At 34.6% G+C, this 144,179-nt stretch overlaps 1 protein-coding gene across 1 annotated transcript; it reads right to left on the bottom strand.

Annotated features, from left to right (window-relative positions):
* Window positions 1-37,089: 37,089 nt before the first annotated feature.
* On the bottom strand, window positions 37,090-99,654 carry LOC145690590 (protein obstructor-E-like). Its single transcript, XM_081765628.1, has 5 exons — window positions 99,480-99,654; window positions 51,722-51,958; window positions 47,031-47,225; window positions 43,095-43,302; window positions 37,090-37,574 (listed from the first exon to the last, which is right to left on the bottom strand). The coding sequence occupies exons 1-5, from the start codon at window positions 99,520-99,522 to the stop codon at window positions 37,553-37,555; spliced, it is 705 nt and encodes a 234-aa protein (XP_081621754.1). The 5' UTR covers window positions 99,523-99,654; the 3' UTR covers window positions 37,090-37,552.
* Window positions 99,655-144,179: the final 44,525 nt, after the last annotated feature.

Raw genomic sequence — 144,179 nt, 5'->3', positions numbered from 1 at the left:
TACAAAACTCATTAGGTCACCCAAATTTATTCCTCCTTCGGTTTCTTTTTTGTCGCTGGTGCTCCATTTTTTTTGTTGGTACATAAGAAAATAGTCCATCCAAATTTTATTCGTTCTTCAATTCTTTTTCTTATTTTGCTAGGTACAAAACTAAATATTCTACCCAAATTTATTCCTTCGTTTATTTGATTAATGACCCTTCACTTTTTCCAGTTGGTACATAAGGAAATAATCCAATCAAATTTTTCTGGTTCGAACAAAACTAAATACTCCATCCAAATTTGAGTATTACAAAATGAAATGAAATTCTGAGTTAGTTAGAAAATAGTCCTGGTTGCTACAAAATTAAATAGCTCACTCATATTTATGCCTTCGTTTATTAGACTAGTTAAAATGATCCTTTTTTGCTTTTCCTTTTGTTTGTTGAAGTTGACACAAAATAAAAGTCCTTTGTTTATTTGAAAACTCCAAAATGGTACAATATTCCATTGTTTATTTGAGTAGTAAAATTCTGAACCAGTTAAAAATGAAATTTCTCATTGGTACAAAATTGAATAGGTCACTTAAATTTATTCTTTCGTATATTCAGCTAGTTCATTTTTTTCTCGTTGGTATAAAAAGTAGAACATCGAAATTTGTTCTTTCGTTCATTGAGCTAGTATAAAGGTACCTTCTTCGATTTTTCTGGTTAGTACAAAAAACAGGCCACTCAAATTTGCTCCATCGTTTGTTTAAATAGTACAAAAAGGTACAGAAATTCTCAGTTAGTTAAAATGGGCCTTCTTCGGTTTTTTCTGGTTAGTACAATTTTGTTCTTTCGTTAAAATACTCAGCTACAAAATTAAATAGCTCACTCATATTTATGCCTTCGTTTTGCTTATTCCTTTGTTTGTTGAAATAATACAAAATGGTATAAAATACTCAACTTCGGTTTTTCAAATGCATTACTTCGTTTAATTAATTTTAGAGTTGACACAAGTTATAATTCCTTTGTTTATTTGAATACTCCAAAATGGTGCAAAACTAAATACTCCATTGTTTATTTGAGTAGTACAAAATTGAATAGGTCACTTAAATTTATTATTTCGTATATTCAGCTAGTTCATTTTTTTCTCGTTGGTATAAAAAGTAGAACATCGAAATTATTCTTACATAAATTCTGAGCTAGTTAAATAGTCAATTTTCGTTTCCTTAAACAGTACATAATGAGCTAGTTAAAGTAGCTCTTCTTCTCTTTTCCAGTTGGTACAAAAGAAAATAGTCCACCTAAATTTTATTCATACTTCACTTCTTTTTTTCTAGTTCGTACAAAAACTAAATACTCTATTCCTTCGTTTATTTGAATAATGGCCCTTCACTTTTTCCAGTTGGTACCTAAGGAAATAATCCAATCAAATTTTTCTGGTTCGAACAAAACTAAATACTCCATCCAAATTTGAGTATTACAAAATGAAATGAAATTCTGAGTTAGTTTAAAAAATGGTCCTTGGAAAGCTCACTCAAGAGTACAAAATAGTATTGAACTTCTGAGCCGGTTAAATTTATCCGATTGTTTATTTAAATAGTACAAAATGATTTAAAATACGCAGCTAGTTAAAATGTATATCGTTGCTTTCTTTCTCGAAGTAAGCCAGTCATATGTTTTCATTCTTCACTTCTCTCTGCTTGGTACAAAACTGAATAGGTCACACAGGCTTTGTTTAAAGTTATTAAAGCTTAAATATTTGACCTTTAACCTCCATGGTCAGTGTTTTCAGAACATGTAGTAGTTGATGACGTATTCCTAGATTTGGAAACAGCACCTCAAAACGTTGCTCTGTTTAAGAGTTATTCGCGTTCGTTGGTTCATTGGGCATTCATTATTTTTGGAACTTGTAGTAGTTGGTGGTCGATTACTAAATGTGGAAACAGCATCTCAATATGTGGCTCAGTTTTCGTGTTATTAGGTTTTAAGTATGTTAACCTTTGACCTCGATGATCATTATTTTGAAACTTGTAGTACCTGATGACCAATTACCAGATTTGGAAACAGCACCTCAATACGTGGATCCATTTCCGAGTAATTAGGTTTTAAGTACTTTGACCTTTGACCTCGATGGTCATTATTTTTGGAACTTGTAGTAGATGATGACCAGTTACTAGATTTGAAAACAGCATCTCAATATGTGGCTCAGTTGTCGTGTTATTAGGTTTTAAGTATGTTGACCTTTGACCTTGATGATCATTATTTTTGGAACTTGTAGTAGATGATGACCAGTTACTAGATTTGGAAACAGCACCTCAATATGTGGATCCGTTTCTGAGTTATTAGGTTTTAAGTATTTTGACCTTTGACCTCGATGGTCACTATTTTGGAACTTGCACTAGTTGATGACCTATTACTAGATTTGGAAACAGCACCTCAATACGTTGCTTCGTTTTCGAGTTATTGGGTTTTAAGTATTTTGACCTTTGACCTCGATGACTACTATTTTGGAACTTGTGGTACCTGATGACCTATTACTAAATGTGGAAACAGCACCTCAATATGGGGATCCATTTTCGAGTTATTAGGTTTTAAGTATTTTGACCTTTGACCTCGATGGCTGACACTTTTGAGACACAGCTAGTTAAATAGTCAATTTTCGTTTCCTTAAACAGTACATAATGAGCTAGTTAAAGTAGCTCTTCTTCTCTTTTCCAGTTGGTACAAAAGAAAATAGTCCACCTAAATTTTATTCATACTTCACTTCTTTTTTTCTAGTTCGTACAAAAACTAAATACTCTATTCCTTCGTTTATTTGAATAATGGCCCTTCACTTTTTCCAGTTGGTACCTAAGGAAATAATCCAATCAAATTTTTCTGGTTCGAACAAAACTAAATACTCCATCCAAATTTGAGTATTACAAAATGAAATGAAATTCTGAGTTAGTTTAAAAAATGGTCCTTGGAAAGCTCACTCAAGAGTACAAAATAGTATTGAACTTCTGAGCCGGTTAAATTTATCCGATTGTTTATTTAAATAGTACAAAATGATTTAAAATACGCAGCTAGTTAAAATGTATATCGTTGCTTTCTTTCTCGAAGTAAGCCAGTCATATGTTTTCATTCTTCACTTCTCTCTGCTTGGTACAAAACTGAATAGGTCACACAGGCTTTGTTTAAAGTTATTAAAGCTTAAATATTTGACCTTTAACCTCCATGGTCAGTGTTTTCAGAACATGTAGTAGTTGATGACGTATTCCTAGATTTGGAAACAGCACCTCAAAACGTTGCTCTGTTTAAGAGTTATTCGCGTTCGTTGGTTCATTGGGCATTCATTATTTTTGGAACTTGTAGTAGTTGGTGGTCGATTACTAAATGTGGAAACAGCATCTCAATATGTGGCTCAGTTTTCGTGTTATTAGGTTTTAAGTACTTTGACCTTTGACCTCGATGGTCATTATTTTTGGAACTTGTAGTAGATGATGACCAGTTACTAGATTTGTAAACAGCACTTCAATATGTGTCTCAGTTGTCGAGTAATTAGGTTTTAAGTATGTTGACCTTTGACCTCGATGACCACTAATTTTGGGACATGTAGTAGTTGATGACGTATTCCTAGATTTGGAAACAGCACCTCAATACGTTGCTTCGTTTTCAAGTTATTAGGTTTTAAGTATGTTGACCTTTGACCTCGATGATCATTATTTTGAAACTTGTAGTAGTTGATGACCAGTTACTAGATTTGGAAACAGCACCTCAATATGTGGATCCGTTTCTGAGTTATTAGGTTTTAAGTATTTTGACCTTTGACCTCGATGGTCACTATTTTGGAACTTGCACTAGTTGATGACCTATTACTAGATTTGGAAACAGCACCTCAATATGTTGATCCGTTTTCGAGTTATTAGGTTTTAAGTACTTTGACCTTTGACCTCGATGGTCATTATTTTTGGAACTTGTAGTAGATGATGACCAGTTACTAGATTTGAAAACAGCATCTCAATATGTGGCTCAGTTGTCGTGTTATTAGGTTTTAAGTATGTTGACCTTTGACCTTGATGATCATTATTTTTGGAACTTGTAGTAGATGATGACCAGTTACTAGATTTGAAAACAGCACCTGAGTATGTGGCTCCGTTTTCGAGATATTAGGTTTTAAGTATTTTGACCTTTGACCTCGATGACCACTAATTTTGGGACATGTAGTACCTGATGACCTATTACTCAATGTGGCTTCGTTTTCGAGTTTTGACCTTTGACCTTGATGACCAATTGCTAAATGTGGATACAGCACCTCGATATGTTGTTTCGTTTTCGAGTTTGACCTTTGTTCACGATGGTCAGTAGTTTGAGGACATGCTTATGTCATTTCTGTTATGTTAAAATAGGGGTTGAAAAATATGCTCATAAAAGAGAACGAATACACCCTTAAAATGGAGGCCTGCTATGTTATGTAGTCTTCTGCTCTTATATGTGTTCGTAATCTTATGTTACCTACTATGTTAAAATAGTGCTATGTGTTATCTGCTCTTCTATGTGTTATCTGCTATGTTCAGAATAGGGGTTGAAAACGAGTACACCCTTGCTATGTTATGTGTTCGTAACTGCTATGTTAAAATAGTGTTATGTGTTATCTTCTCTTCTATGTGTTCGTAATTTCTGCTATATTAAAATAAGGGCTCATAAAAGGGAACGAGTTCACCCCCTAAAATGGAGGTCGTAAAAGAGAACGAGTCTTATGTGTTATCTGCTCTGCTGTGTGTTACGTAGTCTTATGTGTTATCTGTTCTTCTATGTGTTCGTAATCTTATGTGTTATCTCCTATGTTGAAATAGGGGTTGGAAAATAAGCCATGTTCTTTTATTAGCTGTGCTATGTATTATCTGTTCTGCTGTGTGTTCATAATCTCAGTGTAATTTCTGCTATGGTAAAATAGGGGTTGGAAAATAAGCCATGTTCTTTTATTAGCTGTGCTATGTATTATCTGTTCTGCTGTGTGTTACGTAGTGTTATGTGTTATCTTCTCTTCTATGTGTTCGTAATTTCTGCTATATTAAAATAAGGGCTCATAAAAGGGAATGAGTACACCCCCTAAAATGGAGGTCGTAAAAGAGAACGAATACACCCCCTTAAAAAGTGGTCGTAAAAGGGAACGAATTCACCCCTAAAATGGAGGTCGTAAAAGGCCGTGGTCTCACGGTGCAAGGTGGTCATTTTCTCAGTGGCTTGTGAGTTGTCCTAAGTTGGCTCAGGTCTGAGCCAGATCGATCCATTTTCTACTACTAACCCGATTTCAGATTTGTTTTAAGGTGGAAAATTACGAGTTATGGAAAATGTATACTTGTATTACTAATGGCTTATTTGTGTTATTCAATTTTGTACCTAATTTTTAGGAAGTCTCTTCTTTGCTTTAGGTAAACTACTTTGAATAAATATTCATAATAATTGCAATTATGTATATTTGTAACTTAAATTTAACGTGGTGTTTTAGTGATTACACGAATTACAATTATGAGCATACTTTATGGAGATGCTCTCACATAGGGTACCCGAGCACCTTTATACCCTATGAACAACTGATTTTTCAAGTCTTTTGTGAGAAAAATACTGTAAACTGAGAAACCATAACCTTTTCCATATTGTACAGGGGTATTTTCCTGCGAATAGAAGTTTCTTGTAGAATGCGTTCAGAAATTAACACTTGAAAGAATACTCTCTTAGTACAAGTATATTTTAGGCACACACTAATTTCTCCCCACCTCGAACTGTTTCAATTTCCTCACTGACAAACACTTTACCATTTTATATCGTAAAGGTCAGATCCACCGTTATTGTAACAGAGTGGTGCTTGAGCGATTGACTAGAAATTCAAACTCCGATTAGTGACAATTTCACAGACTTGTTTTATTACAAGTGTAAACTCTTTAGTCAGTTCAGAAGAGGCCGTGGATCATGTTCAGAGTTGATGACGATGGATTTTGATGAGTCAGAGTAGGTCAAAGTGGATGAGAGTGGTTCATGGTGGATCAGAGTGCGTCACTGTGGGTGGTGGGTCATGGTGGGTCACAGTGGGTGGTGGGTCAGAGTGGGTCACGGTGGGTGGTGGGTCAGTTTTCATTGACCCACGCCAACTCTGGTCCCTAGTGTTTCTGTCAAGGAAGTCCAGAGACCTCTTCGATCCTTTCCTTCCGGCTCTGCAGGAGGTATGGACAGTTCACGCCCTTCCATCTTCTACTATACCAGGACAGTGCCTCTAGAGACCGTCTGTTGAACACTATCAGTGATTTTCTTCGCATAATCCTTACTGGAAACACCTAAAGAAATCAGGCCAATATTTTTCGGAGCGTCGCTTATAGCATTGAGGAAGAAATGTGATATACGCCCCATCGCTGTCGGTAACGTTTGGAGACGGTTATCAGCTAAAATAATATGTCAAAGAATCAGGGAACCGTTATCTACCTTTTTGTCACCACATCAGTTGGGAGTGTGCATTCCACATAGCTCAGAGGTTGCAGCCCCTGTCGTCCGACTATATTATTCTCATCCCCATAACCAAGAAAAATTTCGTTGAAGCTTGATTTCCTGAATGCATTGAACGAAATCAACAGAGACTGTGTGCTTACAGCTATAAAAGCGCACTTCCCTTATATATACGCCGTCATCCATCAGTGCTATTCACAGCCTGGTCACCTATTTTTTGGTGAAGATTTCAACCTCTCCCAGCGAGGTGTTCAATAAGGCGACCTCTTGGACTAGCTTTATTTGCGTTGACACTTCAATCTATTGTCAGCAATATCAATACTGAGTTAAACGTTTGGTATCTCGACGATGGAACTATAGCTGGAGATAAGGAAGATGTCCTGGAAGCTTTGACAAAGATTCATAATCAATCTCTTGAGATTGGATTACATCTCAATTTCTGCAAGTGTGAAGTCGGTTTCCTGGGAGTCTCAAATGAACAGGCTAACACCCTGCACACTCTTCTCAACGAAGGCACACCTGGAATTCAACTTATATCACCTCCCTTTTAGGTGCAACACTTAACACGGACACTCGACGCATCTTGTTATAGGAGAGAATAGTGCCGATGACCATTTTACCCGCCCTGGTCACTTTATATTCCCTTCCTCTATGTATATATACAACGTGGTCCGGAAGTGGACGTACCCCCAATTGACATTTTCTGACGGTTTTAGGTTTTACCCACATTTGTTTGGTAACATTGCTTGACATTGTGTTGTAACATTGCTTGGCATTGTCTGGCAACATTGCTATCCATGGAGCACCAGCGTACTTCGCGATTCATGTGCGCAATTACCTGAATCAGACGTTTCCTGGCCGCTACATTAGAAGAGGTTGTGCATATTCACCAGCTCTCTTTGCCTGGCCTCCAAAAAGTTCCAATCTGACGACACCAGACAGTGCTCTCTGGAGTTTCATAGAGCAACAAGTAAGGAACACTCGATATCACACAACGCAGGAATTACGAGCAGCTGTGGAACACGAATTCACACTCCGGAGTATCTCCGCAAAACATTATCGAGAACTTGGCGCAGAATTCAGGTGTGTTACGACATACGTGGCATCAGGAACGCGCAGGAGGTGGGTGCTGGTGGTTCAAATTCCCCTTCTTGAAATCCCGAGTTTTCTGTAAATTTTACCTAATTTTAGTTGCGATTTTACAAATTTTAGGTATATTTAGTAGACCTGTCGCTATAAGTGGTCAATAATAGAACAGCAGGGGGTATTAACTAGTGTATGACATTGAGATTGAAATAGTGAATATGTGCTATGGTTTTATTGAAAACATATATAATACAAATATACTATACTCATCTTAAAATATATATATAGAAATATATGAAATAGTGTTACACATGCGTCTGTAGTGCCGGACATTTAACGTTCAACTAATCTCTAATTTAGAATTCTGCCGCTAGGTGTCACTGGTAGTTCTATTAAAATAGTATTAAATTACTATTGCTAGTGTAGTGGTTCTAAATTTTTTTCTTGGAAGACATATAGTTAGTAATACTATAAAAGTTCAAACCTGTTTTAACTAAATCTTCCAAATAAAAACAATAAAAGATCCGATGAAAGTTCTACAATGAGGTCAGTAAACTAAATAAATACCAAAGTTAAGAAAGAATAAATCTATGTGACTGTATTTCACGCACTGTGGTAAAACTTCGTACTGTTTTACATGAATAGGCAATATTTTCAAAAGTTTTTGGATAGAGACATCTTCTTATCAGTGCTGAAGATTAGAAGACAACATGTCTAATGAAATTAGTAGTGAATATGTGTGATTCTGTTATTGCAATAACATTCACATAAGCATTCAATGTTTAATAAACACGTTTCAAATAATGAGAATCTAAAAGAAGTCGCAGAAGAGGCATGACTGTACTTTATGAAACAGTTCATAATGATACATTTCTTCAACAACTGATAAAAATATTCTTGCAAAAGATTTTAAGTTTAGAACATTGTTTGTGAATAGAAAAAACTTTGAATTGTGTTCATGATTGAAAGAATCAAGCAATTGATAGAGCTATATTTCATTGAATGATCTTGTCAGTATTCTGTAGGTGTATTACACATACAACGTGTAAAGAGGAAGAGTATGACTTGATTTTTTTCTGTGGACGTAAAATCAGATAACAAATGAATCTTACTGTTGTAATTGCCTAAGAATGTTGAAAATAGTTACTGTGTAGTGCAGTACAGTGCAATAATTTTAAACATATCTTTTGATAATGTTGCGAAGAAAGTGGTAAAAGTTGCAAAAGAACTGACTAACACTATTACAAAATGAAAACTACGTACAAACCAAATTTAAAATATTGAAAGATATTCCTCTGCTACAATTATTATAGCAAATAAGTGTTTATAAGTCTTGAGGAGATGTTGGTGACTCTTAAAAGTTTCATAATGTAAGAATGAATGAACAATTTTACTAAATAAGTGATAGTAAGATGTTCACTAATAATAAATTTAAGATTCTACAAACAATAATCACAAAAAGAGAAACCATCGGTTCCTAAAAGTTTATCTATGTTAGCTATAAATTGGCAATACTTGTCATCATACAAGCTGTAAATTTTGTTTGCCAGCTTTAATTCCCGGATATATTGTTACAGCCTGCTTTTCGTCAATCTGTACCATTTAAATAATTATTCGTTTGTATATATATTAACAAACCATTTTATTATTTTCGTGCGTTAATGTCAGGGACTGTACTATGTAAAACTGTGCCATTAACGTAGATAGTGGTTAGTATGTAGGGCGTTGTGCTTTGTTTACCTTTATATTAAACAAATACCGGTTTGAATTATTACTCATTAGTAATGTAGATTACGGTATTTTAGTAGGGTAAAGTTCTATTATTATATATATCTAATAATATTCACTTTTTCAGTTCGTTTGATATTTATAAGAGTAGATGGAGATTGAAATATGTGTCATGCTTGTATTACGAGTGCTGAAATTTGAGAGTTCAGGTGACAGTGCTCAAAGTAGCGAAACAGGTTTAATAACGAATGAAAGCTCTATGGGCTCCGGTCAAAATCATGGTGAGACAAATATGGCTAGAAATAAGAATACTGAAAAGGATGATGTTAGAGTTGATCAATCTAAGGGTGGATGTGTTCAGAGACCAATACCTGGAATTGAGATTGGTGGGGGACCACTTCTTGAGAGCCTTAAGAGTTTGATGGAATCATTCCAACAGAAAATGATGAATTCCATGAATTCAGTAAACTTGCGTATTGATAAAGTGAAATCAGATATTAAGTCGGTGGAAGCGGAAGTAAATTCAAACATTGACTCGATGAGATCTTCCATTTTAGATTCGGATAAGGAGGTATCGAATGAATTGTTAGCGCTTAAGTCGGAACTTCAATTGGTTAAAACTCAGTGGACCGTTAGTTTGGATGAAGTAAAATCTAGATGCGCCGAAGATACCAAATGTGTGACAGAGGATTTAATTAAAACGAAAGATAATTTATTAAAGATAGAAAAAGAACTGAAGGATAATATAGGGTCAGTCACAAAAAATATGGAAACTAAAATAGGCTTGTTGACAGTTGACTTCTATAATTTGAAAGTAGATGTAAGTAATGTTAGAGAAACCTGTAAGATGAATTCAGATCGAATTAAAGATGAATGTAACCAATTGAAGGAGGCAAATGGGAGAATTACGAATAAGGTTAAACTCCTAGAGCAGGATACAATTAGCACAATGAGAAAAAAGCTCGGAAATATGTATTGAAAGAGGAAGAAAGGTAGATAGGTTAGTGAAACAAAAGTTACGGGAGTACATGAACGATTGGAAAACTGTATTAGGGATAATGTTAATCAATTAGATGAAAAGGCTGAGAAATTCTTATCATGTCGGGATAGTCTGGAACATCGAAATATATTATTTGATAGAGATGCTCTATCTAGTAGTAAGCATATAACTTCACAATTAGTGCCTATAATTAGTAATAAATAATTAAAAGAAAAAGAAAAATAATGAATGTAAAACTCGTTTAAAAGAATTTATGAGAATCAGATGATGAAAGTAGCATATTGTCTTCAGCATCTACTTCGAATCGAAGTGAAAATATTTCTGATAGCGTTTTGTGCAGTAATGATCCAAGTAGGAGTCGTAGTCGAAATCGTAGGATAAGAGTGAATCCATGTTTAACCAGGATGAAGAATGTCAACTCAAATCGTAAGAATAAAGATAGACGAATTCATAGAGGAATTCGAGAAATTAGTACCGATGAATATGGTTCGAATGATAGTGTTCCGGTTGGTCGATATGGAGATTCATGCAAAATTTACATCATTTCCCCAAGTTTGATGGGAAAACTACACGTTCCGCTAGAATTTTCCTAGATGACCTATTACGAACCATGAATATGTATAAACTTCGGGGAAAATACAAGAGGTCATCGTATCTCGGTGTTTGGAGAAAACGGCAAAAACATGGTATCGGAGTATCGAGAACCGAATTAAAAGTTTTAGGGATTTTCTAAAACTTTTTAAACTTTAATATATATCTCCGCAGGTAGAAAGAGCCGAAAAGCGTCGCCTTTATTCACTTAGATATGACAGGTCCAAATTCTCTTCGCTGTCCCAGTTTGTTTGGGATATCATAGATACATATTCTGTGGTGAGTTCTCCATCGAACCAGGAACTAAAAGATCTAATTCTGGATTGTTTGCCCGCAGAGAAGGCAAAGGTATTTAAACTAGGGACGGTTAATACTGTTCAAGAATTGACTTTGAGACTGAAAGACATGGAGGGTCATCCTTCCAATTTGGAAAGGAAGAATTTCAACTATTCAAATTGTCCAATAAAAAGACCCACTATCATACAAACGGGAATTGAAAGAAACAAAACCGATAATGCAAAAGATTAACACTGATAATGCAGTACAAACAGAACCTGTAATGATAAATAAGAAATTTGGGAAAGACAATTTTAGAAGTAATAATAGTCAAAATTTTCGGCAGAATAAAAATTGTAATAATTTTTCGAACCGTAATAATTGGAATGGGAATAAAAGGTTTGCCTTTACTCGTGTGAATAAAAATACTGGTCCCAATGGTTGACCCACTCCAGTTTCAGTAGCAGGTTATAGTGCGATTCCTCCACCATACTTACCTCAAAATATGTATGGAATTAAACCATCTTATGGTCCTTACCCTACTATAACGATGTATAATCCAACATTACCTGTATCTGTGATCACATCAGTAACTTCTGCATTAAATCCTCCATATCCAGCGGTAGGAGTTAACACAGCTAATTCGAGCTGCTCGTCGGCTGGAAATAATGAGGGCGGAAAACATAATAAGCAGTCGCCCTTAGAGGAGGATGGCGTCTGCTTATCGGAACTTCTTTCCCCACAAAAAGAAAATATTTCAGATGAACAACATTCAAAATTTAAGGATGACTCGTTGAAATATATTACTTGCTTTGAGTTAAAAGATGAAGGGGAAAATGATTATATTAATTTTGAAGTCTTCCCATCACCAACATTAGATTTTGAAGTGGGGGGATGCATTTAAATTGAATCTTTGATATTGGAGCAGAATTAAATATTTTAAATTATAAAACATCTGTAACTTTGCAAGCTTCTTTTCCGTCAGCTAAGCTTAAACCACTGTCCAGAATACAATTGAGTGAATTTGCAGGTAAAGACAATTTTGTAGTTAAAGAATCGATAGAATTAACTTTAAATATTCAAGGACATCTATTTAATGTTCTTGTCTTTGTGGTAAAAGATATGAAAGCGGATTTACTACTAGGGTCACCGGTTTTTCTTAAGTTTAACGCAATTTTAGATAGTAAAAATAGACAATTGATGATGACAACTGAACAACAAGAAACAGTAATTTTAGACATATCTTATCCAGAAATATTGTTAGTGCCGTTAACACATATATACAGTGAACCGTTCTATGATTTTAATACATCGTCTACATAGAATAAATACAGTAACTCTTCGCTATATTCATTGAAAAATTTATTGTCCCAGGAAGTTAAGAATTACGGTGAAATCTCTGAAACTGAATTAAGAAATTAAATTCAGGAACGTGAAGATTTAGATTTTGAAACTAAAACTAAATTATCCCAATTAAATATTACTAATTAAATGTAAAAGCTTATTTTGCGAGTACCCAAAACCAATTAAATGTGAACCTTACAAAATTGAACTAAGTGATAATGAACCGGTCATTGGAAAAATTTATCCGATACCCCAGGCAATGCAGTCAGAGTTTGAATGTGAAATAAAGAAATGGTTAAAATTAGGGATCGCTAAAGAGAGTCATAGTAGCTACCGGAATCCAATACATCGTGTGAGAAAATCGTCAGGAGGCGTGAGGCCTGTGATTGATTTGAGGCTGCTAAATAATATTTATCTCACCAAAAATACAGGTAGAAGCGATTGGTGAAATACCCGAATTGCTGGTGAAAAGATCTTTAGCTCAATGGATGCTACTATGGGTTATTAGGGAGTTCGACTTGATCCAGAATCTTATAAGTGTACCAGTTTTCTTTATTTAGGCCGACAGTATGATCTGTGTTTTACCTATGGGGTTAAAATCTTGTCCGAGCGTTTCCCAAAATATAATGAACTCATACTTTGGACTGGACACTAGACATTTTGTAGTAATATATCTTGATAACGTGTTCTGTTTTAGTGAAAATGTAGCTGATCATTTTATTCATTTGGAAGAAGTATTCAAAATTTTGGAATTGGGTAATTTCGCCTTAAACTTTAGGAAATGCAAATTCTTTCAAAGGGAAATTTTATTTTATGCCATTTCATAAATGGAATCGAAATAAAACCGAATCCAATATAAAATGAAGTCATTAAAAATTTTCCACTACTCACTACCAAAAAGAGATAGGCCTCTTCTTGGTTTATTGTCATGGAGGCGTAAATTTATTCCAAATTTTGCCGCATTGACTTCACCTTTATTTAATCTCCTAAAGAAAACCAATAAATTTACCTTGACTCCCGAAATTAGACCTATTCCAGCAGTTGCGAATCTTAATAAGTGAACCGCCAGCCTTATGTCAACCGGATTTCGATAAACCTTTTCATTTATTCTCGGACGCTACCTTGTAAAATTTGGCAGGTTATTTAGCTCAATACAATGATACAGGGGAATTATTAGTTATTGAATATATATGCTAGCAGGAAATTAAAATTATATGAAGCACCTTACACAGTGCTTAAATTAGAATTATTGGCAGTTTTGTTCTTGTGTGAAAGATTTTCACATTATATTCTAGGTCGAAGGGTTACAGTTCATTGTGACAATAGTGCAGTTACATTTGCGTTCACCTTGCAAAATTTAGACCCAAGAACAACAAAAATCTTGTTAAAACTTCAACGATTTGACTTCAAATTTGAACATATAAAAGGAAAGGACAATGAAATAGCCGATATATTAAGTAGACATACCCCAGAAAGTAATGACGACTTAACTCAATATCATACATTTTGTATTATATGATTCCAAAAATTGGTTTATCATGAATTGGAAAATTTACAATCTTCGGATCCATATTGTAGACAATTACAACAAAAACTAAATATCACTCCCAAAAACGAGAATATAAAATTAATACATAATTTAAGCTGTGAGAAGATCTAAACTACAACCTTGATTATTAGTAATCCTGTTGAGTTAGTTGACAAAGTAATAGCAAATATTCATAAGACGGAGCACTTTGGAGTAAATAAGTGTATAAAATTTGCGCGTTCTGTATTTTTGGTGGAAACAAAAACAAACATTCACACGATACATTAAAAATTGTGAATTGTGTGCGCGTACAAAATTTTCTAATCAAATCCTGGCGCGAGAAGATCTTCACATAAACGCAGAGAGGCTACACCAAAAATTGTGTCGATATTGTAGGGAAACTCCCTTGCAGTTTCGGATAGTATTTTGTTTTATCCGTTATTGATGTTTATAATCGATTTGTATGTTACCTACCACTTAAAACGGCGACAGTTGCAGAAATCATTAGAGTCTTAGACAAAGATTATTTCTATCTTATTCCATATCCGAGTCACATTTTTCGGATAAAGGTACACAATTTATCCCTGAAAATGGAAAAACTATTTCGTCGAGCATAATATCAAACATATCTTGACTACTCCGTATAACCCGAAAGGAAACGGGATTGTGGAACGATCAAATGGTGAGTTAAACCGAAGAATACGATTAATGTGTCATAACAATCATGCAAAGTGGAAGGTATTGCAAACTGCTCAGGATCTTCTCAACTATTCTTACAACAGTAGTATAAATAACACGGCTGCTCATATCTTTATTTCATTTTCGGCTGCTTGTAAATTTAGAGAAAATTTTCCCTGGCCATTAGAATTACAAGATGCAGAAGATTCGAAAAGGTATATTCAGGTACTTCCCAGATTGTTAATAAAAAGAAAACGAAAAATACTATTAAAATTATCTAAACCTGTAAATGTTAAAAAGGGAGACTTGGTGATGGTAGGAACTCATTTCCTCTCTGATGCATATAGAAAAATTACACATAAATATATACCAGTTTATAGTGGCCCATATGTGGTAATTGAGATAAGAAAAAACTATGTTGTATTGAAAGATTTGAATGGGAAAGAAGTTCCGAGTCAAAATTTGACTAATATAAAATTATTTGATTCTTCCGAAGAAAAAAGAGGAGTTATTAAGAAATTTTAAGTAATCGAAAAATAATCCTTAATTCTTTCAGAATTAATAATTATTTTTTCTTCAGCCGCCGGGAGAAAATGTTACAGCCTGCTTTCCATCAATGTGTATCATTTTAATAATTATTTGTTTGTACATATATTAACAAACCATTTTCTTATTTTCGTGGGTTAATGTCAGGGACTGTATTTTCTAAAACTGTGCCATTAACTGTGGTTAGTATGTAGTTCGTTGTTGTTTATTTACCTTTATATTTAACATATACAGGTTTGAATTTTTACTTATTAGTAATGTAGATTACGGTATTTTAGTAGGGTAAAGTTCTATTATTATATATATCTAATAATATTCACTTTTTCAGTTCGTTTGATATTTATAAGAGTAGATGAAGATTGAAATAAACGATATATTATAGGCATGCAGACGGCAACGTAAGTATTGATAACTACATGAAAGTTAATTATAACTCAAATATATTTCATAAAATTTTGTTTAGAAAGGAAACTCGACGATCATTGGAATTGAATAGGATATTTCAGTACATTTATTAAATCGTCAGTATTTAATATCAAGTAAAATAAGAGCTTACCTAGTTTCAACGATATTATCATTGGAGGCTGACATGTTGGAGTACGTGAATAAAGGAGATAAATAATTTTATATCGAATTATAGTAGTGTAATTGAAGGATAGAAGTAAGTTGTTTTCTTTTAATGAGTAAGAAAATTTTGGTATAAAATGATAAAGAAATAGAATTTTATAAATTTACATTTAATAGTATATAGTTAATGAAATTCCGAGGGAGCCGAGAATACGCGTAGTATTGTGACGTAGTGTGATGTAAGTTGACGACGAGGATACAAACGACGAAATCAAGTTACCTAACCATCTAAATTAACTCCCAAATTGGAAACTGGTACGTAACCTATCTAAGGTATATATTAGAAGGAACCCTAGATTTGGAGAAATCAATTGGTAATCGTATATATACAGGTAACCTTCTCGTTTGCTAACTAGAGACCGATAAAAGAAAAGCATGAAAGTGGAGCCATTTTGGTGATTGAGACTGGTTTAGCACATTTGTGAAATTAACATTAATCAAACATATTGAGCTGGGAACGAATCATTCATCCTAAGTATTCGTGAGTGATTTCCTCAATAATGAAAGGGATGTGTGAGTAGATTTTCAACAATTCCGTCACATAAGACCAGGTAAGCTATAAAAGGAAGTGTATTCTAAATTGTTCGTGATGCATGCATTAGGCCTATAAATGATACTCTATGAGTGCCTTGGGCATGCTTTAGTAGATCGTTTAAAATGTAACTTCCGAAAACACAGTCAAGCCACAGATGAATCCTTTATGATAGATTAGTTGCCAATTGGGTACTGATAATATCAATATACAATGAATATTCAAATTTGTTATTCGGCTGAACACAGTGTCATTCAGCTATAATAGCCATTGTATAATAGCGAGATAATATGAGCATTTAAAACATATCATCGGTCGTTTACATATCTCAGTTGCCAACTTATAATGCTGACTAGTCTGGAACATTCCTATGTGAGCGTTTATCAAGCAGTGTGAATCCTATGAATAATCTTGTTCGATAATTAATTTATATAATAGAAATGTTATTAATATTGAAAAATATATACTTCAATGATCCACCTTTTTCCATTGGCAGTGAGAGTTGTTATTTGTGTATTTAGTTAGGCTAGGTTAGTTAGGTTAGGTAGATTAGGCTAGATTAGCTAGGATAGGTAATGTTTTGTGTTTGCTGATGTAATGTACATATTAAATTGTATTTAATGAATAAATGTGCCTAAATGATGAAAATGAGTAATAATAGGCTTTGTTCACAGTAAATGCTAATAATTTTTAAATGTTGAGAAATTGAACTGGATATTTGAGATGAGTTTGAAAGCAGTATGGCTTGCGTGGGATATAATAAAATAATTTATGGTGATAAAATAAGAATTCTTTATTTATCCTCTTTCTAATTGTGTGATTGGGAATGACTGCCAAGGCTACATTACATGTGTATAATTGAAAGTCAATCAAGAGTAAGAATAAAACTAACGATAGTAAAGAAAAAACTTAGCATAAAGTACACCATAGATTACAATATTTTTTTCTAACTATCCAGACTAGCTGTTTAAGATTCCTCAAGCTCACTACTTTGTTGAATTTCAAAACAAATTAATAAGCATTTCTTCAACTTAAAATAATTTTATTAAATATAAACATGCAATCTATTGATACAAAAAATTATCATATAATAACTTACACAATAGATCATTGTGTGCAAAGTAGTAAATGGAACCGAGCCAATGGCTATTATGTTGTTCCAGCGGTTTAATTGATACTGCCGCAACTCCATAGAATTCTACATGTCTTATTTTACTGTTGCTGTTAAAACAAAAGGATGCAATGAAAATTTAGTGTATTGGAAATTGCTTATTTATTTTTATGATCAGCAATAAATGGATTAGTATTTAGATTTTATATAAATGATATAAAGATATTTTTCTTAAAAATCAAAAAAACCGTCTTCATTGGAGTGACACCACAGCAAGAATCTGGAACATTTATAACCTGATAGAAGTATGAATTCGGTAGCGCTTACTAGATTATTTTCCTTTGTTGATAATCTGTTGAACATCAATACTAATTTGTTCCGAAATTAGCTCATTATTATTTTATATTTCTTATTTTTAACAATATTATAATCTCAATTCATTTTGTTCTCATAAATGACCATCTGGCACTCAGAGGTTATTTTGTCTTGGTACGTTTTTCGCATCAGCAATAGTACAGCCATTTTGATGTTCAATGGTCACACAAATCCTTAGCCTGTTTTAATAGTCGCTCAAGTTTCTTTCTTTAGTTCATTCACGTAATTATGACGATGATCGGTCGTAGTCTTACCGAAGAGATAGCCTTGGGAAGACAATACATATTTCTTTCCATTGGGGTAGTACAATTTTTCCAAAACAGTGGTATAATCCTCATACTTAGGCAATCCATGGGTTCGAGCCCTTCCCTTACGTAGATTAGCAATGTACATCTTAAAATTAACCTTCTTCCGAAAACGAAAAATGTTCATTAGTATTTAAGACATTTTCGATGATATGGAACAATGTATCGGGGTTCAATTTCTTTTTACGCTTCCATCAAACATATAGACTTGTTCAGCTATGAAGTTGAGCTCTCAATTGTTATTCCTACAACAGTATTCTTATCATTGTTTTTGAACGAATATCGTATTACAAGCTTGGATATAGGATTCAGAATTTTTATTTCATTTTCACTTGTACACTTAATACTTATTTCTTTTCCCTTTTGCACAGATATAATTACAAAATGTCTTTACTATTTCAAATTATGGCACCATACATTGTATTTCATATGTCCTGATATTAAGTTCATAGGTTTTACCTAGCTATATCAATGGATTGAACTTTTTCATCTTACAAGTTTACCAATATCACAATATAGATCTGTGCTATCAAATATTAATTTATATTCTGCTAAAAATAATATCGTTTCCACCTTTAAAATGTGTCTATAGTTCGATCAACAAATGTTGTTATTTTTCGTTAGGTACACGTATCCCCTTGGAAATATAAGTATCCACCATGTGTTTCCAGGTATAATTAACCACCTCTGGAACATCATAGCCAAATCGATGAAGCAAATCAATAAGCTCATCAGGTTCTTTCACCAATTCTATCCGTGAGAATTGTAATAACGAAATCATATTCTTGTAATTAAACGATATCATATCACCAAACTTAAACTTCATTCGTTAATTTTCCGAGGTAGGATGCAGTTGAACTTTGCACAAATATTGTAACGTTCCTCTTTGAGCGTTACATTTTCTCAAAGAGATTATTTGTGGAAATGTTTAATCAGCTCTTAGTTAATGTTATTTCTTTTATATTTCTCAATTCTCGACTCTCATGAAGGATTCAAGATGGTCGACAATTGGACCAGTGTGTGTAGCTATAGTGTGCTACTTTTCTTTGTATGTCTATGTTTTCCGTTGAGCGGCTTTTGAGAATAGCTCTGACTGGATTAATTATAAACATACATATATAAACGTTTATTTATATAATTTTTATTCCCACTTAGTTATATCTGTTTTATTATTAAAGTTGTCGTTTCCATAATATGCTCTGATGCGCAGTATGGAATGACCAATCAGGAAGCGAGCGGGCTGCGGAGCGCCCCCTTTTTTTCTTAGCTTCTTGTAACGAACATGGCGGAAGTTTAGTGAGAAGCATAATTTGTCCATGTCTTTGGACATAAATTTACAGCGAATCGTGCAGTAAGCGGTCGTTCTTTTTATTATCAATGCCCTCTTAAGCATTGCTGTGGTCGAGTAGTGTGTTGGAGGAGTGAACATGTAGTGGAATATAAAGACTTCATCTAAACCTGCTCAGCATGTGCGTGTCTGACGTATTACTGGGATCGGTGTAATACTTGCTAATCACTGCTGTGATGAGAATTGAAGTTCAGTGAACTTTCCAAGTTCGTCTCTAGGACTACATTTAGTCGTGCGTAGCCTCGTCCTTTGACGTAGTGATTCTGTGTCATCAGATTTCTTAATAAGGGACTCCGTCCTATGTTACTGGTTATTGGTCATACCTGCTTCTGTGGAATTTAAACGTTCCTGGACTACCAATGGATAAACGGTCCTCCTCCAATTTTGTTGAAGTTTCTTGAGTGATTCTTCGCCTATTCACTCACCAACAGTGTTGTGACAGCTTTGCAGTGAACTTCTGTCTATCTGGTGGAAATAGCGGAGAAATGTGCTTACTTGGCATTAACTAAGGAGATGTCATCTCTTGGTCAACCTGTGCCGAAGTTATGGTCATGACTGCTATATGGTGAGATGTTGGAGAAGTCATTGGGACTGGTCTGGTAAGGAGATATTGGTCATTGTTTCCAGGTAACTATGTTTACTATTCTTTATTCCGTCCTGTGAAGAAACCGATATCGTCCAGGAAGTTGTGAAAGAAATTGTCCAACGTTTATACATTCGATCAAGTCGCTTTTGATCACAATATCTAATGTCATAATATTATTATCTTCATGTGTTCATTTTATTGCTACAGATCGTTATAAGCAAACAATAATATACATTATAAATTTCTTGGTTCTTCAGTGTATTCACATATTATCTGCGTCAATTCACAATGTCTATAACATTGTCAAAAATGAGTCTTGTCAGTAACATGTCCGAGTAAACGAAAGTGAGTCTCTATCCAGTAAGTCGAATCATACGCCAGTGGGGTAGTCTGATATCAACACCGTTTCTTTCTAGCTTTGAATAAAATCATTTGCCAGAGTTGTCTAGGTATATAATGTATTACTCGCTATCATCTAGCTCATGTTCGTCCAGTAGCGGGCATTCCGTATTGTTTATTTTCTTAAATGCTCCTTTGATAAAGTAAAGAGAGATTAGTGATGGCTAGCTCATGTTTGTCCAGTAGCGGGCATTCCGTATTGTCTATTAATATATATATATATATATATATATATATATATATATATATATATATATATATATATATATATATATATATATATATATATATTTCACAATGCAAGTATTAAGTCGCCGCACTACAAATTTTAAATCATCGAGTTGTCTTCGTTTTATGTTTAGCTATAATGCTGCTCACTAGTTCAGTGAGGCTCGCCAAGACGGTGGGTATACGATACCGCTCGTACTTCGATGCGATAGTGTCAGGAGTTGAGTCTAATTTCATTGGCTGGTCTTGTACTTCCCATAATGTTCCTACAGTGTGTATTGTTATTACCGCCGCTGTTGATTGTAAATTATGTTGAGGGATATGCCCTCCAAACAGCTGGGTGCGGACGAAGTGGAAATGTTATGTACAAAAAGGGGGAAGGTCAATCAACACAGCCGTAGGTCTACTCTCTCTCTCTCTGCAATGAGATGTTTACGAGCAGTAATGTAATTGGTAATTTCCTCTCTGTGAAGTAACCTACCGAGGATCTTGTGCTAATATTAAATTGGAAAAATGTAAACAACTCTCTCACTGTTATTAAGGGTACTGTTTAAACCTTGTTATTACTCATCTTGAGTTGTGTTGGCGTTAGAAGTTTGTAGAGTTCTTTAAACTGAATACAGATGATTTTTTTTTACAACTGAGTCTAGTTGTCCATGTTCATTAATCTTAACGAGAGCTTCAATATTATACGTTATTACAGGAGAGTTAAATAAACAGAGTTGCAAGATATGTGGTGTTTTCCTGAATCATTTTTTTCCTCTTTCCTCTTCTTTCTCATAATCGACGATGCCATTAGTGTGCAAGAGTCTGGCGTTGAATAGCGTTGTGTTTACTGGTCTATAATTACAGCGTAAGAAAGGAATAATATCGGCGACCCAAATTTTTTTCCTCTTTCCTTTCCCTTTCCCTTAACGTCGACTACGGATACATCTTAAGATAAATAGTTTTTTTTCTTTTCTTTTCAAGCTGGCTTCCCGTAGCCTGGATGTTACGTTCTAAGCTGGCTCTCGCAGCCAGGATTTTAAGGGAAAATTAGCTCTTTTCAATATAATATTCTCCGTATAATATTGCATTAAGTCCTACTCCTGTCAATACGATATAAAGCTTCTATCATTACCAATGTCTTTACCATTTCCTTTCAGACTGTAATGAATTATTTTCCTTCTCGATGTCTTTGTATATAATAATGAGATGGTGTTCACCAATGTGTGATACTGTTTGCATGTTGTATTGCGATAACAATAAGTAAGTCAATTTTTTTCGTCTGCAGTAAGTCCGATCATTATGTCTATTTTGCGTACATTGAATTGTAGAAAGTTTTTTTTAAAAATATGTTTCGTAGCTGGGTTCGTCCTAATGTTATCCGCCATTAATTTTATGCCTTCATGTGTATGATACTCTTTCATGTATTTTTTCTTTGTCTCCTTTGGTTTGACATGAGGTAGAAAATCCTAAAGATTCCTGTTTCATTTGAAGAAAAGAATTCACGTAGTCACGGAACAAACTATTTAAATGAGTAATCTCAGAACCTGCGAGTTCGAATTCCCATTTTTGACAATTTCGTTTTCTATGATAACTCAAATTATTTATTAATATATCGTTTGTTGTCGGAATACGATAAAGCTTTAGCATACAGTAAGTGTTAGTCATGGTATCACAATGTCTGCATTTGTTGCTATTACTTTAACCCCCAGCACAACACGTACGTCTACTGTTACATGTATATTTTTTACTTTGTGTATATGTATTGTGTTATGAAACATTAATCACGGATATAGGGGTGTATCATCCAAATAGTGAATTGTCACCCAATTAGATATGTATGAATAAAAAATTCATGCTTTCTCACAGTATATTTTCATATGATCATATATATATATATATATATATATATATATATAATTAATGTGATTCTTAAATTATTATATTCAATCAAAATCAAAATAAAAGTGAAGTTAGTCTGAAGTATCGAATTAAATATTTTTATTTAAAATACATGGAATGTAGTTCATTACGTAAACAAGTATTGCGATGGGAAAAACTTTTAATATATTCATACTTATTTTCTGCACATTTGTTTCGCGCATGTCCTACACTTGCAATATAAATCCAGCGCATGCATGTACTTCTACTAGCACAAATAAAGTGAGTGATACGTTGTTATGATGTACAGTCAAAAGGTAGCTGTTTCAGCGGTACAGTCAAAAGCGAAAAATAAATAAATACATAGTGTTAAACAAGTAAAAACAAATTCTTCTTTTCGTAATAAGAAAATGAAAGGCGAAGTTGAAACCAATCTTTCGTTATCGCAAGTAAGCACGTAAAGTCTATAATTCACCACGTGAAAAACGTTTTTGCTTGCAAAACAAAAGAAAATTACTCTTGAACATTTAAATGGTCCTGCCATTCTTGAAGAAGCTGAAGCATATATGATTATTTTCCCACACAAGATATTATACGCGATGCTGTGTATAGACGAGATTTCAGATACCCAAATGAAATACCATTTGAAGAGCAAGTAGTAGTAGATCAAAATACAATTTCTAATGACATTCTGATATTCAATGATGTGAAGTGTTGTTGTACTCCTAATGAAGTAAGTAAAGTTTGTGCAAACCAGTTACTAGAAAAATATAAACTTTCTGAACCACTACTTTCTGAAAGTTGTGCAATTCGTAGTGAGAAAGAAAGTGGTCATAAATGTGTAAGTACAAGTAATGAAGAATTAAATACTATTGTGTGGAATTTCCTAATTAAGAAATCAACATGTAAAGAAATATTAAAACAATATCTAAAACTTTATGTGAAATATATAGATGCAATTATTCCCCATCTTATAACCAAATTTAACTATACATATCAGGAGATTAATGATTACCATATTTCTGATTTAAGAGAGGCATATCTTGAACAGGATAAAAATGTGTATCAACAATCCATACTGAAAGTACCAGTTTCTTTCCTTGAATGTGTAGGATCATTGTGAACATCAGTGTTCTTTCTCTGTGAATGAACAATGTGTGTTACTTTGTATTGTACGATGGAAACCACAGCATAAACTTTTGTTACGGTTGTTTTGAAAATCTGAGTAATTTAGATGAACATGAGTGTATTACTTTAGACTATGATATGCTATGCTATAATGCATGGCGTGTTATGGTTAATGTGCAAAATTTGATGACTTATATGAAGAATTTGCTAGCGTGCATACTGATATTAAAATTGATGAATGGACATTTATACCTGGATTATATAACATATTGTTAAAGAAAGACAATATTCAATTAATTACAGTTATTCTTACATAAAAATTTACAATATAATATGCAATTTTAAACTTGTTAAATAGTAATAATGGAAAATAAAAACAAAGTGTATAAATTAAAAACAAGTGATAAAAACTTTCAGCAATAAATTGGCCAACATGTAATTGTACATATACTAATGTAAATATTGATTGTATTAAACAAGGAATGCTAACATTTTAAAATCACAAATGTATTTTTATGTAAAATATATATCTTACTGAATTTTGTACAGAACATTTTATTACTTTATATCATTTGTTTTCATTATTTCCTTACATACAGGTTTTAAAATTTTCTTATGTAAAAATACGTTTTACATTATTTAAAATATCCTCTGAAATATTTCTTGCATTTAAAAACTTTAATATTTGTCATATGAAAAACTTTCTGCATGTTATGATTCGCGCAGGTAAATCAGTTTGGGCATTTTATAATGCATGCATGTGAAAAATGTTTCGCATTTTTAAAACGTAAAAAAATTCTGCATGTTATGATTTGTGTACATAAAAACATTTTCTGCATTTTGTATTGTATGTATGTGAAAAACTTTTCGCATTTTTATAGTTCGCGTACGCAAAAATTAGTTTCTGCATTTTGTTCTTAACTTGTATTTTCTTAAATTTGAACATTACATTTTCACTTTATCAACACGCACTTTTAGTTTACGCTTATTCATCTTGTTTTTAAACTTGTATTTTTTGAATTTTGAAAATTACATTTTCATTTTGGCAAGTTGCGTTTTTTTATTTTGAAAATTACATTTTCATTTTGGCAAGTTGCATTTTTTAATTTTGAACTATACATTTTCATTTCCCTTACATTTTTGGTTTACGTTTCTGCATTTTGTTTTTAAAGTTGTAGTTTTAATTTCGAAAACCACATTTTCATTTTGACAGGTTCAATTTTTAGTGTACTCTTATGCATTTTCTTTTTAAACTTGTATTTTTTATTTTAGCAACTCGAACTTCTAGTTTACGTTTCTGCATTTTGTTTTTAAAAACACTTTTCTGTATATTATATTACATGCATGCAAAAAACTCTCTGAATGTTATGATTTGCGTATGTAGAAACGGTTTCTGCATTTTTTAAACTTGTAGTGTTTATTTTGAAAACTACATTTTCATTTTATCAGGCCGCATTTTTAGATTACATTTCTGCATTTTTTTTTGAAACAACTTCTGCTTTTTATATTTCATGTATGTTTAAAACTTTCTGAATGTTATGATTTGCGTATGTTTAAACAATTTCTGCATTTTATATGAAATAACTTTCAGCATTTATATTGCCTGCATGTGAAAATTTCTGCATGTTATAATTCGCGTTTGTGAAAACAATTTTCTGCATATTACGAGCATTATGTCATACATGCCTTGGATTCAATATGTATCTGATATACTGGAACTTGTTTTCTCACGAAGATAAGATGTTAACAGTCGGTGGTGATTGTGGTCTCTGGTACGTCATTGATGCTTATCGATGACAACTGGAACACAACACGCGATAGTAACTTCCAAACGAACACGTTTACCCGGTGGAGAAATGGGACAAGTTGAAACCACAACGCAAAAATGGCTTCCTATGATAATAATAATAATAATAATAATAATAATAATAATAATAATAATAATAATAATAATAATAATAATTATTATTATTATTATTATTATTATTATTAGTAGTAGTAGTAGTAGTAGTAGTAGTAGTAGTAGTAGTAGTAGTAGTAGTATGATTAGTATTATTAATATTAGTAATATGATGTGTAATAATAATAGTAATAATGAGAAGAAGAAAACAATAAAGGTATTGTTGAGCCCGTTCAATAACGAAGGACTTCGGCCCGTCTTGATTGTCTTCTAACACTGCTATGGAGATTTGAAAATCCACAAACAACCATACTCTAGCCTGGATTCGAAGCCGGAACCTTCGAATCACTGGCTTGACGCGTCAGCCCACATGAACACCAGATCAGCAAGAAAACAAACATATACTACTACCACTACTAATAATAATAACTATTATTATAATAACAAGCTAAATGGTGACATTGTGGTTTCCGCTAAAGTCAAGCTGGCCCTGACAGCTATCTACAACTTCGTCGGATGTAACCGGAAGTGATTTCTGAGCGGCAGAGAGTCGAAGAGTTGCCAAACTACATATTCGGAGTTGGCAGGCTACTATGAGCATGAATATATGCAGCCTAATCTCATTTCCGGTTTGAAATCTCGGAACGAAAGTGCTCACAAGGCACCAGGATTCACATATTGTGGGTCCCCAGGCCATAGAGTAAGAATATATATAGGCTGACCCAACGTCCGAGTGGTCACTTCCAATTGTAAATGGTCAGCATGTACCCTCTGTTAATTTCCGGAACCGGAAGTTAGATCAAAGGACTGATTGCATATTTGGAAGCCTGATCGGATGGAAACGACAGCGAAAATATTTTGATTCCGATTTGGCCTCTTCCAGCCGGAGCTCTCGAAATCCTACCGGAAGTAGCCTTCTTCTTGTTGTCTTCTTCTTCTTCTCATTGTTGTTATTTTTAATCATCATACTACTTACTAATGTTAATAATACCATCTTGAGTTTGAGAGTTATCATCTTGAGTTTCCAACATTTGTCTTCGTGAGAAAACAAGTTCCAGTGTATCAGATTCATATTGCATCCAAGGCATGTATGACCAGAGTACATAACTTCCAAGGGCTATGGGGGGAAATCATTATATATCCTGCTCGACGACGTTGCGATTCGTAGGAGTAAGCATGTTTCCATCTTTCAACTTGTCCTTCCACTTGTGCAAGTTTTAGTGCTTTACTCGTCGAGGAGTTTGTAACTTTCCTTGTTAGTTGAGTAACAATAACTCTGTGGGCCCCAAAGCTGATTTCGTTGTCACCGAGGGGCGGTATTTTTTCTGGCATACAAACAGATAGGTTTGCAGTATCCATGACAATTTATTCAAATTATAGCACTAAATTCTTCAATTTCTTAGGCACTATCCTTTATTTAGTTCTCAGAGTAGAAATGAACATTGGTTGTAATTTAAAGACACCATCGTGAAGAACTGGGCTTCAATATACCAAATACCAAAAATCTCAGAAAAATATTTTTTCGTTACGAAGATACAACGCTTTAAACAGTGGAAAAATGAGCTGCTTACGTTACGGCAACACAGACAGGTGTTTTGGCGTGGCGTCACAGGTACGTATCGCTCTGTGAGTCACATTGGAAGCTTCAGGGAGTCTTTTCATATTACAGTTTCTTATTGCAAACTGCAAATAAATTTAGTAGAATAGTGAAAGAAAAAATGACAAAATAGGTAATACACTTACTGTATATAAACGTAACGTGTTAAGTTCCCTAACTTCCTAGTTTCCTAGCTTGAACTAAGACCTAGTTTCCTAGCTTGAAATACATTAATGGTCATTTGTAATGTTCTATCATTACAAATATTTTAGATACTTGTACACTTAAGGAGGATTTCTTTACTATTGTATTACTCCTAAAACATTAGAGTCTAAGCACTATATCAGTTCAAATTAAGAAATGCGCAGATTGAGAATATCTAGGTCACCATATTATTGCTTTTCTTTAATTTGAAGGTTTGTTGTGAATCTCCATCCTATTATACTATGGTGACTTTCTGCACCAAAAAGCTCTTAATCCCTTTTAAAATATTCGTATCCTATTACATCCTTTTATTTTTCTACTTTTTATTCTGCATATTAGCAATTGGTCACCCTCCACCATTGCTACAACTACTCTTATCTTAATCCTACAAGAATCCTATTATATAGCGCTTTACTTTTTTACTATATTTCTGCAAGGAAACGCTTTTGTGGTCACCGCGGTGGTTTGAAGCTGAAGAAAGCTGTAGCGAATAGAGGCAGACAGAAGTTAGGCTGCCGAAAGACCATCATAAAAAAGATAAGTGCTCGAGATTTTTTCTTGTGACCTAGGCGCCGGTTCTCAAACCTAGGCACCATAATAATGCAATTTCGTACATGTGCCTTCATAATTTTATTTTTGATTAAACATATTTAGGATACCATATTCCTATTTCCAATCGCCTTGACTACCTGGCTTCCAGGATTTTTCGAGCCTCAACAAGAAGTATATTGACAGAAATTCATTATGTGTTATAGACCAGTCAAATTAGGATTTTGGTTTCCAAAAATTAGGGGATAGCTGAAAATGTTTTCAATGCACTTGGGGCATCCCAAAAAAGAGAAAACTGAGTTTGTACCATTTTCTGAGTGGAGCATCCGACGCTATGGCCAAAAAAACGGCCAAAATTTTGGCTTTTCAAACTTTTTCTTCAGATTTTTATTTACATAGCTTCCACAGTACCATTGTGTCCGAATTTTATGGTTGGTACGTCATTCTCTTCAGAACAAGGGAGGCTTTCAAAAACAATATGGAGTCGGACCGTATCACATGTGAAAAAAGCGAAATTGGGGAAAATTTGGGAAATTTCTCTGCAAAAATTCTCTTTTTTGAAGTTTGGGGCCCTCTGGACCGGCCCTGGGTCAAAGTACGCAAACCTAAAATACTCTGAAAATTACAGTAACGTTAGTCATATACCTACTTTATTAATAGTAACTAAAATATATGATGAAAAAGCAATTCTTTTCGCCCGAGATTTTAGCGACTTCCAACTCCTAATTTCCGGGCAGCTCCAAAAACTGTCGAACACAGACATTTTCCTATTTCATGCTTTGTACGATACCAACACGGACACGTATCCAAAAATACAAACAGTCCGTACAAAATACGGACATAAGATAACCCTACCATTATTACTCAACTTTGTTCTGGAATACAGTATAAGGAAAATCAAATATAACAAGCAGGGCCTACAGTTGAACGGTATTCACCAGGTTATGGCATATGCTGATTATGTAAATTTAATTCCATATGAAATCGCCAAATTTGAAACTAAAATGTGGCTCATATGTTTCAAATTTTCTTCCAATTTTCAACAAATGTTGTGGTATCCAAACATAACACACCTGTCAAATTTTACAGGCTCTATCTCAAAGGGGACTGCTGTAGGAGTCATTCGAAATTTGGAGGTTTCGTGCAAAAAACACATATCCGTCCTCGACTTAAAGTACTGAAACGCTAGATTTCTGGAGATATTGAAGTTATTTGAAAATGGTTTTCACTAAAACAATCTTAGAATTCGTAGCATTTAAAACATTGTACACATAACCTTCTCAAGTGGGATTAAGCAAATGAAGTTTGCCACCAAAGACAAAAAGAGAAGAAAAAATAATGTCAAAATTTAGCAATTATTTCTGAAAAAGGCCCACCTAACACCAATCTCAAATTTTTAAAATTAGTAGCTATGGTGTTCCTCTTTAACATATAAAAAAATTGTAGGGTGTTTTTTGGAATGTTCAAGAGAAACAAATTATGACACAATGTAAGTTGAGGGCGAATTTAGGCACTTTTTGCACAAAACCCGAAATTTCCAATGACTGTTTCCAATTTTCCGCGTTGAAAATGTTTATAATTGTCAAGACTGAGTTGATTCAATAAATGAATTGTGCCAGAAATTTGAAACTTCAAGTACCATTGCTGAAAGGACTCAGATTCTGTCATTAGTTCCAAAATCATGGATGACTATGAAAACTATTGAAAAATTTCAAACAACCAAGTATCTCGTTTGTAAAGCCTAGAAGATCAGAAAGGAGCATGGTATTTTAGCCAAACTTGGTTCTAAAAAGGACATAGTATTCCTGCAAACACCTTTAATTTAGTTACAGAATTTTACAACAGTGAAAAAGTGTCCTGAAACGCTGGATTCCGAGTCAGTGTCAGTAAGCATATGAATTTCTCCAGTAAAGAGAAAAAAGAAAAATAATGTCAAAATTTTTCAATTATTTCTGAAAAGGCCCACCTAGCATCGATCTCAAATTTTCAAATTAAGTTGCTCTGCTATTCTTGTTTATCATATTAAGAAATTAGGAGAGTGTTTTTTGATATGTTGAAGGAAAATAATTCAAGTCTCATATTATCTAATTTTTTAATAATACGACTTACATGGCTAAGTAAGTTAATTTACAATGGTTGATGGCTCTTATGAAAAAATAATTTAAAAAACCAAGTGGAAACCTCCCAATCTCTTTTGAATCATTGGACGAAGGCTTCCAACATATTCCAGCATAAAAAATCGTTTGATTATAGTTATAGTTTGACATTGGTTGTAGTTTGACAAAATTCGAAGAAATCGGCAACAGTAACAATCCGGTCATCCAGTGGCCTCTGTAAACTAGCATGTCTCGCTAGACATTTCAGCGTCCTAAATATGCCATCGCAAACACTTTTGCCGTGGCTTGTGGCAAAATAGTTCCACTCACAAGTGAGTCCAAAATCACTCATGCAGGCATCAGTTGACAAAGTATTTTTTAGTCTTTATACCGGACTTCTGACCCATCTCCAAAGTAGATAAGGTGTTTAATCTGAGGAGAAACATTGTTAACATACTTCAAAAGAATAAGTTGCAACGCATGTCGTGCACATATCACTGACACAACATAATGAAACATTTGATAACAGAAGTTAGAGGATCTCTTAGGATGTTACATTTAAAAAGATTAGAATGTTGCATAGTTTAGAATGTTGGTCCAGTGCTACTCTTAAATTTCATCTTGAATAATACAGGAGTAGTTTTCAGCAAAATCAATTATAATTAAGAATGATTTGTCATCCAAAGTCTCTATTGTGTGTATTTCAAGTAGTCGCTCTGGGATTTGGCTATGAAGTGATGCTGCGCTAATTTGCCATTTCTTTCCTACAAAAATCTCAATGAAGTCCTCTGTGTCTTTAATAATTGTCTTCATTTGGGTTCTGTCAGTTTGAACTCATTGTTTGTACTTATATCTTCTGAGTGAGTCAGTTCTTTTAATGCACGAAATAGATGTTCGGTTGTTTGAAATGTTTCAATAGTTTTCATAGTCGTCCATGATTTTGGAACTAATGACAGAATCTGTCCTTTCAGCAATGGTACTTGAAGTTTCAAATTTCTGGCACAATTCATTTATTGATCAACTCAGTCTTGACAATTATAAACCATTTCAACGCGGAAAATTGGAATCAGTCATTGGAAATTTGGGAATTTTGTGCAAAACGTGCTTAAGTCCGCCCTCAATTTACATTGTCTCCATTTGTTTTTCTTGAACATACCAAAAACACCCTCCTAATTTTTTTATATGTCAAAAGAGGAACACCAGAGCTACTTATTTTGAAAATTTGAGGTTGGTGTTATTTGGGCCTTTTTCAGAAATAATTGCCAAATTTTGACATTATTTTTTGTTCTTTTTTTCTCTTTGATGGCAAAATTCATTTGCTTAATCCCACTTGAGAAGGTTATATGTACAATGTTTTAAATGCTACAAATTCTAAGATTGTTTTAGTGAAAACCATTTTCAAATAGCTTCAATATCTCCAGAAATCTAGCGGTTTCAGTGCTTTAAGTCGAGGGCGGACTTGTGTGTTTTTTGCACAAAACCCCCAAATTTCGAATGGCTCCAACGACAGTCTCCTTTGAGGTAGAGCTTTAAAATTTGACAGGTGTGCTATGTAGACATTTGTACAAAATTTGAAGAAAATCTAAAAAACATGAGCCACCTTGATTTGTTGATTTCGTATGGAATGGCCCAGGGTATGATAGAACAATAGAAAGAAATGCAGAGATCTTATTAAACGCTTGCAGGAACATGGGTTTAGAAGTAAATGCAGAGAAAACTAAATACATGGAAGTGCGTCGGGACTGTAATTCGGCAAATTATGAATGCCTTAAAATATTAAATAATACTTTTGATAAAGTGGATGCTTTCAAATATCTAGGATCAATATTAACAGACGAAAATCATATTCACGAAGAAATTAAATGTCGAATAAAAGCAGGGAATTCGTGTTGTTATTCAGCTCAAAATCTCTTATCGTCGCGAATTTTGTCGAGGAATTTGAAGCTTAAAATGTATAAAATGATAATCATGTCTGTTGTTCTATATGGTTGCGAAACATGGTCGCTTACTCTGAGGGAAGAACATAGGCTGAAAGTATTTGATAACACGATTATGAGACGAATATTCGGACCCAAGAAAAATTGGAATGGGGAATGGAGGAAACTTCATAACGAGGAACTACATAATTTATACGGTTTAGGTGGTCAGGTCATGTAGCTAGGATGGAAGAAAGTAAAAACACTTTTAAAGTCTTGACTGGAAAACCAATCGGAAAACGACCAATAGGAAGACACAGGCGCAGATGGGAAGACAATATTAAGATGGATCTCGCAGAGATAGGAATACAAAGTAGAAACTGGATCCAGTTGGCTAAGGATAGAAGTCAGTGGAGAGCTTCTGTGAACGCGGCATTGAATCTCCGGATTCCATAGACCATAGATTTAGTGAGTTTAATGTCTTTGTGTGTGTAGAAGCAGTGGCGGATCTAGAAGGTAAAAACTAAGGGGGGACAACCAGAGCCCAGACTATGATAGGTATATCATGAGATTACTAAAAACTTTCAAAAATATATAAATAATAATATAAATTATTTTTGTCATGAATAATACAAGTATAATAAGTTAAACCATGTCTGTATTTATTTCAGAATTTTTCCTCTGTGCTTGTTATGTGCATAGTTCGTCGTAGTATGTTTTATCTACAACTGTTAAACCATAACTTTTAATATAGTGGTTTATTGCGGTTGTTTGTGGCGAGGTTAGAATAAAACTTCGTTTTGTTTGAACTGCATCACAATTTGCAGGAAAACAGCATTTGTGTACAGATAGCTTTGTATACATTCAGGTTGAAGTTAGCAAAGCTGTCAATGCACAGGTGCTGAACAGATTCCAAGTTCGATTCCCGAGCTTGGTTATTACATTGGTTTCTTTCGCAATCCGCAGTAATCATTATATAGGGACCTTACAATGTTCACTCGGAAGAATTCTAATACTTCTTGCACATCTACTAGCTTCAACTATCAGGTGTCAACTGACGTTAGGCATTATCAGTTGCAACACATATACCCTGTAATTTGGGACACCAACCCCATCTTGTGCGTTTTAGACAGAACACTACTTTTTAGATTACCTGATATTTTTTGATGCGGTTTCACTAATGTGATTAATTATTCTAAAAAGAAAAATGAATCATTTTATAATTAAGTGTTACGCATTTACCCATGTACAGAGTCTTGCAAATGTCCTGCAAAAAAGTAAAAATCTGTAACTTTGAAAGTACTACTTACAATTTTGTATTTTGTTTGTAATGTTCAGTGGAAACGTTAATTTTTTTGTTGGCAACAATGAGCGGATGTGAACGTTGACGTCATAACCGCAAACCAAGTGACAAAGATGGCGTCTACTCAAGAGAAAGCGCAGTGTGTGGCGTGGTTTTGTGAGTTAAAGTCTAGTGTTTTGGTGAGAAGAAAATTCCGACAAAAATATTAGAAACAACCATCTGCAGGTTCAAGTATCAAGAGATGGTACGATAAATTCCTAGATACTGGAAGTTTCTTGGACTTGCCTCGTAGCGGAAGGCCAACAACCAGTGATTCAGTCCGTGCAGGAAAGCGTGTTGCGAAGTCCAAAGAAATCGTTGAAACGCAGATCCTTGGAGCTGCGAGTGCCAATGACAACGCTACACAATATCGTTCCTAAGAAAATAAAGAGTCTTACAAGTTGAAACTTGTACATGAATTGACGGAAGAAGACTGTGACATAAGAAGTGAGTTTTGTGAAATGATGCTTGCATGGTTGAACAGTGTTCCAGGGCTTCATTCAAAGTTACTGTTCTCAGATGAATCCACGTTTCATGTGTCTGGTAAGGTAAACCGACACAATTGTAGAATCTGGAGAATTGAGAATCCACACGAATTTGAGACACATGTTCTTGATTCTCCAAAGTTAAATGTGTGGTGTGCCGTTTCAATGAACGTCGAAATGCCATTCTTGGATTTCCGAAAAGACTTTAGCAATGTTTGGACGTAAATGGTGCTCAGCTGGAGGTTTGGCGTTGAAAAAATGCTTGGAAACAAAATTTCAGACTTTCTTACAAGTTCACTAAAAGTTTTGTACAAATACAATAAATGGTTACAAAGTTCCAGCTTTTTACTTTTTTTTGTAGGACTTTTGGAAGACCCTGTATATTTCGTTGATAGACCAATTTCATAGGAGGTCGTATCAAGCCAATTATACAGTGCCTCATAAAATTACTATCTAAATAATTTTATATTAGGGATTAATTTGTGCGGTTTGGGAGAATTTTTAAAAAATATAGATAATGGTAATGGGTACTATTCTTTAATCCTTTTCAGTGTTTTATTATTATTATTATTATTATTATTATTATTATTATTATTATTATTATCATTATTATTATTATTATTATTATTATTATTATTATTATTATTATTATTATTTTCATTTTCTGCTTTTCCCGCCTTTATTTTTTATCTTTTTTTCTATAGAATTCGATACATTCTATTTAAAAAAAGATAAAAAATAAAGTGCTAAGTTTTCTTTTTCCGGTTTCATATTCAGCAATTTTGAAACAGTCAATCTTTTGGTACCTGAAGTAAGCACTTCTGGTCCTATAAGTTTTTCTTTCTTTTTTTCTTTCTTTCTCTTTTCTTCTTCTTCTTCTTCTTCTTCTTCTTCTTCTTATTATTATTATTATTATTATTATTATTATTATTATTATTATTATTATTATTATTATTTTATGCCTTAGCGAAATTTTGGACGGCAATATCGTATTTAGAGCACCGAGATGTTATTCTTACCATAAGGACGTGACAAAGCGATTCAGCTAGATGTCGACTTCAAGAAAGCTCATTTGTAACTACTTCGGGAGAACTCATTCAGATATTCCGTATCATCTATTTTTATAATCAAGTTTAATGAATCGCAGATATTTCTCATTTGACAAACAGAAGAGAACAACATAATGTGTTATATAACTGAAATATATTTGTTTCTAAGTTTTTGGCTGCACAACACGTCCATCTTCATAAGATTATTCAGTCGTAAGTCAGATTTCATGAAATAGTGACGCAGAGTGTCAATAAAGATACTCTCATACTTTAAAGTCGCTTTGGATAATCGTATTTAAATTAAATTGGGAACATTAAAAAAACTCAAATATTTTTGGGCATGTCAACAATGGACAACAATGACAATAATAGACGGGATCAAACACAGAAAAAGTAAATTCATTCATGTTTACTTTGTGATCAGTGTTACCAACAACCTCTGAAGGAAATAGACCAGATGGCCCTCAGAAATAAGCATTTTTACGTAAAAAATGGCCAGATATTGAACAGCTAACCTATAAACCATTGTAAATGTTATTATTATTATTATTATTATTTTACTGTGTAGGATTATAAGTGATTTATAGTAAAATTTGAAACGTTGATTTTTATTTGTTGAAGACTAAGAAACAGCATACGTAACTTTAAATTACAATAAAATCCATCAACATCTCAATCTGATTTGTGAAAGTCAACAGCCATATTATCAGTTGAATTGAAATAATCATCATCGATGACGTTGAAGCTAGCCAAGACGCTGGAACTGGATGCACCATCGTTGCATTGTGGATTGTTGTGTGTTTGTGTAGAGCAGCCATTGTCAGAATTTTCAGTAGTAGGAGTCTACTTCTTTCGGCAGGTCATAGTCCTTACAAACATTTCTTATTTTTACGTACACCCATATGAACTATCATGATTACACTGAGAGTTTTCAAGCTAATTACATATCCTATTTGTTTCCTTTAATAAACAAAAACAATATCTGTGGCTTGAAAAAACAAACAGTTTACTAAATTTTTATTAGAAAACTTTCATTCTTTCAATGAAAAGCGAAAATTAAAATGATTTTTAAAAAAGTAGCAAACGGGGTCGTTACGGGAGCGATATTAAAATGCTGAGTCGATAAGTATTGCTTAGCAGTTGTAAATGTGTGGACGGAGAGAGAGAAGAAGAATGAAAAACAAGTGTTTGTTGCGTTGTTGCGTAATAAAACACCCTCGTCTAGAGAAATCAATTAATACAATACTAGATAATGAAAGGCTAATTTTTAAAAATTACTCTTTATTTTCAAACAGAAAGCATTTTTAGAATTAATTTAATGGCTAACAAAAAACCAAAAATGGCAAGAGAGTTTCATAAAATAAGCAATATTTAAGGCTATAAGCTTTTCCTAGGTTTGTATAGCTAAATACGTATCCAAATATGCTATATTAGCCAAAAAAGAGACTAAATTGGCATCACTGTTTGTGATTAGTCGATATGGGTTCATTGTTGGATATTTAGCAGGCAGTTGTTGTTTCTGCTCGAGGTTACTTGGGAACTTTTATGCTTCTGTAATGTTATACCGTAATGAACTAAGGTAAATTTATTTGCTTTCGATTAAAGAATAAGTTTTAAGGAGTTGTGGCGACCACACAAGGACGAAGTTGGTATGTTTTGGAATATCAGAGCAAACAGAGTCTTGTTCAGGTTCAGCGTGGTTTTAGGCGAAGGTTTCAACATCAGGCTCCAACACACACATCTATGTATCCCCATTGCCTCAAATTCTGCAAGAATTCGTAACAGTGCTACCATCCAGTCCATTACATCAGATATGTTGAAGTGTGTATGGCGTGAATGGGAATATCGTCTTGATGTCTGCATCGCCACTCGTGGGGCTCACATTCAATGTCTATGAAGTGTAGTTAAAAAAAAAGAATCTTTCAAATGTGAGCAATTTCATTTAAATACGATTATCCAAAGCGACATAATACCAGTTTAAAGTATGATAGTATTTTTATGGACACGCTGCATTTTATGTAGAAAAAAAAACCATGAATTTATCTGAACACTGAATCTAACAAAAAGGGTTGATTTCGGCTTAAACATTCTACATTCTAATAAAATCAGTTCTATATAAGAATCCCAATTTCGAAAATAATTTCAAAAATCATATTTTTTGAAAGAAGAAATGTCACGATATTAAAAATGTATCACCAATAAAATGAACTGAGTAACACCATCATTTCTATTTTGCAATTTTCGTTTATTATTCTAAAAAAATAATGTTTGTTAATATGTTTGAGAGTTATACAGAAGAAAAATGTGATACTGTGTATAACCCGAAGCAATTGTGAGATGTGTTCTGTGAAGAGGAAGGAATTTTAGTCCTAAGGATAGAAATTAGAGCAGTGGTTTGAATAATAGAAAAAGGAAGAGTATGAAACAGAATAACTCCCAAACAGAATTAACTATATATATATATATAGACACTGTATTGTTACAATTTTTACAAAATATTAGCACCAATTATATATTATTGCAAATAAACTTAATTCTTGTCTTTTTTCTGTCTTTTCTTCATTCCAATTGTTGTGATTGTTGTTGATGTGTTCCCTTTCCCGATTGTATCCCGAGCTTCTAGGACAATCCCCATCAATTCCTATTGCACTTCTTAGCACCAAATGAAATCATTCTTTAAGTAATGTTTACTTTTCTAGGAAACCAGCGCTGAAAAGTAAAAATAAAGTAATAATGTTACATAAAATATTAATAGATTTCTATAATACTGCACAATACAAGTTAAATAAAGTAATATTTGCATATGATCATATCTTCCAGTTTGGAAAGAAACTTCAATTATTAATATCTCACCTATTACAAGAATAGCGCATGACTGAAAATAGTAAACTTGCTGAAATGGACCAAATTAGTTTATTTTTTAATTTATAATGACCACAAATTAAAATGAATAATTAATATTTTTCTCTTTTTTCCAAAATAACAAAAGAACAATTTGAACTTTTCTTTTATAATATACAATTATAATGTTTTTCTCGCTAAAACACGTATTTAATATTAAATTCAAAAATAAATGTAAAACACTGATGTAAAATGCCCCTTAATATATTTCTTCAAATACTTTTCAATATTTAGGGATATCAAGCAAAGAAATAGCAACAAATTCTCTAATATTGGTCTATCATAGGTATTCCTGAAGTCAACGGCTGCCTTTTCTCAGTATAATGTGCGAAACCATTATAATAAGGAAAAAAGAATTTCTGAAAACTGATCCATCGCAATAGCGATTACTACACAGCTTAAACAAAAGGAGAAACTACGAAAAATACTAAACAGCACACCAAGAATCTCTCATAATGCGAATGATTGCACTGAACTGAAAGACGAAGAAATAAGCTCTTCCTGTTGGTCTGGTGGCTACTGCGTGGTACCGGTTTCGATTCCCGATAGTAGAGCACAACATTTTAATTTAATCATTATTCACTTTCCAGTAATCATCCATCTGCTTTAGCCTAAAGGGCATAACGTGGGAGGTTAAACTAATTTCATTCCGCTTTTTATAGACAGGTAAATGAACTAGCTACCCATGTGTAGAATTATGTTCAAGAACGTCATACACATGTTATTATTTGATTACCAAATCTTATTTATTTCGAATCTTTGTAGCAAACAGCGGTGGCTCAGTTGTGCATTACAGCTAGGGAGCAGACTATTAAGTTTGTATTCGCCTTGCTCCCGTATGCAACCTACCTGTTGTGAGACTGTTTCTCTCTGTGTAATATATCAAATAGATTCAGTATTTTGGTGTTATTGTGAGTTTCTTTTGACATTTATCTTAGTGTCATGATATAGTGCATTGAAGATTAGTCAGTATAATTAATGCAATGACAGGTATCGAAGAACGTCAAATTAAACTTCTGTTTGATAAGTATTCAGCGCGAATTCCAGTCAAATTTATCAATGGTCAGTTATGACTTTCTCTGGGATGTTTGATTAAATCAGTGCGTTATAACTGAATTGCGAAAAATACACGACTTATCCAACTTGAAAGATACAAAATTTATTAATTTTTAGCAGCAAGAAGTAGAAGACGTCAGCAATAATCCACGGTAAACTTCCCTTCTGTTTTTAATGGTTTTGTGCTACCCTCTCATCACCCATATGAGACTGTAATTCCTCTTGTAACCTCTACAACTCTCCTTGGCATATCTTTTCATTCCGCTTGTGCCCTATTGAACGACCATATTTGTTCACTTCTTGTACACCACAGACAACAATACATTTTTTATTATCGTATTAAAGGTCTGTACCTTTGTATTGCATAAAGCTTACTTAATTAATTTGTATATTACGGCCAAATTTTCGTATTATGCTCAGGTTTATCCTCTCCTTGAACTTTATGCTAAAAGAAACTTGAATCGTTAATTTTAATGACCATATGGCAAGGTACCATTTCCGAGAAAAACCTACTGATCTATATGTCCTTGTTCTTAGGATAGCTTACGTATGATTAACATCCCCCTCAAATGTCAAGTTCTTTATATATTAACAGTTTTTCAGCCTTTCGTATATTCCCCATTATACATCTCCTCTGGCTGGTGTTTTGGTTGTCCTATCTACTTACTACCTCTGAACTCTCCTTTCCTAATATTTTTATGAAGTTTGTCTATTATACATTAGAAATCTGATTCATTATTAGTTCTACCTTGGGTATATTTTCTTTGGTGCTTTTCATTCTGTACGCATATTATATCATGCCCTACTTTCCTTGACTTTTGAACATTATATACTGTGTATTCCCCCATTGCATCCACACTATCAGTGGCCACAGATCTGACATAACATTCTCCTTCCTTCTTTATCTTCCCACATGCAAGTTGATTCTCGTATTGTTCATCGCTTAATTTCTACCCATGTTTGTCTTTATAAGATTCGACATATTTCTAATCTTTATTGTGTCTTGTGTGAGCAAGTAGGTACCATCGAGAATTATTATGCTACCTGCCCGGTAATAGACCCTATCTGGGAGCTATTAGTTCGGTTATTAGGGTAAATTTATGGCAAATTTACTTCCTTTTTCTAAACACACATATATTCTTCTTCTCTATTTCCATCTGTACCCTTCCACCAAGCAGATTACAGTTTTGTTTCTGATTGCTGGTAGTACCTTATATTTCTATTGCGATTCTCCTCTTCTTAATGCTTGTATCTACTTCGATTCTTTACAATGTACTCGTTAAATTATACACATTAGCCACCGAACAACGATTTACAGTAATCATTTGAATGTATTGTTTTGTGTAAGCTGCCCATAACATATTTCTCGAGTGGGTCAGAGTTGTAGTGTCTCCTGTGTGACTCCGTATTCTCGCCCTGTCAACGTCAGTCCTGACACTTCTCTGCTCTGCAGTTTTTGTAAGGTGGTTTTATGTTAATTTTCTGTTAGTATTAAGTTCTTTTACAATAAAACATAATTCAAAATCGTAGAACATTCATTTCTGGTTCGTGGAATCTTTGGTTTGATCCCAGCTCGCGCCAAGTGAGCTTCGTGATGGAAAAATGCTGTGTGCGTAGGCCTTCTCGGGGTTTCGTCCCACACTCTTCATTCTGCTATTTCATTCATTCTCATATTACTGCCTCTTTTAGCTTACAGAGTATAAACATGGGGCTTAAAACTGAAACAATTAATTTAATTTCATTATTTCGAATCTCAAATGTAGGAATAGGTATTTAAGGACAAATCTGTTTTTGTTTAATTCGTGAATTAGCTTCATTTCACGAGAGTTTACGGTATAAAATTTACATATACCTATATCTCAAATTTAAAACATATGTGTGATGTGAAAGTGAAATAGTGAATTCGTCCTGTACATTTTATGCATAGTGTAAACTAATATATACTAGTGGTAATTGAGGTCTTTATAGTTTGAATTATATTTCATGAAATAAGAACTTAACGTGGAAACCTATATAAATTAGCTGTGATAGTTCACAGTTAATTTGTTGAGAAATAATTCGTTAAAAAAAAAAAAAAAAAAGATTCATCATCTTTACAGATTGTATCTGTAAGAACTAAATATTGCATACAGTATAGTAACATAATTTGTCTCTATACCGTAAAATTAACAGAACATAGTTTACTCTATCAAACTCATTCAATTCACTCGCTCAAAATACAATCATTTTATTGCGGCAATTGTGAGTATGTTTTAATATCGGTCGTAGGAAAAAATATTATAGCTGCGGTATTACACGTCTTCAAATTGAAACGATAAATTGCTCTATTTACTCTATATTCAGATAATTCCTTAGACTTTCCATAGATTCTTGGGGACCACTTACGTCATTTCACTAAAAACATTGCGCAAAGGCATTTCCATTGGGTGAAACTTAAAGATCTTTTTTAAAGTCCATTTATTTCGTTAATATTAAATACATAAAAGAAAAATATTTATTTCGCAGGCTATACTTCTAAATTAAAATAAAAAGTAGTAGAAATCCTCATTATCAGTGAGGAAATTAACTCTACTCGAATTCTTTAAAAATATAGAATTCCAATTAATAGATCTTACTATTAGTATGAAAAATTATAAAATTACATAGCAACATTAAAAAAAGACAATTGCGATTATTTGCTTAATATTTGTTTTCTGACCTTATATACTTACAGACTATCTGTAAATATAGACATCCATCCACAGTCTCCACTGATTATAAAAGACAAAGTTTTGAATGAAAATTGATATGAGGAATGGGACATCTTGAAATAAAATAACACTTAATTTATAATTGATAACTAATATCGATACTGACGTGGTATTTTCCATATTATAACATTGAACTTATGAAAATGAAAATGAAATTTCATTTGTTAGAGCAAGTTAGTTTTCTCGGTTTATGGAAAGACTTATTCTGGAAATCTATTCATCAGTGAGAAAAAATTATAAACAGATACTACAGAGTTAGCTTTACGAAAATGGAATAGAATTGCACCATACTGATCCAAATCCTATCAAAGTAGGTGTTTAAAAAGATTTGGGACACATCTATCGAAATATACTAAAGAAGAAGGTGCCATAAAATTCTAATAAGAAGAGCCAGCTAATAACCAAGGAACGAAATCTACTAGTAGTGGTAAACCCGACATCCATTGAAGTTTCAGAATCAGGCAATATTGTGTGTCCATCGAATAGAAAACTTACAAGAAATAATGGAGATTGAAATGAAGAAGGACTGATAACGGGACCTTACTCTGCCAGTAGAGAAAGAGCCTTACTAAGAAGATTCCGACAAGGAAGAAACCAGAGAAAGGCCCTAATCCAAAAGGAATAAAAAAAAAAAAAAGAATTACTGGGCAATTGCTAAATGAGCAAAAACTGGTAAAAGACGATACCAAATATCTCGAGTTGAGTATGTTCAGTTGGTTACAGCAGGAATTAAACCTGCTATAGGACAAGACTGGAGGACAAATCAAACACCATTAATTCAGGCTGATCAGTGACACCAAGTAGGTTGTGAGCCGAACTTAAACCAAGAATAAAAGTATCTGAAAAGGAAATCAAAAAGCAAGAGGGAGAATTACGTAGGTAGTTAAGTTATTAGCATATATGTGTGATTCGAATATTACATATATTTGTTAGAAGAAGGAAAAGATAGTTTAGTTAGCCTAGTAAGCTCCAGGAAGTCAAATGTTGAATTACGATTTTGGTATAGGGAACGGACGAGGATCCGTAAGACTGGTGTGTAGAAGTAGACGAGAGGAAACTAATTATATGAAGGAAAGTTCTGAGCTAAAGGAATGTTCTGAGGAAGTATATCATACTTATAACTGGTGGTATAAGTATGATATAACTTACAAGAGATGTTAAGTTGTTACGTTGTATGTTGTACGTTTACGTTGTACCAAATGAGTATGTTTACTAAAGTTGAAGTCGTTGGTATGGAATACGAGTATTTACATTTGATAATGACTATTAAGTAAGGAAAGTAGCAGAGTTAGTAAATTACTCTCTGCTTTCATATTTCTTTGCTTCACGTGCTATGACCCTAACCATTTCCTCAGCGGCCTCTGGAATGCAAATCCATACCTACCCCACTGATATTAATCTTTTCAATTTTCCCGATATACTAATATAACGGCATCCAATTAACCAGTTTAAGAATACTAGTCATGGGGAAGGACTAGTATGTAGCTAAACAATAAAAAAAAAATAAAAAAAAAATGCTCACCATTTTGGTACATTCTCTGGGTAGTCGCAAGTGAGTGTGTTCTCATCGAAGACTTTATCTTCTCCACATGTGATGAGACGTGGGAATCCATTGACGCAAGTGATCAATCTTCTGCAGTCACCTGGAACTGGGAACCTTGGGTATGGCCAAAACTTCCTGGCGGGAGAATTAGCTGGAAGGTGATCTGGGCACTTGAATCCTACTACAGCTATAAGGAAAAAAAAAACTTTTAATTGGCATTTCAAAATACGTATTTATTTTCAAATTTTTGTTTTTTTTCTATATATGAGTACACGAAATTTTCAGTCATAAGAAATTCAAGCAAAACTTATCAAACTGTTGGTAACGCTAATACGATATACAGCTTTAAAAATTTTAAAAGTTAGAGTTACATAAACATCTAGTGAAAAATATTTCCATATTCCTAATTAATCATTTGTAAACATAATATAACGTGTCAGTCTCTCAGCCAAGCTAATTTCAATAGTTCAGTGTCACGTTAACAGATGTTGTTAGCTGTGCTACCTCCTATCTGACACCAAGAGATATGGTCAGGCAGTCCGAAGGCTACTTGAAACAACTAGTTTCCATTATATAAAATATGTACTATTTTCAACGTATAAGCTATAAATATTTATGTTTCAACTTTCGAAACTCGCTTTCCCATCATCTGATTGTTTTACGTAAATCTTTTTTTTCTTAATAGTGTTAAATACAAGAAGGAATGATTAGAGAATCGCCATATTCCCTAGAGTAAATTATATATTGTGTTTAATAAGAGATACAAGAATATAATACAAAAACATATTATTCTTTATGTTTTCATATTTCCGAGTTGTTTAAGCGCATGAATCTGTTCTGGATTCAATTTCCAGAATGGAACACTGTTTCGTCGTAGACACATTATAATGACTAATTGAGGAATTGTTGGAATAAGGAAGTATTTAATTCTGATCTCTGAAGCTAGAAACAATTCCGTTAGATGTTGAAGCACAAACTACACACGACACAGCTCAACTTGCACCAACTAACAAGGCTACTATTTATTTCATACTTCTATTTGCAGATAAAATGTAACCAATACGAAGTTACCAATAAATGTAACCAATATGAAGTCAATATATACAAACACGTATTTATCACCTACTTCGGGAAAGGAGTTGATGTGCTTCATAATTTTATATTTGAAATTGTTACTTATTGGTGAAAAAGAGTATTAGATCATTTTCTGAATTTAAGGTAATGTTATTGTTAAATTTTAAAGAATTAGTAAATTGTTAAATTTTGCAAGATCTATAACTTCATTATTAGTTGTATAAATTTTGAGAGCATTTAGATTATTGGTAGGGAAGGAAAAAAGCTGTCAAAATAATGCTTACAAAAATTTGTCCAGAGATGCGTTTCCGTCAAGTGCTTAACAGTACTTTGAGCTAACTAGTTTTTTGGGTTTGATTATGATTTGTAAGAAAGATCTCTTCCTGAAAATTGCACTGCCTTAACTGCGACTGAGTTCTTGCGTATGTGTACGCGAGTCATTTTTCAGAATATATTTTTCTGATCAAATAAAGGTTTTCTGAACGGCGGCCGATACGTAACTATGCGTTTGACATGTTATTGTATTTTCAACTTTTTTTTTTCAATTTTAGATTGGAACGTTCTTTACAAAGCAGAAAATCACTAATTTGTCCTCCGTCTTCTTGAGTAGCATTTGTATTTAATTTATAAATTTACTTTTCGTTTAATGTCGCAAATTCGACAAATGATAAACCAGTGTACGACTTTAAGAAGCTGCAAGAAATGGGAGAACTTTCGAAACATTTGTTGACAAGATATTATCCATTGCAAACTTGCATTAAGATCTTGTACCTAAAAGAGTCTTTTTGCACCACTAAGTCACTTCTTCTTCCTTAATTTATGTATTTATTCAGCCTAGTTTATTTAAATCTAACTTATGTGCACATTGTTATGAATCTATAAAATGCAAAAGAAAGTGTAAGAACTCAAATAATATAGTCATATACAGTTATCGAAAGAGTCTTATGTCCTGATTGCTAGTGTATAAGCTAACCAGTGATTAAAAGCTCGTCGGCTTGCTGACATAATGATATATCTTTTTCTTTATTTTTTATTGTCAGTTTGCAGAAAGTTTATGGTCAAGTGTGCCACCTTACAAAATGCTAAATCTCGAAATTCAATAGAACCGACTTATAAGACTTCAAAGTTTATGGCGTATATCAAATTATACTTTTACTTAAATCGAAATATCTCAAGATATCTAAATTTTGAAAAAAACCACTAGTCAAAAGATATTTTCGACTTGTACGCGACAAGTAGAGTAGTTTCGATTTTAGACACTGAAAACTAAATTTTAACTCTATTGTACAATTGAGAAAATTGTGTCAAAAAGTAATACAACTCAAAATTATTTGTGTTTATTTTCGTGTAATGAAGAATTCCGCTTGTTGGAACTCTCTGTCGCATTTCATATTTGATTTCAAGAAGAGAAATTTCATCATAAAGATATTTGTCAGTTTAATTGCTAAGATCTGATTTCTTTTCTTTTTTGCCCCTGGACTACAGTTTGTTCTTTATTCTTGTGTTACATGATTTACATTAATATCCTTAACGTCCGTAACTTATGGAAGACTGCGAAAAGTAGAGATGTTATCGCAACGATATGATACTTAATACAGTCTTGGTCTCGTCTCGAATTGAAAACCATTATATCAGTCCCTATCTCGCCTCAATCAACATATACCACTCTCGATCGGTCTCGAGGACCAAATCTCGACCACCTATCGGTCTCGTCTCGAAATAAATTGTGTGAAACTAAAATTGTATAAGTAACTTCATATTGCAGCATAACATATTTTCTCTGTTATTCTTTGCTTCATTCTTGGCTACAGAACTGTTGTAGGCAGAATATTCTTTCCTAGCTAAGTGGCTAGAGAGCATGCTTTCTGTACATCCGTTCCATTAAGAGTATCAAGCCTTTGATGAAACCCAAATAGTGATTTAGATCTCACTTTATGCAATAGAATTTGTATTATTTATCCTCGCTATCAAAAAGGGACATTAAATTCTAATCCACCAACTCCAGTGCTTTATATTAGTCTATGGTCTACTGGCTAGCGCATGTGACTTTGGTGGATGGGGCACCGTGTTCTATTTTCGCTGATAACAATGACGAACGCATTACTGTGATTCGGATTCCATCTTAAATTGTAGGACCACATCTCTTATAGCCTCGGTGCTGAAAGGGTCACTAAATTCTACTTAATCAAACCAACCGACCAATTTACATTACGTACTTTACATCTTGATGGTTGTAACTAGTACTCTGGTTCAATCCGATGCTTTTCCTCTTTCCATGATCTTGCTCTATCCTATTCGGGAATTCCAGTCTCAACATTTTACTCTCAGTTTCAGAACAAAGTTTGTATATACTAGTTTTTAAACGAGCAATTGGAGTAAATCAACAAGAATTCTTTAAACGTGTGTTTCCCAGGGGAATTCCTAAACTGAGTGGAAAAATAATGTTCAAAAGTTACAACCTTATGTGTTTGCTCTACAGAATTAAGTTTCGGAACATTTTCAAAAATTTTCATGCATAATGTGAAACTGTGGAGGAATAGTTATATTTCAATACACTCATTTGTTTATTTATTTATATTTTTCTGTGACAATTACGTTCCAAAATTTCTGCATTAATATCATAGGTTCATAAAGCTCTAGTTAACACAGATAGCTACATGTAATTAGACATTTAAAAAATAAGAAAAATCTGGATATTCATCATCCTTCTGTCTAACGATGCAGTAGAATCTTTTCTTATTGGTAGTATAAATCAGTAAACAGGAATACATATCTGAAACCATGGTAAAATGGAGAAATTAACAAGATGGAATGTAACTGATTTAATAATGTTTATGTTACCTTCTGGATTGCATTGATCAAGGAGGAGGTCAGGCCAATTGCAAGAGTGAGTTTTGTCATCGTAGGCAAGTCCTGCTTCACATGGTACTTGATAAGGAACACCATGAGCGCACTTGATGTAATTTGTACTACACGATGCACTTTCGGGGTAGATTCCAAACTGGTACAGACATCCTGGTGTGCTGATTGGAACCACTGAAAAAAGAGAAACAAACAGAATGTAGGTGTAATGATGAATTTACTCGAATGCATATATTAATTGTTTGGCGTCATACCTCATGCGAAGAACAAGATTTCTTATTCGGAACATTGTAGCACGGTAAATGTTGCAGCTCCGAGTCTGTCATATACTGTATGGTGATAGATGTTCCTAGTCAATTAAGGACACTAAGGTTTAATAAACTACAGAAAAGCTAGTAATAATCTTCAGTGGTGACATTTTTAGGCAAGCATTGCTTGAATTAATTACATATTGTATTCATAAAAACTTGAAAAGATGTAATATTCTAACCGAGCAATTTCGTCTCAACATTCAGGTGTCAGTATTAACGTACGTTTCCACTAAAGTTACACGCTTTCTGCAGTCTATTCATGAAAAGTTATAGCGTGAAGCAAGACAACTACTTTTCCTGAAAATTGGTAATGTAAAATTTAATACAAAAAGAAACGTAGTTTCAAAGAAATTATGTCATACTGAATTTTGGCTCCAATTTTTGTCTAAAACAACTGAAAGAGACTAAAAATCGCTATTTTACAAAACATGGATGGATTACAATAGGAGAATGCACATTTTTATATATTTTTCGAAAATATTTTAATAAATATTGACCTCATTACACCTATTACGCACTTTTCAACTAATCAACCTAATATCTGAAACAAGTTTTATATATCTTATATATAAAAGAGAACGTACAAAATCCTTTGTTCCCTCATCACGCTAATACGGCTGAACCAATTTCTTTTATTTTTGGGGGGTTATTAGGATTTGGACCCTAGATGGTTTTTATCATATCACTTTAATTTTTAATTACCAGTGTCTTGAGATAATTGACCATTCAAGTGTCCATAACGTACAAATCCTTTGTTAGTTATTCATCATAGGTAAAAATAAACGTATTTATATGCAACCCGCATGACCGTGTCACTCGGCGGGTTAACATAAATGACAGGCGCTATAATGTTAACATTTACTGCAATCACTTGAAAGCGAAAAAGTAAAAATTATCTAAGTAACAAAGTTTATTGCGTTCCGGGGTGACCGCAGCGAAGCGGGGCGGGTTAACATAAATGACAGGCGATATAATGTTAACATTTACTGCAATCTTCTATGGTTTTTATCATATCACTTGAAAGCGAAAAAGTAAAAATTATCTAAGTAACAAAGTTTATTGCGTTCCGGGGTGACCGCAGCGAAGCGGGGTGAACGCTGCTAGTACTGTATACATGTTTATAATCAAGACAATAAATTTTTGAACAAGTTAAAATAACCTTGGTCTTTAATGAGTGTTTGCTCAGCGTCAAAGCAAGCTCTACTATTGGTCACTCGATCATTCGATAAATCTTTCGATTATCTTTCAAAATGTACATTTCTAATCCTCTTTTTTGTTTTACATTGCATGACTGCCTAATGAAGGCGACGAGAAACAAATAATGATAATAAAATCAATGGCAAAAGACTAATACATAGAGCTAAGCACTGAGTAGGATTGGAACCTGTTATAGACAAATCTTGTAATTGCCAACCTAACATTTTAGACTGTTCAAAGATGTCAGGAGACGGTGTAGTTCTCTTAATTTGACAGAATACATCCTAAGAAACCAAACTCAATACTTTTTAATGGTAGTATTCATACCGAATGAAGATAGGTTAATGGTTAGTGTTCTCACTTCGCAATCGGGAGGCCCTGATTCAATTACTTGGTTGGTTGGACTTGAGCTTAACGTTCCCTTCAGTAGAGACATTATATGAGATGTGGAAGTACAAGTTAACGTGGGATTCGAACCACATGAGCTTCAGCTGGAAAGCAATCTGGTTATCCAAAGACACGTATGTTAATAATATAGCTGCTAGAGTGCTCTTCGCTGGTTCAAATTTCACTTGCTGAGATTCTCCTCATTTCGAACAGGAGAATGACGAAATGACACACTTAAAGATATGTCTTTCTCTTCTATTGTTGTTGTTTGACTCGTTAATTGTTCCATTGTGAATCGGTCCCTAGACTGAAACTGTGTGTTTGTCAATAAGTAAATAGTGTTCGATTTCTAGTATTTTCATTCCATTTTATTTTAAATTCATTGTTTATTATTTATTATATGCAGAAGATATTAAGCCGTATTTTTTCTATTTAAAGTTGCTTTAAAAACCGTTAAATTTACTTTAATATAGTTTCCGTCCTTCATAACTTCAACGGTATAGCAAAATCACAATTTTGGGGAAAATATTTATTTAATTCTACAAATACAATTTCCTACATCTTAAAGAATTGAGTTGAAGTTTAATAAAATAAAATATCCTCGGGGCCGGTCTCATATAGTTTTGGGACCTAAACTCAAAGTCAATCAATAATAATAATAATTTAATAGACGGTGTATTATATGTAAATAAATTTCTATCTTTAGCTCCATATATTGTAGCTCTATTGCTAACTAGATTCAAATTTTAACCGAATTTTAACCGAGAATCAAAGCAGCAGCAAGAGCAACGAAAACAGTAAGTACTGTGAATGAAGCTAATGCTGCTGCTGAAGATTTCTGGGTTTTGATTGACGAGAATCCCCTCCAAACGACACAGGAATCGGTTCAAGTTATAAATTGAAACTACTCGACAATTATTCATCATTTGCATTCTCGTATGGATCAGATGGAGATATTAGTGCATTCGTACCAAATGTGTTACATGACCAAATCAAAATTGAACTTTTAATCGTAGGTATGTGCCAAAGAAGCTATCGAAGAACTCGGCTGGAAAACTTGCTTTGCATCCTCACTATTCCTCTGACTGTGTACCGATTTCCGCAATTTTTATTTTTTGTCTATATTCAGAGAGAAGCGTTTCCTGAGGAAATTGGTTTTCAAACTTGCTCACTGACTTCTATCCAAACTCAACGCAATCTACAGTCGCGCCATTGAATTCCTTCCGCAATGTTAGCAGATAGTCATTGACAGTGGAAGCGAGTACATTACTGACTAAGTGAGTGAGTCAGTATAAGTGTGAGAATACGATACGATGTTTTATTTAATTGTTTGTGCTTGTCTCAATTAAATACTATTGTAAATGTATATGAACAAAAATAAGTAGACGCAGTTATCTAATGCATTACAATGAGCTCTAGTTTTTCTTATACTAACCTCTAATTAGAACTTAAATAATATTACTGAAGATCAAATGATATTGTCTGAGAAAATCATAGTCATATGAAACTGTTAAAATCAAGTAGGAAATACATGATACTCCGTTTTTAAACAACACTGGTTATATACCACAATCTTTCTCAAGAATATTTACTGAACGAATTTCAAAGAAATGAGTAGTTTCGTTCTTATTTTGTAATATATTCATTTATTTACTTGTTTTCATAAACAAATGTTACATAATTATATATCTTTTTTTCAACAAAAATCTTATATATCTTTTCAATATAGTATCCGTTGAGGATTTGCATAGTATAGCTCTAAAGATTATTATCAGATTCCCAAGAAATTTATATGAAACTATCAAAAAGATATCGTTCTTCTCGAGACAATGGAGCGTATCTCATTTTCTTAACTATTTCAGGAGATAATTTAAACCTTTTCTCATTATTTATTCTATCGTCTTCTTTCAAAATTTAATTTGATCTCGTAAGTTATATACCTGATCGAAGGAAATCAAACTAAATGTTTGAAGGAAGACGATAGAATAAATCATGGGGAAAGATTTAAACGTATCTCTTGCAAAATTTAAGAAAACGAGATACACCTTTTTGTCTTGAGAGGAACGATATAGTCTTTCAGAAAGAAAACAATCATCAAAATCTATGTGTTTTTATGTCAAAGTTATACATGATATAATTACCCACAATATATATAAGTACACTCCTGTCCAAAATGATTGTCGCATATCTATAACTGTCTTCTTGTAAGAATATAATTTGATAAAGATTTTGCAGGGTACTTTTAATACTGATACTATGTAATATAATCGGGAAATGTATATTTGTGGTAAATTTCAAAAGAAAAGAATTATAAATATGAAAATTAGAGTGAGTAAAACAAAATTTTTCTAAATGGACAAAAAAGTTTTATTTTCGTTTTATTGTTCTTATTTACTGCTCTTTTGACATGAAATTTGCCATATACATGTCTTTGCCAAGTATACACATACTAACATTATAAGAAATACCGGGCGAATTCATTATCAAATTATATTCCTACAACAAATTTATAGACATGCGACAATAATTTTGGACATGAGTGTACATATAAACGGCTTGAACTAAAAAATCTCATCTTTTTTTGAAACCGGTTAAAAAGGGCATTTTAACTCAAGAATGCAGTAATACGATTTTCTATTGGATCACTTACCATGAAAATCTCGGACAAATCTAAATAAATAGTAGGAAAAACTAAGGAAAATATTATTAAATATTGATTTTGTAATGATATACCATAATATTTCATTACATTGAGTCAACCAATTTATATCATACCTTCAGCTACTCTTGCACCACAATCCACTGCCCAGTAATAGTTACAGAAATTGTGCACTGCGCCTTTGCCGTCGAAGAGCAGACCATTTTCACATTGCTCGTGGGTGAGTGTGCCATTCACACATTTGTAGAACTGGTCGCAGCTGTGAGGGTCAGGATATACTTGCACTCCATACTGCTCCGGACAAGCCGAGAGAGCGGCCAGGCCAGTATTGGCTACAAGAACTCCTCCATAGGCTACAAATGCAAGAAAGTGAAAGGATTCGTTATCGATACAACGTAACATTATCACATACAATAAAATTAAAAAAAAAAAAACAAAAAACAAGTAGGAGTCTACTAGTTTAGGTATATGCTCTTTCATTTGAATAAAATGTCAAACTTAACAGCAGGTCTTGATCAAAGAAATGGCTACTTGTTCATTTACGTTCACTTCTTAACAACCAAAATAAATTCACCAGTACTATTTTAGACTTTTTAAGTAAACATAAACATATGAAAACAACAATAATGGAATAAAAACACAAAGAGATTTGTTTTCTAATCTCAATATTTTGGTCAATTTACATCATGATTTACTGACGAAGCTACATTTTGTTTCAACTGTTGCTGTTAAAATGACAATAACATACATAATTTAATTTATACATTCGAATAATTATTCATTATTTGAATAACTTTTTTGAACAATAATTGTTACTGAATGCTAAAAAAAATATTTTAACGCAAGGGCTGCCTCAGAGGTACCATAACTCTATATTTTATCTGTTTTTGACATATGTTATAATAATTTTTTAAGCACTTAGATATTCTTAGAAAATGTTTAACAGCTATAAAATTATAAAATATTTTCAGAATTATTATGGTCATTGGACTGAAATTGTTAGCTTACTAGCTAATCTACACAACAAAGATCTGATAAAGTCTTGTAACTTTCCGTGAAGAAGCTCACAATATTGTATCAAGTTACATTAATAAAATCTACGTATCTAAGTCGTTATTGAAATGAAATGCAATATCTTCTTTTACCTAACACAGTTATGCTTTAAGCTAAAGGAGAAGGATTATATTAATGGAACTGAATGATTATGAAATAATTGAACCACGGATTTGATGTTGTCCACCACAAACTTGCAGACTCGTAATATCATCTATTGTGAATAGATGTAATATTTTTAAAAGTGCCTCTGAGTTTCATCTTGCGTACATTAAGCAGAGAAAAAGCTTGCGTAGACTATGGTTGAGAATGTATTTCTCGCTTACTTAAACATGATATCACTTTAATTTTAACAGTAGTGTCTAAAATCGGATCTTCTGGACACTAACAGGTCTTTAAAATGGCCATTTTTCTTCAAACTCTAACACCTAATATGTGTTACTAGAAATAGAAATGAAACAGAACATTTCTCAATAAAAGTATGTAATAGGAAACTGAAATGCTTTTAAAAGAGACTCGGAGAACTCTAGCACTTCAATATATAAATTCCACGGATTGAATTTTATGTCAGAGAACATTAATCTTTTTGTCTTAGGAAGTATGTAATGTAAACACGGAATATTTCTTAAAACTTCAGCTCAGTAATATCAAGTGAATCAATATCACTGACAAACAAAAATTATACGTTATACAAACGGTTGTAAAGCTTCTCTCTATTCTTTCTGAATTATTGGATCCGGTGAGAAAATATGGGAAGTTTTCACATATTTTAAAAAGTAAAAAAAAAAAAAAAAAAAAAAAAAAAAGACTTTGGCAGTACAGCATTTGATATATCAACTTTCACTCCCACGAAATGGCTGATGTGGAATATCAGCATTACATTTCAACTTAAAGAAAGAAATCATATTTAAGTAACGGTATAGCAGTATTGCCTTCCAGTTACGCCGAGACCAGTTTCCAGCCTTGGAAAAATAATTTTATGTCAAGGTCCAATTGATTAGAACTTGTTGGAGTGAAGGAATTACTTCTACGGAATAGAACAAGGGTGTGGCTTGCCAAGCAACAGAAATTTAATGGTTTCCGTACTGGAAATGTGTGAAGTAGACAAGTCGTTCTGGATAGGATTAAGAAAGCTTAGGAAGAAAGTAGAAGTAACATTCTCCATTAATTAAATTGAACTATATGTTGAATAATTTTCTCTACTCAATAAATAATAAAACGATCTAATTACTATTCTTCTAGTATGTTGATAATAAATTAAGGCAAATAACTCATAAAGTTCTGTTGCTTATTCAAGTTTTGACGTTTTATTACTTATTCTTGTTACTTTCTTTTTTAAGAATTAAACAAGATAAGTATAGATTTAATATTACATTATAATACCATAGAGACCAAATTTATTAGTAGCATTAAAATTCAAAATATTCCAATGAAAGTATTAATGCTTCTTTGGGATCTTCGCCACCCTACGAATCATTATATTTTTGATTGTTTTTAGTGTAATTAAGAATTAAGTTTAATCAGGTGTTTATTCTTTAATGTATACCAACACTTTAAGTATCATTTCATAATGTTAAAATCTAGCGTTAATTTTCTGTAGCAAATGATGTAAGTTATTCGTCTGAAAGAACCCTGGGTGTCCGCAATATTTTGCACAGGAAAATTAAATGAAATCTTTAAGTTTTACGTCAGACAGTTATGCCGGTTAGGGTAAAGGAGGCGGTGATAATTAGAAACGGAAGAACCCCGAGAAAACCCATGTACATGGTGTTTGTCCACCACAAAGCTTACTTGGCGCGAGCTAGGATCGAATCAAGGACAACATACACCACAGGTGAACGCTTTATCACTGGACCACCGCGGTCCTCGCAGAGGAGTTCACCAAGTTTGTTTGTAGTCCTTTGTTTTTTTTTTTTTTTTTTTTTGTAATTAGAGAAAAAAGAAGTTATTTGTGGTCTTCTGGTATACAGGCAGTACAGAAGACAAATATTTCTGTACTTTTCTGATCAAGTAGAATACATAGCATATATTTTTGGAAACATAAAGAAATAAAAAGATGGAGAACTTAGTTTAAAAAATGTTATATTGCTCGTGCACGGAAGCGCAACGCAAATTATTAATTGACTAATTCTAAGGAGGGTCGATGATCTCTTCTTCTTTCCTCCACCGTGCGAGCGTTCATGAAAACAACGCATTAGGTTCAAGACTTAGTAAATGTACTCAGTGGAGTATTTTTTTTTTTGAGTTACCTGTGGTAGCCCTAAAATATTATAAAGGAAAGTTAACAGTATACACTCATTTATATTAATATTTACAATTTATTATATTCTTTTAATAGTACAAGTTACTTTGAATCTTTCGCAAACGTGAATACTTACTAACTTGTAATATACAGCCATTATCACCTTTGTATGCATTTTCTCACTTTCTTACGAGACTTAAGACGTGACAAGTCTGTAGAAAACGTTGTTGTATCACTTGTACGTATTCACTTTACTCCATCTCATTCCTTGTGGTGGCCTGGCTGTACCCCAAGGAGGAAGATATATTTAACTCCTTTTTCTTTACACTCATTTATATTAATAAGTTTGTAGTTCTTTGCCGGAGAGAACTTAACGCTACTTCATTAGTCTGGCAGCAGAATGAAAAAGTTAAACCCCATATATTTACGAATAGAAGTCCCGAAAAATACATAATTAATTCCCCTAATATTTTCTTCCATTCCACGTCTTCACATTGTTTTCTTCAAGTTGTTATCGAGTACATTACACATCTACTCGTATATCAAAGCTATACCAAGTTATGTAACTATTGTTAATTATGTTTCAACTGTTCAATCAAAAGAGAAAAGATAAAAATGACAAGAATGTTGTCTATAATGAACATTTCAAACACACTACCGTCTGAAATTTATAAATACTTGAAGTATCAGAGAAAAAAACTATTTTTGATTTTCGCAGAATTATGAAAAACGTGAAGGAGTGGGGGTTTCTGGTTGAACCATAGAAGACAATTAATATTGTGGATTTGTCATTATGTGGAGTTATACGCACTAAAGGAAAACATTACAACTTGTATGATTTTGAATAGCATAGTACTACATTCATCTTTAAATGAAACCTAAACATCAACCTTGTATTAGACACACTCTATTGTTGCAGCACAATACACTGATTTTGACATGTTGACTTGGAAGACAGATTTCAAAGTCAAACGCATCAAGAATATTTGTCGTATTCCTGAATTCCTTCCTTATTTTATTGTATGTTCTTACGTAGCACTAAAATTGGGTGGAAGAGACTTATTATTAAAGAGGGAGCAAAAACACTATTCAGGTTCTTACACGAAGCACTACACTCGGAGTAGTAATCGAACCTCCGGATACGAATATGGATAGTAAGCATAGTAAGCACGAATGTAAAGTTACCGAGAGATGAATATTTATTATTTTGAATATTACTGTACGTTAAAGAACGTGAACAGTTCTCACCATTTTCTCATCTTTATTGTTAAGCAGAAATTAATTTTGTTGATATTAATAAATGTTAGAAAGACAAAAGCCATGGTCATTGGAACGAAGGAGTCGTGTCAAATATAAAAGTAGGAGTGGAGATAATAAAACAAGTGACTAGTTTTTGATACCTGGGTAGTATTATTAGTAATGATATGAATTGTGAACGTGAAGAACAAGAATAGGAATGGCGATAGAAGCCTTTAAGAGGAAGAAAATACTTTTCTGTGGAACCTTGAACAAAGAGTTGAGAAGAAGACGCATAAAATGCTTCGCGTGGTGTATTCTGTTGCATGAGTCAGAAATATGGACATTACGTAATAATGATGTAAAACGACTGGAAGCTTTCAAAATGTGGGTGTGAAGTAGAATGGAAAGAACTAGTTGGGTCGAGGAGAAAGCGAATGGGAAGGTGTTAGAAATGGTGGAGAGAAAAAAAGAATTTTAGATGTTATTAAGAAGAGGAAGAGAAACTGCTTGGGACATTAGATAAGAAGGAACTGTATCATGAGAGACGTTCTATAGGGTATAGTTGCAGGAAAGAGAGGAAGGGGGCGAAGGAGACTACAATTAATTTGAGTTATCAAACAGAGAAATCGTACGTGAAGACGAAGAGGTTAGCGGAAGACCGTGCAGCATGGAGGCTTCTCAGTTGCAGCAAGTGACCTGCCAATAATGACAGAATACCTATGATGATGATAATGATATACTATTAATAATGTATATTGACAGAAATACACCAATGTTGTTACATCATCATTATTATTGGTGCTTATTAAGCCAGAGACAATTTTCAGTATACCAAATGAGAATGATTTGCTGATTTGTAGAAATACATTTATTGTTAGCTAATACTATTAAATCATACAGAAAATATAAATGTTCACAAACTTTTTAATTAGAGCGAAAGCTAATGTGACAGGAATGAAGAACTTGGGATATATTTCTAAAACTCAAAACAAGTAGTCAAACAATCTGCCATAATTGCATATGTCAAATAAAGATCTTTTTCACTTTTTCATTAGTGTTTGAGCGTATAATTTCACTGTTCTATGTGGCTTAACACACAAAGTCAGATGTGAAGGAAAGTGTATATATATATATATATATATATATATATATATATATATATATATATATATATATATATATATATATATATATATATAATATTGTGAAACATGTTGTGTGAAAGCTGAATTTGACATTGTGTACCTGCTTAACTAATAATTGCCTCTGGTTGTATTCCAAATAATTTGATAAATTTTATATAACATTATGTATATATTCCAAATAATTTGATAAATTTTATATAACATTATGTATATATTTCTTAAAATGAAGTACTTTGATTGCTTTCTTACTGTCAGGTTTGCAATACAAATGTCAGGTAAAATGGAAGAAAATCACAACGTTTTTCTACATTAAAATTCAATTACACTAATTGGTGTTAGTGTGTCATCCAAGTTCATCCTGTCCTATGTACTTACATAAATTTAGAACTAATGTTTATATTCTACGGTGACATCTCTCTTTTTCTAATTTTGTAACTCCTACGATGTTTTCCTGTCATTACGCCACATACTTAAGTTTAAGATGTTTATTTGGTTTATCCACGAAAGAAACTTAACACACATTCGAATGAGAGAATGCTATGCATTTTAATAACATTATTAACACACATACTACGTGTGCAGAATGATATGTGAAACAAGAAAAATGAGCTATTGGCTATAGAACACATTTTCTTCCTTGAAAAGATTACAATTATTACTGCAATACATGGAATAACTTTTCCTTTATTATTGTTAATTTCTTTGTTTCGTGTCTAATAACACAGAACGGAAATGAAATCTCTTCCGGTGATGTTTTGACACTGGAATTTCTCCTTCACGCAACATCCTGTAACAAAAGTCTCTCATTTACACTTCATTAAGCATTTCCTACAAATTTAATTTATCAATTTAATTTTTTAGAGTTGCCATTGTCTCGCTTTTATTAAGTTCTGGTGAAATTATTATACAGCATATTTTACTTTCGATGATGTCTCAGTGGTAGAACGCTCACCTCTGGTACGTAGGGTCCGTGGTTCGATTTCAGCTTGTACCAAAGACTTTGTAGTGGAACAAATACCACGTGCGTGTTTTGTCTCACTTTCTTCATTCCACTATTTCATTCATTATTATTATAACCGCGTCTCTTACTCCCGGAGCATAATAGTTGGACGTTGAGGTTATATATATATACTATGGCAGAAAGACCCACATTTGTTCGAGTCCAACTAGGAATATATGTTCACCTGACACAACGTAAAAGTTAAGGTAGTGACTCATATACTGTGCTCTAAATTCAGATGAAGAGTTAGCTGAAAATTCTTGATATCTAGAATTTTCAACAGAGAAATGATCCTCAAGTATCTAATCCAAGGCAAAGGCACAAATCGAATTATAGTGCTGTAGTGACAACGAAAAGTAGGAAAGTCCTTGACAAGGCCGAAGCAGTGAACGGTGTTTGTAGAAGTCCAACCTTTAACCTGATAAAAAAAAAGATAGTTAATGGTTTTTAGCCATTCCACACGGAAAACGCGAAAAAGTTGCTTTTATATTATATTTATCTATCCACACACTGAATCTGCAGAGCGATAAAAGTAATCGGAAAACGGACTTAAGGTTTGGAGACATCACTTTCGATTTCCCGGTCGTTTTCAAAATCGTGCTTTCCCTGTCAGTGATGTCTCGAGTAATATAAATTGAGGGACTTCGACTATATACAATCAGATTGAAGAGTGCTGAATTTGGGGAAAAAGGTATGTGTACAGGGCAGAATAGTAAATTTGGAGTTACATACAAGCTCATAGAGGGATGGGCGCCCCTGATTATATGTACTATATATTTTCAGGGGTCAATTTAGACCCGAGAATATCCAAAATGAACATCAGTAACTTCCAAAATGCAGTACCTCTACAGGATTCTGCATCAAAGGAACTCGCACTACAAGATTGAATTGTATGTTCAGAGATGAATATTGAAGATAATGTATTACGTACTTTTCCACCAGTGACATCTCAAATTTTGCTTGACAGGGGATGGGGTAGGTTCTCCATCTATGTAAGTTGCAGTATTGAAATGAATTGTTTAAAAGAAAATAAATAAAACAAAGAATACGAAAAGATGTATTGTTTGAAGTTCATAGTTTATTCCAATCTACGAGAGATCAATGCGCTTTCAAGGAAAGAGGAACAAATGATAACAACTCGTCAACTTCTTCAATAAATGAACCATAGCATAAACTCACTTTTTTTAAAAAAAGAAAAGAAATCAAAGTTTCTTAGCTTACCTTTACGCTCTACTGATATCAAATAAAGGTCGTGTTTATCCTCTCCAGTTAAATCTACCTTTCATCTTTATATTCTAAAAGCTATACAAGGAGTTAAAATGTTTCCTTTACTATTTTTTTTATATTGTTGGTAAACTCGTCTTGCATTTGTTGCATTTATTACGTGTATCACCGTTACCTCCATTTTGACACAAGTAACTTTACTTGTGTGTCAGACATTTCCGCATCAGTCAGTAAGAAACAATCTTTCAAGCAACCGTTACCATTTAACGTAAAGTACGGGACAAAAATAAACGACAAAGATCGTCATTAGCTTTAATGACGTTTTTGGTCGTTTATTTTTGTCCCGTAATTTTAAGTGATAACTGAAGTATCATTGAACCCAGGAAAAAAAAATAATAAGGTCACTAGATCTCTCGTACTGAAACCAAGGGCAACTTCCAGTGTGTGCAAACATCATCGATATAGGTCAAGATCATTTGAAGATACATTCACTTCTAACCTTCGAAAAAGACATAGGAACATCGGAAGACTATGTAATTTTAAATAATTCACTTATCTTGTTTTCTGTTTTAATATGCCCAGTCTCTTATAAAATTTACTAGTAGTCTGTGTGTGTGTGTCCCCATTGGGAAATGACAAAGAACAATTTGTTAGTTAACAGTGCATTTTACTATCTATACATCACCGTCATCATAGGTATTCTACCATTATTGGCGGGTTACTTGCTGCAACTGAGAAGCTTCCATGCTCCACCGTCTTCCGCTAACTCTTCGTTTTCAAGTACGATTTTTCTGTTTTGTTATCGTCCATTAAATGTAATCTCCTTCGCCGCTCCCTCTCTTTCCTGCCACTATACCCTATAGCACGTCTCTCAGTTCCTTCTTAGCCTATATCCCAACCAGTTTCTCTTCCTATTCTTAATAATATCCAAAATTGTTGTTTTTTCTCCTTCCATTTCTAACACCCTCTCATTCGTTTTCCGCTCGACCCAGCTTATTCTTTCCATTCTTCTCCACACCCACTTTTCGAAAGCTTCCAGTTGTTTTCCATCATTTTTGCGCAATGTCCATGTTTCTGATCCATACAGCACAATGCTCCACACGAAGCATTTTATAAGTCTTTTTCTCAACTGTTTACTCAAGGTCCCACAAAATAATATTTTCTTCCTCTTAGAGGCTTCTTTCGCTATTCCTATCCTTGCTTTTATTTCATTTTCACACTTCGTATCATCACTAATAATACTATCCAGGCATCAAAAACTAGTTGCCCATTCTATTTTCTCCCTTTCTACTTCTATATTTGACACCGACCCATTCGTTCCAATTACCATGGCCTTTGTGTTCCTAACCTTTATTTCCATCCCATATTCTTGACAGCCCTTCCTCAAGTTCTCTAACATTTTATTGATTTTCTCTTCAGATTCTGCTACAAGCACCGTATCATTTGCAAACTGTATACACCTAATCACTCTACCTCCTACTGAAATGCCGTCTTTATTTTGTAGGCTCTTTATCACTATCTCTTTTAGATAGATATTAAATTATGTCGAAAATAAATAATACAGTACGTAAATAAATAAGAATGTTCTAGAAAACAAAAACTGTCAGTTATTATTGGCAAGGAACGATATGTTTGTGTACCACTCCTCCAATTAAGAATAGCGGCAAGTGATGGAATAAGATATTTTGAAAACTATCATATTCTTCATGAGAACTGCCAGTTTTACGAAGTTGAGTTAGTGAGTGATAAGTTTGACGAATCGTTAAAAGTATGGAACAATGTTAAAATAAACATATCAGTACAACACTTGAATTAAATGGAAAATAAGTGTGTTTATGAAAATAGTAATAATGTTTCCGTGGCACAATATTGCGTAAAATAGTTCCGTAAAATCCCAAACAATTACACGAGGAGAGGAAAAAATTTAAAAAGCAGTTCTTTCCTAGATAATCACATATCTTGTGCGATCCTTGTTCCGATTTAATGAAGACTGACGTTGGAAGGTAATCTTATGTCTTCTGATTCTATCAATCCTTCGTTGCCGCTGGATGGATTTGTGTTATATATACACGCAAGATTTTACACGCAAAATATTCAGAGACAAAAAAAATAACACACACAAACACACATGTAACATGTACTATGAAAGTAACAGGAAGTTCTTTAAATTATAAATTAAAGGATATCTAGTTGTCCTTTTCACTTACACTTAACAGATGTGATTATTTGTCAGAGTAGCATATACCCTTTTATGATACCCAGAGGCAAATTTCTAAACATCCACGGTGAAGCTGTCATTTAGGATCTGTCTTTTCTAGCTTAAAAATAATAAAATATTTTTTTAAAAAGTTGGTGGGTGATACTTAAATCTTGAATAAGAGATCAGTATGAAGTATTTTATCCGCTACTTCTTTAAATCAACTCACTTAGAAAATCATCACAATTTGTTGTAAATATTTGGGAAGATTCGTAATCCGAAGATTGGAAAATTTAACATATATTCCATAATAGTTATCGATGCGCACGAGACGAAACAAGACAGAATTTTTGTTACGATATTCAAGTCGAAACTGAGCTGTTTCAATAGAAACAGATACAATTTTCGAGACGAGACAGAACCTTCGCGGCACCTTTTTAAGAAGAGACAGCCTCATATCTCGTCTCGTGCGCATATCCTGTCGTTATATTTTTGTATTATTGTCATATGCATATTTATTCATTCAGCTGTGCTGTAGCTTGACAAAAGACAAAGACAGAGACAGAGACAGAGAGAGAACTACCTTGATGCATCTTCTTGTTCGAGGTTATCAGAGGTTCCTCTTTCCGCCCCTCATGTTGGTCTAGTGGTTAGCACGCGCTCCTTTTATGCACGGGGTCCCGGACTCGATTCCTTGTGAGAGAGAATTGACATATGAACTCATTACGTTGGTTCAGATTCCATTTTAAACTGTAAGTCTTCATTATCTATAGTCTCGGCGCTCAAAGAGAACACTGAACTTTAACAAATAAAAACAGCAAACATTTTCGAAATGTGGTTTAGTAAGTCAATTTCAAGGTTATTCCCATTTGTGCAGAATTTATTTTTATTTACTTGTATTTATTAAGGTAAGTGTAAGCAAAGCTCTTGCAGTGTCATTTTGACGTTACTTTGGTGGACTAAATATAAAAATACGCGTAATTGAACTGAGTGGGGCCAGTTCGGAACTGCTAGTAGCTGCTGAAAGATGAGTATGTATCACTTAAAATGTGTGTGAGATATTGACACTGAAATCTGATTTTGGGAGTGAAGGTTTCAGTGAAAACATCCTATTTTCAGGAATTGGATTAGATGAGAGATAGACATTTATGTAGTTCTCTACTTATAAAACAAAAAAGTCGACTTTGGGCAGGGTTAAATTCACACAAACATTTAAAGTATTTGTTTGAAATATCCGTTTACATGAATTTCTTTAATCACCATGTTTTGAGTCCAAGAGTGACATAGTTCTTATAGCTCCCTTGGATCCACGTCAGTATATGTATAAATGCATATGTAATTAATGTAAACTGGAAAATGAGACAAATTTCCTGCTATTTTCATATGTTGGTCAGTGAACTGGGTCTCAATTATGAGAACTTATTTAGGAATGATCTTGTGGGGAGTAGGTACTAAAGGCCTTTGTTTACTGACAGAAGATTAGCCTTTCAGATATTTCCTCAAAAAGTAGATGTTCAGAAACTTTAAATGAAAATGAAATTTATTTGAGGATAGGTTTGGAGAGGAGTCTGGAAATCGCATATATTATGTCTGAAGAACGAACTATTTTTTAAAATAAATTATTTATTTATTTTACCATTTTGGGGGCAATTAGCAGATTTAGTTAGGTCCGAAATTTGAGTAAATTTATTTAGGGGCGATTTGGTAATTTTCATAAAGTTAAATACTTTCACAAATTCTCTTAGATTAATTTTATATCTCTAATACAATTACCTGCATTATTTATTAGATTTTCTTGAAAATACAAGCAAATTCTACAAAATTAGCGTTTAACGAAAACATGTTGTTCAAAGATGACCCATATATCAGCATGATCTTATTGAGTTGAATAAATTATATATATGACAATAGTTTTCCAGAAATGGAGAAAAACAATTAACCTGAAATCTGAATAAAAGCTGATGCTGTGCCAGAACCATGTCACTATTGAGGGGAAGATGATACTAAAATATACCCCCATTAACTTTTTCGTTATTATAACACAATAACGCTTAGCAATAATACATTGTGTTCGTGTAGTAATACAATAATACTTAGCATGGTTAATGAAATATAGCCCAAAATTTTATTATAAACTCTTACATTTTAATACCTACTTAACTAAAATATTGTCTAAATATATGACTTCAGTATATAAGTCGATAGATCAGAAAGAGCAGAACAAAATAACACGCTTGAAGGTACAGTTTTTGAGAAAATAATAAAACAGCCCGTGAATATTTTGCACGTGGATTCCTGTATGTGTGTCTTGCGTTTTCTCTTAACCCAGCGGCAAAAAGGGATTGAAAGAATCAGAAGACACTACTACCTTCAAACGCCAGTCAGTCTTCATTAAGCCAGAACAAGGATTGCACAAGATACGTAATTGTACTAATTATCTTGGAAATATTTTTCTTTCTTCTTCTCCTTGTACAATTAGTTGGCATTTTACGGAACTATTTTACTTGATATTGTGCTACGGAAAACATTATTACTATGTACATAGATATGTGATCATGTGCCATTTGACTAAAGAATAGTAGTGTTATTCTTTTATGATTTAGAAGTTATCATATGTCCCCTGTCTGGAAAAGCAGAATTCAAAGTAGTGGCGCGAAAAAAAAACTAAAAATTAAGATCAAACTAAAAACTAAGTCTGTTGAAAATATTTTAAAAAGCACTTAAAGCTTTCTTTTTCTTACAAACATAATAAAGGTGCTTTAGTTGTTAATACAAATATGAACTTGTGCCACTGCTAGTAGTTCTTGTCACCATCCGCTACTGATACATACCTAAGTAAGGATAATTGAGCAAGAAAAAATAATTTTAATTTGGCAAGCACAGAGTTTCTTTAATTTGGAAAGTCCAATAATACTACTAAACTCTGTGTTGTGTGCCACACTGCCCTATGAGCACACAGAGAGCAAATCGAGAACACATATAACATTCCTTCTGTCTTATTGCCTAATTCAAATAACTACACTGCCTTACAGTAATGTTATATTTATACTGAAGCTCTGCCTGATCTTTAGAAATTACTTCTACAACGATTACGTTTTACGAACAATTTCCAATTGAATTTTTAAGGTTGAGTTTAAAATTCTGATGTCTTTTAAGAAAATATCCCATGTAATAGTAGTTACTCAAATAGTAGTAGCTGTGGCCCTCTCGACTATTTATGTTATATAATTCTCCTAAACAATTTCATTGCATTTTAGGTGGCTAATTTAAGTAAAAGGAAAGTCCAATTTGTTAAAGGGTGTAACTTCTGTGAGAATTGATATAACTTCTGAATTAATATCCATTCTGTTCTCAATTATTACAAAACAAAGGTTATATCAACGTCTACGTATATGAATAATGTTAATATCCCACAATACGATGCAATAAATAAATGAATGAGAAATGCCATTGGTAGTTTTCCACGACTGCACATTGAAACCTGTTCGTAGTTGCTACCAAGTATATATGATGCAAAATATTACGTAATGGTGTTCACGATTTCGTCTGGCTAATGAGAGAAAAAAGAATAGGTTATTCAACTTATGGTTAACCACACCTAAACACATGGACTACAAGCATTTTTTTTTTCAGTTCCCTAACCAGCAAAGTGTGCCAAGAGTAGGTTATAGTTAATAGACGATAATCTAGTGCATTAAGAAGTTATTGAAGGAATTTTTCACTGTATGTTCTATACTAACATATTTTCATATTCCGAAGAACTACACGTGTTTAGATTTATATGTAGCATTTTTTTAATCGCTTTAGAATAAACTTATATCTAAACTAACTTGAATTTACAATGTTGAAGACCTCTCAGATTCGAAAGAATGGAAAGTAAACTGTGAGAATGTTAAGGCAAAATACTAGAAATGGCAATGGCCTTGCAACCGAAAGAAGCAGTATATAATGCCAGTAAATAAATAAATAAATAAATAAGTAAATAATAATACGTGTAAGTAAAATTTGTGGTTCATTTAGTTCCAATCAATGAAACGTTTCTTTAGAATCTAACCTTAAACTCATATTAGGAAGGGACACGAAGGTGCAGAGACAGAACACTTGCCTCTGGTGGAAGGGGTAATGATTCGATCCAAGGCCAGATGGACATCGTCTCTAGGGTTTCTCGCAATTCTTTCGTTTGCTTCTACATTGTCATTCCACGAATTATTCCATGATCATTCACTTTCATTAATGTTTACGTCTCCTTTAGCCAACAGAGTATAAACGTAGATCGTAAAGCTGGAAGATTTCATTGCACTTTTTTTTCTCTTTTCATAAACACATATTTATTAGAGAAAGTAAAAACACGGTTGTTTCCGTTTTGGTTTAATAAGAAGTGCAATTTTGTCTAATGTACGACATAAATTCGATTAAAAGCAACAATTTAGCAAAGGGCTTTCAAAAGGTGTCCCAGATACTTGGATTAAAAAGAAATGAAGAAATTATTGCACCAAAAAAAAAAAAAAAGTCTGGATCAACCAAACAGAAGAAGGAAAGATTAAAAGTCCACAAAATAGAGTCTGATAAGGGAAAATTCGGATGATAAACTTGACTGAACTGAATTAGCACAGAATAGAATCATACATGTATTTTTTTATTTCTGCTTTATTGAACCTGTGGATTTTTAATTTATGGAGTATGTTAGACAAAGACTTCTCATGAGAATTTATAGAATATGTTAAATGAAGACCAGTTGTCTTCCATAAACAGCAGCAAATAATAATATAGTATTTACGAACTGGTATGATTCAAAGTTGTTGGTGGTTTAAGAGATATGACAAGGAAATATTGGAACTCACTTGAGATATAACAGAGCTCTTAGCGATATATTGCTTAGCAAAAATATATTTGGGGTTGTGGCATCTTATCCATACTCGAGAGTTATAAAACTGTAGTATATTTTAATGATATTTTAAATACTTGAAAAATACGGCTAGAAAAGGTGATGGGAAGAATAGATGTCCCATAATCTCAAATATAGGAATGTTTGGCCAATAAAGAATTATAAATAGAGAATGATAATAAGTGGGAATTTAAACAAAAATACAGAAACTTACTGAAAAAATGAAATTGTAAGAAAGTCGATTGCAAGTATAGATAAAGCGGTTACGCTGATGTCAGGCTAAAAGTGAAGTTGACTTCATTGATTTTGTATAGTTTGTAGAGGGTAGAATTTTATTAGGCTAAATTTTGTAGAAATAAATAGTATGCGATTTAACTGTTGAAACTGTCTGTTGTTGCAAAAACTTAACTACAGCAAAGTAATGCTTATGAAAATGGTGAGTAAGTCTCACATCAGTAATTAAAATAGTCATTGAGGCACGAGAAGCAATAACAAAAGGTGGATAAGATTTCCACTATCGAATAATGTGAATATTTCAATTCGAAGGAAGTTGTCATGAAAAACTGAACCAGAAGTTTAGAAATAAAAATAATGGGAATTAAAATTCCAAAAAGAACGAATTTCAATGTACAGTACATGATTATTTTCATTTATTACTTTAAATCTAAACAATTTTTCTACTTCACTCCAATATTTTAGTTTTTTTTTTGCATTGAATAAAGAAACTATCGTTACCTACAGGATGAGTGAGAAATACTTTGTTCTTGTTAATAGTGTACGATAGTCTCTTCAGCTAAAATGATGCAGCAGACAGATTTATAAATGCTTATGTACAGAGTTCGAAGTGGAAAAAAAACAGAGGCGGTATGTTTTATTATGATTTTCACTAACCACTATTTAAATATTGTCTTGATCACTAAAAAACCAGAGACGGTATGTCCTCATTACTGAAAAACCAGAGGCGGTATGGCATACCACCGCATACCGTCTCACTTCGACCACTGCTTATGTACACATACTTTCGTATATTATTAACAGAAAAGGCAAATATTAGTTACGGAATTGTTTATGTTAGGAAATTGCATTCTTGTTACAGGCCTGAAAGCACAACATTTGCAACGGCTTCACTAAAGTGCCTGTGTTGACGCTGCAAAGAATATTTTTCAATACGAGCACATTATTTCCGACAGAAAGATGTCATTTAGTAACTCACGTGTTGAAGTAGGTTGTATGTTAGCTATGAGCTAGTATAATTATTACCACATAATGTTAGACTAATATTTCCGTAATTAAATATCTGTTTCAAAAGTTTGACTATGTCCTACAATATTAATGTATAATGGAAAATGAAAACCAAAGATGAAATATATCAATCTACATACTACTTAACGTAACAGAACATTTTGTGAGCCTAAGTCTTCTCCAGCGCCATCCGCTAGCGACCGGCTGAACTACGTCCAGCCTAGCGGCTAGCACTTAGCAGGAGGGCCGCGGGGGCTCAGCGGTGAACACCTGGTTCGATTCCCGCTTAAGCCAAGTGAACTTTGTGGTGGACAAACAATGTGTGTGAGAATTTTCTCGGGATTGTCATTCATTTCTCATCATCACCGTTTCCTTTAGCCTACACGTCATAAGCGTGGGACGTAAAACTGAAAGACTTCATTTCATTTTTTGGTCAGCGCGCTGCGACGCATCAGGAGCTTTTTAGATCTAGTGGCCGTCGAATGTTGTTTTTAAGCGACTCCACAGTTTGCCTCACAACGCTGGGTGGATGCCGAAAATTTAGAAGCACCGACCGGGAATCGAACTCGGAAACGCGCGGACATGAGTCAAATGCTCTAAGCACTAAACTACGGTGTCCCCCAATATTTAGATCTTATGAAGTTAAACAAAATTACATATTTGAGGATAAATTCTCGCAAGTAGCGTTCAAAAAAGACTTTCTTTTTTATAAATTAAGATGAAAAATTGATGGTGAAAGAGAACTATCTCATCTATTAAAATCTAATTGATACTGAATCATCCAGCAAGTCTTTCATTACGATGCTAGCAACGAACAGTACACAGAATGGTTGATGAGATAACTAAAAAACATTATCAAAACGCGATTTTTAAAAAATGATAAATAATTCTAAAAAATTCAGAAATGTGCTTGCTTATAGCCATAACAAAAACAAGTCACTTTGCTATCACTATGTACTAGTATCAATTCAAATGTCAGGAATAACTGAACTTCCTACGTAAGTCTCTTTTCATTATACTTTAATTGTTCTTCTCTCATATCTTTCTTCACAATTAGGCTGCTTCAAAAATGAAATCTTGAACTTGAGATCGTCATGCTTTGTTGGCTAAATGAGAAGGAGGTTAAATGTAAGCGAGTAGTAATCTAAGAAATGGTGATGTCACAAAGTTGGAAAAATAGAAGGACTCTAACAAATCACGTGAACACATTTTGTTCACCACACTCTTACATAGATTGGAATCAAACCAGAAACTCCTCACATCAAAGGCAAGCCTCTAGCATCGTGCCTCACAAAACTAAGTATATATTTAAACTAACAGGAGCTTTTGGGTAAAAGAAAACCAAAAGACCTTCGTTTGCAAGTGTCTATTTTTGATTTAGTGGAGAATCTCCAAAAATAGGAAGATTTATAATTTAGTTACTCGTGCCTATATTAACATTTGAACAAGAACATTTTTTGTAACTATTATGCATCATTAGTAAGCTTCAGTTACTGTTCAAATAACAACCGAGACATTCACAACCTTTGTACTTAAAAAGAATTATTATCTTTTATGTTTATATTTAGTCGGGGCATAGCTCCAACGTCGATATAAGGGGCAAAAGATCGCAGGAGGGCGTGCATCATCACCAAATTCATGTGTGTTCAAAATCTTAATTTCTTTCACTTAAGTCCATGTAAAACAATAATAAAATACTTATACATATACGGAATTAGAACAACACTTTCTAAGTGGCCAAATATTCTGAGAATCCATATACTAACTGTAATAACAATAATAATAAAAACCTTAACAGTTAATATTCCCACTGTGGGTAATTTTCAATCACGCGAAAAAAATAACCAATGAAATCCTGTGAGCGCATCAGATTTCCAGTCGAGTATTAGCACTTCTTGAAAGACCCTTATGAATATTCATTCCCATATTCATTAAGTTGTTACTTCCATATTCTCACGGTAGTATGTATAATAGAATTTTAATATCTACTTGAAATGGGAATAATCTCTCTCTCGGTATCATAAAATTCAAATGATTTCTTTCTTTTCTTCCTTTACGGTTCTTTAAACTGTTAGATTGTTCATTCTCAATAGAATGAGTATGGTAGGGTTCACGTTAGAATATTGTTTAAATAATTACACATTACCGGAATCATACATATTTAAAGGATAAAAATCACTTTCCCCGCTGTTAGCATTAATATTGATCTTAAAGTATTCATAAGGATAAGTACTAGCTCGTAAAATTATAACCACTTTCTCAAAATGGAATAATAAATAAAAACGAAAGTTTATTTTATGTATTAGGTTGGTGCGATTAAAATGTTCAATCTCATGTCTGATTGGAAACCACCCTCTGTAACGTTACCAATAGTTGAACCCAGGATGCGTACGTCGACATAAATTCAATACATGGTCAGAAAAAAGGCTTGTGTGCCGAAATCAAGACTTATTCGTTAAACAGGGTCTTCTGAAATTGCACCAAGGAGAACACAAAATTGCGAGTAATTTTTCCTTTAAATGAAGAATTAGTTACAAACAATGGAAATTGCAAAACATTCCTATGCCCATAATACTAGAAAACCATGCACAAAATAATAGGATATTCGGCGGTGAATCTACAACTAGAGTTGTCACCTATTCCGATTCTGTCGGAACAGCCTAGATTTTGTAGAAAATATCCCGTATCTCGAGATGGCTCTGTTGGAACTTTAAAATGACCTAACAAAATCGACATAGGTGGCATCGTCTTCTCAAGACATCAACAAGAAAGCAGAATGTGACCACAGCAGTAAACCTAGGAGTGGCAGCAGCTGAAGCAATAATAAAACAAACAACACTGATTTTACAACAACAATTATGTTAAAGTATTGGGGTAGTTGACTATTTAATTTTTTAGTTTGCATTATTTCGGTATGTAACACTATTTAAATTGTCCATATTTTTATTATATATTATATCATATAGTCCCTATATGATTTAAATTGTCTCGCTTTTCTTTTACCAGTTAGATATATACAGAGCGTTCAAAAAGTCTTTATACACCTAAATCATGGCAAGTCAATGTCGCGTTCAAAGTCACATGAAATAAAATTTTATGCGAAGGTTTGCAACACTGCTATATTATCGCCTTGCGTGAAGTTCCTTTCTTAGATTCCAGTCGGCAAAGTGACGTTGAAGTGATTGTTGCATCTAGTTAGCGGCCTCTGAAACAATGGTGTTAACTTTGGAACAACGAATATTCCTGGTTGAACATGTGTTCCGTGAACAAGGTGAGTACAAACAGACAGTCAAAGATAAGTTTGCAGCTAAATTTCCGGATACACACTGTAAGGGCACTGATCGATAAATTTAGAGACATTGGAACGGTAATGAACTATGATCGAAGTGGTAGACCGTCAGTGCTCGATGAAGAAAAAATGCTACGCATATCGGGTGCAATGCAACGTAGCCCCCATAAACAACTTCGAAAACTTGCCCAGGAAGAAGCAATAAGTGTTGGTACGGCACAAAAGCGGTTCGTGAGAAACTGCGTCTTATCCCGTATATAAGGTCAGAGCGGTGCAGCAATAACTTCCTCTCGACAGTGTAAAACGAGTGCAGTATTATGAATGGTTTACACGGTTTGTTATGGACAAGTCTGACGATGTTTTGGATATATATATTTTTTTAATGATGAGGCCTGCTTCCATTTATCATGTTACGTCAATGCCCAGAACTCACGTTTGTGGTGTGCAGAAAACCCACATGTCATTACATGAAGTTCCTCTGCATGACCAGAAGGTAGGGGTGTGGATTGCAATATCCAGAAGAAGAATAGTCGGCCCCATATTTTTCAGACAAACAATAGATTCAACTCGTTATTGTGAAATTATTCACCAGTTCATGGGAGAACTAACGGAAGACGAAATTCGTAATGCTTGAATACAACAAGATGGCGCTACAGCACATACAGCTCGCCAATCCATGAGATTACTGCAAGATGTTTTTGGAGATCGAATAATTTCAAAGGAATTGTGGCCACCTCGGTCTCCTGACTTGTCTCCTCCAAATTTTTATTTCTGGGTTTATGCAAAGAATTCTGTTTATAAAGGGAACCACCACACGCTACAAGAACTCGAAACAGCTATTCGAGATTTTGCTCATAGCATTCCATATGAACAACTTGTGAGAGTATTTAAGAACAAGAAGAAACGTGTGCTAGCATGTTTGGAGGCTCATGGGGGACATTTCCAACATTTGCTGTGAACATGTGTACTAAAATGTGTGTGTATATGCTACGCCCTGTACATAGTGATTTTATGCCATAAAATATAATAAATTCTGAGTAAAATAATTTTCTCGTTGCTTTGAATGTGACAATTCAGGTGTATAGAGACTTTTTGAATGCTCTGGATAATTCGTTTTCCACTATAGGAAGACTCTCCGTATTTGCCGACGTATAAGATGTACCCCTTTCAAAGGACAATTTCCAGAAAAGATATTTTAATTTGAAATTACAATATATTAAGTATTTTTACTTAATTATTAGTTACATTTTATTTTATGGTAATGGTACCAAAAACGACCATATACGGAAAAATAATTACAAAAATATAAAGAATGCCGTAAATTCCTTCTACATTAGTACTTCTGCCAGGATAGAAAGGAACACAAAAATGTTTGGTTACAATGGAAGATTTCAGTCACCACGATCACTGCTATCACTAGAACTTGAAACTTCACTTGTCGTATTAGAAGCAGACTTACCACTTCAAACAGTATGTCATCCTCGGAACCATCCGGAATGTTATTGATTCCACATATCTTGAATCATTTTATGACAATTCCCTTTTTCACTTTTTCCCATGATGCTTTAACCCATTTTCATATTTGTGAAATATTAGGTATTTTTCTATTTCCTGTAAGGGTAACATGAAAATCAGGAAACCTCATTCATGTATTCTATTCTTCTCTCATGAATCCGTTGAATGGTTTGTTGATACAAACATCCAACAGTTGAAGCTGTCTTGCTAATTCTCCCGGGATTACGGCACTGTGTAATTTGATATCACGCAATTTTTTAGTGACGGTGTCTGTTTTGTGAGCCTGAAATACATCCCAAATAAGTAACGAAGGTCTCCTCAGTAGTCCACCAGGTGCCTAGACCACACACTTTCTATTCACATCTTCAATCCGTTTTTATCCATCCAACCTTTCCCATGAACATATACCACTACTCCATTCGGTGTTTGTTTCTTTGGTAATAATGTTTTTCTTTTAAATATCACGAACCTCCTTAATTTCCTTTCATCTGCACAAGGTGATAACACAAGAATGTAACGAGTTTTTCGTGACCACTAGATTTCACAGTTATAACTTTTGTGCCTTTTAAGTCAACTGTTTTATTTGAAGTCACATTAAATGTGAGAGGGATATCATCCATGTCTGGTATTTGCGAAAGTTCAAACTGTTTACATCATCTGGCTTTCAAGACGTATCTGTGAAACTAGACAATTTTGTAATCATAATCATATTGTAATCGTATTGTTGTGGAATGTTTGTTTTAACACGCTTTCAAAGCCGATTACTTCTCATGAATCGGAAACACCATGAAACTGGACCTGTGACGTCGGTGATACCTCTTTCCTCTGCCATACCTTTTTATTTGTAGACTATCATCTTTTTAGACACTACACTCTCTTCCTTCCTTTGGTCTACAAATATTTTTTTTTCCATAATCTTCGAGCTGTGGCCATTTTACTACCCCTACGAAGATTATGCTTAGAGAAGTTTGTTGTCTTCAGTTCATTTTTCTTTTTGTTTGTGTTTCAGGTGCGAATCATCTTTTCAATAGGTGGCGGGCCAAAATTATATTCTCAGGCTCTATTTCCATTATCATTTTACTGAATAACTTGGAGCTTAAAAGCTATGTCGTGAGTTGTTCCTCCGTAACATTGCAACAACTCGCCATAGCAACGAAGATTGAAAAACAGCAGGAAAACACTGACGCCACAGTTTTGTTTAGCTGAAATACGATTACTGTATCATGCAGTTGAAAGAAATCTCTGAAATCTTCTTATCAGTTTAGAAACTAAACCAGTGTGATTCATTCTTAGCCATTGTTAACGTTGGTTCCGTAAACAACATGAGAATTTTAAAAAACGTGGTTAAATAAAACTTTACAAGAACCATGCAGACGAACTACGCAAGCTTATTTTTGCGGAAGAAACAAACAATATTATCCACACCTTTGAAATATACAGTCACCCACCTACCCCCAAATCGCTGCAAGAAATAGCCTTACATTTGGTTTGAAAAGGTAGAAAATCGCATGAAACGTCCTAACATTTCGCTTTGGAATGGTGGCAACCCTAAGCACAACATTTCCACCACTCCGAATTTTGTATCACAAACAGATATGAATGACAAGCAATAGAAGGCGCTCTTATTATTATTAGCTCTTTAAAAAGATTGTGGAATAATTATTAAAAATAGGATTCCTAATAAAGGGTTAATTGTACTGGATGATGCTTTCGTCATATAAAATCAATCCACTAATGCCAAAATTTGTTTCACAGAACATGACTACCGGAATGGATTTTGTACACTTGATATGTACAAAAGAACTAAAGCATCTTATACCATGATCCGACACAGTTTCTTATTTGTGCATTCCCAGCCTACGACTAGAAACACCATCCTAAGGGGAGAAGGATTCTTAAATTTATCGCAAGAATAAAGGCTACACCGTACGAAAAGCATTTTTGAACATTGTTATCATTTGGGTCGAACTGAGTATTTTTTCCTTTTTTAAAATTTTTATTCAAATGAATATCGTAAGGGGAAAGGATTTTCAAATATTCCTTTCGAATATTTCCCATTAAATGATTCTTTCCGTGTGATAGACGGGTATTTCAGGTAGTATCTATATTAGTCTCAATCTAGTTAGGATTTTAATGGCTTATGGTTTCTTTTCTAAAGTTACTTAGAAGTATGTCATACCCATAATTATATCAAGTCAATTGTGTGGATTTCTATGAAAGACATAAAAATTAAATTAAATTTCTAGTTTTCCTTCACACAGATATTACGTTTCAGTTAGAGACCGGTGATTAATGAATTCGAGTGACAATAAAAGAATTGGTGGAATGAAATTGTGGGGAAGAACGAGAGAACCCACGGATATAAAGGATAAGCTAATGTTTAGCTTTATATGTAGAATGAAATAAACTATTAACTAGATTTAAACATTTATGGTTACAACCTACAACAATAAGCAGTGTTTAATCATAGTGAAACCCAACTGTCAATGCGCGGACAGTCATTTGTTTATGAGTAAATAACTGAAATTTGACAAGCCAACATTGTACGTTACAGTTGTAAAGTGTTGGATAAATAAGCAGGAGGTCATAGATTAAGTCTAGCCCGAGAAACATCTATTTTTTTCTGATTTAAAGGTTTTAAAGAGGAGATCCTTCTTTGATCCTCTTATTTTGTAATTTTGAAAGCAGATGTTAAAATGCTCAAATAAGTATAGGAAAAGAAAGGAAAGCGAGAGAAGTTACATTATTATATTGGCAATTTTAATTATATTTGCACCTTCCAAGTATAGTTATTTAGTGAATCAAATAGATGTTATAGACGTTGTTATCTCTTACTTTCCCTTCTCTTTACCTCATCTCTGGAGATGAATCTTCCGAAAAATAGATTGTAAAGTTGATTTTGAAAACTTAAAATATCTAAATTGTTACTGATACATATTGTGGAGCTTACCTTAACGTATCAGATAAGAAATGAAAAGCTGAGAATTGGAATCTTTCGGAGATGGCACTGCACTGATGCTACAAATCTGATCATTAACTATATAGATCTACTCCTTGCTTTTCTAGTGAAATTAACAACTCTATCACAGATTCTTATACAACCTGCCTTTGTATACGTAAGTCGTGGTCACATACTCGCAATATTAACAAGGAGATGGATGGGAACACACTTGATCATGAGGATGCGACACCACAATCGATTGGCTGGTCATAGAAAGGTTAATAAAGTGAGAATGTTGAACTCGTGATGCTAAGTGAATTGACACCAACCAACACGATCGCGGTATGAAGTTATTTGAGTATATGGAATAAGCAGCAAGGTTTCCTCTATCAGATTAGTACTTCTGATGAAAATAGACGTATAGCAATAATTGGTCAGGACAATGGCTGGATCGTGACCAACGTCCAGAACGATTCTCAAAACTACCTCTCCTCGCTCACAGAAAATGTCACTGGTATGGTAATTGAGATAGGAATGATCAGACGAGAACATCATGTCTTTCTTAGGTGAGCAAAACCATTACAGCAGATCGTTACAGTGCTTAACTCCATGAAATACAACACAAGTTTGTCTACAGGTTTTCAGTAATGGACTTTGTCTCCTCATGTTAGTCAAAGGATGGTGCTAACATTCCATAAGTTGCAGTATGAAACTTTTCTTCAGTGAATGTAGCTATTTTCTGTCGTCTTTCACATCAACTACTAACTTTTGGCATCACGATCACTTTTCGACAGGAAATTTTCCTGATGACCGGTGACGTGCAATTGTGGAGTGTTTTGCATTGCAGTCAAAGCTTGTCTCGCACTCACCAATCGTTGGTTGAGAGATGGCAAAAGCGTGTGGCTACAGCGTTTTGCCTTCTTAAGCTAGTTTGACTAACAAGGTATTGAAATTTTTATTTCGGGAGAAGAAGACATTTGCAAGTAACACAGGTCAGTTGGTTATTTTAGTTGCACAAAGCCAATATTTAATAAATGCTAGTATAAAACATAAAATTATTTTTTAGAAAACCGGAGACTGCGTTCTAAAATAGAAAGAAAAGTCTGTAATTAAGTGTGTTATTTTAACTTATAGATCACGCAAATAGGCAAAAAATTGAATAGATGAATATATTTGATTTATAGAGTTTTCTTTTGTGGAGTTGTGTCAAATTGCGGTTTCACTTTGTGGTTCTCTCAGGAAATGTTTTTACTCACAGAACGCAACTAACACATTTTTTAAAAAAAATAGTAGTGGCACAATGTAAATTATCACCTAGGAGTTTAGCTAGGCCTTTCTGTTTTCAAGGCAGTTATTTGCCGAAGTTATTTAGACATTATAGATATCCATTTTTATTTAATACGTTCACTCGACGAGAATGAATGATAATTTCTGACAAGACAAAAAAAAAAAAAAAAAGTTATGAAAGTTAATACTACTTATGTACAGCAAACTACTATATTTGTTCTTTAAAATTTATGGTACCGTATTTTATGGATATTTCTTCTTTTATTACCATAATTTAGGCAATCAAGAAATGACCTAAGTTCGAAATAAGTAATGTTAACTTTTCTGTATCTTAAAATATTTAATATCAATAAAACAATTTGTAATTTTGATTATTCAGAATTTGTTAAAAATAAGAAAATTCTCAAGGAACCTGTTCAAAATAGGGACCATCTTATGCACAGTGTTGCCTTGTAATAGGGTAATAATAATATTAAGGAGAAATCCAAGATAAAAGTCAAAACTCATTGCTGAAAAGATACCATGAAACCAGAAGCCAGAAATTCGTATACGTTTCATAAAACTATAACAATTATTTGGTATTGACACAATGAATTCAATTTTTCTACAAATAGTTAAGGCATAAAAGAAATATATTAGGTTCTAGTAATAAGCGTAACAGTTTGGTATATACACAATCATAATTTCTTGCATTTGAAGTTGTCAGTCACATACTTACGCTTACTATATGTGGTGGTGATGAAACAAAGCATAACCCACGATCCTATTCTCTGTTAGGACAACAACACACATTAGTATTGTGTCCTCAACGCAGTGGAAATCACGTACTAATAAGTATTCGTGGAAGTTGAGAGACACTGAACACGAGTTGTATGCAATACGTGAATCATAAGGATCTGATAACTCATCCACTGCTGTAGATGTAAAAGCAATGTGTTGAAATCTTGAAGGGATGAAATATGTGGTGTGTATGTGACTCCAAAAGGAAATATTTGATTTATTTACGAAAATACCCTCTGCATATCCAACTCAACTTACAGCTCCTCAACTTGATTGGAAAATTTATAATGTTTCAGTATTAATTTCTTTCCTCGAAAACGCTAATCCTGTTGAAAGTGTCTAGGATATTGTGGAAAAATGTCAGTGGCAGGTTGGGTTCTCAACCTTTCAAACCTGTATACCACAAAAGTATATTAATTACACTGTTACAAAAAATCCTATTTCTGGAGAGAAAGGTTGTGGTTCTTATAGACATTTGAGAGCTGAATTCAAATATGTGTTTAGTTTTTCCGCAACAGGGATAGTTTAAAGTGTCACCACCATCTTTATTATCACAAGTATTCTGTCATTATTGCCAGATAACTTGCCGCTAGTGAGAAGTTTGTATGAACCACAGTATTTAGTTAACTTCTTCGTCTCCACATCGGAAGTTATATTTCAATACTATCCGTCAACTGCTGGCTCTTTTGCCTTCTCCCTCTTTTTCCTGCTACTATACCTTATAGCGAGCCAGTGTTTAATTCTGATTTAAATTGTGAAGAGACAGGTGGCCATCTGACCTCTCATTTAAGTTCCCAATCGTTCGAGTGGGAAGTCATTTCAAGATAAAATTGTTGTATTTCATATGAAACGATACAAATATGAATGTATAGATGAAGCATTAAGCAGGTTCACCACATCCCAAAAGCAATATAGAAATTATCCGAAATATATATATATATATATATATATATATATATATATATATATATATATATATATATATATATATATATATATATATATATATATATATATATAATATGTGCCATTTCCGTAAAATATCTTCTATTAGGATCCCAAGGAATAATATGTATTTTTAAGGCTTTAAGTTGTGCCAAATGTTGCTCCCTCGATTTAACTTGTGAAGCACGGAATGGGCCCACTATTCAATTTCCAAACAACGGAAAATAATTTATGGTGATGCTGCCCTGTAAAAATACATTTCCCTACGATACAGCATAGATATGATCCGGACCTACTTCAGTAAAACATCAAATATGACCCCTTTAATTTTTACTGGGAAGGGAATATCATATTTTTCTAGGTTGCTCCTTAAAAAGAAAGTTCCAAGTTACGACGCTTGTATTCACATATGTATTCACCGTTTAGCAGTAATAATAAAGAGATATTTAAACGGGATGAACAAAATTTTAAAAGAACATCTTACTTCATTCTTTTCAATTGAGTGTCCCCTTTTGTCTCGAATTATAGTTCAATAATACTCTCATAATACAGTAGGCATAAATTTTCCTTAATACTGTTTCTCTGTGGTAGCTATCTTTATGAAACCTTTCCCCTAGATTGTCCGATACACGATTTTCTGCAAAGAAGTCAATATTTCAAGGACATGTTGCATTATAAATCGTTGTAAGCTTTGATCACTTTGATTCACAAATTTCTTTTATTTGAAGTCTCTTTTACTTCCAAGGAGAGACCCATTTTTGTGTTACTTTATTACAACATACCTATACTTTGCACAAATCTACGCTTTCTCACTGCAACTTTCGGGATAAAATCTCACACAATATGAAGAGTAATGGCAACCTTTAAATAGAAAAGAAGAAATGCAAGGATAACATTATCAACTCTTTCCACAAATTCACTATATTTGATGCAAATATTGATGCCTCATATTATCCATAAGTTTGAATTATAATTACTGAAGATACTGGAATTATTGAAAATTAACTCCGACAGCACAATTCTGATACCAGATTTAAATTTACCGATGTAAATTCATTATTATCCATATTAAGCCTTGACAATAGTGAATATGTAATGATGCATTGGCGGGAAGTGATAGAGACTGCTGCTTCACGGTTTGTGGTGTTCGAAATAATGCGTGCTGCGATGTATTGTTTTACGGACATTTAAGTCCTAACAGAGCTATCTCGAGACATGAGACATTTTCTCTAAAATCGAGGCTGTCCCGACAAAATCGGGATGGGTGACAACTTTAGTTGTAGATTAATCGCTGAATACATGATATTCTAGTATTATTGTTCGAACTATGTGTTGTGATCCTTAATTGTGTTGTTGCAATTGTTACCATGGCAACGAGAATTGGTCAATTTTTAACGATTCTGTGATATGTTGTATGCACACAGCGGATTAGCTGTTGAGAATCCATCCTTGTTATCTGTATTACCAGGGAAGCAAGAAAGTTCGTGCGCTTTTGAACCACTCCCGCTTCCATTTGGCTGCTGCGGCGACATCTGTCCCCGTAGCATGAAAGTTTTGACTGTTTGGGAAAGCTTATTCATTGACGCATCAGCCACGGTGAATATAACAACGCATTTCTCAGTGTAGGGTGTAAAAATCGCTCGTGATCATGTCAGTGTCAAATGAAGTTTTTAGAGCTTGTTTGTTTTACGAGTTTAAATTGGGGGTAAATGGTGCAGAAGCAGCTAGAAAAATATGTGTTACGCTCGGAGAGGGTGTAATAAGTAAATGTACAGCACAAAAATGGTTCCAGACCTTTTCAACTGGTGACGAGACCTTTCAAGATAAGCCTCGCTCTGGGAGGCCTAAATCAGTGGATATGGACCACCTGAAGGCCTCTATTGAAGATTATTCCAGTCAAACATGTGAGGAACTTGCTCACCGATTCGAGGTAAGCAGGAAAATTATTCGGGTAAGTCTGCATCAGTTGGGGAAGACCTGAAAACTGGGTCAGTGGGTCTCTCACGAGCTGACCGCTATGAGCCAAGTTCTAAGACTGAATATCTGTTCATTTTTGTTGACGAGACACAAAATCTGTCCAATTTTGGACCGTATAACAACTTGTGACGAGAAGTGGGTCATGTATGACAATAAAAAACGGTCATACCATTGGCTATCACCGAATGATCCGAAGCCTTTGACTGCAAAACCGAACATCCATCAACACAAGGTTTTGCTCTGTGTTTGGTGGACTACAAACGGTATCGTGCACTACAAATTCTTGGAACGTGGTAAGACAATTACCAAAGATGTGTACTCATCACAACTGAGAACGGTAGCCACCAAACTGACCCAGAAACAGCCAGCACTAGTGAACAAAAGAGGTGTGCTCTATAACCAGGACAACGCGCACCCTCACACCGCAAAACAGGCGCTGGAAGTAATCTCAGAACTTGGTTGGGAGCTTGTATCTCATCCTCCCTACTCCCCAGATGTCGCCCCTTCGGATTGCCATTTATTCTTGGCCATAGACAACTTTATGCGTGGCAGGCAGTTCAAGACTGAACAAGACGTCAAAAATGAAGTTGCTGAGTATTCCGAGTCTCGGGAACAAATATTCTACAAAACTGGCATTTACAACCTTGTTGAGCGCTGGGAGAAGGTTGTAGAAGCAAATGGAGGCTATTTTGCCGCATAAACAAACCGTTAAAACCCTGTAATTGACAGTTTTCTTCCATAGTATAAAAGCGCACGAACTTTCTTGCTTCCCTGGTATTATGTGAAGGTTAAACAGGAATTTCTGATGCTTTCCATTGATTTTTGTGGCCGTTAATAGTATTGTTTCTGTCATTACCATAACAATGAAATTTGATTACTTATTAACGATTCCGTGATATGCTGTAGGCACACAACTAATTAGCTGTTGAGAATGCAAATTATCCTATTATCATGTGAATTTTATACACAGGAAATTCTTACACTGTCTATTGTTGCGAACTTTTAAATGTTTTGTTGCTATCGTTACCATGACAACGAAAGTATCAATGGGAGGTGCCTGTCACAAGACTATATTGTGTTTGGATGTTCAAAGTGATTATCCCACAAAGAACCTAAAAATGTTTGACAGGATGTTCCGTTTCCAAGATAAAAGCGGACATATTGATTTCCACACGATGTCCACTTGGAAAATAAGAGCATCCCATGGGCCTACCGATATTCTTGGGAAACGTTTCTTGGACTTTCAAGGAAAGTTTCTGCGCTGTGGGATGTAGAGACAAACTTTTATCCTTCCTGCACTAAAAAAAAAAAAAAAAAAAAAAAAAAAAAAAAAAACGGTACATTTGCATGTAAATTATAAAAAAACACTTTCTTCAGTCAGTTTTGAATACGCAGAAGCCGTGTAGGACCGTCACCTTCAAATTACTGAAGTCGAAATATTTACTTCATGATTTAATGTTCTTGGTTTTATACACTTATTTTTTGCTCTTCCTAATTGGTCCACCGGATTTAGAGGTGACGATGTAATTTCTAGAGCATTCACTTTAGCACCGTCCTTCTCTGCTTTCACTCAACTACCATGAAAGATTCTTAGAAAAAAGGATTTAAAAAACTCCCGTTTCTCAGCAAACAGGGAAATATAAAAAAGAGTTACAAGTTGACACTATTCGTGTTTTGGAACAGGCGTCTGCTATTCAGAAGTGTGTGTGCTTATGAGCAAACTCTTATTGGAGCATTACAATTTAAACGTTTAGAAAGAAAGGAGACAAATAAAAATTATATTACCATAGAATAAATAGAAAGAGAAAAACGTAACGATGATTTATTTAGGAATTTGGAAAGTAACTTGACAATGAAGAGAGATTGAAATCAAAACATATCTGTGTAAACGTTGTCAATACCTTTCTAACTGAAACAAGCATTTGATATCCACTTTTATAATAAAAGTTTTACCGTTCAAAATAATAAATAAAATAATCCTTTGTGGATATATTTGGATCTTCCTCACGAATCATTATAAGGAGCACTCTTCTGGCTGTATGGTAAGCATACACAAATTTGGAACTGGAGGCCTGAATCCAATTCCCGCTGGCGACTCATGTGGTTTGGATTCCACGTTAAGCTGTAAATTTACGTTATACATTGTGTTTCAAAACAACACCGACAACGTTTGGGAGATGATTCCTGACACCAAGATAAGACAAAAAGTACAGACCAACCTGAGAGTACGAATGCTTCCTTCCGGAGTTGTAGGCTGCCGAAAACATGAAAAAATGAACTTTAAAGGTCCATAACACCAACGTAACAATTTTTATGGAGGGAGTTTGGTTACGGGCATATAATTTGAAGTACTCACAAACTACGGGGATATAATTTGAAGTACTCACCAACTACCTCTATAAAAAATGCTGGGGAAATTAGTTAGGATTGTGAAACTTGGATATCTGGATAGTGCAGTTACTAGTTCCTAAGTGAAGTCTTGACCCGACTACAGTAGGTCCCATAGTTTTGGAGCTATAGGCCTTTAAACTTCATTTTTTTATGTTTTTGGCAGCTTATAACTCCGAAAGGAAGCATTTGTGCACCCAGGTTGGTCTATACTTTTTGTCTTATCTTGGTGTCAGGAATCACCTCCCAAACGTTGTCGGTGTTGTTTTGAAACACTCTGTATATTGCCTTTCTGCTGCAAAGCAGGACTAAACTTAAAGTAAACCAACCAACGAATAACAAAATAAAGCCTAAATACAAAACATAGAGGAAAGAAGCATGTTTATAGCATCCAATATCTACAAATTATTTAGGAACGATATTGGTATACGCGAGCAAATGAAAAGCGAATTTGCAACTTCCCTTCCATGGAAACACATTTGAAGGGTAAGCATTTCCGCAAGGATAAGCTTGTTTTGGATTCTGAAAATACAGCTTACACACCCAGAAACAAACTTTCTATAGTGGGTTAGCAAGACTGGAGAACGGCAGTAGGAAAAATGAATTCAAGTAAACATAAATTATATAGAACGCATGTAAAATTTTAGTTTGCCACCATGTTCCCTTCCGTACCAAGCCTCCAGCCGACCCTCGCAAAGACCCGACCTGATACGTAATACAAATAAATTTATTTATGATAATATGAAATGGTACTATATTGTTAAAATTTCCTCAATTTTGAAATTAAAAAAATAAAAGAAATATCGAAATAAAAAAAATTATAGAGTAAGTAACCAAGGTAACAGTAGAGGTACACAAATTTAATAATTGTAAGACTTTGTAAATAGAGAATGCACGATTTGATTCAAGCTACAATTAATCTGACCGCTTCGAGTCTTCGTTATTTTCTCAGTGAGTTACATAGGCGTGGCTAAAGGAATTCCAGTCCCCGAGACCTATTCTGTTGTTCTCCTAGAATACAACTGAACCACAGTAACTTTAAATTCTCAGAAATAGTCATGACTCCTTGTTACTCCAATGGTGGAATGCACAATCGATTTGATAATTTCAATTTATTTCATAATAAAGTAGAGAAATCAAAACACTACTTAAATTATTAATAAAAACACTACTTAAATTTATTGCTGACTTAAAATTTTACTTGGAAGAATATAGAGCTCATGAGAGTGGAACTATTTTATGGTAACTCTCGTAAATATGCTGATAACAATAGATAACAATAACAACAATACCATGCCAGTAATAGGTGTGATTCTATATGGTTGCATAACTCCTGAAAACAATATTGGCTACTACATAGAGGAAAAGTAATTAAGGCTCGTAGACTTCTCGGTTTAGCCGGGACAATTTCGGCTTTACATGATCTGTCCCTCATGAATTATTCGGGATTTACATGACCAGGTTCCCCCCAGAACAGAACATAAGATATATAACTCGTGCGATATTTTTGCGGATTTTTCGTTATTATTATTATTATTATTATTATTATTATTTGATAGCGTCACAAGGAAAGGGTACACCAGACATTTACACGGTGGACCAGTCCATCCTTGAGTATAACTTCAAAATAGAGGGAAAACAAACTTAATTCATAATGAAGCTTACACGAAGCTAGGAAGTCCATTTCTCGATATTCATATAAAGTTTTCTTTAACAAGAGAAGCTCTAAAACAAGAGAAACTAAATGTTGGTAACTGGGACGAGGAAATCGTTTTCAAAAGCCTACAAACAGTGTGAGGCATCCTATAAGAAGTTTCTCTTCTACAATATTCATTATGTAATATGGCTACACGAAGGTTAATATTTAGAAAAGAAGCGTGTACAATCCAATTGAATCTGTCCAATTTTAAAATATGAAACCTCATGTAAAAGTGCTTAAAATTCTACTGTAAACATTAATCTTTCAAAATAAATTCAACTTGGTTTTATTTATCACTTATCAATGCCGTAATTGCGCTTGTCTATCAGTTCCCTAGAACTTACCGAAGGAAAGCAAGGCATACTACAAATCTGGTCAATTCTTACAGATAAGTCAGTGTAGCAGAAAAGATGATGATGTTGGTACTGAGCTATTCATTTAAGGTTGTGACGACAATTGTGGAACTGAGGCGATATTTGAAAGAAAGAAGTAGCGGATTCGATCAAGAAGTCTAGCTACTACGGCGATATGCTGGCCACACATATCCTCCAATTCCAAATCGCCGATCCCCTTGGTGCTTTATTAAAGTTATTTTGCTATAAAGTTATTTCACATTAAAACATGAACTCTTATATTTTATTTTACTTGTAATGACATACAGGTCTCATATATATCATATATACTATTATAATACTGTAGCAGTCAGAAATAGTTTTTCTCCCTCAATAATTTAGAGAACAAAAAAAAAAAAAAAAAAAGCTGCTTTAGGTTATATTTCTTGGCATTATAAGAATTCATAAGTATCAGGTCTATCTCATGTCCGACGTAAAGAAAAATGTATCAAAGTCCTTGAATGTCTACTCTAAGCACCTTAACATAACAGAAAGAAAGAAAATACAATGGAAACCTACATAAGAACATCTCAATAAAGTGTTTGGAATGACAGCAATTCCTGAGGCTGCTTCTTCCTGTCTAAGAAAGCAGTTGTATGCCATGGAACGATGAGACATTCTCAACCATTTATTTCTTTTTTTTTATTTTGTTTTTTCGTTTCATAGTCTTACGCAATCACTTAAAAAGTTTAACATCACCTTGCGCTTGAAAGATTCAACAAGAACAATAGGAACACAAGGATATGACACTTCCCTGAAACTCCGGTAGTAAACTACGATCAAACGAAAGGAAGGAATTTGCAGAAAAGAAATAAAAAAATAAGTGACATTACCTACATTTACATTAATGTAACAGCATACGTCTATTTATGTTTTTAAGGGTTATACATTCACATTCAATCTATAGATGTGACGTATACTTGTAAATTACAGACAAAATACGATTGTAGATAAATTTGGAAAGCATTGTTCAAATATTGCTTTTGTCTCTAGTGTCGTATTGTCTCTCTGAAGCCCTGAAAACAATTTTCAGAAAGTGGAGAATATTACGTAGTAGTTTGTAGATATTCGGGCTTTAAGATCTTATCCTTTTATATCTTAGAGAGGTATCTATCCTTCACTAGGACTTACACGTGAATTCACCTAATTCTCATTTTGTATAACATTTAGCAGATACCACTTAAATAAAAGTCGCATCCATCATTTTAGGCGACATACGGATTCGCGTTTGGCCTAATTCTCACACCGCCTATCGATTTTATCAAGGAAGACATAACTCCTGTAGAGAAGATCTGACATTGTTTCCATGCCAACTCTTATGCATAAATGATTTACACCATGAAAGGCTTTTTGACAAACAACATTACAATGATTAAGTATTTTATATACGAGGAACACAAGGAATCATACACACTACAGAAATCACTATAAAATTAATAATACTTGCCAGAATGAAGAACTAAGCAGTACCTCAAAACGAATATAATTGTGTAAGAGACAATAGCTTGAGATCGTCTGCAAACCAAACAGATAAATCGATAAGGTTAGAATAGAATAAAATATTTGGCAGAAAAGATACCATACCACGGGCTGGCAGTTGATCTTTATCTTTAAAGTGCTTTTCTAGCACTTAATCTACTTGTTAGCAATGATAATATAGACTGTTATGTGTGAAGAGTCTTATAATGCTGAAGGGGAAAATATCGAAGACGTAAGTTTCAGAATCCCTACAACTAATGTTTTGATTATATGAATATATTAAGACTTTCAGAAAAGCGAAACTGAAAGGTGGTGGTATTAGTTGTCATAATAAAAAATGCATGTTTTTCTTGGGATAGTATCTTTCGCTCCTTGAAACAATGAAATATATGAGAAAATTTGTTCACTGAATTATTTAATTGACCTTATTAAAACTTTTAAAAGTTGTAGATCTTGATATAATAACAAAATATATTATGATCTTGAAGCTTTTCTGGCGTCTACTATTAATCCAATGTTCTCGGGATTGCTGCCAGAGTGAGTGTTGCTGTGCTGAGCTTTCGTTACCATACAGCGGCAACATCTTCAGAGCTTAGCTCAGCACAGCAACACTCACTCTGGCAGCAATCCCGAGAACATTGGATTAAAATATATTATGTTCGCAAATGCAACTTACGCAACACATAACACAAATACTGTAACAAGCCGGTAAAACAGAAAAACTGTTATATGTTAAGTTCCACACACCAAAAATATAAAAATCACTTGAATGTTTGTAGTTTATCGCAAGAAAATAGAACGCGAATACCGTATTTAGATTGGTGTATGATTCTCCTACCAATCATCTGATCCATTTTCGAATCTTCATCAAGTGTGCTTTTTTTCTCTCTCTCTCATTTCGTCGAAGTAACAGCTATAAAATGTAGTATTACAGTTTTAGATCTAGTTCCATCTTGTTAGATTTTTCTTATCTGTTTGCTAAGGTAATAATACAAGGCAGCAAGTATGATTCTATATCAAGTATGATTCTATATTTTCTTCCATTAATAAAATATAGATGTGAGCCTACACCTGAAACTAATATACACGTAATTGAAACGAAAGTAGCAAATTTCTACCGTTTGATTCAACCAGTATTCGTGTATTTGTTCATTTGTTCTGTTTGCTTCACCATTACTCTCGTAAGGCTTATTCAGTTTCAATAAAACTTGATATATGCTTTCTACAATCTTTCAAAATAACCTGATTGATGTTGCAAGAAGTCATCAACAATAAGGCAGTTAAACGGATTATATGTTTTCTTATACAGAAAATCATTTTCTGATAGGAACTACGTAAAAGTGACTTGAATTCGATAAAATGTAGTGCACACTTTCTTTAGAATATTAAAATCATTTCCAATGGTTGCGGTTGAAACTGGTCAAGAATAAGGTGGTAAATAGGGCAAATTTTCTAAATTTCGAACTTTCATTATTGAAATAATATTATATTAAGAAAACATATTTTTTATAAATAGCTGAACTTGCGCTCTCTATACAGCGCATCATTCATATATGACCATGAATCTCCTTGTCATTCCTCACAACATCCGCACATGTCTCTTTACAGACACAACTGTAAGACGTTTTGATAAAAATCGGCAAGGAGTATCATAAAGGGGAGATTTTTTCGATTATTTTTTCAATATCTCGCACCGTTTGCAAGATAGTGCCTAGTTCCGGTTGGAATTTCTAATTCACGAATGATCAGTGTTTTCTTTCTTTTTGCATGTAATATGTAATAAGCAAATACATTACGTACTACACAATTAATTATAATGTCAATGATATGTGGTGTTCATTGGGCAAAACACTCTAAACAATAAAGATTCATTTTAGCCTGGATACATGGTTATCTTTCGTTTATCATTATGGTTTGGACTATGAAACAAACACCTGAGATATATACAACCATTGTATACATTCATGTTGTGATGGAATGTATAACTTATAGATTTTTTTTTTTTTTTAATTGCAACACTTCCAGTATACTTCTAAAAATGTAATCTTAATAAAACTACATGAGCTGACATAAATTATTGAGCACTTCCTGCAGGGCTACAATGATTAAATTTAGCATGATTGTAGTTTTCCGGAACTAACCCACAGGAAAATTTCCAAATCGAATATTTTTAATTTTTAGGGGGTCTAAAGAGGGGATGAAGAATTTTCCCATGTTATTTAAATGGGCCTTTTTCTGGACCTATAATCTCATGTTTTAGATACTTAGATTTGGAATAAAAACTCGAAATTCTGTATGCTTGTACGTTTTCATGAGCACTACCTAAGAAAATCAGCAAAAATAAAATATTTCAACTTTAGAATGGCTTTATAGGGAATTGGTAAATCTTTCCTATGTTATTTATATGGGACACATTTTACACCCCCAAATTACTGAGCATTTCCTGTAGGGCTACAATGATTAAATTTTTCATGATTGTAGCTTTTTGGGACAAACCCACAGGAAAATTGCCAAAAGTGAATATTTTTAATTTTTAGGGGGTCTAAAGAGGGGATGAAGAATTTCCCCATGTTATTTAAATGGGCCTTTTTTTGGACCTATAATCTCGTGTTTTAGGTACTTTATTGGAATAAAAACTTGAAATTCGGTATGTTTGTACGTTTTCGTTAGCGTTACCTAAGTGAATCACGAGAAATAAAAAAAAAAAAATCCAACCGTACAGTAGTTTTATAGGGAACTGAAAAGTTTTCTCCCATGTTATTTATGTAGGACGTATTTTACACCCCAAAATGTTTAAGCACTTCCGGCTGGATTAGGATGATGAAATTTGGCATGACTGTAGACTTCTAGGACTAACTGACAAGAGAATTGCCAAAAGTGAATATTTTTTAATTTTTTAGGGGTCTAAAGGAGGATGAAGAAATTGCCACGCTACTTAAATGGGCGTTTTCTTGGGATACAAAATCTTATCTTTAGATAGTTGAAATAGGAAAAGAAACAATAGAATTGTAGGTTCAAGAGGTGCAAGGCCGTAGGCCGAGCCCAAGACAATGTGTGGGGGCGAAGCCCACGGATGGGCAGATTCAGAAAATATGAAGAGCAAGTTCACGAAATTCACTGTTGATGTAAAGGCCGATAGATAAGAAATGCGAGGTACGGTTCGAGCCTGGAATGTTTTCGTCATTTTACTTTTACGGTGCAACCTAAGGGTAGGGGAGGGGAAGGGGGAGATATATATATGTAAAAAGAATAAAAATAAAAGTGACTGCCTTTGTGACTTCATCACGCTTAACCACCCGACCGATCTTAATCAAATTTTCAATATGGATGAGATTCGGGCCTGGGGTGGTTTCTATCATATCACTTTGGTGGTAGAGCTTAGGGGAGGAGGAGGGGAGGGAAAAGATATATAAAAATAAATAAAACTTCGTAACTCTTGAACCACCCGACCGATCTCGATCAAATTTTTGCCATAGATGAGGTTCAGGCATAGAATTTTTTTAAAATATATTTTCTCTTTGATGGTAGAACCTAGAGGGAGAAGAAGGGGAGATTTATATATAAACATAAATAAAATTTAACTCTTGAACCATCCAACCGATCTCGATCAAATTTCCAACATAGATGACGTTCGGGCTTTGGATAATATTTATAATTTAAATTTGATGGTGCAACGTAGGGGAGGGGGAGGGGAGGCGTAGATATATGTGAAAAAAAATGAAAGTGACTGTCTTTGTGACTTCACTCTTGAACCACTTGACTGATGTCGATCAAATTTTCAACATAGATGAGGTTCGGGCCTGGGATGGTACGTATTTATGTATTCACTTTGACGATGGAACTTAGGGGAGGCGGAGGAAGGAATTGAAATATAAGTAAAACTTAATAACTCTTGAACCAAACGATCAATCTCGATTAAAATTTTAACGTAGATGAAGTTCGGGCCCGAGATGTTTCCTATCATTTCACTTTGACGGTAAAACTTAGGTTTGGGAAAGGATGGGGAGATATATAAAAATGAATAGAACTTAGTAACTCTTGAACCACAGAACCGGTCTCGATCAAATTTTCAACCTAGATGAAGTTCGAACATGGAATGTTTTTTGTCATATCACTTTGACGATGTAACTTAAAGGAGGGGAAAAGACATTTACAAATGATCGAAAATGACCAATATTAGTGTCGAATCTATAGTTTTTGAGGTCGCTGAGATGAACAGTGACAGTTCTTATGCGTTTTAAATCCAAATTAAGCCCCGCAAATTATTGGAGGGGAGGGGGATATATAAAAATAATCGAAAATGACCAATATCTAGGAGCGCTTAGTAATAGTAAAAAGTGACTGACTAACGAAACATATTACTACTTTCTCTTAATTTAACCTAGCGAAGCGGGTAATTGATGCTAGTAAAGAAATAACGGCCACGCTTTTTAAAAATTCAGTTAGAGCTAGACAATCTACACAAAATTTGGAATCGAATAGCGAAAACGGCACGTTTCTAACTCTTGTGGTTTTCGAGATCTCATTGTCGAAAGAATTGGAGACAAGCATATAATCCTAGCATTAATATACAGACTAGCTGAACCTGTACACTCTGCATCATTCACATATGAACATGAATCTCCTTTTCATTCCTCACAACATATGTACATGTCCCTTTATAGACACAAGTGAAAGACGTCTTGATAAAAAAAAAAAAATAAAAAAATAAACAAATTCGGCAAGGAGTACTATAAAGGGGAGATTTTCCCGATTATTTTTTCAATATCTCGCACCGTTTGTAAGATTAAACCCACTTACGGTTGGAGTTTCTAATTCATGTATGATTAGAGTTTCTTCTTTCATGCAGTAAGCAAATACATTACACACACTATTAATTATGTCAGTGATATATGGTGTTCATTAGGCAAAACACTTCAAACAATAAAGATTTATCTTAGACTAGAGATATGGTTATCCTTTGTTTTTCATTATCATTTAGCCATGAAACAAACACCTGAGAGATATACTACTCCCACATACAATTGTGTGGTGTTACAATGCATAACTCGTAGGATGTAATGCTTTACTTTCTTAAAATTTCAACACTTCCAGTGCACCCCCAAAAATACAATGAAGAAATAACGACCATGTTTATTAAATATTCAATATTCAATTAGAACTGGACAATCTACACAAAATTTGGAATCGAACAGTGAAAACGGCACGTTTCTAGCAATTTTGGTTTTTGAGATTTCATTGTCGAAAAGATTGGAGGCAAACATATAAACTTTTCTTTGTTGGCAAACATATAAACCTAGCATTTTAATATATAGATTTTCACATAAATAATATTATTTTGTTGCAATATGGCATATATTTTCTGTAGGAATCCTAATCACCCCACTGCATGGGGTCAAATCTGTCAAGAATTTAGGAGTGAATAATTCAATGAAAAAATGTGAATTACGATACTTTTCTTCCACATGTGATTTTGTAGTTACATAGTGCATATTTCCTTTGAAGTTTTTAATGTTTTCTCCTGCATGCAATTAAAGTCAGTAAAGAATAAAGGATGGGTTCGCTTCACCGATCAGAAAACTTGTTCCACGATAACTTTCGTAAAGAATTATACGTTTTTGGGGAAATATAGGATATGCATCTGAGACTTCTCCAGTCATTCCAAACTCTTCGATATAGAATCAGTCGAGGATGAAGGAATGAATTTCACTTTCTTTCTTCGGTTTAAAAAATATGTCTTACTATAGATTTCGTAACAATAATTAAATTTTCGTTGTATATCTGAGCTTGACGTGAGTCCGACTGGACATGGATGTCTCATGGTTCGACATGAGTGATGGAGTCCAGCTGCAATAAGCCGTAGCCTTACTGTCCCGTGTCAATATCTAATTCAACTGCTTTGTATTTGAAAAGAGGTCCCTAATGCAAAGGATGGTTCCGTACTTTTTCATCCAGAGTTTGGTCTAGGGCCACTGATGTTACCTACAGTTTTCACGACTTGGTTTTGATCTAGTCGATTCTCTGTTTCCCTGCTTCGCATGATGATCCAGCCACTTACTCACAGCTACAGTATCACAACTAAAATCTCTAGCAATGGGAGACATTTCTCTTCATTAGCAGCACTCAAATCTAAAGAGGCTAAGGTGCCTAAAAAGCCTAACGTTTTTAGTATTTGTCTCATTTTTTCTGACCCTCAAACAGAATTACTAGATGCCCTGTTTTAACGCAAAAATGAACAAAGTGTCCCATAAATGTTATTTAAATATAAATAATCAGATAAATTTTACAATAATTCGTTACAATGATTGTTGGAGCTATTTTTAGTACCCATTCTCATTGGAAATTCCTAGGCCACGCAGCCATCCCCGCTGGTCTAGTGGCTAGTGTATGTACTTTTCGTGCACATGGTCCCTGGTTCGATTCCCAGGTGAGAGCACAAAAGTTAATTTAGAATCATTCACTTTCATTAATCATCATTTAGGTTAGCCTGAAGGGAATAACAGTTGGACATTAAATTAAAAATTTTCGTTTCATTTTAGGCCATGCCTGAACTTTTCAAAGCTCTCGGGGCTTAAGGAGCTTGTAACTTATTTCGTAACTTGTAAACATTGCTGGTGAGTTTCGAGTCTGAATCGGAAACTTTGGTAAGAGACCCACCTTCGTGTTTGAAAAGAAGAAATTTACATATCATCAGATCAGCAGCAACATGCTCTTGTGTATACTTTGACAGTGAAAAATATCTGTAGAATATATTGTAGCAGACACTCAAGAAAAAGGCAAATGTATGAACACAACACGGGGCAAAAATAAAATGAAATAAAACGTAAGCCCATTAACATGAGAGTCACACTTGACTATCAACTACATGCTGGTGAATTGATCGGTTTCGTGACCTTCAAGTTGAAGTTGGGGGTCACAAATCCAACCTTTCGTTTTCCGTTTCTTCGGTTGTTCTGGAACAACAGAAATGGTAACATTAGAGCAGGCAGACACACCAGTAGAAGGTTCATTTGCATTCAGGGTCGATTGATTACTGTGTGAGGGAATCTTCGATGTGGGCCACCTGTTGTTCTGTGGAAGACATATCCTGACCTTGACAGAATGAGTCCTAGGGAGCTGGTTGTAAACAATCAGAAGTAAGTGAATAGTTCGTCTCGGAGGTGAAGAGGTAACACCTTGCAGAGAGGTCTTGTCTTGAGCAGATTCAGATGAAATCGTCATAGATGATAATGAAGGAAATTCATTAGGTTGAATGATAGGCTTCATTGCAAGACGAGGTGCTGTAGTTCGCACACCACTCTCACAGATGACAAAAAAGCTGAGTAAATAGAAACTGTACCTAGTTCCGTAATTTGGAATGGAACAGGATGCGATTGTCTATCATGATGAGTAAGCTCCCGGGGATTGGTACGAAAAGAGCGTTGGAAGATAAAATGTGCAAAAGATGTAGATAACTTTCCAGGATATTGAATAGTAGCTCGATGTGCATCCACAGTAATATGTGAACTGGTATATTGATCAATTTTCATACAGGCCACACTATTACAATTTAAATGGCACCAAAAAGAGACTGTGGATTTCACTTCCCCTGATCTAATTGAGTATGCTTTACCATAGACACATAAAGTATATTTTAGTATATTTGAAGATAATTGAAAATTCAAATAAATTACTCTCACTTTAATTATATTGACACTAACATTAGAGATATGAACATCTGGAGGAGCTATCAGAATACAAATATAGTACCTCAGCCGGTGCAACATGTAGAAAAGTTTCGTAATCTGAAGAGGAAAAAAAAAAAACAATATAGATGGAGTAATCTCATTGTGTAACTGACGGGCACAAATATTCACTAAATAATCCTGAAAATAAGCTTTGAGCCAGGAAAAGTCAGTTGGGCTGGGTCGTACGGACCTAAATTTCTTAGCAAATTTAAATTTCACTGTATTTTGGTGGTAATTATTCATCGTTAGCATGCAGAAAACACTTAAGAAACGAATAGAAATTAACCATCAACGCACTAATGTTCTCAATAACTGTCAGAATACCGCAGCAACATAAGAACCCACTGGGCTATTCAATCCACTCAACATCACTTACGCCTGACTTAGCCGTAGCAGTGTTGTGTAACGACTGAATGTTTTGACACACACAGACGCACAGATCAAGATCGAAAGAAAATTACACATCTAGTGCGAAGGCAGCAAAATCGTGATGTTACATTTACATTTAAAAGTGAAGTGAACGTTGATGAAAAAAATAGATTAACGTTCACAGATATACTCTTTTGGCAACGATTAATGAGAATAAATGCTAGGGAATGTAAAATTACAGTGATCACCCACCTCGAATCGAACCTGTGACTACGTACATCAAAGTCGCACGCATTAGCCACTAGACCAGTGAAAATGGCTAGAATTATATTAACGGCGTCATACAAATTATCCATTTGTATGATGATGTTTCGTCGTTTACGGATCTGTCCAAGTCATACCGGGTCACAGGTCTGGCTGATTCCACGTCACGAAATTCATAAAAAGTTTCATCACTACTTCCCAATACCAAGTCTAATACAACATTGGTTCCAGCCGAACGGGTGAGAACTGACTACAATCAGATACCTTTATCTAAACATGGGGTTCAATTCCCGGTGAAAGCTCATGTGATTCGGATCCTACGTCAAGTTGTAGATCTACATCTCATATAGCCTCGTTTCTGGAAGAGCTACTAAATTCAAAATATAATCTAATTGAATCTAATGCTTCTCAACAAACCGGCGCAGACAGTTTCTCCTGAACTGACATATGATGTACAGTCATGGCGGTTATTATTTTAAGGGCAGAAGTAACAGACCGAAATTCAATAGCAGATTTTATGTAGTTAGAATCAACACATAAATGAAAGGAATTGTTTCCGTAAATCCTTTACATTGTTTCTTCATCCTTTATATTGTTTCTACCAATCTTGTACATATTTGGAATTGGTTACTATACACGCGACTTTGGTGCACAACATCATCGGTTTGATTCCAAGTTGAAAATAAAAATTTTGTTTTCACAATCATTTTGTTTCGTTAATCCACCTCATTTAGCTTAAAGAGCATAACCGTGATACGTGAAACTAAAAAATTAAAATTTATTTTCATTTGAACTATGGTTTTGTTTTTGGAATATTTGTATCTTAATGCTATAACAACACGTATTACATTAGCATCTTCACTGTTTTATTATATTTCCACCATATTATAGTTCATCACCATATTATAGTTCATTTGCAAGCCTATTGAGAAAGTTTTAGGGGGGCAGTAAAAATTTAGAGGGCCCGGCTCCCCTAGCTCCCCTTGGATACCGGCCTGAGAACAAGAGCAGTACTCGAAATTAATTCTTCTGACCTAGATACATTTCTCAAAATGAGGCACCATAATAATACAAATACGATTTGACACATAGTCCTACATATGTTGGATTTAAATTATCTAGGTGCCAGATTCGTATTCTTTACTAGAAACAGTTTTACTTATGTGCCGAATAAACATTGCAAAACAGCGTTGTCATTAATAGTAATACCATGTGTTTTGTTTTGACGTATGCTACGTCCTTACATTTTTAAAGCATATATTGTTTCTTTAATTCTATTTCGTTTCAAACGGTTAAGATTAACTTTCCGTTACAATCTACTAGAGATATTCGGTATTCTATTTACAGCAGAATTTGAAATTTTATTTCAACAACAGACTTCAACGTTTGACTAAATCGGAAACATTGAAGTTTATTGCATTATCTTGCTCTGATTTCGCTGCATTATCGTTATACGAGTTGGGCCCTCTTGAAACAGTTTACAATACTTTCTCTCTCTCTCTCTCTCTCTCTCTCTCTCTCTCTCTCTATATATATATATATATATATATATATATATATATATATATATATATATATATATATATATATATTGTTGTTTCATTGCACAAAAGAAACTATTTCAGTATTTCTTAATATGATGAATATGGTGTTTGTTGTTTGAAGTGATGTAATAATAACAATTCTAGGCAGTAATAAATGAGGTACATATATGATGCCAGGAGATGTGCCAGTGAAGTCAGCACAACTGGAGATTCATAATTGCATTTTATACTACCGTATTGAGATATACCCAATTATTTAGTTAATAGATCTAATTGACCACACACAATAGAAACAAATTTGATTACAGTGAATTTAGTGAAACCTTGAAATAATTATGTGCCCTTTTGTGACTGACACCCATGTTATATCAGTGCGTGATCAATGGTTCGATTCCCAGGCCGGATTTATTCCAGAAAATTTTGTCCGATGGGAGCAAAATCATAACGTATGGGGCTGCACTGGAACACTATTTGCTCAAGGACGTGCCTTGCACAGAAGTGATATGTAATTACAATAAATCTTAGCTCCAAGGGTGAAGGAGTTGTTTGACTTTTGGGGGAGAAGGCAAAAGTATGCTGGAAGAAAGCTGCTTCTAATGAGGACGCTTGCCTTCTATAGAAATTCAAGTAGGCCTAGTGGTTCGAAACCCACTTTAAGTAGTATGTCCTGTCTCATATAACTTTCTTACTAAAAAGGAATGTAAAAACTATCAATCAACTTTGAAAAGAAAATTGCTTTATTTTGATCAAAAGTCAGACTGGAGTAGGCTCTAAATATAGACTATTTGCACGTACAATTATTGGTCTTTACATTATATTAGTTACATTCCTGTATTAAAACGATTGAGCAGCGATTTGTACATTTCTGTAGTGGTTTATATTCTCATTTTTGTTACTTGTACTGTAGTAGGGTAGCTTGGAACTCTGGGCCCTATTCACTGTACAAAATGTATATTCAGTAGTAGGGTAATAGATTGTCAACGCCCTAGCCCTACAGGGATACTGCTTCTCATAAAATCAGAGAAATCAAGTGCCAGATCTGGTCAGAGGAATGATAGGTGTCGTTCATACTCACCAGATGGTGTTGATATTGTGGGATCCACCTAGTGTCGTGAGGACAATTCGGGAACTACTTGAAGTAAAGAAGTGGCGAACTCTGGTTTAGAGAGCCAGGATTAACGGAGAAGGGAGCGGATGTGCTGACCACATAGGCCTATCACGCCAAAGCCATGAGTACCACGCCAGCTGGTTGACCGAGTAATACTAATGGCTATTGCGCCATGAATTTTAGTGGTTAATACTTTCTTTTTCTACTTCATTTCATTTTCTCACCCGTGATTCATTTAATATCTTGGAATAATACCAGTTCTTATTGGAGATAAAAGCCATGTCACTATTTTCATTGGGGTGAAAAGCCACAGAATTCGAGATGTAAGAACTCTACCGGGTGAGAAAACCTTAAAATCAACTACACCACCGTAACCTACACATATGTATATTCAACAAAGAAAACTTAATTAACAACTTTAGAAACATAGGACGGGAAGATATTGATCAATCGTGAGATAGATATAATGGTCGAATAATGTAGTAGATAGTGATCTACTGTTGCAAAACGCGTTGAGTAATATTTATTCTCCTTGTTCATTTAATTGGATCATGATGCTGCAAAGTAATACTATTAGATTTCTTAAATATAAGATTGCATAAGGGAGGAATAATTTATTCTTTTTTCTTTCGAACAAGAAATAGGTAATTCATCATTTCAAATACCCTTGTATGCGATCCTATTGCATGTCCCACAACAAACAGAAGAGAGAGATTGAAAGAAAGAGAGAAACTAGTGATAATGTAATCCAAGACAAAGCTGAATAGTTTCTTAACAGAAAATAAATAAAATTTATCTTTCCTATGTTAGAGCATTCAACCACGTTTGATACTAGCTATACAACTACTGGTAATTTAAGTATTATAACTCACTTCCAATTCTAAGTCTTTACATTAAACAAAATTCTGATTTCTGACACTTCTGTGATATTTGAATTCATATCTTTTGTAAAATTAATGTAAGAAAATATTAATAGTTATACTTGTAACCACCTTACTTAAGTTTTCGAAAATTATCGTGTAACATGGAATATTAACTGACCATTTATCCAGTAAATTGGATAAATTCTTTTCAATTAAATATTTTGCATGTAAAAGTAAATTAAAATAACTTTTCTTTAGGCAAACTATCAGTAATTAGCACCACTAAAGTTACGCCTCTATTCTTCTTCTTTACTTTAAGGATTTATATATTTTTATTTCATTTTCTTTAGTTGTATTAATCTCCTGTTTATTATGTATATATTCACTCATATTTGCTATTTTCTAATGAATAGGCTATATTAAATATTTAAGTGTAAGACAGGGCAAAGTGCTTTAACTTCGAAATAAGAGAGGCAAAATTAGATTAAATCTTTAGTTTAACATACAATATTTATTGCTCGGAAACAAAGAAAAAGAAGACGTGCAAATACAAATGAATGCTGACAAAAGAATTTGTAGAATAAAGATAGTGGGTGGAACACCGTGGACATGTCGATCTTATCACAAACTAACATTAGTCTGGAACTAAACCAAAGACTTTTATCAGTTAGTGAACGCTGTACCACTTCTCTTTTAATTCAGAGAAATTTTGAATTCACTTTGAGAGTTCCCCAAAATAATAATAATAAAACATCAATTAATAATCCGTTGAGTTTTTAAATTAGAGACCGCGTTATATCCATCGGCATCAACGTTCATTTTATTGTTTCCAGATGATGCTTAAGTCGTGACCACACCACTATCATAAGTCATTTTTTCTTAAGAGAAGCGAATTATGTCCAAAAGGAGATAAATAAACATCTAAGTTAAACTTGTGACGTCAGAAACTTATCATCCAGATTTTTGTATGCTGTTTGGGAATGGAACATTTTGAGGATGTCTTCCTCTACGCGTATACTCTGTACTACTTAAGAAAAAAGAAAGATGATTCACTTTAAATTGTCATGTAGTGTAACTTACCGTTTGCTACGAAGAGTCCTAATATTCCTAACACGAACAGCATTGCTTCCTGTGTATCAGCTGGTTAAAACAAACACTTGCCAATCAACCACACAATGGTCTGCTAAAATAACCAACACACTCCACCACTTTCAGTAACCGCCACTACGTGCACGCCGCTGTGCGGTGAGGCTTTAAAACTAGGCAGCCTTGTACTACCTGCCTCAGTTCCCCTCTCTTCCCTTCAAACACCGTCCCTCTGACACTCCTTCCCCTTCTTGGATATATGAAACAAATTTTATTATTGATTGATGGACATGCATATAATTACTTGTAAAATATAAATTTAATGTTATTCACACAGAGGAGGAGGGGAGCTGCAGGAAATAGCATACGTAACTTTCAATTTACGACGGCCATTTTTTAATCAATGAGGCAGAAAGAATTCAGTTCCCTTTTCTCATATTGCCTCAAGCACTTCATGTCCCCAGAAAAAAAAGAAAAAACCTCAGTCTTTAGAGCTGAAGTGAAAGTAAAAACGTTTTCTTTACACAAGTCCAGGTAAAATGTGCATACATTACACTACATTATTATGCTCTCAATATCTTAGTGTATTTTAAGAATGAAATGAATCTGCCAAGAAAAGTAATATCATTAGCAATGTCTCTTAGCGTTAGAAAGAACTTGCAGATTTATTCAATACGCTGCGAGAACAAAGTACATCTAAGAAAGAATCATTAAACCTACGTATTTTAGTTATGCGGTTTTCCTTCTCAAAGCATCTAAAATTGTTCTTTTAATTCTGACTAGCTGTAGTAATTCAAGGGAAGAAAATGCTTGGATACACCTTAGTAAAATATGTGAACATACACTTAACACTATGAAGAGATATGGCTAACTAAATTATGCACATTGAAAGTGAGTCATACATAGTCAGCTATTGGCTCTAGAGATGCGTACGAGACGAGGAGAGACGACACTTAAGCCAGAGATGTAATGGGGTGTATATACAAGAGCATACGGTGTATACCAATCTAATATTTTTATAGTCTTATTTCAGAGCTGGCTTTATCATATGTGCAATACGTGCATTTGCACGAGGCGGAAAGTTTAGAGGGGCTGCAAACTCTGTCATAACTATATTACTTAAAATAACTATTTCTTGTAGGAAACAGACTTCATAATGATGGTAGTTAAATTTACTAAGTTAATCTATTTGAATACTACATTCATAAATCATGTTTAGTCACATTAGTTTAAGATCACATGGACAGTGGTCAAACAAATCCCAGAATGAATTGCTTTAATTTTGTCAAATACAAAATCTCAATTCTCGAACAGTAGCAAATACCTGTTCCATTTAGTTAGTTATCACAGTTTTGATATGAAAACTATTCTTGTCTTTGTCACAAACAAGTGACATTATCATTGAAAGTGGAAACAAGTTTTTTTCTCTTCTTTTTTTTTAAATTAACAAATGTAGAAGAAAAATCAAGAAATAAAGATAAAAGAGCTAACTGCACTGGAACTGCGAACTGATATATTGAGATTGAAGCTTGATATTGAATTCTATAAAAAGGATTACCATCTTTCCTCTGCATGTATGTTTGCTATATCTTTCACCAACATAATAGATTATTATTTAAAAAGAAAGAAACAGACAACGAGATTGTATTTATAATGTTTAGGCCTTTCTGAGTGCGAGTGTTTTCCCCTTCCCTTCCATGTTCATGATGGGGTAGCATACTTAAAAGCGATGCCATTGCATGGGGCGACAGCGTATACTCATCTTAAATTTACGAAAGAACAATCGTTCATGGGGGTGGGTTTACGCTACATTTTTGAAAATGAACGATCGTAAGCCTACCAAAAATTCTAGAATTATATTAGTGCTTAAAATTGTCTTCTCCCTAAAATACATACGCCCCGTCTTCATGAGTTATATCTAATCTCAAACTTCAAGGTAAGACAAGAGTAAAATGAAATAATAAAACAAATAAATGAATAAACTGTGGAAAATTTCCAATATTCTGATCAATGCCCAGGAATCTCACATATCATTAAGGACAACTCAGCGAAAAGTTGACGTAGCAATATTTTTCTGCCTTATTGAGCTGTTCAACTTTGAGGTTAACCCTATGAACTTGTAATGTTTAGCTGCTTGTGAGACGCGCTCCCACTTTTCTACGTTTCTTTCTTTTTCTTTTTTCTTTTTTTTTAAAAATATTTTGAAAGTTAAAATTAAAGCTAAGATTTCTCTATCTAATTATTTAATACTCAGAAAATGCCAGTTAGTGAAACAGTTTATTAAATTAAATTTTTCAGTTTTACGTCCCATAGTTATGCCGGCTAGGCTAAAGGAGACAGGGATGATGAGGAATGAATGAAATGGTGGAATGGAGGAAAGGGGAGAACCCAGAGAAAACTCCCACAGACGGTGTTTGTCCACCATAAAGATCACTTAGGCTAGAGCTGGATCGAACCAGAGACTCTTATGTGTATATAGGAATTTATAATATACATAATGCTTATATATATATATATATATATATATATATATATATATATATATATATATATATATATATATATATATATATATATATATATATATATATAATTTTAGTTATGATCTTATTTACTTAGGTGATAAATTAAGGAGGAGACAATCTCAACAATATTAATTGGTTTACTAACAAGGGACATCACCCAAGTTTGCACACGTAGTCATAACATTATACGAAGACAGTAACGTCAGATTGTTTTGTACAGTCATTAGCAAAAATAATTCCCCCTGACTCCTATAACTCTATTAGGTCGGGTATAGTACTTTTGCTTTCATTTTCGAGGGAGCCCATCATTTTTGAGGGGGATAGGTAGCTATATGTAGTGATTTTGAGGCCTGAATAAGCCGGAAAACTTTGGCTTCCGTTCGGAAAACTAAAAACGCTGTTTGTTTAGCTTTCTTTCTCTATAAATATGTACCAGGTAGTTTTACTATGCTTAACGAAGAACTACTACCCCGGACCAAACGCAATACCTTTGTGCATAATTATTTCAATTTAATCCCTTGTACACAGAACTTATCTGCATAAGATTTATTTTCTTTAAAATTTCACTTTAAGATTTCCTAACAAAAATATTTATTTAGTATTCGTGACTAAAAAACACAATAATTACTTTATTAACAGCTACATCTCACTTCCTGTTTTACACCAAATAGAAAAAGAAAAAAGAGCGAATAAAACCCAAACTGAAAGCTTAATAAAAATAGTTGTTTTTCACCAAATTTTCCATTTGATAAAAAATGTTTTTTAAAACAGTAGTTACAGCATATAAAAAATATAATGTAGTAAATATGGTACAAGCTGTGCACTTGGTCATTCCTTACACGAAAGAGGTAACACACTATTTTTCGATCGATGAGGATCGGTAAATAATTCACCGTAAATTGTTAATTATATGTAAACTTCGCATTTTTAAACGTCTGAAGCAAGGAAATCTTCGATGATGTTTTAAAAGCTAGTCGTTTGGAGGGGTCCAGGAAATCGTTTGGGGTCCTGGCCCCGATGCCCCCTCCCGTGACTACACCCCAGGAAGCAATCCAACTTACACATAGCATTTGAAGCAGAAGACGACCGACAGTTGGTAAGAAAGTGCAGCACTAACTAAATCAGGCTTAGTTTATGCATTAATGGAAGGAATTTTTCTCTATTTTAAAATAAATCTATTTGGTTTGGAGCGCGTTGTCCAATGAGTGCCATATATCAAATATATCATAACTCGTTGTATGTGTATAATGTATTATTTCAGTACATACTGGATATGGTAAGAAAGAAAAAATACTAATTACACATGAATTAGAAAACGGTTGATGTGAACTGAAAATATCAAATCTCGAAGATTGAAGAAAATAAGTTTGTTTTGCATATTTTTACATATTTCTGGACATAACCGGCATCTATGGCCATAAGCTCTTTACGTATGAGTAAGACGTCACTTGGTGCGCACATTATTAGGGGAACGGAGGAGAAAAAAAGAATGAGGAAACGGCCTAGGACCTTATGTTAGGTACCATATCGGATTTGCCTGTTGCTAATGAGAAAAACCGAGACTTACGATGGCTGCCCTTGGAGAACTGTTACACCTTTTCGACCTAGTATCCCTACTGGGAAACGAATCCGAGACCGTTTGCACGAACGGCAAGAAAGTTTGCGATTTTGCTACGAAAGGTCAGGGAAAAATTGTATTTTTTTCTGTATTCATGGTCCCACTTTAATTTCTTGTCATTGTCGTCATTTCAACATTCCTTTTCTTCTTCACAGAATAGTTTGCTTATCACGCTCAGTATGGAAAATTGAAATTGTAGTATGTTAGAAAGTCCTGATCTTCCAGGATTCGAACCTGATTTGTCTGCCTGGAAATTCGATGAGGTAACCACTTACCTTAGTTTCTTAAGGTTACACATAAATTGTTAGCTAATTAAAATTCTTTCATGTGAGTTTCAACGAGCTATTAAAGCCCTTGAAGCAACCACAATTACTTGAGTTAATTAAAATTCTTCATCAAATTTTATTGTTTGGTAATTGTTATTAAAGGGCAACAATTCCAATATTACTATTATTAACGATCATTTCCGCACCCATCATTTCACTGATTTTACCTGTTTTAAATCGGTTATTGTGACACAAACAAATGTGACTTGAGGGAAAAAAATACGTTTGTACACTCTAAGAGAGAACTTCCAATTTATTCCCAGCAAATTCAGTCGTATCTGCCTGTAAACAAAATCTAGTGTAACTTTAAACAAAGCAGATCTGCGGTAAACTAGAAATAATCGAGCCGTTTAGCTGAATAGTTTGTAATTCATGTGTTCATGTGCTTCTAACCTAACCGGAAACTGAGCACATTTATCTGAATAATCCTTCATAAATTCCTTTATTTTCAAATTTGATTACGAAACAATATTATACCAGTTTTAAATCTAAAATACTATAGCTGGAAACAAGAATTAAGAATCTTCACTATTCTAATATTATAACCTCGAACGCGAGAGATCAGGGTTCGATACTCATGTGGTTCGGATCCCACGTTGACTTGTGGGTCCACTTCTCATATAGACTTGCTGCTGAAAGAAATGCAAAACTCTAATTATTATCCTTTGAGTCCTAACATAAAATCATTATGCAAGTTTCTTTTAATAAATAACATGGTTCATTTGCTTTCTGTTATATATTTTGAAATGGTAAAATCATAGCTAATTTTGGTGGAAACGAATGGAGAAATATGAACGTTATTCCTATGAAATGAAATTACAATTACCGTGTAAATACCGATTCCGCTGGAGGAACGTGCTTAACTCGAGTACTGTCTTGTATTGCATATTAAAGTCCTCTCTTAAATAAAAAATAGAGCTGGAAATTGTAATTAAACTCTAATAAATTTAAAACCAATCAATCTAACAGAGTAATAAGTTTGGCACCGTCTGTTGAAGAAAATTAAGAGTAACATTAAATATACCTAAATTAAAATCTCGTAATATTTGATTATCTAACAAGTATTAAGCATTAACAAGTATCCATTGAGTGGTGGTAAACGGTTGGTTTTTGATTGTGATCACCATATTTCAGCACTTGATACGAGTAATACATTAATGATGTCAGAAGTTTTCAAACCTCCAATTTTCACCGTAAAATCAACCAATTTGACAATCACTTTTCAACATCTAGCCAACAATTATTTTAAGTGCATTTCAAAACAAACAAACAAACAAAAAAAAAATCCTGCTGATGCATAAAGGCACACTCATAGGTGTCTAGGGTCTACAGGCTTCAAACTTTCTACATTTTTAAATAATATAGTTGTGTTTATCTGTACGAATTTACGGGGATTCAAGCAGTCCATGCTCTTTCAAATCTTTAGTGCACACCCTCACATAACCAGTAGCATTGGTAACATTGATAATTTTGATGCTACTTTTCTTTTTATTTCTTGTATGCATAAGTTACTAAATGATCGCACACGTATGAAAAATTGAGCTTAACTTCTATTAATAAATTGATATCCTTTTTTTTTTTAAATCACCTTCCAAATTTGATACTGTTTCTTCTTCTATTATACAATCGCTTATGGAAAAAAATAGAACTTCATCAAATTTGGGAAATGAATTTAGAAAGAAAGATTACATTGTTGATTCATAGAAAATAAGTGTAATCTTCTACACATGTTGAATCAGTTAATTATTAATGTATGTTAGGGATTAAGAAGAGAAAGTGGGTTCAAAATTACCAATGTAACCAATGCTTCTTGGTATTTATGGAACACGGCGTTTAAAATGTATGTACAAATTGTGTACCAGTGTGCAACAGAGTCTAACCGGATATTTTAAAACAAAAAGATAGAAAAACAATGACAGGAAATATTGTATTCAGGTTGTCTTCAATGCCATTCATGTAATTTCGACAACGTATCTCATTTACCAATTACACTACATAACAATATTTTAAAAATAAATATAATAATATAATTATCGCATTCAGGTCTACAATTTTGTCACTTTCCTGAAAATAAAATTGGCTATGCGCTAGAAAAATTAATGTCCGTTTATGGAACGTACAAATCGTACCCATTGTGCTTGTAGCATTTAATAAACACAATTTTTGAATTTGTAAAGCTTGTTTATGAGTTAGCAAATTTGGTTTTATAAAAATATAAAGTGAAAAAGAAATTTAATGATACAGAGTTATTACAAATGATTGAAGCAATTTCGTAAATTCACTGTAGCTCTAGTAATTGAGATATTGTAACAAAACTCAACAGCAAAGTAGAAACACTCAATAAGTTTTCTTTCTTTTTTTCTTTTCTTTCTTTTTTTTTTTGCAGGTGTACTTCAGATTTCTCCCATGAGAGCGCAGTAGTGAGCAGCGAGGCAAGATGGCGACAGACGCCGAGATAGCATTTCATGTCATGGCTTCCACCCTCTCCTGACCTAACCCCATGCTAAGACCTTTGTTTTTTGTGTGGGATTACGTAAAAGATTCAGTGTTCACACCTCCTCTAAAAGCAAACCTGCCAGACTGCGAGTCCGCCTGCAAGCCCGCATCAACAATGTTTCTGAACTCATTGATAGGGACATGCTGCGTCAAGTGTGGAAGAACTTGATTTTCGGCTAGATGTCTGGCGAATCACTAAGGGGGCACATATCGAACACTTGTAATTCGTAACAAAAACTTTTTAAGTTTTTCGATGTATGTGAAAAAATTATTATCGCAATATATACAGTAATAGAGTTATTATAGAGTTGTGAAATCACTCCAATCATTTATAACAACCCTGTATATTCCTGAAAATATTTTTCTCTTGTACTTATAAGTTTTCCTGACAATGTAACTGATATAAAATAGTCATAAATTGGCAGTAAGCATTTCAGTTAATAACTGGAAACGTTCACAGGTGGTGAAAAAACAGTGAAAATGTATTCTATCATCTACACATACTGAAAATAAAAGGAGTTTTAGAGACTAAGAACAATTTTAACTTTATTATATTTTAACAATCTTGGATCCTCCTCGCTGATATAGTTTATAGCACGGACCCTCCCCGCTAATTATGGTGGGAAGAGCGTTCACAGGTACCGTGTTCAATTCCGAGTCTTATTTGAACGCATTACTGTGGTTCGTATTCTAACTGAAACTGTAACTCCACGTCACATTAGGGGCCGCAGTGGCTCAGTGGTAGAGCGTTCACCTCTGGTGCTTGGGGTCCCGGGTTCGATCCCAGCCCCCGCCAAGTGAACTTTGTGGTGGACAAACACCGCGTGCGTGGGTTTTCTCGGGGTTCTCCCGTTTCCTCCCACTTCCTTCATTCCACCATTTCATCCATTACTCATCATCACCGTCTCCTTTAGCCTAACCGGCATAACCGTGGGACGTAAAACTCAAAGATTTCATTTCATTTTTTCCACGTCACATTATAATCTTGGAGCTGAAAAGAGAAGCTAAACTTCAATAAACTCTAAGAAGCTTCACATCAATTATGTAACTACAGGGTGTGCGTGATAAGGCTGGATACTGGCAGTAGGAAATGGTAAACACAGGGTTACCACCAAACGAAACAACTGCACATCGAGCGAAACATGGCTTCAGTCAGAAATACTCGAAGAATTACACACAATTACTTGCTCGTCAACGTGGCCGAGCTGCATTTTTTTTTTTTTTTTATTAAGCCACACTTTATAAAATCATTAAATGTAGTAGCCATGGAACAAAAGCTGAGGTAGTATCTTATGTTAGCCAGTACAACAGAAAGGGTAACTTTAATTTGTAACGGAGCAAATTGACTCAAAAGGAATGTATCGACAATATAAGTGATGTGCCGAGAGAAAACACTTTAACATAGTATTATCTAAGGTGAATATTTATGTCTATTTGGATATTTAAAGTATTCTAGTGTACTGCTAGAAAAATTTCCGCTGTATTACGATGACCTAAAACAAGTGAGTGCCACACACTACTGTATGGTGTGATATTTAACAAACTCTAAAATATTTTGAAAATGCAAAATCGTCTTCAATATTCTAATAGAAATAATGCATAGAAACTAGTGGGTTAAATAAATAAAAAAAAAAAACAGAAGAGTAAGTGTTTTCTTAACGTTATTTCTCCCAGAATGCCTGTTGCAATCCACACTCACTTTTGTGTATGTTTTGGCCTCCACTCACCTCCCCCAGCTAAATTCTTTCTTCACCTGGTATTATGTTTGGTTCAGAAACACCCTTCACTAGACACAAATTAATTACAAAAATCAAATAGTAACAGATATAATGTTCATGCTTACTCATTTAGATGTGCTATTGTGTTGACATCTCACAAATATTAAATGAAACAAACTGCATATAAAATAAACTAGAAGATAACGTTTTATTAACACTATCAGTTTTCTTTCTAGAACTAACCAGTTTTTCAGTGGTTGACCAGTTAGCTCTAGAACCACCTACACCCAGGTGATGGGGCTGCCATTTTGTAGGGCATGAAAGAGAATATTTACATTTCTCCAGTAATGTATACACGACTCCAAAAGTGCATTACCACCTGCAAATCTCCTTTTCCTGCAATAGCAGGAAATAAATAACCCCAAAAGCTTGGAGGTTCGGTTGGATGCGAATTCGAAACACGTTGGACCAAACCTCAATGTGTCACAAATATATCAGTGTGGTAAACTGCAAATAAGAAAATAAACAAATGGTTAAGAATGACAATTTTATTATCATGACGGAGTTGGATGACATCAAAAGTTACAATATGATCTTACTTATAGATAAAAGTAATGTTGTCTTTTATGGAATGATAACCATAAAAGGTTAGGGAAAATACATTTATTTTTTTAATTAATAAATAATGGCTAGTATAGATCAAAGTTTGAATGAGATATGTTACGAACAGATTAAAGATAACATTTTGTAGACCTTAAATCAGATATTGACAAAAACTGTTTATGCTTACTCTAAGTCTAGAAGGATCCGCTGAACAGTGTTGCCATCAACAGAAGAGGAAAGTTGCTCTAGCGATCTCACATAGCCAAGGTTCTACTCCTTATGCTATACGCCTTGCATTATAGGTTTGAAACCATACAGCACTAGTGACATTTTCCGAGTTATTGTATCTTTTCCAAACTCAACTTCTGTTGATGGCAACACTGTTCAGCGGATCCTTCTAGACTTACGCTTTTTTTCACATTATCCGGCGATTTGCCGGATCTGTTTCTGGAAGTTTGCTGGATGAGAAGTGTACCCTTTCATATTATCCGGCGCTTTGCCGTGGATGAAAAATATGCGAGCAGGGTTGCTGCGCAACTGAAGAAACAAAACCTTGTGACTCTTGTCGTGTTGTGGTAGTTGCAATGGATAGATGCAAAAACTGTCTTTTACTCGCCTTGTTAAGACAGACAGAAAAAAGTCAGAGACACATATGGGTTCACTTTTTTTTATTATAGAAGTGGTATCTTGAAGGAGATTTTTCTATACTGTTTCCACAATTGATAGACTTGAACAAAATAACGGCCAGGTTCTGGATATTTGAAATACGATCCCCGTATTCACCTGTTGTGACTGGGAAAACCAGGATAAAGTACTTTAAGGATAGTCGGTGGTTGAGATCTATCCCAGAATCCAGTGGTGGATCTAGAAGGTAAAAATAGGGAGGGTGCCAGACCCCAGACTATGAGAAGTAGGTATATCATCTGTTTACTATAAAGTTTCAAAAATATATAAATAATAGCTTAAATTATTTTCGTCACCCTGAAAACTGGGGGGCGCCTAGGACCCCCAGGCCCCGGGATAGATCCACCACTGCCAGAATCCCAAGTTGACAGCGTTACTAACTTCTACAGCGCAAAATTCTCAGCTTTTACAAAATTCCGAATATCTCGGTAAGTACTTGACTTATCGACTTTAAATAAACGTGAGAATGCTTCTTATGACATACCAAATTGTCCTATAAATTTTAAACTGTAATGTACTTATGGCCTTTTTCGAGTAATTGCACCATATCCAAACTCGACTTTTGTCTTTTCTGTTATGTCAACACTGTTTAACGGACCCATCTAAACTTGATGTCAACTTAAACCGTTCTGGCCAATATTTAAATTATTGTGCAAAACTAGTGTGTACCTCACTCCCTGTGTGTGCAGAAGACGTTTAAATATGACACATATTTAACGTTATTTCTCGAGAAGTTTGCTACACTGACCTGCGGGTGGCATATTCCTTCTTTCGTCTTCCTTTTTAGTGTTGAATTCAATTACGAAATACAATTTAGGTCGTTCCATTTAAAAAAATCATAACTTTATATTGGGTTGTCAATACTGTTCATCCGGTGATGTCAAATAATACGTCTCCAATGTGCCCCTGTTGCTTCGTGTAAAGTTTCGCTTCTCTCTCCCTTTTGGTTTCTCCGTCATCAAAGTTTGACATTATAAACGACGCACCCGGTATATATATATATATATATATATATATATATATATATATATATATATATATATATATATATATATAGTATATAAATCTGAACTTTAGAGATAGACTATGCTAAGTCACTTTTTGGTCGAAATTGAGAATACTTGTTTAATAAACTATTCTTTCTGGTTGTGTAATAATGTGAGTCTAAAAGCATCTTAATACTTTGTAACTACTTAGTATAGTTTGAAAAACTCGACTAGCATTTGTAGACTTTCTTAACGAACTATACTTGTTTAACAGAGAAATGATTGATGTAAGCTAAATATTTTATTTTACGCCTCATCATGTACTCTTTCTTTTCTTATAGAAATAATCGTTCTATCATGTTTTTCTAAAAATATAGGTGACAGTAATTAAGAATTACTTATCTTTTTGGGTACAGTAAAAGACAGGTTCGTTATTACGTAGACGTATTGGACCTTCCTCAAATACTTTGGACCCCTCCCAGCTAACATGTTGTTCCTATATCTGGCGGGTTTCAAGGTTGCTTTCCAGAACGTTGATAAACATTGTTTCGCCTCATGTGGAAGTATATTGTGTTCATCGTGCATTGCGTAACAACCAAGACGGATGATTTGGAATGTAATTCTTTTCTTCTTTTACGCACAAGTGTGTGTGTGTGTGTGTGTGTTGATATATGAATAGGGTTGCCAACTGTGTAAAATAATAAGAACCGACACTTCCTCAAAATTCTCTGTGATATAGGTCTCAGCGTGAAGTATCTCTGTTCGGACCTATCCATGGAAAGGAAATGTACTATCGTGTACGAAAGTGCATTAACACATATATTCTGTATGTCCTTAGAACATTCACTAATAACCTTAATAGATACATTGTGCTATAAATGAGAAACTGAAATTGATCAATCGGCATTGATCAATTTATTGTATTTACCATTAACTACCATTCCTTTAAAATTATCGAAACAGATGAACAAAAGTATAATAATCTTTACGTGACAATTTTGGATTTGGAAAATGAAATTCACTCTTTAAACATATAGTCTCTACTTCAACTATAGAAAATTGCTTTAAGAAGTCCTTTTCCACTCTTAATAAATGTATAAAATTCCTTGAAAGTAAATTTCAAATTTTCCCTGATACAGTCCCTGTCATCTCTCTAAAATTTACTAAACAGGTGAACAAAATATATTAATCGTTGATACATGGTGAAAGGTAACAGTTTTGAGTTTACAGAATGACAGCTACTTTTCAATATCTATACTTCGAACTAGATACAAATTTGAAAAAAAAAAAACGGTTATAAAGGGGCTGGTGAGAAGTTTGTACCCGTCGCCGGCTTTAATCAAAATCAATTTATCCGGCCAGGCCAATGAAAATCCGGCCAGTTTACAGCCCTATGTATGAATATGTGACATTCGCAATTCATATACTAGTATCTCTTTTGTATCAGCTGTTTTGGTTATTAGTTATTAGATTTAATTTTATTGTGTGTGCTTTAATTCTGTACATAACCTACAAATTCTGAATGAATTGCATATCATGACTTCTGTAAATAACTTACAAAAAAAAAAAAAACTGCCCAGCTTTCAACTTAGGAAAAACTTTACAGGACACCTTATGACAGTAATGTTGTATGCACTAGGTACATTTCCACAATTTATTTGAAATTTTCCTAGATAAATTGTGAATAAAGCGCGTTCAATGTACTTTTTTTTATAACGTTAATCTCTGCTACGAACTCTCTTCAGTCTACGCTGAAGAGGAATTTGGATCACTGTCAGGGACTGAGTTTGCTAGAATGAATTGTTCACAAAAATCTAGAAAAAATATTTAGTGAATCTACAAAGCTTCTGAAATTAATATTAACTGTACCTATGGCGTCAATAAAAGAAGAAAAGTTTTTATTTCACATCAAAAAGAATTGACACTTTCAAGAAATTGAATGTCCCAAGAAAGGTTATCATCATTGGTTATGCTTTCCATCGAAAAAGACCTGACAATAAGAATACTAGAGTTCAACCAGCATGTATTAGGCAGATTTGTTCCAATCAAAGAGAGAAGAATGAACTTACTAATTAAATAAGGTGATTAATCGGATTAAATGTTCGGCATTTTTTTATTTTTTAAAAAAAGATTTTTATTTAATTTAACATGTCACATAGCATTTGCATCTAAATTTATGCTGATTAGTCAATGAGTCCACTTTATATCTTCTGTCTCCGATCGTTCGTACTGCAACACCCGAAACCACAAACCACCGGCCGCCACTGAGTAAAATGTAATTAGTGTGTAATTAGAACTTTTAATTAAGCACGGTTTTAATCTAAAGTGTATACAAGCCTAAGGCTTAGGGGGAACACCTAGTGTTACTGAAAAGTTATCAGTTACATTTAATTTCAGTTACAATTTGCATTTATACGGTGTATATATTGCTGGAACGAAAACTTTGATATTAATATTATAAGTAGCTCAAAGACTATGAAAAAGGTCGTCCTTTGAAAACATTCTTGCACCATAAAATAAATTATGAGTAATTTAAAAATATTTTGCAAGTTAGTACGTTATTTGCACTATATTTAGAATAATATTTAGTAATTTATTCAAGTGAGCAACACTGCTTAAAGTAACGTAACTGTGACTTGTTGTAATGAAAACCACGAAAAACTATTGTTGTAATGTTCTAGAAGCAAAGGAAAGCAGCAATCATTACAAAAGTTAACACAAATACGCCATTTTAAGCAGTATAACAATTACTACCCATGTGTTTGGTATCTCTGAAACGATTTGAAATAACAAATGTTGTAAATGGCATTATGATCATTTAAGTCTTTCAGAAGCATCTACATGATGGGACGTGATATGTCAGCACGTTTTCGAAGTAGTTTTTAGAAAAAGTTAAGTTTTCCATTTCTTGTAACTTTGTTCCTTCATTCGTTCGAAATACATTATGAAATGATTATAGTATTTGACGCTAAGATACAATTGATGCGCATTGCACCGACCATGCCATTTGAATTATTAGAGATCTCCAAAATGCTGATAGACCCTATTAGTGATACTGTATTGTCCTTTGTTAAACTGAATAATGTAATGTGGTATTGTGGTATTTTATTTAATATCTAAATTAGAAACATTTGATACCTTACGTAGTGCAATTTGAAAAAGTAGTATTCAAAATACAACTTTATGTTGCGTTAAAAACACTGCTTGTTTATCTAGTGGTATTGCAGAGTATCTAGAAGAATTTCCCCTTCAATATTTCACACAACTTGGTACAAAATTTCAGCATTTTTAATATATATATATATATGATTTCGGGCGTGTGGCCACCGCGGCTGGCTCGTACATGGCGTAATCTGGAGGTCCCATTTTCACACACTCTTAACAGTAAATCAGGCTGCATTTCGGCAATAACGCGTAGGACGTTGGCTTTCGATTGGTCAATTGCTTCTGGTTTCTCAGCGTAGACGTACATATCCCCAGAGAAAATAATCTAATAATCAATTATAATCAAATAGCACGAACGAGGTGGCCAGTTAACAGGTCCATTTTATGAAATTAATCGTTCTTCAAGTTGAAACCACATGTCTGCAACATTAATGACTTTCTATTGAGACATGAAAGTTAGTAATCATGTCTGTGTACCGCTCACCGTTGTCTGTAACATTTTGAGCAGTATCTTTTTTTGAAGACATATAGACCAATGATTCCACCGAATCATACAGTGCACAGGTCGTCTTAAGGGATGTGTGTTATCGTTTAGAGTAAACGTATTGAGAAAACGATCCGTAGTTTCTCAAATTAATTGCCCTGATGGACGATTATGAGCGCCGTAAAATGCACGTAATGCCCGACGAGTTTGTCGAATTGAATCATGGTTTTCAAACTACAATTTGCAAACGTTGCTCCGCCATGAAACTATACATGCTGAATTGCAAAACCAAACTAACCTCAAAACAACAGGGAACTGTAATATCATCCGTCACAGAAAACAGGTTTACTAGTTTAAATCTCTCCGCCTCTAAAAAATACACCCTTTATATACACTGGCTGTCATAAATTAAGCAACAAATGGATACTCAGACATATATGGAAAGTAAACTCATACTGGTGAACAAACTGTTATTGAAATTAAAGAAGCACTTATTTTACGTCATACAGCAAGGAAAACTAACAAATAAAAGTACCTCGTGAGCAAAAAATGATGTTGGGCCTAGGTGACACTGAAACTGGGAAACACTGCAGGCACAATATAATGGTTTGCCGACACTAATAAGGGACATGATCACCGCGCATAGCAATACAGGATTCACAACATCGTCTCATGCTGGTAATAAATCTTTGTAACAGGTCATTTGGTACGTGGGTCCATTGTTGACGAAGAACCCATTGAAAATCGTGGAGAGTTCGTGGAGGGTGCACAAGGCTTGCAATGCGTCGCTCTAGAGCATCCCACATGTGTGCGGTCGGGTTAAGGTCCGGGGACCTCGATGGCCACTCCATTCGTTAAATATATTGTTGCTCCAAGTACTGATCGACTAGTATTGCTCTATGGGAAAGAGCATTATCGTCCTGTACCATGAATCCCTCACCTCTAGCACGTGCGAAGGGTACAACGTGACGATCCAGAATATCATCCCTATAGCGATACGCTGTTATTGTGCCATGTAGGAGAACATATAGATCAGTACGTCCTCCAAGCGAGATGCCACCCCACAGAAGCATACCTGCATCATCATATTTATTTCTTTCAAGAATACCGGATGGATGGTAACAGGTTTCTGTTTCTTGCCAGACTAGTCTGCGTCGAGAATCACTGTCGAGAGAAAATCTAGACTCATCAGTAAAGGGAACTGACTGTCATTGCTCCTGGGTCCAATTCACATACTCTCTTGCCTAATTTAATCGCTGCCTTTTGTGACACTGGGTAAGGGGTACACACACTACTGGTCTTCTAGCATACAATCCACCTTCATGAAGTCACCTGCGTATTGTACTCATTGATAGAGGATGTCCAGTGGCAGCAACAGCCTACACACGTACTGGAGTTGCTGTTCAGACCTATTTCTTCTACTTGTCAAACGGATATATTGATCATCCCTAGCCAATGTCTCACGTGGTCGATCGCCACTGTAACTTCTCGAAGCGTCTTACGTTCTCTGGAACTTGCTTCATAACCTGCTGACCACTTCTCAATCGACACTGAGCCTTCGGGCCACGTCTGCCTGACGCTGGCCTGCTTCTAATCTACCGATGGCATGCCAGCGTAATTCATCCGGCAAATGGTGCCTCATTGCCATATTCGCCTGTTTCACTCCACTAGGCTTGCCTCTGTATTGCTGCACTGTCAGCCAACAATTTCGTGAGCTCATGTAGTCCACGTTCGTACCTACTACTTTACGAAGTCCTGCAAGAGCAGCATAATCACTAGTTCTTCCGTACAGTCTTTTCCCGATCATTCATCAGGGCTTATTGTATTGTGACATCCATTTTCTCTCTATTTACCACCCCTCCCCCATCACTTGTTTTCTATTGCACATTTTGTCTTTGTTGCTTAATTTGTGACGGCCAGTGTGTATATCACGGATCCAAGGGGAAAGCTATAGGGGCTATAGCCCCCTTGACGCTCAGGTATACACTGGATAAAATGAGCTTCAATCCTGTTTTCATTACACTGGACAAAGCGGCAAACTATGGTTTAGCCCCTCTGTTGATCATATTCAGGATTCGCAGCTGTATATCGAGAGAGAGAGAGAGAGTGTGTGTGTGAGAGAGAGAGAGCAGTGGATTTTCTTTCTGGAGAAGCTTGAGGAACGATTAAGTAAAATTTGTGTTGTACGCACAATGCGAAAAAATAATCACAAATTTATTTCGGGAGGAACTTGAGCCCGACAGCCACCCCTAAATACGCCACTGTACATCAGTCAACAGTTCCCACATAATCAAACACATCAACGAAACAAAATTTTGAGCAAAGGAAATTTTAATAGCTATACATATCAATATTTGAGACGAGACCGAGACTTTCGAGACTGACTTAAGTCTCGTCTCGATTTATAGAGATTTGTCTCGGTCTCGTCTCGGTATATAAAAGTCTCGGTCTCATCCCGATAATTCCAGACGAGACCAAGAGTAACGATACCTTCCCTAGCTCGGATGTCTTCCATATTTATACCATTCGTTTTGGTCCGTAAAATATATTCGACAACACACGAAAGTATTCAAATCTTCTAGACATACTATCAAGCATCAGAATTTTGTAGAACATGCTACCAGATGGTTAGAGAGGCACGCGAGACGCGAGAAGTCTCGTCTCGCCTCGCATTTGCGAGACGAGAGTGAAAATTTTATGCAAGACGAGACCCTAGGCGAGACTCGGTTAAGTCTCGCACGAGAAGTCTCGCGAGACTTCTCGCTGTCTCGCAACATTTATGAATTACATTTAATTGTATATTTAGTGATTTTACATTTATTGAGTTTTCTAAGTTGAGCGTTAATGCCTCCAGAAACAAAAAAGTGATTGGGGCAATAGACATTTTATGACATTTATTATTATTGAAGGTTGATTTTCAGAATTAAAGCCTTCTTTAGTTTCTAAACATCATTAAAAAAGAAAAGCTTTGTAAATTGGAAATTTATTACAGCATCGATTTAGGACTTTATTTTGCGACACAAACACATACACGCGGGAGCGCACGAATACATGAACTTCTGTTTTTGGTCTGAGAAGCGAATAAGACTCCCTATTGCTGCGAAATGTGATATTTCTGTTGTTTCTGTCTTTTTCACATTACTACTAGCGATTAATGTTGGGGTACGGCGTTGAAATCCCCTGTCGTCAAAGTTTATCTCCGGCCCGGCACCGCAGAAATAATATGATATTTTTACATGGAATAAGTATTTTCTTTCTAAACATCCCCCTCTAGTTCGGAAGTTTAATTAAAACACTGGTTTGGTAGGATGGCCCTATAGGTTTGGTGGGAGATGGTAGGAATGGCCCTATATATGTCAGTAATTTTATTTTCTAGATCTGGCAACACTATATAAGTTGAAAGCGAAAGTTGATAAAATGCGATAATGCAACATTGCTACAAGCGCGAACGAACCGAAAGAATTGGGTCGTATTGTGTTGTGAGGAGTTCTTTTGTTGTCTACAAGCGCTTTTGGTGGTATAAAACATCTTTATAATGGAAAATCACCCTTCAAGGAAACGACCAAAACGTGTAAATGTTGATAGTGGCGACGATATTTTAGAAGAGCCAAATATTGCTAGAGACCTCTAAGCTGGAAAACAATGTTGGATCCAGCAACATTTTATGCTGGTTTTGCTGTAAATTATGCTATTAATTTGACGAAAATTAATGGTCCAGCACAACTTTTCTTTTAATTTGGAGCGGAGGGAACACAAGTTCGGATACCATGTTGAACTCTAGGTTCCGTCTGCTTCGGATGTTATGAACATTCATCCCATGGAAAGCAATGGCAAACCACCATGGATTCACCTTGCCAAGGGACTTTTAGGTCAAATACCTGCCTTCAGACAGAATATCACATCATCATTCATTAACAACCATAGAATAACACATTGTAAAATTTTGACCCAGAATATATGCGAGACTGCGTGACCATGCGAGAAATTCTTGCGCGAGACGCGAGATGAGACTCAAAATCTTATGCGAGACACGAGACGAGACTTCACATTTGCGAGACGAGACCAACATTTGAGGCTGCGAGACGAGACGAGACTTTTCCATTTCTCGTCTCATCTCGTCTCGCGTGCATCCCTACAGATGGTGCTGTATATTTCGACTAGCCAAGCATAATTGATGTTTTGCGTAATTCCATCGCTTTCCATAAGATGGCGCTGACGTTATGTTGATATTATGAACTAGCTACTCTTGACCGGGCAAAAAGTATGGACACCCCTGGTCTAGAACATGCGACGAACAGTGGCGTTAGTCACCTTTTTCTTTCTTCTTTTCGTTTTCTTTTTCTTTTTTTGAAATCTAACGCAAAAGGAACTGTAGTAAAAACAAGAAAAATATATATGTTTCCTTCATCACTAGAAATTTCACTGCTGTTTGTTGGCAATTGAATGAAGCTATGAGTTGTTTTCTGTTAACAAATTGACTTATTTAGATCTTATTTCTAAGTCTTCCTGTTTGTAAAGTGACTTACACCATTGTAACTTTAACCGTCAATATGACAGAAATGTGTATAAATACTCTGCTATCTAAAAGAAAGATATAGAACATTTGGAGAATGTGAATTGTACCTAGTCCATTCAGAACAGGGCGTAACTTAAAACATATTATTAGTAGGGTCACTTCAACTTACAGCTGATGCGTTGTGTAATTTAAATTGACTACGAGCCAGATTTTTTTTTATTATTGATTAAACATTCTTGATATACGTTATAAAACAACTAGATTGAATCAAGACATTAATAATATTAGTAAATTATATCCAAATTAGTTAATAATCACAAAGTAGCCTTTTGGTGCTTTATGATTATTTTTTGTAGTCCAGAAGAATTTTTATTCTAAATATTTTTAAGAGATTAGTTATTTTTAAATCTTGGGTTTATTAGGTGTAATTACGTTTAACCAACTATATTAAAATATATATGGAGGAGGAGCTTATGAAACTATCTTATCCATCTTTCTGCCGAGACTTCAGCCTAGTGTGGCCGAGAACTACATAATCTAGAAAAATACTAATCGCTTCCATTCTGCTTAATCAGTCATCCTTAACAGAGTGACCTAACTGTACGCTGAAATTAAGGAAAAGGTTGCCTTACGTTGTGCTAATTACATCCTTATATTAAATACGTAAATGTATTCATCTTGGAAATAACAATAGTTGATTGAAAAGAGCTTATGCGGAATTTCCGGCGGATGTAACAAGAATGTTTCAATTGAGCAGAAGAAAGTATGCAATAGATAACAAAAGAATAATTTGTGGAATTCTTACGGAATATTAAGCCATGGATTTTTGAATACAAGCTTTATACTGGGCAAAATTCTAGTAAAACTTTGAAGTTACCTAATACAAGTGATTTATACTATGAAACTGTCTAATGAAATCAGCGAACAAAAAAATTAAAGGATGTATACGAATAAACATTACTATATTATTTTAACTTTCCACTCACACACACAATCTAATGAACTATGAACAAATAATTGGAGATGCAGAGTTAAAATGGAAGTTTTAGGAAAGCTACGAATCGTAGCAGATATCAGAATTAGAAATTTCTTAAAAGGTATAATAATTTTATCAGTTCAGACTATACACAGAGTAGAACACACGGGCAATAAGCAACTATTCGTTGGTTGATTGGTTTAGAGCTTAACGTTCCATTTCAGAGCCATTGCTATATAATATGTTACCTGTGGATTGAAGGATGAACGCCACCCGCTTCTCATAGACACCATGAACGCCCACATAGACTTTACTATTTCAACTCCTATTACACATACGCCGTTATCTCTTCTTTTCACGATTTACCACTACCTCCAAACCACAGGTACCTCCACTTAGCAGAAGAATTGAAGACCAACGACCCACAGCCTCTCATCTGTCCATCATACGCACTGTAATATCTCTGTTACTAATCTGGGCTTTCCCTTGTCTTTCATCAATGCTTGGAGCAGCCCCCAAGCGAGAAGATTAACCAGCATCAGTCAACTAACATAACCCAGTATTGTGTTTGTGATTCGCACTTCACCACATCATGCCATCTCATCTTCACCTCATGATTGTGATCTGAAGAGCACAATGTTCAACCTACCAATGCTAAAAATCAATAAATAAAATAAAATAAAATAAAATCCTCTGTATAATAACGATAACACCTTCCTTCATTCCTATACCCCTCTTCTAACTCAGTAAGACAAACATCCCATAGACCAACCACCACAACTCCTATTTCTTCCCATTATAATGTCACCCACTTCCCCATAGAGGGCGTAACCCTCGAGCGGGTAGCTAGCCCTGGCTAGCAAAAAAAAAAAAAGATTGAAGGGGGATCCATACCACATGCGCCCTCGTCAGTAATTGAAGCTGGATTTGCCACTCGAAAGGTGCGTCTGTTAATTATATATCTACAAGAGAACTTCATAAGTAACTAGTATGATGAATTTGGAACGAAAATCTAGCAATAATAATAATAATAATCGATTTATCTTCTATACTTCGTCTATACTCAATATATTGGATTAACACCATATATTTGGTTTATTTTCAGTAATCGGTTTTGGCAACGTATTTGGCATTTTTCCATTTATAGATGTATGTGTAATTTTGAAGAAAAAAACGTTCATTGCTTAGGTACAAAGCTTTGCAAAGTTCGAACTCTGTAACGAATATTTTAATTAAGATTACAAAGTAGTTGTGTTGTGTTTGGTAATTTGACTATGAAGGTATGTTAAACTGAACTATCTAAACATTCGTAGACACATAAACGAGCACCCAGAAATCATAGGTTCAACTCCTACCTGAACGGGATTTTATAAAAGTACTCTATAACTTGGCACTGCAGATGATCACTCGTACAGGGTTCTACACGTTTGTACAGAATGCATCCAATGACCATTTTAGTTCGTTGTGCATCATTCTCCAGTTTCAACACAGGAGTGGAATGTTTGCATAAACTTTTTGGGCTTTCTGAGTGGTGGCTCAGTGGCAGAGCGTTCACCTTTGGTGCGTAGATTTTCCGGTTAGATCTCAGCTCGTGCCAAGTGGGTTTTGTGGTGCATGGCTTTTCTTGAGGTTCTCTTGTTTCTACCCACTTACTTTATTCCATCATTTCATTCATTTCCATTATCACCATCACCTTAAGCCTATATTCTATAAGCATGGAATGTAAAACAGAAATATTATATTTTTTTTTCTTTTCGGGCTTATTGTTGCCGTACAGGGTTTGTAAGGATGGCCAAGAAATTACGTTAAATGATTCCTGCACTTGGTGAAATTGAGCAAGGTTTGTCGCTAGTGTTAGAGAAACAACAGGAAGCTTGAATGATGCTCAGGATATATGTTGCACTATGAAATGTTCCCTGTGTAAATGATAGAAGCAAATAGTTATTATGGGCTATTGTTTCCAAACTATAATGAATGGAGTTGGTCGTATGTGACGCTGTCTTATACACTATGCAGATGCCACTCACCTGGTCGTTACCACATCAAACAAGCATCATTAGTGCCGAGACGGAATCGGTTCTTATCATCAAATGCAATTACTTACTATTTATTGCCGCAAATGCTTTTCTCAATTAGGGCCGCGGTGGCTCAGTGGTAGAGCGTTCACCTCTGGTGCTAGGGGTCTCGGGTTCAAACCCTGCTCCCGCCAAGTGAACTTTGTGGTGGACAAACACCGTGTGCGTGGGTTTTCTCGGGGTTCTCCCGTTTCCTCCCACTTTCTTCATTCCACCATTTCATTCATCTCTCATCTTCACCGTCTCCTTTAGCCTAACCGGCATAACCGTGGGACGTAAAACTCAAAGATTTCATTTTTTTCTCAATTACCGGTAATATTGGAGGTGGACTTTATGATGGCGAGGCATGGAGGGAGGGGGACAAAGGCTAACAGTACTCATGTTCTAATCCTGCTCCAGCAAACTACTTCACATGGTTTTAGCTGGCATTATGGGTGTGACGTTGTTCATTTTAACTTGTGATGCGATAGCCGTTTAGTCCGTAATGCAGAGTCCAGGCGTGGATCCGTATGGCAGTCTTGTGTACCTTCCTGTAATCAATAATGGCATCAAAGATGAAGTCCGTAATGCAGAGTCCAGGCGTGGATCCGTATGGCAGTCTTGTGTACCTTCCTGTAATCAATAATGGCATCAAAGATGAAGAACACTTAGCATGCAGCTTGTTGGTCTACTCTGCGGAACGACGACCCAACTTTCCATAGCCCAACGATACGTTCATTACAGAATTTCACAAAGTCCGTCTGACATTATTCAAGTTCACAGTAACTTTAAACACACAGTACAGTGCGGAAAATTCTATACCATTCCTTTGTCACATAAAGAATTCCTTGGAGGGCACGGTGGCTCAGTGGCAGAGTGCTTATCTCTGGTGCGTGGGGTCCCTGGTTCGATCCCCGGCCAAGTGAATTTGTGGTGGAAAACATCGTGCTCGTGAGTTTCTTCGGGGTACTCCCATTTCTTCACACTTTCTCATTCCACTAATTCTTATACCATCATTCACTTGCTTTAATCATTGTCTCCTTTAGCCTAACAGGCATAAACGTGGGGCGTTAAACTCGAAGATTTCATTTCATTTCAGGAATTCCTTCCACATTTTAAGACTTTCTACGTTTAGTACCTAGGTATATACTTAATACTACGTCTACGTAGCGTACACTCACCCCAGTATTCGCTATTTCTTTCATAAATTAAGGTTAGTATACACTGAACTATAAAACTATTAGCTAGGTCATAACATCCCATTACATCGCTGCTCCATATACTCTATCATGTAAATAAGGTGTTTTTAGAACCTTCCTTCTGATATTAATTTCCCACTGTCTTTGCATTGTAATTCTGAGCAATGGAAGCAAAATTTAAGCATTTTTACTTGAAGTAAGGATGGTTTGTAAATTCTACGTAAAAAGTTTTTCGAAAGTGAAACGAAGAATTTGTAAAAGGATTATAGCAAAAGTACTTTTTCCTACTAAAAGATGAAAAAATAAATATGATTGATTTCTAAATCTGAAGGAAGATTTCTTTAACAAAAATTAACAAGCGAAAGGAGATCGTTTCATTGTAATTTATTTTCACTAATATTTTTGTGAATGTATCTTCATAAATTTTAATGAACTCTACATGTTATTTCTGAATGTTACCCTGTGTTTGTGCAATCTTTGGGTTTTACCACTTCAAACGTTCATTGTTCGTATTTTATGTAAGGAGCACGAAAATATGACTCCCGTAAAGGCGAAATAGATTGCAATCGTTCTAGGATGATTATAATTATACACTGAGAAAAATCCATTATCCGGACAGCGGTATATTGTACAAATACAAGGATTCGTTATGTTTACTAAGGAAATCTGTACGGAGCGTACTTTATCCATATACTACATAGGTACTGCCTTTTACCCGCTTAGATATTACATCATGTCTCTGCAGGATGTCTGATATCTAACAATCTTCTGTATTTTACATACGTATACGTATGTTAAATACTTCAGCTATACGTTATATACGTCCATCTGTGTGTAAGATCCAGACCGCCTATAGACACTCTTTCTTTCGCCATGGCTGACGTCATTGAACTACCGTCTTTTGCTTGCGAAACGAGGTTGTTTACAAACGGAACAGAAGAGAGGAAGGAAACCTGGGAAGCCTGGGTAAGTACAATAGTTAACTATTACTTTAGTTAAATATTCCCATTAATTATATATTCTTTTAGTGTAACTTGCTTTAATATAGTACTAAGTAAGTAATGTAGTTTATGACTACAATTCTTACTATTGTAACTCGTAAATGATTGAGGAGAATGGAATGGGTGAATCTGAATTTTGAAAAAACTTTGAATATTAATGTTTTGAAACATATTATGTTTCAAGGTAGCAAAATGAATGTTATGTGTTTATTCATTCCATTTTATATGTGACGATTTATTACTTGGTGCAGATTTACTACAGGACTGCTTAACATAATTGCTAATAAACCGTTTTCAGCGCGGAAATTTCCTTGTGTAGTGAAGATTTAGGATTTAGATTTCTGGGCTTTCGGCATCAATGGCCTTGTTACCCCATATGAGGGATGACTTTCCTCGGCGAGTACACTATCCGGGGAAAGGAAGGGAAGAAAGGATTGGGGAAGGAAGAAAACGGCCTGGGACCTATATGTTAGGTACCACTCCGGCATTTGCCTGCTGTGAATGAGGAAAACCCAAGGAAACCTCATTCAGGATGGCTGGACTTAAAATCTTTTGATACTTTTTCGACCGAGTTCTCCCCCGGGATCGAACCCGGAACCGTTCGCACCGAAGGCGAGAGCGCTACCGACTACCCTACGCGGGGCCACTTGTGTAGTCTAGAAAACTCATTTTTACTAGGATATTTGCAAAATTTTTTTTTTTTTTTTTTTTTTTGCTTTTAGTTTAACGCCCCATGATTGTACATCAATGTAAGAGAGAAGGTGACAATGAGATACATGATAATGGTGGAATCAAGAAAATGTAAGGAAACTGGAAAGTCTTAAGAATAACCACACCTACAGTGTTCACCAAAAGGCTATTTGTCGGGAGCAGGAATCGAACCAGGGACCTAACGCGTCAGAGGTAAGCGCTCTACTACAAAGCTTTCTTTTGTTTAAAGAACTTGTTTACATTGAAATATATATATTTTACGAAGATACTAACATATTATACAGCCTCACTGAAATTAAAAAAAAAAAAAGTAGTCAGGGAGAGTTTACTTGTCAGATTTTTATTTTTTAATTTAATTTATTTTTATTTTTATTTATTTTTGCTTTGTTATGTTCCCTAGTTAATTAATGTTTGGGTTACTGAAAATTAAAACCTTTTTAGTATTATTGTTATGTCATCACTTTGGAACCAAAAAAGTTAGATTTTTTTTCTTGTGTTTTCATATAGGAAGTTGGTAAGTTTGTGCCTTAGCATTGGTTTGGTTTCTAGAACGTAATTGAAGGTCATGTTGAGTTGAGTCTTGGCGGGTTTAGAGTTCGTGAAGTGTCAGGCACTGCTTGTGCCCCTGTCTTCTGTCTGTGATGTTTCCTGGCTTTGGGCTGTGAGGTATTTATGTTGAGGAGTACCAACGCAGGCCGCGTGATATACAGGTAGCTTCAACAGCTACGAGTGCCAGATGTTCATCTTTCGTTACGGCGTGACTAATGCAGTATAGTACTAGGTTCAAATTCTATGGGTGGTAAAAATGGTCGTGGTGTGGTAAGAAATACAACGTAATTGTTATTAGTTTATTAGTGTTTCTTCATAGTATAGTTTCACTATTTCTAGAAGGAATTAAGTATTAACGAAGTAATAAATAAGCAAAAGCACACTTTGATTGGCGTTAACTATTTCTCATACTCCATTGTGAATGTTTTGATCCTCAGTTGCGCAAACATCCAGTGTGCGTTTTTTTGTTTGCTTACACTGCCTTATAGATGAGCTCCCTCGTGGCTAAGTGGTTAGTGAACACGCCTTTGGCGTGGGACACCCGGGTTCGATTCCCGGCCGGGGGCCGCGGTGGCTCAGTGGTAGAAGGTTCACCTCTGGTGCTTGGGGTCCCGGGTTCGATCCCAGCCCCGCCAAGTGAACCTTGTGGTGGACAAACACCGTGTGCGTGGGTTTTCTCGGGGTTCTCCCGTTTCCTCCCACTTTCTTCATTCCACTATTTAATTCATTACTCATCACCGTCTCCATTAGCCTAACCATCATAACCGTAGGACATAAAACTCAAAGATTTCATTTCATTTTTTCGATTCCCGGCCGGAGCTTATGTGGTTCGGATTCCACGTTAATCTGTAGGTCCACGTCTCATACAGCCTTGCTGCTGAAAGGAACGTTAAAATCAAATCAGCACTGTTTTACAGATGCAATTGTTCGATTCCGAGTTCGAATGAAGCTTTTTACGGGCAGGGGGCGACTTTTATATATACAATCCAAGGATTTTAGTTATTAGTCAGTAATGCAATATATAGACCTATATATATTACAAAATTGAAAGTGACTATGTTTGTGACTCTTAATCTCTTAAGAGCTGCGGTGGCTCAGTGGTAGAGCGTTCACCTCCGGTACTTGGGGTCCCGGGTTCGATCCCAGCCCCCGTCAAATGAACTTTGTGATGGACAAACACCTTGTGCGTGGGTTTCCTCGGGGTTCTCCCGTTTCCTTCCACTTTCTTCATTCCACCTTTCATTCATTGCTTATCATCAGCGTCTCCTTTAGCCTAACCGGCATAACTGTGGGACGTAAAACTCAAAGGTTTCATTTCATTTTTTCTTAATCTCTTTGGAATCTTGTACTTAGGTTCACAGCGGAAGCGACGAAATAACTCGACTCATCCATTGTAGCTCTCTTCGCAACCAGTTTCCAAAATGTTGGCAATAAGTTTGCGAAACGGGATATGACGACTCCAATTTTGGGTGAAAAGTCGCTATAAAAAATAATAGAGAAATTCATTGTCTATAAGCATTGTTTTAAAGTTGTAGATGTAAACTAAACAATATGTTCTACTCACTGGCGCAAATCCGTGGGGGGGGGGGATGACGGATACATGTCCCCTCCAATCTTGGAACTGAGGGGGACTTCTCCCCAATAATCCGATTTGAAATGTGTTTTTTGGGAGAAATTTGATTATTTTTGTCCGATTGCTACAAAGGAACGTGAGATAAAATAGATGTCCCCCAGAATAAGCCTCAAATCTGCAGCCTCCCAACGCTGAAAACAACTCTGATCCTCCACAACATTGTTTTTCAACTTCATAAGTATTTTGGACATCGTCAAAAAAAAGTATGGTAACGGTCTTACCCCACCCCCTCCCAATGTTGAAGACAGATTTGCGCCGCTGGTTCTACTCACATCTTTGTAAATAGGGCGCAACCAATCCTTTAATTCAGGGATCATTTTTTTGTAAAAGAAAAAGTGCAGAATAATTAAAAGACCCCAAAGGACAAATATAACAAACATCTTCTTCGCCTTTATTCACGCAATCTATAGCTAATCTTGTTGCTATCGGTAATGATGTATTACGTGTGTTTCTCAACGGAAACTCTGCGAACTAAAGGACATCAAGTTTGTAGTTGTTCTTCGTTAGAGGGCAAGGGTAACATAACAATGCAGGATTGTGGGGCAGTGAGTATGCTGTATTTCCAAACTCTTCATCAGTTGCGCTGATTAAAACAAACAAACAGAAAAAAAGAACGTAAAAACTGTTTTGAACTAATAATGCTTCTCTACAGATGAACATTTTGTTTGGAGCAGAAAGTCGCTAAATGTGTAAGTAGGTAAATCGTCATTTAAAAATCACCCAAAAAAGTCTCCAATCGGAAAAAAATATTTTTTGTCGCTATCGTAGGGCGACCATACGTCCCGTTTTGACCGGGACAGTCCCGTTTTAGTGGCGTGTCCCGGCCGTCCCGTCAGTAGATGGAAAAAGTAGTATTCGTCCCGTTCTATGTAAATGAAAGAAGTAAATAACAAACCCAGTATCTTTACTCCTTTTAAAAGTATTAATAATTAATAATAACAAAGAGGCAAAAATTGAACTGAAATTCCCTATATTAAACATACTCTATAGTTCGCAGTACTGCTCGAAAGGCAGCAGAGGTTTTAGCAGTTGGTTGTGTGTTGAACAAATTTCAACGTGTCTTTCCTTTTTCATAAGTACCCGTTCTGTAACAAAGAGAGAGAGGAGGAAATCTGATATCAAGGCACTGATAAGAACAAAGGTAGATCTAAAAGTCTAGGGTTGCAAGAACCTGTCCCGTTTTTAACTGAAAATTTTATGGTCAACCTACGCTATCGTTGAGGTCGAATTCCCCTTATTTAGCGACTTTACCCAAAATTGGCAACATTGACCCCCACCGAACAACCAGGGTTGAATTCAGGGGGTAGCCCGGGGGGAATCTCCCCCCCGAAGAAAATTCATTCCCCCCCGGAGAAACTCCCAAAATTTCAGTCACAAAATGTAGAAATTACTTCACCCAATTATTTGCTTTTCTGTCCGTGTACGTGCAGACGAAATCCGATCTCTCAATATACATATAAATGACGCAGACCCATTCTATATAAATGTTAACATGTAACATCTAAGATAGAATACCAAATAGTGAATAAAACTTGTATTTCTTAACGCTATGACTGAGTTTGGCAGAACATGAAATTGTTAACTGTTGAAGAAAGGTTTGTATTTTAGTAGGTACTATACTCTCGCCCTATATTATATATTAGTAGGTAGCACTAGCACAGGTTGAGATACGAAAGGAAAGATAGGGAAGATCTTTCGATCATTCCATATAATCTCTCATGTCAGCATACTTCAGTTCTTGAAAATATACAGTTCCTACATTATTTGAAATAGGGCGCCTAAATCCCATTTCTCGCATCGGAAGTAACAGACGTAAATGTGTTTTACGATTGTTAAAGTAAACACATCTTTCTTTAATTAAAAATAATTCAGTTAAAGGGTGAGATTCAGTGGGCGTCATTTAGAGGGATCAGGGAGGAACAGTTATCCCTCCTTGATTAGAGACTTATATAGAATTTATCAATATGATAATAGTATATAAGTGAAAGATTGCTATTGAAGGTGGCCAAGATCCTGCTCAGTGCCGTTCCATGGGGGAGGGGCAAGCGGGGCGACGGCCCCGGGCGCCGAAGTAAGGGGTGAAAAATTCGGGAGGGAAAAAGAAAAAAGAAGGAAAGAAAAACAGAGGAATGAAATACATGTGGACATATATAAAATGAAAGGAAAAAAGTAATGAAAAGTGCTCAAAATCAAGGAAAAGCAGGGTTTACTTTTTAAAATTTTCCCACCTTTGGCGGCTGGTCTGTCGACCTCACTCATATATACGGGGATGCCGTCGTATACTCTCGCGCCAAGCGCTGATTTTCCACGACACGGCACTAATCCTACTGAAGATTTCGTCAACTAAATTATTGATGTATATGCAGTGAAGAAACCAAGGCTAATATGTTTGATTTAGAATCAGAAGTGTGAGAAAGAATGATAACTTTTTATTAAGATATTCCTAAGTATGTTTGTTTTAGGAGAAAAAATATTTCAGTTAATTTAAATCTTTTTAAAAATTTTTACATTAGTAACAAACAGTAATTACTGAATATAGGAAATAATAAAAATAGTTACTGTAAATAGCAGTTAAAGTTTAGTCTAAACTATTTTTGCCAGTCTTTATTTAATGTTTTAGATGAAATCAAACGATTGTTTTCTTAAAATTATAATCTCATTGAATATTTATCAGCAATTAGTATCAATATTAGGTAAGATGTGTATGTGAATGGAATTGTTAAATATGCTGCTTTCTTGAAAAAAATACAGAAAAATAACCCTCCCCCGAGCAGTTGACATTCCCCCCCGGGTGTAAATGTCTGAATTCAACACTGCGAACAACACCCCGTTATCTTTAGCCTAGCCAGCATAATAGTGGGACGTAAAACTTAAAGATTTCATTTCGAACAACACTCCCAGAAACCTATTGTTATACCATTCCCAAAACACCCTTTTGTACAGTTCTCCCTATTCGAAAAAAAAAATTGTAAATAGCAGTGTTCATATATAAATATGGAACTCAATTTCCCTGAATTTTCCAGGTTTTCCAGGTATTAATTTTTCAATTTCCAGGTCTAGTGGAAGAAACTAATAGTACGAGAACACATAAATTTTAAGAATACTATATTTATATATTTGAGAATGGCCACCCTTCTCCCCAATGAACGATTGCAATTAAATATTGAGTCACAAGAAAATAAATAATTAAAATAAATAAAATTTAAGTTGAAAAATATGAAGTTGAGAAACCTACTAAGGGAATTATATAATACTTTTGTTCCATACTTGAATACATTCAAAATATACAAAAATATTGGCTTGGGGAAGAAAAAAGGGCCCGCGAGATTTTAACTGATTCTTATAGTACTCGACAACAGAAATAAATTACTGAAAGAATTTTCAAAATCGGCGCAGGTAAACATGCAGAAAATCGCATTTTCATGTACCGGTTCAAAATGGGGAAGAAAAGACGACCGCGAGATTTTAATTGATTCTTGTAGTACTCGTCGAGAGAAATCGATTAGTGAAGGAATTTTCAAAATCGGCGCAGGCAAACATAGAGAAAATCTCATTTTCATTTTCCGGTTCAAAGTGGGGAAGAAAAAAGGGCCGCAAGATTTTAACTGATTCTTGTAATACTCGACGAGAGAAATCGATTAGTGAAGGAATTTTCAAAATCGGCGCAGGCAAACATGGAGAAAATGGCATTTTCATGTACCCGTTCAAAATGGGGAAGGAAAAAGGTTCCGCGAGATTTTAACTGATTCTTGTAGTACTCGTCGAGAGAAATCGATTAGTGAAGGAATTTTCAAAATCGGCGCAGGCAAACATAGAGAAAATCTCATTTTCATTTTCCGGTTCAAAGTGGGGAAGAAAAAAGGGCCGCAAGATTTTAACTGATTCTTGTAATACTCGACGAGAGAAATCGATTAGTGAAGGAATTTTCAAAATCGGCGCAGGCAAACATGGAGAAAATGGCATTTTCATGTACCCGTTCAAAATGGGGAAGGAAAAAGGTTCCGCGAGATTTTAACTGATTCTTGTAGTACTCGTCGAGAGAAATCGATTAGTGAAGGAATTTTCAAAATCGGCGCAGGCAAACATAGAGAAAATCTCATTTTCATTTTCCGGTTCAAAGTGGGGAAGAAAAAAGGGCCGCAAGATTTTAACTGATTCTTGTAATACTCGACGAGAGAAATCGACTAGTGAAGGAATTGTCAAAATCGGCGCAGGCAAGCATGAAGAAAATGGCATTTTCATGTATCAGTTCAAAGTGGGGAAGAAAAAAGGGCCCGCGAGATTTTAACTGTTTCTTGTAGTACTCGACGAGAGAAATCGATTAGTGAAGGAATTTTCAAAATCGGCGCAGGCAAACATGGAGAAAATGGCATTTTCATGTACCGGTTCAAAATGGGGAAGGAAAAAGGTTCCGCGAGTTTGAACCGCTACGATGTATGTTCACGAATGTCCCCGTCTTCTCAAATTTAGTTAATTACTGTGACACTGAAACATGTGACACAGAGTCACATTGTGGATGACTGCAATCGGCAACCACTGCACATATACTCCTCCCGCCCCACAGTTTGATTATTTCGATCCATTCCTCACGTGCTAACGGCATGGTTCAACATCTGCAAGAAAGAGGTAAATGTAACGTTCAATTGGCAATAGCTTTTCACCAAATTAAGCTGCATGAAATCTGATTGCATATTTGACATACTGAGAAAATTCTAGTCCGTGGCCATATGTATCACATATCCCATCAATTCATAAAAATTTTGAACACAAAATTACGGTCGTCCGTGTGACGTACTCCCAAAAGGCCTAATGTGTATCACCCACCTCACATTCAATGAAACCACATCCGTGTAGAATTTAGAAAGGAACTTCTTATGATGTATACAGGATGTCTCAAACGTTCCCTGACATAGGATAACTCTGTTATTATCAGAGTTACAACAAAATGTAAGAGGAAAAACATCTCGAAATATGACGTTTTCAATCTAAAGTGAACACTTTTTAAAAAAAATCGGACGAGATGTTTGTGCTGTATACTCTTTATGTACCCAATTTTAAATGAAAATGCAACGTTGTCATTTACCTGGACCCACAACATAAGTGAATGAAGTTACTGTTTGAAACGGGGGCTGGCCATCGACATGTTAGCGTAAAAGACAGTAACTTCACTCACTTACGTTGTGGGTCCAGGTAAATGGCAATGTTGCATTTTCATTTCACATTGGACGCATAGCGAGTGTACAGCGCAAACGGGTCATCCGATTTTAAAAATTCCTTCACTTTAGAATGAAAACATTATATTTGGAGACGCTTTCCAAAGTAGTATAATTTAGTTTGTTTAAATTTACAATTTAATACAAGTAGATTCGGATTTATATGCGTAGGATTTTGTATGCATCTAACTAATGAATTCTTTATTTTCATGCTTAACTTAGTGACTTGGCTTTGGACTGCAACTGATTATTGTAACCCATTATTGCTTGAGAAGAAACAAGATATCCGAATCTTCATTTGGAGAAATCAAACGTCTATTGGAAAGCTGGGGATTACAATCATTAATTTCTACATTTCAAGGTGCGTAAATTATATATTCTGTGTTTGTTGTTAAATTACTATTACTATTATTGGGTTTAGAATCAATCAAGCACTTCATGATATTTTATGGGGATCAAGATGGGTGCCGGATAGATAAGTATTTGAGCGTCAGGCTCTTATTTCTTTTCAATTTAATATTTAATCAATGATTATTTTTCTCCCTCATTATTCCACCAAATCGTATTCCAAGATCATATATCCATTTTTGATCGATATATCCATATTTCTGATCTCTTTCATATTTCTATATTTTCGATTTTTGATATTGTTTATATTTCGATATTGCTGTATTTTTCGATATTTCGAACAAGTTTCGATAGTTTGTCAATATCGATTATCTATATCTAAATTCGGATATCCCAAAGCCCTATCGAACCCCCTCCGAAATGACGTTTTTGGCTATGGACCTGATTAGGGATGCGCACGAGACAAGACGAGACAGAATTTTTGTTACGAAATTCGAGACGAGATAGAGCTCTTCCAATAGAAACGGATCCAGTTTTCGAGACGAGACATAACTTTCGCGGCACCTTTTCGAGAGGAGACAATCTCAAATCTTTTCTCTTGCGCATCCCTACACTTGATCATGAGGTATCAAAAAAAAAAAAAAAGTTAATGAGAAATACCGGTAACATGTAAATACAATATAGGTAGCTAAAACATTTTTGTTTTCATTCTTCAGTAATGCATTATTATTAATCTCAGGGGGGCGCGGTGGCTCAGTGGTAGAGTGTTAACCTCCGGTGTTTGGGGTCCCTGGTTCGATCCCAACTCGCGCCGTGTGGACTTTGTAGTGGACAAACACCGTGCTCGTGGGTTTTCTCGGGGTTCTCCCGTTTCCTCCCACTTTCTTCATTCCACCATTTCACTCATTTCTCATTATCTCCGTCTCCTGTAGCCTAACCGGCATAATCGTGGGACGTTAAACTTAAAGATTTCATTTTTTATTAATCTCTGTATTTTATAGTGTATTCTCAAGCTTAAGGTGATGTATAATTAAATTTTGAATTCAGTTAACTTATTTTGTTTCTCAGATTGTTTTTAAAATGTATGTACAAACGTTTATTTTCATTCTTGAGAGTTTAAAGTGACGTATAGTTATTAAACATAGTATTTAATATTGTACTCTTAACGTGGAAGTGATATACAGTTAACTTTTGAATTCAGTTAACATTTTTCTCTCTGAAATTGCTTTAAAAAGTATGTAAAAACGTTTTTATTTTATTTCTTGAGTGCTAAAAGTGATGCAAAGTTATTAAGCTTACTACTTTATATTGTATTCTTAACCCTAAACTGATACACAGTGCGTTTTTGAATAAATTATGTCAAGTTATTTGAGTGACGAACACTGGTAGAAAATCCTGACTACTACTGGAACATTTTGATTTTAAGGTGACGACTACTGGTGCAAGGATTTTAAAATATTGTTTTTCCTCCAACGGCTACTCCTTTTTTAATTCTAACTACATGGTCATTATAGGAAGGATCAGTGAGTCTTTCCAACTATGGTACAGCTCCGACAGATTCACGATGCTCAGAGAAGAGACAAAATAGTATGTTTTCAACCTTAAAGTGAGAACCACTGGCGTTTTTACCCTGCTATGCAAAAGTAAATGAGTACTCCAATGGAGTTCCAATGCGGTACTTAATTTCTGCGTTTTAGATATATGGAAATACATGTCTCTAAAATGTAAAGAACTGATTTTTTTTTTTTTTTTTTTACTGAAAACTGCAACTCGGTAAGCCTTATGGATACCGAGGTATGGGAAAATAAACTATAGGTATGTGGGGCTTGCATACTTGACGCTACAATTCGGAAATTGAATTAAAATATGACTAACGGCTATCAAGATGTTGTCAAATAAAGGGAGGACCAACACAGTTAAGGGGTTTTCGTGTTAGATGCTAAAATTTCCGAAATCGGTCATGGAAAGTTAATAAACACCAGTAGCAATTTCATCTTAAAGTAATTAGATATCTTCATGGGGTGTTAGAACATCATGGAGTCTACCAAAATTAAATTTTAAAAGCTTTTGAAAATATAATCTGACATTTATAAACAGTATTTGAAATATGTATTTACCCAAAACTTCCAGCTAGTACATCTAACATCTGAAGAAACACTGTGAAATAAAAGCTTGAAATTTCGGAAACAATTATTGGTCGCAACAAAATTAAATAAGATGGTACTTCTATGGGTTAAATCAGTACCTCAGTACAATTTCGATCGAAAGATTAGTTCAGTCCTAGGTTTTCTTCAGGCAATTCCAAGGGTTCATCGAGCTGTGCAAAAGAATGAAAATTCGCTGTCAATATCTAAGATAGTAAATAAGATATAAGGAATTATATATTTTATGACGTGAAAATAGAGATCTTTATGGATTTGTACTTTTGGGTCTTTCCTAAAAGAAAAAAATTCAGAAAACTACTGTATATACCTTAATAGACAATTCAGTGGGCGGGGACACAGTAGCTTAGTGGTAGGGTATTTAACTAATCTTTTTTTTTTTTTTTTTTGCAGAAACTATTGGAGTATTCACTTAACCCATAGAAATACGATCATACTTAACTCCCTATTTAATTTTAAAATTAAATAAAAGGAAATATTTCAGTGTAGCGACCCACGATTATGCATTTTAGTCTCAGGGAGATTATGATTAAAGCAAGTGAATGTTGTTGACAGAATTGATGGAATGCAAAGGTGGGAGGAGAGTACCCCGAGAAAACCCACGAATACGATGTCCACTACAAACTGACTTGGCCGTGGATCGAACCAAGAACCCAATACACCAGAGGTAAGCACTCTACCACTAAGCCACTGTGCCCCCGCCCATTTAATTGTCTATTAAGGTATATACGGTTGTTTTCTGAAATTTCTTCTTCTTACAGCAAATACTCAAAAGTACAAATCCATGTGGGTCTCTATTTTTACGACGTCATAAAATACATAATTCCTTATATCTCGCTTGCTATATTAGATATTGACAAAAAATGTTCACTTTATTTCAGAGCCCGATGAACGCTTGGAATTGTCCAAAGAAAATTTAGAGCTGAATTAATCTTTCGATCGAAATTGTACTGACGAGTCTGAGGTTCTCACTTAACCCATATAAGTACCATCTTATTTAACTTTTGTTAGGATCAATAATTGTTTTCTGAAATTTCAAGATCTAATACGCTTTTATTGTATGGTGTCTCTCTAGCTGCTAGATGTACTAGCTGGAACTTTTAGGTAAATACATATTTCTAATACTCTTTACAAATGTCAAAATATATTTTACAAAACTTTTAAAATTTAATCTTGGTAGACCCCATGATGTTCTTAAACTCCATGGAAATACCTAATTATTTTAAGATGAAATTGCTACTGATGCTTATTAACTTTACATGACCGGTTTCGGAAATTTTACCACCTAACACGAAAACCCCATAACTATATGGATCCTCCCTTTATTTGACAATATCTTGATAGTCATATTTTAATTAATTTTCTAAATTGTACTGTCTAATATGCAAGCTCCACGTACCTATGGTGTCGCTTTTTATTTCACCATATTTCGGTAACTGTTAGGCGTACCGACTTGCGGTTTCGGTAAACACACACCTCTAACGTTCTTTAAAACGTTATTAAGACATATTTTAGAATATTTAGAAATGAGAGTTCTGGGAATATCATGGTACCCGAAAACCCCCATCAGGGCGTGTGTGTAGTGTATTTAATTGAAACTACTTTTGAGGTTGTTGTAAGCCCTCGTAATTACGTTTCCGAAACTGCACCATCTAGTACGCAAACTCCACAGTTCTGTAGTGTCGCTCTTTATTTTCCCATATCTCGATATCCATAAGGCTTACCGAGTTGAGGTTTTCGGTAAACAGATGTCAGTTCCTTACATTTTAGAGACATATATTTTCATATATCTAAAAAATACAGACATTAGGTACCCCATGGTAGCCCGAACACCATTGAGGTACCCACTTACTTTTGAATGGTAATACATTTTGAGTTGTTGTTCAGCATCAATAAACACTTCATAGTTTTTCTACGTGCAACCCAAAAGTCCATACCTGACCTAACAGATTTTGTCCATTTAATCTCAAAAATGTTAAGATACTTTGTATTGTTAAGTACAACCACATTAAGCACACTGAATATAACATTTTAAATATTTTCTGATATTTGTTGCAGGTATTTCGTGCATCAAACCAGGATTCTGCTTGAAAGACAGTCAAAAGAAGCAGTGTAGGTTGTGGCTAAAAGTACGCCCTTTCTGAAGACAGACTCAGTTGTACTTACATTATTTTGTACGAATATATAACCCTAATAAAGATACTGTACTACAAATTATTTCTTTCTTCCATAAATTATAATAAAATATTATCTCTGTTTAAAGAAAATGATTGTTAATGTTAAGTCATTTTAATTCTTTTTCTCTGTAATAAGAACATTATCCCTAGCAATATTTTTTATCTTTGTGCTATTGCGATTGGATGAAGTAAAATTCTATACGAAGCACTATTATTTCAGACATGCATTAATAACTAATGTATTGTTCTGTATGTAAGACAATGTGTATACTGAACATGTCTAGCGAAGGTGTTGTTTTAATACAGAATCTATAACTCAGCTTTTCAGTAGTCAACTTTATTGGGAATCCGAAGAAAGAAGTTAAAAAAAAAAAAAAAAAAAATGTTGGACTTACCAGCGTGTGTGTGTTCGAATTCTGGACTAATCCAAATTATCCAGAGAAATCATTATATATTTCTTTGTTGCTATTTCAGATGTATCCTTTATCCAAGTCGTATGAAACGGAGACTTCATACATCGCTATACTTTGTATGAACTATGTTCCGTATTTACTTAATCACTTTGTAACTTTCTCTAGTGTTGACAAGGCCGCAGGTGTCAATCGAATAGTTTAGTGTTTCACTCATGTCACCTTGTGACTAAGGTACGTCCTGTCGGTATATATATGGTACTGGGTTCAATTAGCGATAAAATACATTTTTAGCGTTAAACAAATGCAAAAATCTATACGAAATGAGATACCGTGATCTCTGACTTACGGATAACACCAAGCAACTAATGGTACTGAGTGTGATTGAGTTTACTAATTACTATTTGGCTAAAATCAGTGTTCCTTTATCTATAGTTCTTTTCGTGCTTTGAATTGCAAAGTTTGAAATAACCGTTTTAAATTATTGTGTATATATATCTTCCGAGTAATTCTGAGAATCATTGCTCTTTCTTTAAGCAATGTATGAGACTGTTAAATTGCTCTTTCCTTAAAATGTTGCACTAAGAAGGATGCATCCAGGAAAGTCCAAATTTGCAGAATGTCTATAGCAGGAAAGAATAAATATGTTTAGTCGATGGCTGCACAACGCCTCCGCTGTCACCACGTTGTCACACAGCGAATACAGCGAACGTTTAAGAGTATTCTGCACTTACTATTAGGTATCGGCCTGGGAACTTTGGCGCATCTACCCAGTCTCCTCCTTGGTGTTTCATTTTTAATGGCGAGTACTGAGTAGGAATAATATTGTAAGCGAATGCGTTTCCGGCTGACACCACACTTTTAATTATTGCGACATTTAAAAAAAAAAAAAAACTGTTAATTAAAATGTACAGAGAAGTTATTTCTGGAAAATTCTATTCAGGCCTCTTGTGGTAACAACTGCACTTTAGTAGAAGATACTATTAAGGAAAAGAATGAGGTAAAATAATCTTTATATCGTACAAGCAATGGATGATAACAGCTTAATAAATGATTGTACGTAAATCTTGTTTGAGTTTGAATATAGGATTGTATAAGGCTGTGCATTTTGCATTATTATTGAGGTGCTGCAACTAACTAACTGCAAACCATATGATAAATTCTTACAGTAATATATCACATATTGATTTACTCTGTATGGAAACGAAAATAGTTTAATACATGGTTAACCTCCTTTGTGCCAGGGGCGGATCCAGAGGGGGGCGATCGGGGCGATCGCCCCCCCCCCACAAGAGGAAACTTTCTTATTTTATATATAAATAAACCCATCCATAACAAGTTTGGAGCTCTTAAAAGTAGCAGTATTACCGCCGACCGCCCCCCCCAGAAGTCCGTCCTGGATCCGCCCCTGCTTTGTGCCCATAATTTTAAAATTAACGCTTGTGTCACTTTTCAACACTTGACTTTGCAGTAGCTTTCCAACGAATTAGCAGGAAGCCCAAACTTATAGGACACCCTGCAGGTAAATACATTTCTTTGGACAGTTTCACTGCTCCAAACTAAGATTTGAAAAGTGTAGTATTGTTAATTTTATTATTATTGGCACAAAGGAGATCAACCATATTTTAAGCTATTTTTGTTTTCATACAGAGTAAAACAATATTTGACAACATTACAGTAAGAATGTATCATGCACTTTGCAGTATGTTGCAGCACTTTAATAATGGTGCACTATACGTACACTCTAGATCCTGCATATGTCCGATCCATACATTACAAGAAGGCAATACGTATTCGATACAGGTAAAATCTGTATATTTCATATGGACAACCTATTAGCTATATACATCCAATCTATACATTAAATATGGCCAACCTGTACGCGACATACGTATAATCTATATGCTGCATGCAGACAGTCTGTAAGCTACATATATGCACTCTGTATGGTGCATACGGATATTCTGTATGCTGTATCTGGACAAGCTGTGTGCGACATAAGGAAAATCTGTATAATACATACGTACAATACGTATACTGTATCTAGTCGTACGTATGGGGCACAAGTACAATATAGATGCTGTCTCGGGGTTGAACGCAAGAAACATACGTACAGAACGTATATTGCATACTTCTTGAAATCATGCTCCGTCCTGATAGTCAGTGTATGTCGTCATTATTAACCCACATGCTACATACGACCCTGACGTCACAAAGCTAGATATTACCTCCGTATATACTTGTTACTGCAGATAACGTCACACGAATGACGTCATTGCACTTGTGCAGACAGTACGTATAATACATACTTTTTCAGCTATACGTTTGCTGCAGGATGTTATATACGGTTGTACGTTAAGTCCAGAAACTACAGGAATTACGAATGTAACCTACGTTTTTAAGTATGCCACCTACATTTTTTTTCTCAGTGTAGATAACTCACTTGTGAGATGAAGAAAGGACAGATACATACTAGTAAAAGAATAAAACGTTAAAAATGTTGATCTTAATTAAAAAGTTGATAACTAGTTTTTCTGCATTAATCGTTTTCTATGGAGCTTTAGTAAATATTATTTGATTATTTGTTTTACAAAACTCTTCTAACGTTATGGCCTTGATTTTAGTTTGAAAGTAAATGCATAATTTAGGAAACAATATTGTTATGATTCTCCACTATGCATGTTTCTGTTATTCCAGTTCTTTGAAACGAAACATCATTTCATTCTTCATTTAATATCATAAGACAATAGGATATACGATCATTAACATTTTATAGTTTTAATATAAATCTATTTCTAGTTTTCAATTGAAAAACAGCCTGGAATTTGGCATGTGAAACATTAACACATTGCATCAGACGAGCCTGTCTTAACTTATCGGTGAACAACTTTGCTAATAATTTATGGTGTTTAATCTCAAAGTCTCGTTTCATTTCCTGAAACTATATACTTAAAAAGTGTATAAATATTTATTTTTTTCATATATGCAAATGAGAGTTATAAAACTGGAGATAAATGTATTGTATGTATTCAAACGAGAAATACTTAAAATTTCATGGAAAAATATTTCTTAAAAAAAGAAATTAATGATATTATTAGAATGACCAGTTCTTTCGTAATACTTAGTAGTTCAGCTTACTTCTTGTGTAAATTAATTAATATCAGGTACATAAATATATCATTAATATTGGTTATTCATAGTGAACGTGACAGATCAACATATTTCAGTTCGTTTTATACATTTTTCTAGTTAAGATAAACAGAACATTCACGTATTGTAATAATATTGTTGCAAGAACGTTTGGAGTAAAATTTAGAATTATCAAGGTGCACGGAAGTGCGCCAGCAAAGTTCTCTGGTTGGAGCACGCAGTGTCTATATTGCACGAATCTATTCACAAGGGAACCTTCCGAAAATGATAGTTGCAGTGAAAGATGTGACCTATGCCAATTGAAAGAGAGATGAACATTCCCAAAAAATGAGCTGCCCATAGCAATAGGTTCAAGAAATATAAGGGGTGGAAGTTCGGGAAACAGCAAGGTTGGACAAGGGTGGAAAATTGCAAATTCCGCAAAAAAAAAAAAAAAAAAAAGGGGGGGGGGGGGCACGGCAAAATACAATGCTGACAAGTGATGTATAGAAAGATACTTGCCACAATAGGGAACAAATGAAGGCCACCAGTGGGGTTAACAGTGTTGCCAACTGCAATGAAAAGCACATGTTTTGCAAAGAGCACTATATGAAGTGTGTGCAATATTCAGTGTCAACCTGTCATGTGGGACATTAGATAAGTTTATAATCAGTGGTACAATCTAACAAAAAATAGAAAAATAGAAGTACGAAAAATACGGAAAAGACGGAGTTGGCTATAATGCGCCACATTTGATGAGCTGTGCATATTAGAATGAACAAAACAAGAAAGCACCAACTATGCAGGAAACCGACGTACCTAGAGTCGAAAACAAAAACGAGTTCCAAAGTTGGCAACACTGGCCATGAAAATCCAGACAAGTCTAATATAGTTAGGCCACTCGCTTCACAAAAAGAAAATTTTGGCAATAGGCATTAGCCTTTGCATCATTTGTGCATGCTGGTCAACATTGTACGTGCAATTGTTCGATGAGACAATGGTCTAAACAGAAGATACATTTGCAGTGAGCACAGCGGAATACTGCCAATCCGTCACACATGGTACAATGATTGCCTGTGTATGTCTCGAAACAGTACTATAGAGGTGTCGGAACCTTTGGTGGTCTTTCTATCACATATCCACGCCTGTAGGAAGCAAACATAATCAAAGGCTTGAATAAACATGCCGTAAACTGGTAGTTGATTAAGGCTTGAAGTTTCAGAAAATTCTCCAAATGTTAAAGTGAGTATCTGATAACACAAGCTCTGTAACGTAGCGCACAAAGTTCTTGTAAGGTTTACAAAAATAAACATCAAATAGCTGTATCAGACCCGTACAACCAGGAGGGATCAGTTCAACTTTGAAATTCACTCCTGATGGTACATGCTCGTAGAGCAAGTTGGTGTCTTTGTTTGCTGTCCAAGAATCAACAGGTAGCACAACATCAGTTAGGTTTCTTTCTGCCAAACTTGGCCAAAACACGTTGGCATAAAACACGCTTAAATCACTCTTCCGCATGTTTGCGGTTGTATTTGGGAAGGCCTTAATATTCGGAAGAGTTGACAAGAAGTCTTTGGTCTTCTGGGGAAATGTTCCTTTGCCTTCTGCCACTTGCACATACATTGGTGACAGGAGAGTTCCATCAGCAGAGATGACAGGCATTACCATATACGAATGTGATGTTACAGAGATCGATCCAACAACACCGTAAATATGTTTTGCACCTTTTGATCGCAACATGCGATGAGTATGTATTTCCTTGTCAAATGTACTCTGATCGGTATTGAACAATTGAAAGGGCGTGATGGCGTGACTATCAAGCACTGTCCTGATCTTGGTTCGGAAAGAGTCTGCCAAAGTAGCCAGTTCATGCTCTTTCGTAGAGAACTGTCTGTTAATCTTGTAGATGATCACTCGTACACCAATATTGTAGCGCTTCTTAAATTTATAGACCCACGATTTCGAGGCCTTAAACTTAAGTCTATCATGTGGATCCATGGCGTATTTGATGCGGAGAGCCTATACTCCTAATGTCTTGTCATGTATTCTGGCGCCAGATTCTTCGCGTTCCTTGAAGCAACAGTAAACTTCGCAGTTTATATCGTCCATAGTTAGCGGCGGAGAAGAGAAGTACTTCTTCTTGATCCGTGCGAGATCCATATATGATCTGATACAGCGATGTCTGTGCATGACTGCTTTCAATGATCTTCGTGGCGAACCGTCCGGATTGTCGTAACAGTACTACAAATAAGCCTTTTTCTTCTGGGGTGCATCAGAATCTACTCTACGAGTTCGTGGACGGCCAACCTGCGGAGGAGACGGAACATAGGAAGAACTGCTGCCGCTACATCCCAACAACTGTGAGGGAGACCTGACACTTAGAGCTACATGGGTGGATGTGCTTGGCTGCGATTCAACACGCACGAAGTCATCACCCGCACCTTCAATACCTTCATTAGATGCATCAAATGTATTAGTACCAAGACATATGTGTCTGATAGTGGTCAAGAACAATAGTATCATTACATAGTTTCTCCTTCATTCTATGAAACACCTCCAGATCCTCTGCACTCGGTGGATCGCTACTGGTACCAAACTTCTTAACCAAGAGAGTGATGACAATTTGCGGATTCATTCCTGAAAGAGCCACAAACAGGAGGACATATCACTGAAGTGCAGATAAACATGTGCAAATACAGGTAATGGCTACAAGACGAGACAATACAATATTGTTGTAGTATTTTTACAAGACAAGAACTACTGTTTTTGTAGTAATACTACCTACAAAACGAAATGTTAAAACGTTTTCATGAGACAGGCACAAAGCTTGTCTCGTGAATATCATTAAAATATTGTGTTCCAGTCACGTAAGCTAGGACAAACTGGAACAGAATTTCGGACAGCCGTTTTTAGACGACAGATTGGTAATTGAAAACAATGGAACAAAGACGACCACTGAACTCTATAACTCCAACATGGCGGAAAGTAACACACTGTTGCATTGTGATAGAATATCTCTGTCATTTGGGACCTAAACTACTTGAGCGATTTTAACAAGTGGTATTTTGGATTTATCGTGATCCATACTGTGTCCTGGGTTATATGAAAGTATGAAAAATAAATCCAACATGGTGGAAATCAACTTTCTTCCAAACCTGTAATTTTGGGATATTGCGAAAAGATTTATAGTTGTAGAACTTGTTTCATCGTTTCCAACACATGTTGTTACCTCACACAAACATAACTTTTTATTTTTTCAGAAATTTATATAACCCAGGACACAACATGGATCAAGACGAATCCAACTTGATCGTTTCTGCTATGTTGGAATTATGAAAAGAGTTACAATAATATACTTAGCTCCATCCTTGGCAGCACACACATAAACGCTTTAAATAATTCTTTTGCCATTTAATTCTAGAGTCTTTGCTATTTTTACAGGACTATCGAGCTATTATACACACAATATGGATCAACCGTTAAAATCAAATTAATAAAACTCCCGGTCTGGTGTCGCCCATTTGTTTGTTAGGCATGGCCTTGAAAGCTCTTTACCGCGTGGTTGAACATTTAACCCAGTGTTTCCGAACCCTTTCTCAAGTGCGGCACGTAAAAGGTGTGACCTTTATTATCAGAAAACACCAAATTCAAGACTATGGCGAACATAGATAAAGAAGTCCGTAAAGGAAGTGAGGAACTCCTGGATAATTTGTGGGTTTAATGGTCCAAGAATTAATACACTCTTGAGTAAATTCCCCAAACTGCTGAATTTTGCCTTTTCAGTACATGAAAACGTAACTACAATTATGATTTGATTTCGCTTCACACAATTGTTCTAACACTACTAGCTGAAATGCCCCGAATTGTACGGGGAGATTTGTTGCATTTTTGAACTACTGCTATTTTCTACTATTACTACCACACTACTAACTACTACTACTACTAGTAGTAGTAGTAGTACTAGTACTACGTATTAGGCCTACTGCTACTACTACAGCGACAGCGACTTTG

Source organism: Thermobia domestica, chromosome 7, assembly GCF_964235325.1.
Source record: "Thermobia domestica chromosome 7, izTheDome1.hap1.1, whole genome shotgun sequence".
Taxonomy (NCBI): Eukaryota; Metazoa; Arthropoda; class Insecta; order Zygentoma; family Lepismatidae; genus Thermobia; species Thermobia domestica.
Note: the sequence above shows the minus strand (reverse complement) of the source record. Positions and strands in the feature narration are given on the sequence as shown.

Excerpts from the sequence above, each read along its gene's own strand:
- LOC145690590 (XM_081765628.1), bottom strand. The coding sequence starts at position 99,522 with ATGCTGTTCGTGTTAGGAATATTAGGACTCTTCGTAGCAAACG. Across the intron at positions 43,303-47,030 it reads TGATCAATGCAATCCAGAAG|CTGTAGTAGGATTCAAGTGC; the intron begins GTAACATAAACA and ends TTTTCCTTATAG. Across the intron at positions 37,575-43,094 it reads CCAGAGAATGTACCAAAATG|CGCTGGTTTCCTAGAAAAGT; the intron begins GTGAGCATTTTT and ends TTTACTTTTCAG.